We start from the raw sequence: 144,179 nt of genomic DNA, 5'->3' as shown, positions 1-144,179 counted from the left end.
GGGGGAGGAAGAATGAGCCGGCAATGAATCCAACCACCTCCAGCGACGAATCCGGCCACCTCCAACGAGTGCAGTGGTTTTGTGTGGAGGGGGTGGGGTGGGTTGGGTTTAGGGTTCTATTAGGTTGTTTTTTTTTTTTTTTTTTTTTGTATATGTGAGATTTTGGTAATATTTGGGGGTGTGTCGAGAGATTTAAAAAATTAAAAAGTGAAATAGGGTGTATAAAAGTAAAGGGTGTGTAGAGAAAAAAAGCTGTGTATATACCAGCCCTCTTTCTATATATTTCCTTGTTTCCGTAAGCATTTTAAAAAGACTTAATTACCCTTGTATTCGTTAACTGACAAATTGACAAAATAAAAGTTCAGATACTCAATTCAGCTTGCACTCCAAAATTGTCAAATTCTAGCCCCTAATCTAGAATTTTAAGCTTCTTGTTTCTATGGTCGGTTATATAAGCCATAAATGTGACGATCTGTAGCAGGGCAGAATTTGGTAATACACACGTACATAAATATGTGTGGGTGTGTGTTAAAATGAATTGATACTATGAAAGAAAGAAAAGCATAAACAAAAGAAGAATGGCAACCGTTTAAAAGATAAACTGAGATCAAAAAACGAAACAATAACATCAATATATTAAATTATATGCAATGCGCAGGTCATCTCAAAAATATACTGGCTAAACAGGATGCACAAACCAAAACCCAGAAAGTCCCTACCAATATTTATTTAGCAACAAGTAATCTCATGATCAGATGTATGTGAGGAACAATGCCCAGAAGCTGGACTGACTGCTATGCAGAAAGCACAACTCAAAATGACCTATTGGGGTTTGAAGATGAAGACGACTTAGCTTTTGCAAAATCAACGAGATCCTTGAAAAGGGCATCTTCCTGTTTTACTTGTTTTGTTGGGGAGGACGACGAGTTAAGAGAGAGATTCTGAGTCTGTCCCGCTAAGCTGTCATAAGATGGACTGGATCCACTACCTGGAAAGCCTTGTTGCTCAAAAAATTGTTGTCTCTGATTATACCTGGATGGTGGAGGTGGAAGGCTTACAGGAGATTGAGCACTGCCAGCCGACTGAGCACTACCAGCCGACTGAGCACTGCCAGGAGACTGATCCCAAGGAGCTGGAGGCAGCCCATCCACAGATTTGCTTCTGGGAGCCGGTTCATCATATATAGGCTTTCCGCTGAAAAGAGGTGATGGAGTTGTGTTTTGGGAAGAAGGGTGTGAGGGCGATAGTGGAGTCAATCGTGAGGCAGAATTTGTGCTGGAATGAACTGGAACTGAAAATGATGTGGATTCTGATCTTGCAGCAGATCCTTCAGATTTGTAGGCATCACCACTGAGATAATCAATCATGCCAGCACCTGTGGCGATTGGCCTTTTTGGAGAGGGTGGAGGAGGAAGAAGTGGGCTGAGTCGCAAAGGTTCAGTCTTGGCATTGGCTGATTTCTGGCCCTGTCCCTGTGAATTATCTCTTGATGACCTGCAAATAATGCATTTCATCACAATTTTCATAAAGGAAAATGAGAAAATAAATAAATAAACAGAACTTTGCAATCTTCATACTTTTAACACAGAATCAAAACTAAATGCAGTGAAGAGTTAAACAGCCCCAATTATACACCATACTCATAGAGGCCAATTAGTGGAAACAAAAACGGGTGGGGAATGAAGCAATAATAATACTATACAACTCAGAAGAGGTCCTCTAATGATTGATTACCTGTGAGCTAGTTGGGCAAATTCATCCTCTGACTCATCATCCTCATGGTTCACATTCACAAGTGGCACAACTGAAGATTCTGGTCCTCTTACTCCTACTGTGGTTCCTTTCACAAGGTCATCATGCCGACAAAGTACTCGCTGCAGATTATCATTCAGTGCCAATCCCTGACATAGAAGCTCCTCATCTCTGAAAGAAAACAACCACAACTGTCAACAGCATCAAATCTACGAGCAAAAATCAATATATTCTAGATCAATCACTTACACAGTGTTATTCACAAGAAGCATCACACGCTTTTGGTATGAATGGCACTGATCAACAAGGTCAATAATCACTTCTTCCTTCAGACCCTGCCACAATATTCAGAATTGACTATTGTAAAAGCCCAAAGATGACACATAAATTGGCAGACTTACTGATTTTTAGTAGCAGTAAGAAGGAAGAAAATATGTACAAGCACAGCTACAGCCCTTAAAAGTACAAAGTTTCAAGTAATTAACCACCTCAAGAAGTTCACAATCAAAGTAATTCACACCCAGCGAGAGAGATCACTAGCATCCTTCACCTCTAGTCTAGACAACTAGTTTCAAACAATTCAGACACAAGTACATATGTAAAGGAAACTATTAACAATGGATGATAGATATTCTCCACAACCGGTCACCTACAACCTTTTGAATTTTACTGTGGTAACAGTACCATATCAAAACTTTCACCCCCAGATTACTCCATGCACACAAAAATAACAAACATAAAATGCTTCACCTCTAAACAATATGTTATGCACTATTTAAATTAGAATACCTTCTAACACCTTTTAGACAAAAAAGTAATGAAAACTTAAAGACAGTTAGAGGATATATTACCTCCGGATTCTTAGGATCCAAGGCATTAAGCATTTCCATCAACACATCTGCAACTCCTCGAGCATTTTGAATCTCTGGCAAGCTGATTATAGACAATTCCAATCGGGAAGGATATATCACATATTCACTAATAATTCACGGACCAATTAAAACAGAAGTAAAAGAAATAACAAAAAAAATATAGCATCTGTTACAATATCAAATATTGTGGTTTGAATTATGAGGATTTTTCACACTCAAGGTAATTATGTGGGAATGATGGCATAACTATATAAAGAGAAGAAAAGAAACGCTTTGAAGTCTATTTTTGAATTTTCTTACATGCCACTTCAAACTGGAACACCAGCTTCAGCCATGTAGTTCTCTACGCATGATATAATAATAGTAATAAAAGAAATCAATCATGCAATAAGCTTCAAATAGAGTTAGAGCATTTTTCTCATACACAAGACAGAGAGTACTGAATTCTAAATAGGTTCTCAATCAAGTAGAGAAAGATTTAAATATGGATCATTTATTTCTTTGAGGTGATGGCCGATTCTCTTTAGCAAGAAAGCATGTTCAATGGGTCGTATCATAGTTTTTTTGCTGGCCAATTGGCAGCAAACTATCACTGCCAGTTCCTTTTCTTTCTTCGGTCAGTCATTCCCGGAAAGCAATACCCATCACAGAATTGCACATATAATAAACCACTAATCCATGGCTGTGTACAACAGAAAAAATGCATACATACTAAAAACCATACCATCAGAATGTAGCTATACACATGCAACAGTATTGAAGCAGTGGTGACCATAAAGGAGGTAATAGGGTCTGGAGGCTGTGATACTAGGACTCATGCAGGTATCAGTGCAATACATGTGATGGCAGCATGGTTGTTAAGGTGATGATTATGGTGCTGTATTTGTAGATGTACAGCATTTTTGTTTAGTGGTTACTGGTTAGATGGAGTTCAAACAGAATTAGCACAAATTCAATCAAGAAAAATAAATCTTCTATAAATTATAATTATGGTTCAAGACCTACAACAAGTTACAGACAAGCACAAGCAGCAGCTGAACCAGTGCTGTAACAGTGAAAACTCAATGCAGACTGAAATCTTTCATGAGAGAAGGCCTAGGACAGACGGGAATTTGATTATAAGAAGTATGGAAAGATATGCCTATTGGCAGGGGAAAATTGTCGAATAATTGACTAATTTAAAAAAACATAACTATTATAATAACAGTCATTCACTTGTGTAGTTTACATTTAATAAACAAAACATGGTCCAATGATAAATCATTACGATCCTTTACAAACTAAATCTATTGATGTTAAGTTCCCAAGAATAATGCTCATGGAGGCAATCACACTCATAATACAGATTTCCCCTTTGATCTCTTAGGACTTCAAGGTATAGAAGAGTGGAGAAAATCTCTTTTCTGATGATAATACAACTGCATCTGCAGAGCTGCTTGTATGGGCATACTATAAAGCAAAACAAGGTATGGTTGATAGAGTTCACAACACACACATTCAGATAAAATTGTAATGATATTGATGCATAATTTTTTTCTTTTGGTAACTGTGATTATATGTATGAAGTAGAAAATATATGTAGAGCAACAAGCCAGATTGACTGGTCTAATACTAGGAAATTTTTAATCATCTCTCCTATTCAATCAACATGCATGTTTGGTATCGTGGTCAACACACATGTAAAACGAAAGCAAGAAAAATCTTTGTAACAGGTAAATATTAAACTGAAAGGCCTGAAAAGTGTATTTTTCCAAAGGGAACAAGATTGTTCAGCTAGTACCTAAGGCCGGAAGCATCAGACTGCAGAGAAGCCTGAATAGCAGCATCATCAAATACTTCAGGGGAAACTATTGGCTGGGTCTGGGGCGGAGTAAAGATTGGTACACTGTTCTCTTGTCGTGGTGGAAATTCAACTCCAGCAGACTGTAAATTATCAATTAAGAGAATTAGGGAGGAAAAGAAGCGAAATACGAAGAAAATAATTAACATATAAACTTTATCATTTTTCAAAACATTGAAGAGCAAACTCAACAGAAATATGAGTTTAAAATAACCCCAAAGTTCATGATACAAAAATCCATTCTGATTTAACAATGAAAGAAAACAAAGTTGTATAAAACATGTGAATTATTATAGTTTTCCAACAGGAAAACCGAGTGTTCAAGCTGTGGCAGACACCTAAGGCTAACGACGGGTAGCTGGAACAACCCTAACTTACATTTAACCATCAAGACCTGACATTTGTGAGAATATTAGAGACTCATGCCTCATTTGGGATGCAGGACTGAACTATTACAATTAAATTGGCCAATAGTCCAAGACCCACGTTCAGTGGCCAAAAAAATGGCTAGACTATTACAATTAAATTGGAGAGTAGTCCATCATAACATGGGATAATAATCTCAAGTACAGACACATGGGTCAACTTATCCCAATAGCTGGATTATTACCATTTAATTGGCCACTAGTCCAATCCATTCTACACCAAACGCAGACGCTACTCTATCAATCCAGACTAATCGAAATCCTGTTCAGTGCAAAATAAGGCAGTCCCATCCAGCACCCATAACAAAACCTGATGTATAAATTCATTTAGCCTACTCTCTTCCCATACTACCCTTCCCAATTAAAATTTCCATTAGCCAAACAGAAGGAAATGTTAATTTGAACTGAATTAAAGTCATTAGTAAAGTATTAAGGATAAATTATTTCTCTCTCTCTCTCTCTCTCTCTCTCTCTCTCTCTCTCTATATATATATATATACATATATATATATCACACACTGCACAAACAGCAGCAACAACAACAAAACCAACCAAAATTGAAAACCAATGATCTAAATCACATACATAGTGACATAAGTAGACAACTTTTTCTCCTCCATAAATTTTCTGATAATTTCATTGTTCGCACAACACAATTTACCCCCACCCATCAAAACTTAAAGGCACTTGAGCTGGACAAGTTTGATACTCGTTAATCATAGAAAGGCAAGTCTAATTTGATTAGGTCTTAATGTGAACAGCAATGTTTAAGAATATGATACATTAAGCAACCCAGAAAAATGGCAAGGTAAAGAGTCAGTGATTGGACCAGTGGGCCAAGCAGGGTCGAACGGGTGATCTCATAAATATATAACTACAAAGATGATTCCATTTGAACCCAAAAAGTTTCTCTCTATACACATTCTTTCCCAGATGATCGAAAAATATGAGGCAAAATTAAAAGAGGATAAATGTCAAGCGGCTGGAACACTTCCTTCTGTTGGTTAAAAAAATTATTAATATAGTGCCAAGGGACACAGCTGAAGTACATATGCAGTATACAAAGTACAGACTAAATTTGATAAGGGCTTAGGCTGTTAACATTATAATAGTTATGCTACTTCTACAGATGCTGACCACATAAGTAAAACTTCTCCAAACCATGCCACTACATGCTACTTTACAGAGGAAGAATGGAGTTGGACAAAAAGGAAAATTAGAAATGCTGCCATAATACAAACATAAGCTTAACAAATATGTGACAAACCAATTACCCTCAGTTCATTATATGCTGCATAGTATTGAGGATATCGTCCCCTTGGCCCCCCAAATGCTTCTTGCCATGTATCAATCAAAATTAGTATCTTTTCCCTAACATTCAAGTCTGGCTGCAGAATCGAATTAGAATAACAAAGCAGAAAATAAATTAGTATCCTATCGATGCACAAATCAAAAAAGGGGGGAGGAAGCAACAAGTAAAAAGGACAAAAAAAAAATGGTCAGGAGAAAAATTTAGGACCTTCTTCTTTACTATTTTGACCATTTCATGCAAGATATCACGCTCAACGATCTGCTGAAAAACATGCTCACCACAATTTTTGCTGACAGTCTCCAATGCCTGGATCAAATATTCCAATAGGTAATAGAGGAAAAAAAAATCATTATTCAGAAATGGCTGCTTTTTTGTTGATGACATAGCAAGGTAACTATGGGACCACAACTGAGCTATCATAGATAGCAAACTTATGGCATGGGAAGGCCACCAGAATGTTTAGGTCATGAAACATTAAATTAAAGGAAAATAATATTTTGTTCTTGCAAAATTTATGAAGAGAAATAAATGTATAAGAACACAATACATATCAAGAAAGTCTGTAAATAAAAAGAAATAATACTAACAAAAAGGGCCAGAAGTTGTATTTTAGGATTTTTATTGCCCAGGCGCTTCTTGAGTATCTTCAAGGCATCTTTGGCTTGCCTGCAAATTTCAATCCAATTCAGTGGCAAAGTCAATATACTTGCATTATGAATAATAAAATGGGTAAGGAATTATTTGGGCAACATAATCATGATTTATAAAATCTATAATTTATCTATAAAATTAATTATTAAAAAAAAAAAACAGTCTTCCACATAGTTCAGCTAAGAGATGTTCAAAATGCCTAAAGAACCCGATCCACCAGGATGCTAATAGAATCTAGTGAAAAAGAAGTGCCTCCTTTTGATTAAGTTTCCAATTTACCCCAAATACTTGCTAGTACGTTGTTAAATTCATGAAAACATCATCACAAAGATGCAAAAGAGAATCAGGCATAAAGAAAAGGGGTATCTGTATCATGGAACTAAAAGCACTCAAAGTAGAAAAGTTAACAAGTCAAAATGGGTGAGCATTTGGCAAGATCTGAATATGATCTGATTTTATACATTGGAATTTAAATTTGAATTGGAATCCAAAGTAATTTATAAAAAACAACAAAGTACAAAAATAAAAATTTGCATAGGTCTCAAACAACCAACAAGTACTCCATCGCATAAATTTAAAAATAAGTGCTCAACAATTTTAAGATAGACCAATATACAAAATTCACTGCAAGATATTAAAAAAATAAAAAATAAAAAATAAAAATAGCAAGAGAAATGTAGGAAATCAAAGTATTGATACCCAGGCTCCATATTGATAATATCGCATAATTCAATGTTTATTGCCCAGTCTGGACCAATCAGCATATCACTTGTTGCCCTCTCGGCACAGGCCACTGCATTACCAGCCATTTTTGATGTCCAAATGCCCCTTCACTCAAGTCCTCTATCCTTAAAGTTTCCTAAGATAACCAAACACAAGTTCAATTATTTACAGTCCTAAAATTGATGAATGCAAGACAACCTAATTAATGCACAGGAGATAATAAGACACCGATCACTAATTAGCTGGTTATCAGTAATCATTTGTCTTTCATTCCTATAACGCTGTAATTAGTTTATGAACCCATCAAGATAAAACTTATGAAAATCACAATTCAAAAATATAACATCCATTCTATGAGAATTCAAATAAGAAAATAATGTAAAAGGAATAACCTATTATTAAAATGAAACCAACCCAACTAGATTTTCTACTTTGAATTTAATCCAGATATATTGAAATTCCAAAATCAATAAACAAAAGGGGTTTGAACAAATTCATATATCTGCTCATCAGCAAGAACCCCATAAAAGTATACACCCCAAATCAATAGAATTAGCAATCAGATCATCATCAAAAAGTACAATTACCACCAAACACACTTTAAAATCAACTCCAAAATAAAATCCCACAAAAATTGAACAGAAAAAACAAAACCCAAGAACTATCAGTAACTACAATTGAAAATTAAAACTTGAATTAGCCAGATAATGGTCATATGCCATACACCTGATAGACCCACACACAACCTTAAAACCCCCGGTTTAACAAAACGGTCAAAACGTAGAGAATGCGATCAGAACGATGAATCTTTGAAGATTGGTCAGGATCTCAGGGAAAAAGAAGAGGCTACCTGTGAGAACCCAGTATCAAGAGAGAATCGAAGCCCAGGCAATGCAAATTTTGAGTATTTGAGGGGAGAGAGAGAGAGACAGAGACAGAGAGAGAGAGAAAGAAAGATAATTTATTATTCTCGCTTTTCTTTCTTGTCCGGGGTTAGCTTGCTTGTTTGGTGCTAATGTTTCTTTGCGTCAGCTTTTGCTGTTTAGAAATTAGAAATAAACTTGGACTTTTATTTCTTTTTGGGTTAAATACATTTTTGATCCACGAATTTTGAGCGATTTTTCAATTTGGTCCATCAATTTTAAAATGTGACAAAAATAACCCTGAATTATCCAATTTGTGTCAATTTAGGATTTTCCGTCCAAATATCTAACGGAAGCTAACGTGGCCATTAAACGCTGACGTGGCGCACTGAATGTGCACCACGTGTCACATCTTTTATTTTATTTTCAGATTTTTTCTATTTTTCTATTTTTATAAACTTTAAAAATTAATTAAAAATAACTCCGGATTCATAAAAATACACGGAAAATTTCTACGACCTCGTCTTGACTAGTACTAATTTATTATGGGGCCAAATTACCAATTTACCCTCTAAGACTTTCCAGAAAATTTGGGAAGTCCAAATTTATTTCTAAAAAATTAAAATACTCTAAACTCTTTAGAAATTCATAGAATAATCTCCCGAGCTCCAAAAAAATACGAGGTTTGCACCTTTGGTCTTCTAAAAACTAACACTACATTTCTCGTGAACACTTTCTACCCAAAAGACCTCTAGGTCTTAGAGGAAAATAAATTTTCCTCTATAAAATAAATTTGGACTTCCCAAATTTTCTAGAAACTCTCAGAGGGCAAATTGGTAATTTGGCCCCAGAATAAATTAGTACTAGTTAAGACGAGGTTGTAGGAATTTTCCGTGTATTTTTATAAGTCCGGAGCTATTTTTAATTAATTTTTAAAGTTTATAAAAATAGAAAAATAGAAAAAATCCGAAAATAAATAAAAGAGGTGACACGTGGCGCACATTCAGTGCGCCACGTCAGCGTTTAACGGCCACGTTAGCTTCCGTTAGATATTTGGACGGAAAATCCTGAATTGACAAAAATTAGATAATTTGGGGTTATTTTTGTCACGTTTTAAAATTTGTGGACCAAATTGAGAAACCGCCCAAAGTTCGTGGACCAAAAATGTATTTAACCCTTTCTTTTTTATAAAAAGAAGGATGTAGAAAAATAATAAAAAGTTGAAAAAGGATAAAGAAATTTCTTTTCCATTTGTTTTTTGGTAAATTTCTTTCTGTTTTTTTGGCCATGGGTAAATTTCTTTTTCAATAGTTAACATTTTGCTCTAAAGGCTGGTCACTTAGAACAGAAAATAATTCTAATTTCAATTAATGTACAGAAATTCAGAAAAAAAAAAAGGCCATTTTGAATGAAATACTTTTCTGTCATTTTAAATTTTTGTTTTGAAATATTAATTTGAAAATACAGTTGAACTTTTAAAGGCTCACCCAAAAGTTGGAAATTAACATCAATGATTATTTAATCTATTAGATGCTACCCGCTTCTCTTTATCATATAAAAAGCTCATAAATTCAAATGTCACGAACAATAGTTGATTAATCAAAAATAAAAAATTAGAAATTAATTTATAAATCATAAAAGTATTAATATGAACAGTATCTCACACTAATGTAACAAGATTTAGAAAGAAGCAAAAATGAGATTACTAAGACAAAAGTATGAATAGTTTACTGCAGCAACGAAATTGGAATTTGATTAATTTTCTAGAACTGGAATGTTGTATTTTACCATGGAGAAATTCGTTTTTTCTAAACAATCTATATTATTATTTTGTTTTATTGTTGAATATATCTATATCACAATTTTTTTAAATAATTAAGATAATAAATAGATTGTATTTATTTTATGGTTTATTATTTTACAACAAACTAGAGTTACTAAAAGAGTATGATTAATATGAGGGACAAAATATAAGAGACAACATGTTGAATTTAACACGATTGTAAAATCAATACCGTCATATTTTATCCTTCATATTAGCCAGACTAGAGTTACCAAATTTATTAATTAAGTTTAGCCACAAATAATGTTAAGAACACATGTCAATATCTTACTTATTAAAAAATAAATAATATGCAAAACGAGTCAATAATTAAATAAATTAAATACTATCACATTTTTAAATTTATTTGTTAAACAAAACTAATTTAGCACACAAATTTATAGAGTATATCTATATTCTATTTGAAGACAAAAGAAAAATTCCTTGTTACTAAAGGGAAGACGTACATCATTCATGGTAATAAGAAATTTAATCAGATCCCAAAAAAATAATATATAAGCATTTGGTTATGTTCAAACAATGTTATGTACACCATTTCATTATTCACTAGTAAGAAATAAGATTTTATGTACCATAATTTCACAAAATAATATTATTTGAACCACATTTATTAACAATCTCATTCATCACATAGTCAATTAATTGTATATAGTACTTTAAAAAAGGCATTAAGTTTATGACTTACATATGAATCCTGTAGTGTTATAAAAAATTAAAAAAAAAATCTTTTTCATAGGGAACAGTCCTTCCTTGCATTTAAATGCATAAGTAAATTAAATCAAGATTAGAACAAAAAAAGTCACTGTTTTTATTATATTGGTAATTTTTTTTTTCTCTTTAATTTTGTTTCTCTGAGTTTATAAATTTGCTTTGTTTTTTCAGAGTTTCTATTTCTATTTTGACTTTTCTTGATTGCGAAATGATCTGAACCGTGAACGCGTTTTGGAAGTGGCGACTGGGCCCACATGAAGGTGGTCCGTGTGAAAACGGCTGAAGTCGGCATTTGGCGTTGAATTCTCTTCTTTGAGCATTTGGTGTTTTGGTCCTTTTGGATGTGGAATAAAATAAAGTCAATTTCAACCCAACCTAAGGTAGGGGCTTATATAGTTATATATGATATATACAAGACTACAAGCATACAACCCACACCGTGGTTGACTGGGTCTGCTTCATTCATTCTCCACGTTCATTACATTTGTCTAATTGGCCTACTTTTGTTCATTATTATCAATTATCCTATATTAAACGTTGTCATCAATTTAATATGTATTGTATATTAGTTATAATTAATGTGTGCCATATATTTTATAGAAAATATATTGGCTTGATGTCTGGTTGTGTACAACTACAAATATAAAAATAGTTTAATAAATCAAAAGTAGTTGTTAAGAATAAGGAGCCACAAGTTCTTTTTAACAAAAAATAGATAGATGATGGAAGAAAGTTGAAAAAAGAGAAATTAGTGGAGACCTAAGCCAAATAAACTTTCAAGAAGGAGCAGCACGTTGATAGCTAGGGCTCACAAGAAAGAAAATGGATTATGCTAAATTGATCTAAAAGGCAATAAATTGTTTTATTAACAATTTTATTATATAATTTTATTAAAAAAAATCTGCCAAATTCAAAGCTCTTTTCAACCAACGTTATTTGTTGTTACGATCCAAACTCGTCCGTCTAGGACTGCCAAGTTTGTGGAGAAGGGGTGTTAGATGATATTTATATTTGGGTCTAGACCAATTATATATAGTTTTATATGTACATAATTACTTGAGGCTCGAGCTTTATGTAACTTGTACTTGTATAAATACCTTTGTGATTAATGAGAAGAGTACGCAATTATACAAAAATCACAGTATCAAACAAAACAGTAACTATCAAAATGACAAGTGAGAAATTTTTTGTAACTATCAAAAGGTACTCTTAAGGGATCTTTGAAAAGGGAAACTTTTACTGATTTAGAATACAGAAGTGCATGCAACACTCACTGCACCAGTAACTTTAGGCTGGAATCACTAGTGACTTGTCTCACTTTGTTTTTATGTGTCCTGAATATGGACAAGGTTGGGGGGAGTCGGAGTTGAGCCAGTCTGAATGGAAAAAAGGGAAGACAAGGGAATTATCCTGAATATTGTTAACATTAGTACAATCCAAACCAACAACAAATGAACGAAACTTTGTACATTAATCTTCACTGTATAGTCTGTATTTAATATGAGACCTTAAACTAGTTCACCAAATGCATAATTTGGTAAACAAAGAAATTAGCACAACAAATGAGGCCTTGGTTGAGCAACTTTAATTCATATCAATCAAGGTGACAATATTTAGCTATTCAACAGGCCCGTTTGGTAAAAAAATAAATATCAGCTTTTTAGGAAAATTCAAGTCATTGGTAGAGATTTCAATAAGCTGCTAAGAGGCAGCTTTCAAAACTCACTTTCAAAATAAGCAGTGCGAAACTGGTTCCTTGGTTTAATGAATCTTTTAGAATTCCTATAATATCCTTACTAATTTAAACAATTTACAATTACATCATATATATTATTTTTCTTTTCTTTCAACAGCGCGCGTAGTTCTCTTTTGCTTGTCTTGCTTTTCAGTGGAGTTTTTCCACTCTCCAGGAGCTTAAGAAGTAAGAACCCAGGTATTCCTTATAACTCATCTCTCCCTCTGTCTACAATTTTAAGGTAGACTATTGTTTTCTATTTCTCTTCAAAATTAGGTATTCTATGGTTACGCTTTGGGATTTTCTTGATAGTCTTTGATTTTTTTTTTTTGGCTTTTTATAATCTTTATAGTGATTATGGACTAAAGATTGCATACCAATTGATGCTATTCATCCATCTTCTGGATACATCAATCATCCTACAGTTAGTTTTGATTTTGTGTAGGCGAATTTCTACAGTTAGTTTTGATTTTGTGTAGGTGAATTTGAGATGGATTCAACCATATAATCCCCAAGCTTTGCCACTTACAACCATCTACCCAGTAAATAAGGATCAAACATAGTGTTTCATATATGATTATTTGGGTTTCACATAGCAAGACAATTGAAGAAAAATGGTTATAAATTTCAAAAACATAAAAATGGATCCCACGTGGGTGGAATAAGAAACAGATCATTTATATAAGCAAATGCCACTGCACTTTGGTGTGGCTAGGGCTGCCCATCGGTCGGATCGAATCGGTAAATGGCCTTACCGATTCGATTACCAAAACTTTCGGTAATTCAATTTTGATGCCGATTTCCGAATTGATTTTTTCGGTATTCGGTATTTTTTGGATCCTTCGATTTTCGGCATTTTTCGTTATTTTCGGTATTCATCACAAAATACAATCAGTCCTGCAGTGCCAAATCTACACAAGTAGACAACAGAAAACCATTAATCAAAACAAGATTTACCTGCAATTCCAAATCGGCGACTGAGTTAGGTGAGGACTATGGGGTAGATCGAGGGTTAGAGAGATGAGAGATGGAAGAGTGAGAGTCTGAGAGAGGCAGAGAGAGAGAAAGAGAGAGGGAGCCTCCGACATCTCTGGCTTCGATCCGCCGCCATGGTTGATCGGATGGAGAATCCGAGCACACCATCGTGCTCAGGACGTCGAGAGGAAGAAGACTTGGGTGGTGGGAAGCCTCGACGCCGCCTGGAAGGGAAGTCAACGCCTGCAACAGTGCCGGATTATGGGTTCGGGTTCTGGGTTTTCGGCTGGATTTTAGGCAATCAACGCTCATGCGAAGAGAGAGGAGGGAGAGAGGAAGCTTTTGGGACTAGTCTTGTCGCCATCGACCACTGGACGAGAGAGTTCTCATCGAAGAAGGTACGTGATTGGCGCAAGGAGAGGGAAGAGAGAGAAGAAGAAAAAAAAAATGAAAAGAAAAACTAAGAAAGTGAGGAAGAGAGAGTCACGGGGGGGGGGGGAATAGGGGTGGGTGGGCGCAAAAAAAAAGAAAGGAAAGAAAACAAAGATTGGGGTTTGGGTAATTGGGGTTTCGATTGAGGTTTTGTTTGGGGTTTCGATTGGGGTTTCGATTGGGGTTTTTTAGTTGTTTTAATTTATGTAATACATTTCTATATAAATAAATAATTAAAAATATCCTAAACCCTAATATAAACTATAGTATAAGACTATAATACCATAATACTAAACTCTAATATAAGACTATAATACTATATGTTATATGTTATATATGTTACATATATAAATTATAGTATTATAAACTATGTAGTATATACTATCAAATATATAAACTATAGTCTTATAGTATTATAAACTATATACTATAAATTATATAAACTATATACTATCAAATATATAAATTATAGTCTTATAGTATTATAGACTATATACTATATTATATACTATTAATTATATAAACTATAGTCTTATAGTATTATAAACTAAATACTATCAAATTATAGTAACTACTAAGCAATAATTAGTTTATAACTTTATATATATAACTATATATTATATACATATACAATGTTAGGTATATATAACATTATAGAGTAATTAATAAATAATAATAGACTTAGTGTATAGAGTTTAGTGTTTAGAAATTAAAATTGTATGCTTAATTGGGTTTTAAGTTTTAAGTTTTAAGTTTTAATTATAGTGTATAGGATATTAATAGAGTTTAGTGTATTTAACTTTTAAGTTTTAAGTTTAGGATATAAGATAAAGTGTATAGACTATAGAGAATATATAATATATAAGGTAAAGTGTCTAAAACTATAAGTTATAACTAAAAGTCTAAAACTATATACTAATTAGTAATTTTTTTATATAGGGTATAAGTATAACTAAAATTATATATTAAAACATTATTATATAAGTAGTTTATACTTTGTACTATATACTATATAGAGTTATAAATTATATACTATATAAAGTTAGTAAAGTTATAAACTATATATTTATATAAACTATATGGTATTATAAACTATATACTATATAAATTATAAACTATAAACTATATACTAAGCATATTAATGTAATAATAATACATATAAATATATATAACCATATACTAACCATATTAAATTATTAATGTAATAATATTACATATAAATATATATAACTAAATTTCGGTAATTGTTTCGGATTTTTCGGTATATATTTCGATTTTTTCGGTAATAATCGATTCGGTTGCTTTCGGTCATAATTTTCGGTAATCTGTCGGTTTACCAACTTCTTTCGGTTTTTACCAAAACCAAACCAACTTTTTCGGTAATTTTTTAGTTTCGGATTTTCGATTTTCGGCTTGTTAAAATCGATTTACCAAACCAAAAAATTTCGATCGGTAGTCGGTCGATTCGGTAAATACCAAACCAATGGGCAACCCTAGGTGTGGCTATGCAAAACCAGATATCAATGTTAAGCATTGAGGGCGACAAGACTTGCCGATTGACAATGCATTGTGAGACAAGGGCCTTCGGAAAAAAGCGTGGGACCCAGACCAAACTTAGCCATTGACACATTATACAGTGGGTTTTTACATTTTGCTACAGTAGCAAAGTCCATTGTTGAGTGTGATGTGGCATGACAGTGGTTTTTCTCCAAACACAATAGGACCCTAGTGACTTTTTATCAAAAAAAAAAAACCACTGCATCCACAGTGATTATAGGCTTATAGCTTAGTTTGGGTAATTTAATTAAATAATATCTTTTCATCAAACTTAAGTTATTTTGACCAAATTCTCAAACACTTACTTTTCTAATCCTTTCACTTTTTTTGAGACCAAAATATTCCTTGTGTGGAATTTCTAGTCGCCACAGTCTACCATATAATCCACAAAAAATTCCACCAGCTCCTCAACCTTGTTCTTGCAGCTGCCAAATCCTCTTCCATCTTCTTCTTGCAGCAGTCATGGAGAGCGACAACCCAAACAAGAAGCTTGAACTAATCCATTGAATCCATTACCTCATTACTCCATCTATACAATGAATCCAGATTTAGAATTGAATCTCTATTGAATCCAAATCTGGTTTTGAAGGGGGAAGAAGGGAGAGAGGGAGAAAGTCATCTCTAAACCCAGATCTGCACCATGAACACCGACAACCACATCAAATTGTTGAAGAAACTCAAATCTAATTGTTGTGGAATTTAAGGAGAAACTCATATCTGATTGTTGTAGATTTTGTGGTCGCCAAACAAATGTTGTGGAATTTGTAGTCGCCAGACACATGTTGTTGAATTTGTGGTCGCCAGACACATGGTTGATTTGTGTCTGGATTGAATTAAGATCTGAGCACAAGATCTGGATTGAATAAAGATCTGCTGCAACTTTCTGGTAAATGTGGGATCAAAATCCAAATTAATTAATCGTGAAAAAACAAAAGCAAAACAAGATCTCCATTAAACAACAACAAATCCAACAAGATCTTAAATTAACACATAATTATTAGAAGAAAATTTGATTATCTAACACAACATTTACCACCAACAACAAGATTTTACTAATGAAAATCTAATTAGATAATGAAAAAATCTTATGATAATCACATTTATCACAAGATTTTACCACCAACAAGATCTCCAACAACAATCACAAAATCACAACATAATTATCTAACACTATTAGTATAGATAAATATTTGACTTGATTGGGATATAAAGTGGGCGCAAATCCGAGCATACAACATACAATCACAAGTGAGCGCAGAAATGCCTTCAACATACACTCCAAGGTGCGCGCAAATCTAAAGTGGGCGCAGATCCGAGCATACAACATACATTCCAAGGTGATCTCCAACAACAATCACAAAATCACAACATAAATACTTTATGCATTTAAGTTGGGCGCAAATCCGACTAGCGCAAGCGGTGGGTGGGCGCATATCTGAGCGGCACGGGCGATGGGTGGGTGCAAATTTGGTGGCTGGGAAAGGAGGAAGGAGAAAAGAGATAAGGAGATCTCTGTGCAGATCTGGTGGCTTGGGAAGGAGGAAGGAGAAAAGGAGAGAAGGAGAGAAGGAAGAAGGAGAGGAGATCTCTGTGCATATCTGGTGGCAGGGTGCATCTGCATCTTCCGATCTCTCAGCAAGCTACCAAGCACTCGATAGCTTGTTTTCAGCGTCCAGGCCCACGCGTGCGAAATAGATTGAGTTTTAACTTAATTTTTTATTTGGCTGTGTTTCAACCTTTTTCAAAAATTGGTCGAGTGATCTGCATGGGAGCCAAGCAATAATTTTTTTAAGAAAGACCGCTATTTGAACACTCCCTTTTCATTGCATACTCCTCCCATTTAATTTATAAAATGACTGTTTTAACCAGGGACGGATCCAGGATCCTCAACTTGGGGGGTCATGGTTAGGTAGAGCTTGACGCCGCGAAGCGGCGGCAAAATTTTTTGGGGACCGGGCAGGTGACCGGCTCCGGTGGTAGTCTGTTACGTAGGTTTATATCTACTTGTATTTTGTGGCGCCTTTTTGCTGCTTGTTGAGTAGTAATAAGAAGTATGAGAAGCTTTGCAGATCATTGAAAATCAATCCTGAGCTCTCTGGCTGAGATGCTGGTTAAGAGTTAAGACCTCTTGAGTGGAGGTGAGAAACTCACCAACAATGTGCAACACTGCATTTAAGGCATGGATCTTAAATCAGTCAATATACTTACTGGACGTCATAGGTATGTTTTTCTCAAGCAGTAATCAGTCCACCTATTCTGAACCATTGAATGAAATATTTTTCGTGGTTGGAATTCTGAAATCTTATCCTGTTTCGAATGCAAAGCTATGAAGGAGTTTTAGGAAGTTACATAGATTAGAAACGTGACACTGTGACTCTGGATGTGAAAGAGCAATGGAATATTGGAAGTTATCCCAAAAGGTACAGGAGGATGTGTCCTTGCAGCCACACACCCAGGAGGATGATAAGCTTTTCTTTGGGGGGTCGTCGTTCAGCCTGGGGGGTCGTCGTTCTTCTCTTTGGGGGGTCGCCCGTGTCGCCGTCCAGATGTCGCAGCCTTCTTGCTCCGCCGTCCGGGGGGTCGCCCGACCCCCCAACCTTGTATGTGCATCCGTCCCTGGTTTTAACCTAATATCAAATGACCATGAAGGACAATTATTATTAAAAAAATCTCAACCCACTCATCCTGCCACCTTTCTCTTTCTCATTCTTTTTCTCTCTTTCCCTCTCTTTCTTTTTTCCTTACCCACCTTCTTCCTTCGAATCCCCTACTTGCTAGACTTAAGGGAGGGCGGAAACGCTAACATCATGGTCACCGACCTCCCTTAAGTCGGGCACGGAGGGCACTTAATGAGAGAGAGTGGGTAAGGAAAAAAAAAAAGAGGAAAGTGAAGGAGGGAGAGAGAGAGAGAGAGAGACAGAGAGAGACAGAGACAGAGAGGAGGTGGCCTACGGTGGAGTAGATGGGGCAAGGGCGGGTGGTTGGATGGGTAGCTTGGGTTTAGGTTTTATTTTTTATTTTTTATTATTATTATTTTTTAATCTTGGATAATTTGTAAATCTAAAGGTGTGTAATGAGAAATTGTATAGAAACAAAAGTAATATGGGTGTGTAGTAAGAAGAGGAGGGCAGTCATCTTTTTAAGTGTGCTCCCTCAAAATGACAGCATTATAGGAGATAAGTTTTAAAAAAATATTGAATTGTAGCTCTTGGGAAAAAGGAGAATTTTCCATTAAAAAAGAAAAGGAAAAAGAAGAAGTTATTGGACGATGAAACAATCGATCCTTCTATAGGCCTAACACTTCTCTCTAGTCATAATAAAAAGAGATAATTAGACTTTAGTCTTTTAGAAAAATAATTTATAGATAGAGATCGGAGGTGTTTTAAAATTTATAAAAAAATCATTTTTAATTCATAATAAAGACATTTTAATTTATAAGAAAATCTTTTCATAATAAAGTCCTTTTAATTTATAAGAAAATCTTTTTAATTCATAATAAAGTCCTTTTAATTTATAAGAAAATCATTTTAATTCATAAGAAAATCATTTTAATTCATAATACAGTCCTCCGATTTAAAGCATATTTTCCCTCCTAGGGTATATAGTGAGCTTTGTAAAAGTTGCAGGTTTTAACTTCGGACATCGGTCTTAGTCTAATAAAGACTCATAAAATGGACTGGACTCTAAGTCTCCATAATAAAAAAAGTGCCTTAATTATAAGGTACTGACAAGATTTAAATTTAACAACCACCCTTATTTTCCTTTTCATTTGCTCGGACCACCTTCCAAAAAAGCATTAGATATGCACACCAATAAAAGGACGAAAAAACACAAAATAAGAGAAAGTTTTTCTGAAACTATTACGGTAACAAAGAATTTTAAGAATTCCTGTGACTTCATATTCAAATTAGTACATCAAATTTAAAAATTTCTACAATTGAAATTACAACAGAAACAAAAAATGAAATTGAACTTGAAGCTACAACTGAAACTGTAGCTACATCAAAAATATATATGCAAAATCAATTATAGATATTGATTTCAATGTAATAAGCTACAAATTGGAGCATGAAATGTTGGCAAATATCAATATGCAAAATTGGAAATCAAACATCGAAATCAAATTGAAACTGTAGCTACAACAAAAATAAATATGCAAAATCGATTATGGAGATTAATTACAATGCAATCAACTACACATCTGAACATGAAATAGAGGTAAGTATTGATTTGTAAACTTGGAAATCAAATTGAAACTGAAATTGCAAACTGAAATTGTAGCTACAACAAAAATAAATGTACAAAATCAATTTCAATGCAATCAACTATAAATTTGAGCGTGAAATAAGGGTAAATATTAATCTACAAATTTGGAAATCAAAATCGAAATAAAAGAAACAATTAAAATAAAAAACGATAATAGAAACAGAAATTAATCATAAATTTAAAGCCAAACATACCTTAAAACTCAACAATTGATGAGGAACAAGATTGACTCACGAATCGAAGAAGATCGAACAGCAAAATTGAAGAAGATCGATGTGCGAAATCACCGAAGAGAAATTGAGAAGAGAGAAGAAGATCGATCTGCAAAATCAAAGAAAATCGTTGTGCGAAATCATCGAAGAGAAATGGAGAAGAGAGAAGAAGATCGCAACAAGCTTGAAAACCCATGGTTCTGGAAGGCACAGGAGTCTGAAATCCGTGTTGAATGTACGTGGCAAGTAGGTTAGGTGACTAACTTAATTGTTAAAAATTTAAGATTATTGTTACATTTTCAAAATAGGTGTATTATAGGGTAAATGGTATGACTATCATGCATCTTAGAGTAATTATTTCTAATAAAAATGAGTAAGAGACTCATGAATATTGACTCCATAGCCCTCTTCTACTAGGAACTTGAGAAAAATCCTTGGATCAGTGTCCTAAAATGTTGTTAGTGTCCATCAATCACAACCATTGTCACTTTTTTTCAGTGACAACCCAAAGACCACATGAAATGATACTTATAAATATAATTGTTGTGTTTTTGTTACATGAACATGTGAAAAAATAAATAAATCAACATAAAATATAAAACTTAAAGCTTATGGAGTCACATACACCCTAATTTTGTGACCTACCATTAGTCAGTTTACAATAAACAACCATTACTACTATTTGATAGTAATTAATAATAACTTCGAGTGACAATTACAAATAATAATAACAAAGGTATGCCAATCGATCTAGGGTCGTTTGGCACAAAAGCCCAAAATTTCAAAGCTAAATCCTAAATTCTAGGCTCAACAGAGACAAATTTACACGCTACTATATATCACCTTATTAGGTAAGGGGTTAAAAAATATATACAAATAGCAGTATAACACACTGATCGGTCAACCTTTTAGTTTACCTCCTCCAAATTTAGGACTTCTTTATCATTTGTAAAGTTTTAGGTGAACCTTTTTTTACATAGGAACCATTAAGTAGGTTAATGATGCAGTGAAGTTGAAAGTAGACTTATTAAATATGAATCATTTACTTTTAATTATATAGATTTCAGTTATTAAGATTACTTTATAAGTTAAAAGTACATTTTTTATTTATGTTTTCCTATATGTAAGTGTTCAGTGATAATTCCGAATCATATTAGATATCAGTTAGTTCATGTGAGGATTTCAGGTACCGTACATTCATACACATGCACTATATATAACAAATTAGAGGTTATTAATAAAGTTCAGTGCACGTTGTAAGACGCGTGTATATTGTGCAACCTGATGTTGTTAAAAGGTTTCGACACATTGAACATCATATAAAACACCATAAAAGCCCTGATCCTCAAGTACGTACCAAAGAATATAATTTTTTTTTATATTTAGAGCGCAAAGTGGCACACACCTCATGGGTGTGGCATTGAACTTAAATTAACCAAAATTTTTGACGACATGCCTCACATTACAACTTTTTGAAAATTTAAGTCTCATAGTATTTCAAAATTTTATTTTATCAGTGCAAAGTGAAAAAATTATTAAGTATAATGAATATACTGTCATGTGGTGTAATTCATTCATGTGTTATAATATGGGTGGAAAATGAGTTTATACTTATAGGGTATAATATTAATAATGTATACCCATATTACAACATGTGAATTGGTTATACCACGTTCCAGTATATCGGTCATACATAATAATTTCTCTTTAAAGTGGGACACTAAAATTTTCCTATAATGCCACTCTTATTATTTTAAGACCACTTGTATTCTCACATCCTCAAATTTCTCAGCTTGTGCCCTATTGCTTTTAATTTTTTAATTTTTTTCAATACCCAAACACATTTAAAAATCTCCTTATCACACAATCAAAAAAGAAAGAGTATTTAAACCCCAAGGACCGACCCACCCCCTGCCTCTACAGCCAGTCGCTGGCGGTCCAACCCCGAAGAAATGTGTGTGTAGGCGTGTAGCAGCAGTCACTTTTAAATGTCTGAGGATAAATTTAGAAGAGAGCTGCTATTTGCACACCATTTTTTTTTCTATTTGCATACCCTTTTTTTTCATTTTGCACACACTTTTCACTTACACACCGCCTATCATTTTTTAAAATGTAAAATTTCTCTTTAATACACCCCTCTCATTACCAAAATACCCCCAATTTTATTAATCTTACTAAATTTCTCTTACATACCCCACCCAATCTATTTAAACAATATATACACACCTACTCAACCCTTTCAGACAATACACACTCCCACCCCCAACCTCACGCCCACCCAATCCTAGCCAAGAACACACCCCTGTATACCAACATCATCATCGGAGCCGTCACCACCGCCGTCAACTCAACCGTCGAAGTCGTCGTCAACTAATTACTGTCAATCCGCCGTTGGTGGTCTCACCACCTTACTACAACAACACCATAGTCATTGTTGTCAACTCATAATTATGCCTTAAGCTAAATTATTTTAATTCATATGCAAATCTAGGTTTTTTTATCAAATTTAAATTAGTTAATCCATCCCAAGACTTATTTTTTTCTGTTTGAGATAATTTGGAGTGCAGATTTTTTGGGTTTCAAGATTGAAATTTCGAGTTTGAGTTATAGGGTTTCGCAGGTCGTTCGGCATTGGTCTACCAAGTATTTCGGTTTCGTTCGGTAGTAAGCTGTCGAACTTTTCAGTTTCGTTCGGCAGCTTATTACTGAACGAAACTGAAAGATTCGACAGCTTACTACCAAATGAAACCGAAATGTTCAGCAGACTAGTGCCGAACGATATGCGAATCCGAAAATGAGTAAACAGAAAATTCATTCTTGCACTCTAAAAAACTTCACTTCAAATCATCGCAAACAGACGAAAAAGGTATTAGGACTGATTAACCAATTGAAATTAGATAAGAAAGCATTAGATTTACATTCAAATCCAAAAATTTTAGGTTAGGGCATGCCTCCAACTTCCAATGGCTATGGTGGGGAGAGGATGCATAGGCGGCGATGAAGGTGGGTTGATGGCAGGAGGTGGGTGTCGACAATTTTGGGATGAAGGTGGGGTCACGGGTGGGGTGTGTTTTGGTTGTGGTTTGAGGTGAGGTTGAGGGTGGGGTGTGTAGTTGCGGTTTAGGAGTGTTGGGTTTGGAGTGTGTAAGGAGAGGTTTTTTTTTTTTTTTGTTTTCAAATGATGTGGGTGGTCCTTTAAGGTAATTTCTCTTTGTGTCAATTAAGTAATTTCACAAAATAAGATAGTGGGGGTGTGCAAAAAGAAAAATATATGCATTAATGCCTGTATGAATGAAAATTAACAGATAAGCGTCTAGATAGAACCAATGGTGGATAATGGACAAGCATTCCCATGGATAACATCTCAGTCAAAAAAAAAAAAAAAATAGTCCAATGTAAAAAAGATCACACAACATCCAACCAATTCAGATTAAGAAAATCTCTAAATCATATTGCAACTTTGTCCCTACCCTAGATTTCATATTATCATCAAAATAACTCACTTATAATTACCATTTATGTGAAAATCCCATTTCCCGAACTAATAACTTAACCTAAATGTAACCCTTTTTTTCAATCCACTCACCACCTAGACTACTTTAGACCTTGATTTTTTTTTTAATGGCCAATCATATCAGATAATGTCCAATTCTTAGATAAAATCAAAAAGAATTATTAGGCATTAACACCATAATCATCAAATATGGAAGTATTTGTATCACATTTTTTGTTTCACATGTGTACCACATCTCTAATAAAGATGGGCCTCAGGCCCTCACCTCTGTTAGAGATAGTATACATATGGTATGAAAGCTGTAGTAAATCTAGCATTTGCATAATATTTGTCAGCAGTCTTTAATTTCCATCCTGGCGTAATCTTCTAGTATTCATTAGGTATACCCTACTACTGCATTTCTGTGTGTGTGTGTATATATATAGGATGTTCAGGTTCAGCGAAGCCACTAAGACATATAATTCCATCTTCCCTCTCGATTGCATTTTCTTGATTCCAAAGTGCCGGGCCATGGCTAGAAAGAAGGTTAAGCTGAGCTACATCACTAACGACTCAAAAAGAAGACAAACATTCAACAAAAGGAAGAAGGGTCTCATGAAGAAGGTAGAGGAACTTAGCATTCTTTGTGGAATTCAAGCATGTGTTATTATTTATAGTCCATATGATTTTGAGCCTGCGGTTTGGCCTTCCCCTTTGGGAGTCCAACATGTTCTTGCTCAATTCAATATTATGCCGGAAATGGAGCAGTCGAAGAAAATGATGAACCAGGAGAGTTTCCTGTGGCATCGGCTGGAGAAGGGTAATGGCCAATTGAAGAAAGAGAGAAAGGAGAACCGCGAAAAAGAGATGATCCTTACCATGTTCCAAAGTCTGACCGGAAAGTCCCTGCAGGGATTGAGCAAGATTGATTTGAGAGATCTCGGGTGGGTGATTGACAAGAACCTGAAGGAGATCCATAGCAAGATGTCAACTCTCAAGGAGGAGGCTCAGAAAAAAAAAACCAAGTCCATGTAGCACCAGCAGGGGCTTCTACAAGAGCAGCAGATCATGGAGTGCCGAGGAGTATTGGAGAGAACAGTGTGCAGGAAGCAATGGAGAGGGAGGTTGCAATGGAGAGGCAGATAAAAATGGAGAGGCAGGCAGCAATGGAGAGGCAGATGGTAATGGAGAGGCAGGCTTTTGAGCTGAACAATATGGAGGCCTTGCAGAGGCTTCCATGGTTCACGAACTGAGTTTGTTTGTTTCTTTAGTGTCTGAGTGATTTATCTTCCAATCACATGCTTTCTTTTCTTTTAATTTCTTGAATTTTAAGTATTGAGTGAATTAAAGTTGTTTGGCATGCTCATGGTCATGACTCATCCGGGCTCATTCTCTTATCTTTAAATATTGAATTAGTCTTTTAATCCCCATGAAAATAGATGTAATCTATGTATACATATATACATTGGAGGAGGGTTGCGATTGAGTAAGGATCCTAGTCTCATCGCGTGCACAAAATCAAGAGAATAGATCCTTTTTGACATAGAGAGTAGCCTCACTTGGACTCCTTTCAAACCCACACTGCTGCAAATGAGCATCAATGTTTCCATACCAAGCTCTTAGAGCTTGTTTAAGGCCATATAATGCCTTTCTCAATCTGTACACCTTGTGTTCAGCTCCCTCGACAACAAAACCATTTGGTTGATCCACATAAACCTCTTCCTCAAGAACACCATTTAGAAAAGCTAATTTAACATCGAGTTGGTACAATTTCCATCCTCTCTTGGCTGCCAATGCAATCAGAGTTCTGATTGTGTCCAACCGTGCTACAGGAGCAAAAGTTTCATTGAAATCAACCCCTGGCTTCTGTGTGTAGCCTTTAGCCACAAGCCTTGCTTTGTGCTTCTGTATAGTCCTATCCGGGTTGAGTTTTGTTTTGAATATCCACTTCACTCCTACAATAGGTTTATTACTTGGTCTGTCTGTCAACTCCCAAGTCTGATTCTTTTCAATCATGGCAATTTCATCATCCATTGCCTTTTGCCATGCATGGTCTTTTGCAGCCTCAATATAGTTTTCAGGTTCAATTACACTTAGCTTACATTGAGCAAAAACTTCATTTAAATCCTTCCATTTTAAAGGAGTGCAGTCATATGTCTCTGACAGTATGATTCCATTCCCATTTCCAAAATCTGATGAATTAGGCCCTTGTCCAACATCTAATGGAGTGCTTGAAGATGAGTCTTGAGTCTCAGAGTGAGTCTGAGGAGATTGCACAGATACTGCAGTGTAACCTTCGATCTTATTGCCAACAGGTTGAACTTCTTTGTCCCATGGTACATTGACATATTGAGTTTCTTCAATTTCCCAATTCCACAATGCATTTTCATCAAAGATAACACTCCTTGAAACTATAATTTTGTTGCTCTTCAGATAAAAAATCCTATAACCTTTCTCCCTAGTCCCATAACCAACAAATACCCCTTTCTGTCCAATTTCATCCAGCTTTTGCCTTTGTTGTGATGGAATGTGAGTATAGTAGACACATCCAAAGACCTTTAAGTGCTTCACTCCTGGCTTTCTTCCACTAAACTCTTCAAAATGTGTTCTATGCTCTAAGGCACGCGTAGGGCATCTGTTTAGGATGTAGACAACAATATATATTCACTGCTTCTCCCCAGAACATAAGTGGCATTTTCTTCTCATGTAACATGGTTCTGGCCATTTCCACAACAGTTCTATTTTTTCTCTCAGCAATTCCATTTTGTTGAGGGGAATAGGCTATAGTCAATTGTTTCTCAACCCCAATATCTTCATAGAATTTCTTAAAATCTTGAAGTGTACTTTCCACCTCTGTCACTCCTCAACTTCTTCAGTTTGCAACCACATTGCAGTTCTACCATTACTCTAAATTTTTTAAATACTGAGAATACATTTGACTTGTATTTTAGAAAGTAAACCCAACACATTCTTGTCTTATCATCAATGAAAGTGATAAAGTACCTATTTCCACCAATGGTTTCAGTAATAGGTCCACACACATCTGAGTGTACCAATTCTAGTGTTTCTGTGGCTCGTCCAACCTTGTCCCTATCAAAAGGTTCTCTATGTGCTTTTCCAATTGCACAGCCTTCACAAACATGATCTCTATCTGCTAGCTTTGGCAGCCCTTTCACCATTTCTTTGTCTTGCAACAATCTTAGACTTTCAAAATTCAAGTGACCAAACCTCCTGTGCCATTTCCAGGATGAGTCAACAATTGTGGCTTTGTTTGCCACAATGGGATTGACACTTTCAAATGAAAGGGGGAAGCATCGATTTCCCTTCATTTGAAGGGTGACAATTGGTTCCTGCATACTCCTATCTCCATATATGCAGGTCATGAAATCCCCAAACATCACCCAATAGCCATGTTCAATCATTTGCCCTACACTCAACAGATTCTCATCAAGTCCTGGCACTATCATGACTTCAGGAATGCTTCTGGTGCCATTCTTAGTTTCAACAACCAGAGTTCCTTTGCCAGTCGATTCAACAAGATCACTAGTGCCCATTTTAACTTTGCACCTTACATTTCGATCTATATTGATCAATAAGAATTCACAACTGGTCATGTGGTTGCTACAGCCACTGTCCAGGTACCACATGTTACTGTCCTTTTGCACAGAGGCCTTGTGACAAGCATAGAACATAGTGGCAATGTCTTGCAATTGGTTGGCATAATTCACAACCTGACCTTTCTTTCTGGGTTGATGACACTCCATTACATGACCAAACTTGTCACAATTGTGACACTTAATCTTCCCTTTGAACCAGCATTTTCCAAAATGTGATTTATCACAAATCTTACACTTTGGCTTCTCACCATTAACAACATTACCTTGTTTTGTGTTTACTTGATTCTTGTTCTCCCATTTTCTGGGTTTTCCCTTCCAATTTCGTTGACCCTTTCTTCCACCGGCCATCATACCCAAAAAATTTGTTCTGTATATTCTGGGTATTTGGAGAGATACTCATGCTTCATAGTTCATGGAATCCTCATCATCTCTGTTAAGCCTCAATTCATAACTCTTCAAAGATCTCACAACTTCATGCACAGAAACAGTGTTTAAATCTACTGTCCTTTCAATTACAACGCACATTGGGTCATATATCTTAGATAAACTTATCAAAACCTTCTGTACCATTCTTTGGTGAGATAGAATTTCACCATATTTTTCCATTTGGTTCGTTAAGTCAAAAAATCTGCTAAAATAGTCAGCAAGAGATTCATTCACCTTCATCCTCATATATTCGAATTCTCGTCGCAGACCCTGTAGCTTCACCGACCTTGCTTGTTCATCATCATGGTACTCTCCTTGGAGCAGATCCCAAGCTCCCTTTGATGTCTCCTGGTTCACATTACGAGGGAAAATTTCTTTAGACACAGCACCTTGGATAATACCGAGTGCTTTAGCATCTTTCATGAGTTGACCCTCAAGGTAAGGATCAATTTCTTCATCTCCATCAACACTGATCGATTCTCCAACTTTGTTCTTCTTTGATGCTGGGATTATGATCCCTTTGTCAACAAATTTCCAGAGACCTTGTGATTTGAAGATTGTGACCATCCTTACTTTCCAGTAATCGAACTCAGTTCCATAAAAAATGGGAGCCCTTAGCTCACCATTCCCAGATCCTGCCATGACTGAAACAAGAGCTTTCTCGTTGGATTTCTCTCGTAATTCTCATAGTAATCAACGCCCAGTCCACAATTTGAACCTAGGGCTCTGATACCATGTTGAATTTTAAGCTCAATAATCTAGAAAATACAGAGAATGAAAGGAAGGAAGAAGATGGATCAAAATTGTGTAGCACACGTTGTGGTTACACCCAATATCTATATCTTACTTTTTTTTCTGTTATGCCCTCAAAGAAAAAGAGGCTACTAGCCGATACAACAGAAAAGACATAATAAGAGAGAGAAAGCCTATATCTCATCTCAACCATTCAACAACATCCTCTAGATGGTGCCACCTGTCAATCTTTTAGTTTTGTTACAACTGATTAATTAACAAAACTAGTCTAATTAAGACAACTAATAAATCAGTTATTATCCTTAATATCAATAATCTGCAAGGAGGATCTACAACCTTTAAAGAGATGGTCCAAAGACTCCTAAAAACCAAACACCTGGGACATAAAAGTCATTAGCAGGGACGAATTAGCCTGAGACCTATAGGGGGCAGACTCCCCAACTCAACAAATGTTTGCCAATAAAAGCTTGTGGCAGAGATTGTGGCAAGATTGTGGCCATAACGAATTTTTCCATAGTAGAGCTTGTAAATTATAATCCCCATACTTTCTAGTGCATATGTGTATGTTTGTGTTAAATTGTGTTTGACTTTCGAAAAAGGTTTAAATAATGATAAAATGCCAATTCAATATAATTTGTATTAGGATTCAGGCAACTCCCTCACGTGAGAGAGGAAGAAGTTGGTGCTGCCGCTGTAATCTTTCAGAAAAAATTAGAAAGAGCTTGGGTGTTCTTCCTATTTTGTAATTCTCAAGGTGAGATTGTGATATTGTGGTATTAATAGCTTGAGATTGAGAGTGAGAACTCTTGTGTAATCTTGTACTCTTCTTCTTCATATAGTGAAACCCCTAGACCAAGTGGATGTAGCTCACATTGAGTGACCACTATATATCTTGTGTCTTTGTGTTTGATTGTTATTGTTTTGGGTTTTGCTTGTGTTGTGACCTAGAATATTTCTGAAATTTGTGACTCTATTTGGATTTGGTTGTTATCTCTTGTTGGTCTTACTTGTTATAGAGCTGGGATTAGGGGTGTAAAAATCCCTACACTCTTCCCCATTCATACAACACATACAAGTAACTCTAAAAGATCATCAACCCCTAGATCCAAGTAGCTCTGTATGAGATATAATGGTCCTTCATTCTTATAGTAAACTGTGTACAAGGCCTCATTTCTTTTTAAACCTATTGATCTACCCCAAGATCCTTTTGTGTGGATGGTAGCTATATGTGATATCTTGTTCCCATAATTAATATATAATTGGACAAATTATAGATTTCAGTTTTTAAGATTAATTAAGAAGAGTACCTCTTGTGTAGCTTAAAAAAAAAGTACCTCTTGTGTTCGTGTTTTTCCTCGAAACATGTGTGTGGCATCTGGGGAAAGATTTCTACGTGACCGGTAACACAATTTGGTGTTGCAAAAGACTCAAATTATAATACGTGTACAATTAGTTCATTTTTCAATAGTACTTGACATCCATACACCCTACATATGTAACAAATTAAAAATGGTGTTATTAATAAAGTTCAATGCACTTTTTTAAAACCCCTTAAACAAGATGCGGGTATATTGTGTAACTTATGTTGTTAAAAGGTTTGACCGTGTGAAAGTCACCAGCAAAGCCCTAATTATCCCTCATGCATTGCCATCAAAGAGGAATGAAAAGTCAGGTTGAATGAAGGGAAAGAGCTTGAGATCTTAGTTTGACAGAGAAAGTGGTGGGTGTCAATAGAGCCACTCTTATTTTTTTTTTCTTTTTAAATGTGTAAGTATGAAAATAGAAATATAAATTTTGGAGATATAGTGTATTAATTGTTAGGGCACGTGTCAACAAAATAGATGAATGACAGACTCTTCGTCAAGACAACATGTCAGTCGCTCAGTATATTTCAAAATTTGAAGAATTTATGCTATGATGTGAAGTAAGAGAAGATCGATTGGTGACTCTTTCACGTTTTAGATCAGGCCTTCGTTCTGAACTTCAAAGAGAGTTAATTCCTCATGATATCAATTCTTTAGAGAGGGCTTATCAAGTTGCACAAGAGCTGGAGTGATTCCAGTTATATATCTTTTGTTTCTGTTTGCTGTGTTTTGTTTCCTCTAGTTTATTTAAACCTTGCTGCCCAACCCCTTTCTACATCATTAGCATTCTTTGTGGTATTGAAACATGTGCTATTATTTATAGTCAATATGATTCCCAATCTACGGTTTGACCTTCCCATTTGGGAATCCAATGATTTCTTGCTCAATTCAATACCATTATATAAATGGAGCAGTCGAAGAAGATGGTGAACCAGGAGAGTTTTCTAAGGCAGAGAATCGAGAAGGCTAATGGATAGCTGATGAAACAGAGAAGGGACAGCCACGAGAAAGAGATGACTTGCGTCATGTTCCAGAGTATGATCAGAAAGCCCCTTTAGGGGATTGAGCATGGTTGATTTGAATTATCTCTGGTGCCGGATTGACCAGAATCTGAAGGATATTCACAAGGAATATCAGGGAGGAGGTTAATAATAAGAACCAAGTCCAAGTAGCACAAGCAGCAAAAAATCATGGAGTGCTGAGGAGTAGAGAGAACAAATTGCAGAGGCCTCCCTGGTTCACGGACTTTGGGAACCCAAGAGCATATGGGGTTTGGTGGCGATAAGATGACTCGACCATTTGGGGATCACAACTACCATGCTATGTGGGCTACAAATGGCTTTTCACCTTGAACCATTTAGTGTTTGTTTGTTTCTCTATTGTCTTTGGTGTGATTTATTCACTTTAGATTCAAACTGTAGGGTATCTTCTCTCTTAGTTTCTCTATTTTCAATCATTATTATACGATATTCAAATATTTCATTTATGTTTCAATATCCATGGAAATAGACTCTATATAGATGCAATATATATGTATTTATAAGCATACTTTAATTCATAAGAAAGGAAGAGTCGGTTTTGGAATCTTTTGAGTGGATTCTATTTCCACAAATTTTTGTAGCCTATTTTGAAGGAAGTCTACTCAAAAGGAGAATTTCCAGATCCATATTATGCATTCAACATGATTCTCCTGCCATTTTCTTATCGTGCCTTAAACAGGCTAGCCCATGAGCACTTTTTTCTTTTTGGCTTTTTAGGGTTAGAAACTTAACTTATGTTATTTTTTCTTTTGTATAATTAAATATTAATATTTTTCTTTAAAAATTTAATTTTACTCTTGAGAAGTTTTCTAAAAGGGGAAAAAATAATTTAAATGAATCATGCGTAGTTTGGGTTCATTTTGTGCTTGTGTTGTGCTTCGTCTGTGTTGTGCTCATGCTTATGCTTGATGGGCTGAAAACTTTGGCCCAGCCTATCCCATTTACTTTTGTAGTACTCGTGTTGGCCTGGCCCATTTGACTTCTCTAATCTTGCAAAATTTAATTCTCATCCTAAACGTATCTTCTAGTATTCATTAGGTATAACCTACTACTCTATATATATCCTATGTACATATATGGTATATAGATTGTTCAGCTTAACCAAAGCCACTAAGGCTTATAATCCTATTTTCCCCAGTTTGCATTATCATGAATTTTGTGTGAAGAAAAGAAAGAAGGTTAAGGAACCTAGCATTCTTTGTGATATTCAAGCATGTGCTATTATTTCTAGTCCATATGAGGTTTGGCCTTTGGAGGCCAACGAGTTCTTGCAAACCATGTGGGAAATGGAACAGTCGAAGAAGATGGGAATTAGGAGAGTTTTATGAGGCAGACAATTGAGATGCCCAAGGCCAGTTAAAGAAAGAGAGAAAGTACAACCGCAAAAAAGAGATTACCCGAATCATTTTCCCGGAAAGTCCCTGCAGGGATTGAGCACGGTTGATTTGAATGATCTCGTTGAATGTTGGGGAAGAGTACTAGGGAGAATAGCTTGTAAGAGGCAGGCTTTTGAGAAGAATAATATGGAGGCCATGCAGAGGTCTTCATGATTCATGGAATTTGTGAACCCACAAGAGCATATGGGGCTTGGTGGGGAAGAGGTGATTATGCCATTTAGGGTCACAACCACCAAGATATGTGGGCTAAAATCCAAATATTATCTCACATATTCATATATTCTCATGAGGTCAATAGAAGATGACAGCACGCCTTAAATACAAACAAAATCGGAGCTTCTAACCCAAAACCCTTATAAGCACTTACACAAGCCTATAATTTTTCAATGTGAGACAACAGACTCCCATACGCCTCTTGCACGTGTGGCATTGCTTAAGCTAAAATGCTTATATAGTGGAAAACTCAGCTAATATACCTTAGGATAAAAATAGAAATACAAACTGTGAAGATATAGTGCGTTAATTATGACAATACATGTTTACAAAATAAATGAAGGACAGAAAATTGACAGACAAACAAAAACAAAAACAACAGCTTCAAAGAACTAAACAAAAATAGGCTGAGGATTAGCAAAGAAAAATTAACCCTCTTTTAATGATATGACAAAATCTATGGTTTAATGGATATACGAATGAAAATCAACAAGCATCAATGTAAAACCAACATTTGATACTGGACAAGCAGTGTCCTGAGTAACATCTCAGAGAAAGGAAAAAAAAACAAGCATTCCCATGAAAAAAAAAAATTGCATAGACATCCAACCAACTCACACTAATAAGTTCTCTAAATCATACTGCAATTTTGATTTTTCTAACAGAATCCCCTAGCCTAAATTTCACACTACAATCAAAATAGCACACTTATAATTACGATTTTGTGCTCGTGCTGTGCTTCGTCCATGTTGTGCTCATGCCCATGCTTGATGGGCTGAAAACTTTAGCTTGACCCGATCCACTTACTTATGTTGTGCTCGTGCCGGCCCGGCCCATTCAATTGTGTCCGTGCTTAATAGACTAAAAAATTTGGCTTGGCCCAATCCATTTACTTATGTCGTGCTTGTGTCATCCCAGTCCGTTTGACACCTCTAATTTTGCATTATTTAATTGTAAGAAGTCTTTAATTGCCATCCTGAACGTTTCTTCTAGTATTCATTAGGTATATTCTGCAGCTCTATATGTGTATAATATATATATATCGTATATAGGTTGTAAAGCCACTAAGGCTTATAATCCTATCTTCCCTAGTTTGCATTGTCTCTATTTCTAAGTGCAAAGAAACAAGGAGAAACTGAGCTACATCACTGATGACTTGCTAGAAGTGCAGCATTCAAGAAAAGGAAGAAGAGTCTAATGAAGAAGGTTAATGAACTTAGCATTCTTCAAGATATTCAAGCATGTGCTATTATTTATAGTCCATATGATTCTAAACCAAAGGTTTGGCCTTTCCCTTTGGGAGTCCAACGAGTTCTTTCTCAATTCAAGAACATGCTCGAAATGGAGCAGTTGAAGAAGATGATGAATCAGAAAAGTTTTCTAAGGCAAAGAATCGAGAAGGCCAATGGCCAATTGAAGAAAGAGAGAAACGGCAACAGCGAAAAAGAGATTACCCTCATCATTTGACTAGAACGTCCCTGTAGGGATTGATTATGGTTGATTTGAATGACCTCAAGTGGCTGATTAACCGGATTCTGAAAGAGATTTACAGTAGGATGATGACTCTCGAGGAGCAAATAGCACCAGCACGGGATCAGTAGCAGCAACAAGTCATGGTATGTTGTGGAGGAGTATTGGAGAAAATAGCCTGCAGAAAGCAGTGGAGAGGCAGGCTTTTGAGATGAACAATATGGAGCCCATGCAAAGGCCTTCATGGTTTATGGACTTTGTGAACCCACAAGAGCATATGGGATTTGGTGGGGATGAGGTGATTACGCCATTTGGGGGCCACAACCACCAAGCTATGTAGGCTAAAATACCAAAAATACCCTTAAAAATACAAACCTAAGCTGACTTGGAAAATCCATATATTAAACATAAAAATGAAATAAACCTAGTTTTCTCTAACATAAATCAAAGATCATAAATCAATGAACAAAAACTCTTGGTATAAATTAGTGGAGCACTATCCAACAAAGATAGCTCTACGCATCATTTAAAATCAAGAGATGAAACTGTGTAAAGTTAAGTGAGACAAAAAAGATTAAAAAGTTTGGGTGCAAATTAGTAATTAAGCATTTATGTACTAAACTAATCAATGTAATATTTACACACTGGTTGTTTGGTATGTTCATGGTCTTCAATCCTTAGTCTCTAATATTCGAATATTTAATTAGTCTTTCAATATCCATAGATATATAATCTATATATACATTGGAGGAGTGTTCGGGTTGATCGAGTTAGGAGAGAACAACGATGGAGAGGCCATGTAGAGGCTTCCATGGTTCCTGGACTTTGTGAACCCACAAGAGCATATTGTGATTCTGCCATTTGAGGAGTCACAACAACCAAGCTATGTGGTCTAATTACAACTCGGGTGGATTAGGCAGGTTGGAAGGTCAACCCATGCTTTATAATTCGGGTTCGGGTTTAGTCGGGTTCCAAATAAGTGAACCCAACCCAACCCATTCTAAACTTGGGTTGGGTTCGGGTTGTCCAATTTCATTGGGTTGGGCTCAACCCACGAATCAAGGCACGGGTTGAGCTCAACCCGAGGAAAAAAAGTGACAATAACATAGGGGATTTTGAGCAAACAAGTGTAAGCTTGATTTTCTTTCCAACATAACATAACAAAGAGGATTAATTTATACCCATAATTAGAAGAATAAGAAGAAGAAGAGGTTGAAGGAGAGGAAGCAAATCCTTTTTTTTTTTTTAAAGTAATATTAACAAAATATAAAGTAATATAAACTATGTATAAATTAATATATAGATTAAGTATTATACTAAATACAACTTGAGTTGGAATTCGAGCTCGGGTTCGGGTTAGGGCTCGGCAGGCATGACCTATACACAAGCCCAACCCAAAAATATTGGGTTGACTTCAGGTTCGGATTCGGACGGGCTTTAACATTTTCAAACCCGCCCACATGGATTTAAAGACCGGGTTAGATTAAGTTAGTTGCACCCCTAGGTCTAATAGTGCCTTTTTTCCTTGAACTATGTTGGGTTTGTTTGTTTCTCTAGTGTCTTTGTGTGATATAATGTATTTAGCTTCAAACCACAGGGAGTCTTCTCTCTTAATTTTTTCAATTTCATGCACTAATTTAGTTAAAGTAATTACACACTGGTTGTTTGACATGTTGTAATCTTCAGTAATTATTCTATGATATCCGAATATTTTATTTGTGTGTCAATATCCATTCAAATATAATATATATATTTACATGCATTATGTATAAGCATACATGCATTAATTTATTTGAATGGAAGAGTTGTAAGGATTAGTTGGTTTTGGAGTCTCTTGAGAGGATTCTGTTTCTACAAAGGTTTGTAGTCAATTCAAAAGGAGAATTTCCACATCCATATTATGCATTCAACATAATTCACACTGAAAGAATTAAAAGAAGGCAAGTTTCACAATATTTTGCTGAAAGCTAACTTTTGATAGCTGCAGATTCACTTTATCTGCTGAATCATAGTTATAGATTTAACACTACCTTGGACTTCAAATGCCACAGATGCGTACCCAAATATTTTAACATACTAGTTCAGATGCGTACCTTTGAATGGAGGAGGTTTAGTCTAAGCCTATTTGATAGCTTCTCGAGATCCCATTAACTTTGCAGACTCAGTGATCTTAAAAACTGCAAAATTGTTAATTTATTCTTGCATTAAAATTGGTGCACATACAGTCTGAAAAAAATATATTCGCCATGAATATAGAAGAGCAAAGCTTCTCTTAATCATTACTATATTCACGAAATTTACTTTGTGTCTTGTATAACTTGTTAGACTAACAATGTAAAAAATAAGTACCTTTTGCATAGATGTAGATATATCTAAGCACACTTACGAAACCATAGTGGCATATAAGAATGGTGGGGGATGCATTCATAGGGAAAGAAAAGTGGAAGACAAGGGTTATCCCCGAACGAACAACCAATGAACGAAAATCAGTACGAACTTCACTGTATTTAATATAAGATTGTTATGTGCATAATGGATCTTATGTGGGCATCATGGTGTTTTGCATGGGTAAGGAGTCATAGTGGTCTATGTGGTTTAAATCCATGTTAATATGTAGTTGTTGAGTATGCTAGTGGGTCTCTATGTTTGAGGGGTAGTTTTAACGTGTTTTTTGGTTTTCCTATTTTCTAGTGATGTTATTTGTATATATATTAGTAGTGCTTTAATTAATGAAGTTAAATCCAATTGGAACTCTTGGAGGTTGGTTCCCTCAAAGTAAACCATTTATTATCATTTATCTCTAAATTTTTTCATTCAGCCACTCAAAATAGGGAAGCACAAGAACAAAAACTTCCTTCTAATCCTCCTGCGACCAGAGAACAGACCAATTACACGTCCCTTATCTCAAGCATGTAACAAAAACCTCAAATTAGTACACCGAAAACATAATTTAGTAATTCACAACACTGAAACAACAAATGGTGATATATATAGATGTTGTGAGTCTTGTGACTGCGGGTTGGCTTTTGTATAAAATGTTTTAGATGTATTTTCATATTTAGATAATGCTTGTAACGTTACTCTGATCCAACCCATGTTCCATCGAAAAAAAAGGCATAACTCGTGTTAAAAAACTTAGGAGTATAATACTTAGGGCCAGCGCCGCTATTACGTTTGGGGCGTGACATCAACCAAGTCACATTAATTAATAAGTTATCTAAATCATATTCCAAGTTTGATTTTGCTAATAGAATCCCCTTTCCAAAATTTCATATTTTAATCAAAATAACTCACTTATAATTACCATTTATGTGAAAATCTCATTTCCCTAACCCATGGACAATAAATACGGTATGATTTTTTTGTTACATTAAATGAGACCGAACTAAGAGCATGTACAATGGCATAGCTAAATGCTATGCTCAAAGCCATATATAGTGGAATTCATAAAAAAAAACCCACGACAATGGCATGCCTACATTTAGCATTTGCTATGCTAAAGCTATATTTTGCATTATGTATAGTGGCAAATATAGCAAATGCAATTGTGGATGCCAAGAAACTTGTGGCCCTACATCATAAAAAGCATGTGAAAAAAGAGAGAATTGATGTTGGTTTGTGGGAGCTGTTTGGTTGGGAGGAGAGAGAAGAGAGGTTGTTGAAGATGCGGGTCCCGCAAGAGAGATAAATGATGCTTCAAGTGGGTGTTGGAGTCAATGTTCTACACACGTGGCTTGACCTTATTTGTTGAACACAAGGTTATAGCTTTTGTACCATTGGAGCAAAAGCCACAAAAGCTATAACAAAAACCTAAAAATCATGCTAAAAATAGCATTTAGCATAACTTTTAGCTCTTTCTCATTGCACATGCTTTAATGAGTTATTCTAATCTTAATCATTTCACCCCACTCACCACCTCGACTACCTTAGACCCTTGGGTTTTATGGCCAAACATATTAGATAATGCCCAAATCATAGAGAAAATCAACAAGAGTTTCAGTGTTTATGATTAGGTATACAACATTACAAACCATAGTCATCTAATATCTAATTATTTATACTGTAGTTTTTGTTCTACACGTGTACCACATCTCTAATGGAGGTGGGGCGAGGCTAAACAAGTGGGCCTTACCTCTATTAGAGATGTAGTTCACTGTACATATGTAGTATAAAAACTGTAATACATATAGCATTACTGTATTGATTAGGCCAATTCTCTTGCATTGTAAGCTGTCATTAAATTTGCATCTAACAATAGAGGTATTAAATGGGTCGTGCTGTGCAAGAACATTTAATAATCGTGTTGTGCTCGTGCGGGCCACAATAGCAAGGACTTAGGACCGGCACAGCCCACGACCCGTTGCCCATTTGTGCTCATGCCATGTTTGTGTCGTGCCTTAAACAGGCCCGCCCACAACCCCTTTTTTCCTTTTGGGTTTTTAGGGTTAGAAACTTAACTTATGTTATTCTTTCTTTTGTATATTTATATATATAATTTTTTTACTAATTCACTTCCCATCCATGTTGTGCTCGTGCCCCTACTCCTGCTTGATGGGCTAAAAACTTTGGCTTAGCTCGATCCATTTACTTGTGTTGTGATTGTGCCGGCCCGACCCATTTGGGACTTCTAATCTTGCATAATTTAATTGTTATCAGTCTTTAATTCCCATCATGGACGTATCTTCTAGTATTCATTTGGTATATATATATATATATACATATCATATACAGGTTGTTCAGCGTAACCAAAGCCACTATGGCTTATAATCTTATCTTCCCTAGTTTGCATTTTCTTATTTTAGAGAACTCTAAAAAGAAGGAGAAACTGAGCTACATCACTCATGATCCAACTAGAAAACAAACATTCAAGAAATGGAAGAAGGGTACGATAAAGAAGGTAAAAGAAGGTAAAAGAAATTAGCATTCTTTGTGATATTCAAGCATGTGCTATTATTATATAGTCCACATTATTTTGCACCTGCGGTTGGCCTTCCCAATTGGGTGTCCAATGAGTTCTTGCTCAATTCAATACCATGTTGGAAATGGGGTAGTCGAAGAAGATAGTGAACCAGGAGGGTTTTTTGAGGCCGAGAACCGAAAAAGCCACGGGCCAGTTGATGAAACAGAGAAGGGACAACCGCCATGACTCTCATCATGTTCAAGAGTCTGACCGAAAAGCCCTTGCAGGGATTGAGCATGGTTGATTTGAATGATCTCCGATGGCTGATTGACCAGAACCTGAGGGAGATTCCAAGCATGATGAGGACTCTCAAGGAGGAGGCTCAGAATAAGAACCAAGTCCAAGTAGCACCATGACGCAGCGTAGGTGATGAATCAACACGAACGCACACAAAACCCTAGTGCACAAAAATGCAAGCAGCAATGGAGAGGCAGGCTTTTGAGCTGAACAATATGGAGACCATGCAAAGGCCTCCATGCTTGATGGACTTTGTGAACCCATAAGAGCATATGGGGTTTGGTGGTGATGAGATAATTCTGCCATTTGGGGATCACAGCTGCCATGCTAAGAGGGCTAATAATGCCTTTTCCCTTTGAACAATTTAGTGTTTGTTTGTTTCTCTAGTGTCTTTGTGTGATTTATTTTCTTTGGTTTCAAACCGTAGGGTCTCTTCTCTCTTGATTTTTGAATTTTATGCACTAATTTAATTAAAGTCAATGAACAGTGGTTGTTTGCCATGTTATAATCTTCAGTGATTATTCTATGATATTCAAATATTTCATTTTTGTTTCAATATCCAAGGAAATAGAAGCTACATGCATTATATATATAAAGTATACATTAATTCATATGAAGGTAAGAGTTGTAAGGATTAGATTGGTTTTTGAGTCTCTTGAGTGGATTCTGTTTCCACAAAAATTTGTGGCCTGTTTTGAAGGGAGTCCATTGAAAAGGAGAATTTCCACATCCATATTATGCATTGAACATGATTCTCCTTTAAACAAGTAAAAGAAGACAAATTAAACAAATATATTTCTCTTTTGATAGCTGCAAATTACCTTATCCTCTGAATCTTAGTTATGGATTAAGCACTACCTTGGACTTGGAATCAAATGTCACTCAATGTACACAAACGTGAAAAATTGCTCTTACCTAGCAGTACTAAAATATTTTATCATACGAATTTAAAAGTATACCTCTGAATGGAAGAGGTTTAGTCTAATCCAATTTGACAGCTTCTGGAGATTCCATTAACTTTGCAGACTCAGTGATCTTAACCTGCAGAATTGTTTATTCTCACATTAAAATTGGTGCACATACAGGCAAGGAAAAATATATTTGCCGTGAATATAGAAGAGCTAAGATTCTCTTAAGTATCAGCACTCTATTCACAAAATTTACTATGCATATTGTATAACTTGTTAGACTAGAAATGATAAAGAATTACCTTTTGCATAGATGCAGACATGTCTAAGAACACATACACAACCACAGACAAGTCTAAGAACACATACACAACCACATTGTCCAATGATTTCAACTACTACTGCATGTGCGCACTATACGAAAATGAGTGTGGCATCACAAAAGTACCTACTGGGATGTTCCGTGGATGTACACAAAGGCTGAAACCTTGCTAGTAATGGAAAAGAATAGTAAAGAGTGTTTTATTGATTTAACTAATGAGCACTGATTGTATTAGTGCTATAAGAAATTAAAATCCTTTAAATGACAATTGAGAACTTTTTCCACTGATAAATATTTTTTAGGAACTTTGAAGGGTTTGTTTTAAACAATCAGTTGTTCAAGGCAGCACATGAACCATCAAAAGGTGCTCATAAGACATTAGAAAAGTGATAATTTTACTGAATTAGAAGGTCACAGTTCTATAAAAAATGCATGCAACAATCACTCCACAGTAACTTTAGGCTGGAATCACTAATAATTGTCTCACTTTGTTTTTTCATGTCCCAGATATGGACGTTCAATGGGGGGAGAGGTATTCAAAGGGAAAGAAAAGTGGAAGATAAGGGAATTGTTTGTGGATAAACCCACACCGATCCAACAGCCAATCATGGCTGGACACGTGGCTGGTCAGACCCAACTCCAGTGTTTGACTTCTCAGTGGTCAAACTTTGACCTCCACATCGTCACAGCTCGGCACCTCCTCTGCCAGCTCAGACCGGATCTCCATGCCGAGTCCTCCATGCCCGGTCCGACCCGAACCGATGATCTTCCATGGGATTGAGTGTTCATCTTTCCGCGGTCATCCCAGTTCAGCTCGGCTCGGCGCGGGAGGAATCTCGTTTCGAGTTCTAGCGTCAGCCAGTTATGACTCTGAAGGACCCCTATCTACTAGATCGGTTCGGTCCGGAATCCCGTGTCCGATCTGATCACACATGGACTTCATGTGTACACATAAGAACATGTGTTCAGGTCGGCTCGGCTCTCCGCCGCCATTCCAAGGAAGATCACGTTGGGATGAACCGCCACACTTAAATGCACCTGACAAAGGTCTTCTGACAAAAGAGACAACCCAGCCTACATTCATGACTACTGAGGCAGTTCACCTGGATCTTCCATACTTGCATTCAATGCAGCATTAAATGCAAAGGAGGTGGGTAGCTGTGCATGCCACTGTTCACGACCGAACGCGTGGATCTTTCTCAACCAGCCAGTCACATGCAGGTAACTTACTCATCACAACCTCCTTTGCCTATATATACCAACTTATATGTGCAAAATGGGGGATCTATCTATCAACCTCTCACCAGACAAACACTTACAAAAAGCCTTCACTCACCCAAGAGCATACCCAACTTGCTGGGAATAAGCCCAGAACATTTCTGTTCTTCCTATTCTCCCAAGTTCATCATTTGCTCTTTCTCACCTACCATCAAATACACTATCACTGACTTCATCATCGGAGCGTGTTTGGCTGGTACCACACCGGTCCATCTCCTTTGATCTTGTTTCTCTTACAGGAAGATCTCACATCATCATCCAGCAAGACTTCGGATCAGCCAGGTCACTATCTCTAAGTTGTTGCATCTCTCTTACGGAAATTTGCATCAACAGTAATTATACCCGAATACTACTAAAACTAGTACAATTCGAACAACCAACGAATGAACGGAAATTAGTACAGTCTAAAGAAGGCTGTGATTGCTTGAATAAATCAACGTGTTATAGAGGTATTTATAGGAGAGGCAGATGACCATCCCTACTCCTATGCAAAAACTACAATGCTATCTCCAATCTGAAGTTCAAAGTCACCACAGATAAAAAGTTTGAATTTAAACAACTCATCCAATCAGAATATATTTGACTCCAATAACGAGTTTGAATTTAAACAACTCATCCACTCAGAATATATTTGACTCCAATAACGAATTTGAATTTAAACAACTCATCCAATAAGGATATATTTGACTCCAAAGAAAATAGTTTTGAATTCAAATATACTTGGGTCTCCAATACACCCCCTCAAACTTGGCTGGGTGAAACACCCCAAACCTCGGGCCCATGAAAAATACTGAACATCAAACTGTTAAATCTGCTTTCTCTTATTTTTGAGCCATACACAACAACATAAGTAAAAATAATTCTGTCAAAAACATTTTAACAAACCGCTGAGTAAAAACAATTAAATAAATCTTTCTGGGTCCCACTGCCTCGTCTTCTTCCCCCTGCTTCCTCAGTCTGCTTAACTTGCAAAACACAAATCCTACACCACATCCATGGTGTACACTAGAGCTCGTATGAGTAAAAGGACTTAAACTATAATCCTCAAATAATCCTTCACGTTCCATGCTCAACAATAATCCACAACAGTATCCAAAATAAACATAATTCCTCAAGATTCAAGCCTAGACTTACCCTGTCCTAGTCAAATCAAGTCCTAGCAAACAAAAGCATGCGAGCACACAGCAACAATACAGACTATCTAATTTCACTCACGTCGCTCCTTGAAATCCCCCAGCTTTAATATCTTTTCACAAACTCGTTTTTTTTTTTTTTTTTTTTTTTTTTTTTTAAATCATCTCAAACTGTAAATCAAACTATGAAAAGCAAATAATACTCTGAAGCTGTAAAACTATTAAAATATCTTAAACAGTACGCAATGCCTTTCTGAAACTATCATTTAAAACATTTACTGATGTAATTTCATTTCGCAAAATGCTCCACAAACTGAAATCTCACACCACACTAATACCCGGAGAACTGTCGGTCATAATACTGCGGTAACTAAACTCGCCACATCTCGTGCATAGGCACGAGCAGGCAGATAAGCTCGCCACTTCCCGTGCAGAGCGAATCGATGCACAGGCAGGCAGGTGTGCTCGCCACTTCTCGTGCAGAGCGTATCGATGCACGAGCAGGCAGGAATGCTCGCCACTTCTCGTGCAGAGCGGATCAATGCACGAGCAGGCAGGATACTCGCCACTTCTCGTGCAGAGCGTATCAATGCACGAGCAGGCAGGATGCTCGCCACTTCTCGTGCAGAGCGTATCAATGCACGAGCAGGCAGGATGCTCGCCACTTCTCGTGCAGAGCGTATCAATGCACGAGCAGGCAGGTAACTAGGCTCGCCACTTCCCGTACAGAGCGTATCAATGCACGGGCAGGCAGGATTTCCCGCGCAACCTCAATCACAACATTCCCAAACCATCTCATAACTATCCTTGTTTTACAATATAACGCCTCTTGTATTTCTTTTCAGACTCACATCTACATAAGCATCATCATCAACAACCCTTACTATTTGTCTGAAATACATCGAATCTTTTCCGAAGTTGACTCCTACTCACGACTCTTCACTTGTTTGTCACTCAAATCATACCAATACTTTCTCCATACTCAATTCGATCAAATCGATATAATAATCGCCTAATCATCATTTATTTACTTCGACAATAAACATTTCTTTCCTAATTCAACAATTATCCTTAGGACAAACTCTAAAATTCCAAATTTATTTCCTTAACCTCAGATCCTCATCAATTCACTCTCATGATCCAATCCTACCCTTAGTCTTCCTAACATAAAGCAACAATCACACAAAACAGACCATTCAATAACAGTACTCTACAATACAATCCAATAAGCATCAATCACAGTTCCACTGCTCGGATACCAAATCCGGCAGCATAACGACATCGGGAATGAGATTTCTCGAGCCCGTGTACCTGTTAGGACCAGACAACCAACTTCAATATATACAGAAATTTCACAGAATTCTCTAAACAACCTCCGAGGGTCTCCTAGGAGTTCAATTTGGGCAAAAAGGGACAAATAACCGCTGACCCGCCGCAACAAGTGGCGGAGGCAGTGGTGGCAGCGGCGACAAGTCCTAAAAAATTTGGTTTTTCAACTAAAATCAACCCCAATCAACCTAGGCACTTCAATTGGACCAAAAACAACTCAGAATTCATTTAACTATGCTCAATTCAAGGTAACCCGAAATGGATTCAAGCCCTAAAAATTTCGATCTCCAAATTCTCAAAATTGACACGCAAGAGCAAGGGGAAAGAAAGCCCATACCTAGAGGATCATTTCTCATAACTGGATCGAGGGCCAAATCTCACCGGAAACGCCGGAATCGGCGGCGGAAGCCGCCGGCCTTGAGTGGTCGATTCGCCGTCGTGCGAACTCCGATGGACGATCGGAGGGTACCATCGTGACGGGTTCGACGAGAGGGAGCTTTCTGGGCCAGAGCTGGGTTGCGAAACCGCCGGAATCACCGCGTCACCACCGGAGCTACAACCGGCCTAAACTGGGTTTCTGGTTTGGGGAATGCATAGGCTGAACCGATGCCAGGGAAAGGAAGAGGGAGGGACGGCGAGGAGATCTGGGCCGGTCCCGTCGTCAGCCACGGCCGGACGCGCCGCCACGCGCCGGTGACAGTGGCGGCTGCACAGTTGCAGCGAGAGAGAGGTGCGCGCGAGCCCGAGTGAGAGCACGGGGAGAGAGGAATAAAAAGAAGAGAGAGAGAACCTTCTAGAGAGAGAGAAAATTCTAGAAAGATCTGATTTTTAAACCCAATTTGTCCAATTTTACGAAATCGCCCCTCGCTTCAAACGCCCATATCTTTCAAACTGTAACTCGGATCGACGCGTGCTACGTGTCTATAAAATCGTGGGATCGAAACCTATCTAACGGACCCAAAGTCAAAATCGAAAGCCCATTTATTTTAAAAGTCAACTTTGGGTCGGGTCGTTACACTGGGATACGATGAAAGACCAAGTTTGCTTCGAAGAGACTCAAAAACGACAGGACAGGGGCTCAATGAAGATATATCAACAACTTGCTCCAAATAAGGTACATACTCTGTAACAAGGCTGCCAAGAGCCACTCTCTCATGAACAAAATGATAGTCGATGGCCACATGTTTTGGGTGACCATGAAAAACAGGGTTAACGGTCATGTATAAAGCAGAGACATCACATTAAAGTGTTGGTGGAACAGACAGGTAGAGACCAAGATCCCGAAGAATGAAAATGTTAACTCAGCAGTTAGAGAGGCCAAGGTTCAGAACCCCACTTCTAAACTTGAGTGGGACTGACCATTTGCCAAGTCATTCACCAACCTTCATGTACTCTCCTGGACACATCTCACTCTGTCATCCCCCACTTTGTTTGGTTCAAGGTGAGGTGGCTATGGCATTTGCTAATGCTTTTTGGACCACGATGGCTACAGGATCCTTTGCTTGGGATTTGTTGCTTGTTTTGTAGGATTGGATGCAGTGTTCTAAAAATCGCTCTAGGCGGTGCCTAGGCGCTAGGCGTTGGCCAGCCGCCCCGATTAACACCTAGGTGTTTTTTAATTATTTTTTAATTATTTTTAAGCACAAAGTACTAATAACAAGTACCAATTTCTTATAATATCCATCTCAACAAGTAACAATTTCTGTCTTGTAGGGCCCCTCCCGCCGCCCGCCTACCGCCTAGCGATTTTTAGAAAATTGATTGGATGGTGGATATGCAAAGATCATAGTATAAGGTAAGTACTCCTTGAACAGCTTTGTGATATTGCTTCTAATATCTTTTTTAGCCTTTTGGTTTGATACTGTTCTTTCTTTCATAGTTTGGGGGTACTGTGTTATTTGACTGATTTTCGTAGTACATTTTATGTACAGGTCTATCCTTTTGCAGATCTCTGTTTGGTTATTGAGAAAAAGATAGAAAACTAGAATACAAATTATTAAGAATTTCAATCTAAAATTTATAGTCATGCATATTAATTTATAAAAGAATAAAAGGTTAAAAATATATAGAAACAAAAAAAGGTTAATAAATATATAGAACCAAAAAGAACATATTAAAAAAAAAAATTATACATGTACACCAAGCCAAAAGAACCTAGAACACCAAAATACTATACCATCTACGCAATTCGCTTCTGCATAAATTACGTATTCAAAAGTATCTTTTTAAGAAACATTACTAACACACAATTTCAAATTCACATAAACCAAATGAGATGACAGAAACAAAAGGATATGCAACAATATCAAAATTTAATTACATTAGAAAATATGGAAGAATTGAAAAATGAACAAATAAGATAACTCATGCACTTGAACTGCCAACTTCACATAAATCTGTACTTTGTGTTGATTTTATATAATAAATAAATAAAGAAGACACAACAAACCTTACTGGCATAAGCCAATTTGACTAATCAAAAAAGTGATGACAATAATGAGGGATAGGTTGTGAGAGTGTATGTGAGGGTACTAAAATTAAAACAGAAAAAGATAATTGAATTTGGAACCAAATTAAGTTTATCACATGAGTGATATGTTAGGACACAATAATTGTACAGCTTAAAGAGAGAGTCTAACATTTGTTTTTAAAGAAAGAAATGCAGATGAACATAAATTAATGAACAATACTTGCCTCCAACCCCTGTGGAGGAGAATTGGTAAACTTATTTTCACAGTTCAATATCCAACCTGGCGGACTAGTACTTCTCCATTTAGCGTGTTTTTGGTTCCAAACCTGCATCCATATAAGTTATAATCAATGAAAAAGGCAAACAGTCAGTGCTAATTAATCTTTTGAAATATTATTAATGCAAAACGGGAAGAAAAAACAGAGTATAGGTCTATGAACAAAAACAAAAATGCAGAGGAGAAGAAAAATACAGTAATAAATGCTGAACAGTAAGAAAGCATAAAGAAAATGAAGAACACATGCAGTGACATGAAGAACAAAGTATGTAGAGGTTCTGAAGGTTATGATTTCAGACTTCCGCCCTTTCATTGTTTGCTCCTAAGTTAACAATTCAGTCTGAATTTCTTAGCAGTTTGCCGGCTAACCATTTATAGCAAATATATTACCATTTGCTTACTGACCACAGCTATGAAACTGTTTTTATTCTTGTTTTTATTATTGTATCTAAGCAACCATAACGTAAATGACACTTTAACTAATTGAAGCAAAAAGAAAAGAATGTAATTATTAAATATGGGTAGTTACTTATCAATGACAGGACAAAAAAACACCACTCTCTTTCTTTAATTTCCTAAAAAGAAAAATCTTTGAGAATAACAAATAACCACACTAATTGACAAATAGACCAAAAAAACAAAAGCCAAATCTTTTTTTTTTTTTTTTGACAAGTAAAGGAAAAAACAACCAAAGAATGAAATATCAGTATAAAAATGGGTAAAAAGATATCAAACAAGGAGGAAGTATGAAACTCCGGCTATGGTAGAATACACCCACTATGGAATTTGTGCTTACATGCAATGTTTTTTTGATTCTACACCCACCATTGTTAACAAACCCATTTCACATGGCACATTAATTCACACCAAAACACCCCTATCTTCTTCTTCAAACACTTGAAAAAAATTAAATATAAACAGAATGTAATCATATAAAAGCAATTTTTACTAAAAATACAAACATTCGACCAAAAAATACAAACAAATAATAATGTCTGAAACTAATCCGCTTGAAGCAAAGCCTCCTTTCTGTCATATATCAAAACCCAAGCATCACTGTACTCTTAAATGCATGGAACAAAGGCATGATTCAAAAAATTTGTTATAGAAATCAACCATAGGTATTAACTTTATTGTGGAGATCAAAAAACCCCAATAGTTAAAGTGTATGAAACTTTACCTATAGTGCCTCTTCAAAGCCCAATCCTTTAATGTTGATCTGCAGAGAATCATAGGAATAAATAAAATGAAATTGGGAAATTGAACCTAATGACTTGCTTATCCACCCAAATTATTTTTAAGCTTATTTATGGATTTGCCCTCGGAAATTAATACTTTTTTTCACTTAGCCTTCTGAATGTTAAATCCTTCAACTTTGTCCTTTGAACTTTACAAATAACTTTTAATAGCCAAGTTTCGTCAACCTCATTAATTAATCCAGTTTTTATCTCAATTTTGGCCCAACTTTTGACCTATTAAACCTCTACCAAAATTAACAATTTTTTTTACTCGTTTTGAAGCTATGCATCTCCTTTTACAACCATATAAAGATCACTTAAAACAGAGCTCTAGAACTCCAACTAATGGATGGAGTTGAGGGTGTAGATAAAAGTGTAAAATTCAGGGAGTAAAATGAGAAGATTTTACTTTTAGGAGGCAAAGTGAAAAAAAAAGTTAGTTTTAGGGAGCAAATCCACGAATAAGCCTTATTTTTATAACCCAACTTTTTGAAACTTACTTCTATAACCCTTGTGCCACTTGAAAAGTCATAAATGCCCTTCAAAAAATACACTCAAAATTAGTCACTTGACTTTTTTTTCTCTCACTCTTCCCCTTCCCCCTTTCCCTCCAGCGATCTCTCTGTTAGACCTTACACTACAGCATCGATATTGCGGACCCAAAACCCATTTTGCGTCAAAAATGGGTCACACATGCACATTATGGGCCGGAATTTGTGACCCAATATAACCTGAGACCCAAAGTGATACCAATATATGGGTATCAATGTGACTGTCACGTCCTAACCCGGGATTTAACTTTAAACTCGAATTAAAATGTGAATCACGTCCTAATTATATAAATAAAAACTTACATAATTAATAAATGATAAAATAGTAAAAATAAAGTCGAATTCTTATTAATAAGTTCAAACAGTAACAAATATTTCATAACCTTGGTTCTTTCTTAAGTTCTACAAAAATCACTACAAGCATCAAGCTCCTCGTTCTTTATTTAAACAAAATAATAATAAACCACACAAACTTGTAAGCATAAAGATTTTCAAAACATCATGAATGCCAAACAGGTTTAGGTATCGTCTTCAACACCTGCAAGATCTGTTTAGGGGTGAGCATCAACGGCTCAGTAGGTACATGAACCTTACAACATTTAATTGACTAAATTAAATTAAGTGTCACAAATTTAAACAAATTAAATTATAACATAATATAAAAATAATGTTGATGCTGTTGTAAAAGTATGTAGAGATTAGGGTTTGTGGAAAAGGAGGCAGAGAGAAAATATATCAGTCGTCATCTTATTCATCTTATAAATATCCTTATATAGAGGTAGGGTTTACTAGGTTTAGAATATTTACTAGTATGCCCCTACAACTAATTACAGGAATAGCCACATATAACAATATATTTACAACACTCCCCCTTGGATATTCCATGTCATTAGTGTTGTCTCTGCTATGCGCTTCTAAGTTGCCTCGTTAAAACCTTGCCAAGTAATAAAAAATCTGTGGGAACAAAAACAACCCTGGTCGAAGGAAAAAGAGTGCAACGCGCGTGAGTGTGGAGTAGTCGCATCAGAACCTCGAAAGTAGGTGAAGTCATATCTTCTGGATCATGAGCAGATAATATGTCTATGGGAGCGGGGTGCATTAGAGTTACTACACCAAAACCTTGCCCGGTAAACCCAATGGGAAAAACCCGTGGTCGAAGGGAAAAGATAAGCAAATGCATATATATCAGATCAACACATCTTCAGGATGTAGTATGAGTAGGGTGACCATGCCAAGATGTGCCTCATTAAAACCTTGCCAGGTAACAAAACCCAGTGGGACAAAATAACCCTGGACGAAGGACAAAAGAGTACACGATGGTCAAGCGAGTATGCTTCGGGATACTCCCCCTGATGTCGACTCCCTCTGAAGACTACATACTAGGTAAATCAGCCAATCTGCGCAAACTAATACCTCGAACATGCATCAAGAACGTGGACTTTGGCAGTGACTTGGTGAAGAGGTCTGCATGGTTGTCTTGAGATCGGATCTGCTTGACTTCAATCATCTGATGCTCTTGTTGCTGTTGATCGAAGAAGAACTTCGGTACAATATGCTTGGTGTTGTCTCCTTTGATGAAATCTGTCTTCATCTGCTCGATGCAAGCGGCATTATCCTCATAGATAATCGTTGGTTCATCAGTGGTGGAATTCAGCCCACATGTACTTCGAACATGTTTGGAAACTGCTCTCAGCCATATACATTCACGAACTGCTTCGTGAAGGGCTATAATCTCAGCATGATTCGAAGAGGTAGCAACAAGGGTTTGTTTCGTAGACCTCCAAGATATTGCTATATTCCCAATGGTAAAGACATAACCAGTTTGAGAACGCGCCTTATGCGGGTCTGATAGATACCCTGCGTCAGCATATCCAAAAGGCGAGCATCATTCCGAGGATCGAGGGGGTTCGATCCATTCCTTGATGCATAGCTAGGGATAGAATAAGCCCATATCCGCCGTACCTCTAAGGTAGCGGAAAATGTCTTTTATGCCATTCCAGTGGCGGCGTGTTGGCGCAAAGCTATATCTAGCTAACAAGTTCACAACGAATGAGATGTCCAGTCTAGTACATTGAGACAAGTACAATAATGCGCCTATTACACTTAGATATGGGACTTCTGGTGCCAATATCTCTTCGTTATCATCTGCGGGATGAAACGGATCTTTCTTAAGATCTAGACTACGGACGATCATGGACGTGCAAAAAGGCTTCGCTTTATCCTCATTAAAGCGCCTTAACATCTTCTGGATGTAATTCGATTGATGGACTAGAATTCCATTTGCACGATGCTCGAGCTCCAGGCCGAGACATAAATTCGTTCTCCCAAGATCTTTCATCTCGAATTTCAACTTCAGGTGTTTAGTTGTTTCCTTGATCTCTTCAAGAGTACCAATTAGATTCATGTCATCGACATAAACAACTACAATAGCAAAACCAGAACTTGTTCTTAATAAACACGCAAGGGCATAAAACATTATTCACATATCTCATCCCGATCAAATACTCACTTTAGACGGTTATACCACCTTCGTCCGGATTGTTTCAATCCATAAAGTGAACGCCTCAAACTAATGGAGAGCGTGTTCCGTGGTCTGGAACTATTTGCATCAGGTGTCTTAAGTCCTTCGGGAACTTTCATATATATCTCTGTATCAAGATCCCCATAGAGATAAGCAGTGACCACATCCATAAGCTGCATACTCATTTTTTCGGAAACTACCAAACTGATAAGGTAGTGGAACGTTATGACGTCCATTACGGGGGAATACTCTTCCTCGTAATCAATCCCAGGGCGTTGAGAAAATCCTTGCGCCACTAGACGAGCCTTGTATCTCACAATCTCGTTTTTCTCATTACGCTTCCTTACAAATACCCATTTAAATTCTACAGGTTTAACATGGGGAAGGTGTAGGAACGACAGGCCCAAACACCTTTCTCTTTGTCAAGGAATCTAATTCGACCTGGATTGCTTCTTTCCATTTTAGCCAGTCGTCTCGACATTGACATTCATCAACTGAGTGAGTTTTGATGTCATCGCTAGTTATGATTTCGGTAGCTACCGCGAATACAAATATATCATCGATGATAATCTCGTTTCGATTCCAGAGCTCACTTGAGCATGCATAATTTATAGAGATCTCTATGTTCTCGGGAGTGAGTTCTAACGTTGGAGCGTCCCCCAACGTCGTCCCTTCTGGGACGGACCCATAATCCGGAACTATTTCGTGAGATAGATCGATTGAGATCACGATGTCAAGGGGACTCATTTGTGCCAAATGTATCCTCTTCCAGGGATAAGAGTCCATCGAACCTAGTGGTCAACCTCACTTCTGGGCAGGGACATATGACTGGTTAGCCACTATTGTTGTACCTCGTCCATCTGGGACGACACGTCCTTCGAGGACGGATATCCTTGCAGGCACGTTTGCAGCAGGTATATGTGATCTCGTCACTTTAGCTAGATCAGAGAATGCGTCTGGCATATTATGAGTTATACTCTGTAGATCTAGAATTCTCCGCACATCACTATCACATTGTTCGGTTCGGGGATCGAGATGAGACATAGTGGGGACATTCCACGTCAATTCACGTCGTTCTTCAGGAACGGTGACGTTCTTATCTCCCCCTAACGACGGGAAGACTGTCTCATCAAAGTGACAATCCGCAAATCTGGCGGTAAAGAGATCGCCTGTCAAGGGCTCTAAAAAGCGTATAATAGATGGGGATTCATAACCGACATATATGCCCATCCTTCGTTGAGGACCCATTTTGGTACGTTGTAGCGGTGCAACTGGCACGTAAACTGCATACCCAAATACGCGTAAGTACGAAACGTCAGGTTCGTACCCAGTCACCAGCTGTAACGCGGAGTAAGGTTGGGTAGCAGTGGGCCTCAACCGGACCAACATGGCTGCATGAAAGATTGCATAGCCCCACGCAGAAATTGGAAGCTTGGTGCGCATAACCAAGGTTCGTGCGATCATTTGTAATCTTTTAATGAACGCTTCTGCGAGACCATTCTGGGTGTGAACATGGGGAACTCGATATTCAACATTAATCCCAAGGGACATGCAATAATCATCGAAAGTTTTCGATGTAAACTCTCCGGCATTATCAAATCTTCTGGACTTTATAGGATAATCCATGTGGTGAGCCTTCTGGGCGAGAAGTTTAGCAAAAACAGCGTTTCTTGTGGACAATAGTGTAACATGTGATCACTTTGTCGATGCATCAACCAAAACCATAAAATATTTAAATGGTCCGCATGGTGGTTGGATAAGTCCACAAATATTCCCTTGTATCCTTTGCAGGAAAAGGATGGAGTCTTTACTAGTCTTTGCATATGATGGTCTAGTATTCAACTTTCTGAGTGAGCAAGTTTGGCATAGTGTGTCACTAAACACAAGATCCTTATTAGTAAGGGGATGCCCGTGTGATGAATTGAGGATACGGCGTATCATACTTTGACCTGGGTATCCCAACCGGTCATGCCATAGAAAGAAACTGCTCGAATTGGTTAACTTCTGGTTAACTATGTGATTGGCCTCAATCGATCTAATGGTGGTCATATAAAGACCGCTCGATAGACATTTCAATTTCTCCAATGTACGCTTCTGGCCATACAAATTGGAGGTTATGCAAAGATATTCCACTCCATTTTCCTCAGTGGTTTCAACGTGATAACCGTTGGCTCGAATTTCCTTATAACTCAACAACGTTCTTCTGGAACTTGGAGAATATAAGGCCTCATTAATGGTAATTCAGTACCATTGGACAACATAAAAATGAGCTTTGCCATGGCCCTCTATCAGGTTGGATTGGCCTGATATGGTTGTCACAGAGGTATGAGTAAGCAATAAGCTTGAAAAATACTTCCGATCTTGAAGTATGGTATGCGTAGTAGCACTGTCTGCCAGACAACAAACTTCCCCACTAAACATGCTTATTCATAAATTTAATTCAATAGATCACATGTATGAAAATAACTTGATTGAATTAAATAATATTCGAGCATAACCAAATTTCCAAAACAAATAATCCAAATAATCCAAATCATAAATCACCAAAATAATCTGAATAAGAAAAACATTATTCAAAAAATAAATACGACACAAGTGCTGATCATATCCACGTCATCGAGTTTTTAGTTCTCGAAGTGTCCAGATTCAGCCTGAAAATCAGTGATTTCTAAGGTGGTATCCATAGGAAATGATTCCTCAACGAGGTTGGTCTCTCGAGTTCCGCGACTGGCGTGATACTCATTTACAGCTTGCGCTGATGCACGGCAGGTGCGGGACCAGTGATCAGTTCCTCCACATCGGTAACAGAGATCATTCTGATTCTGATTCTGGTGGCGACGGGCCGGACCAGTGTTCCTCTCATTTCGAGTTCTTAGGGCCGAGGGACCGTGGTTCCTACCACGTGGGCCTTGGCCTCGGTCATACGGGACATTCCTCTGAGAACCTTTCCTTCCATATCTCGGGCGGTCGGACTTTGTGCCCTTTCCATGACCTCGGTATCCTCTCTCGCGGTTTGAATCGCGATAGGCAACAGCGTTTGCTTCAGGCAATGGTGCTGCTTTAGTACCGACAGGTCGAGCTTGATCATTTCTCATTAATAAGTTGTTGTTCTTTTCAACAAGCAACAGAGTAGTGATCAATGCCGAGAACTTGGTAAAATTCATCTCCCTGTATTGTTGCTGCAGGACCAAACAGGAGGCAGGAAAGGTGGAGAAAGTCTTCTCCAATAGGTCAGCTTCGGTGAGCTCCTCCCCACAAAATTTGAGGAGCGACCGGATCCGGCAGATTTCCAAATTATACTCATTCATGGATTTGAAATCCTGGAAACGAATGTTCTGCCAATCATGTCTTGCTTCAGGCAAGAAAATGGTCTTTTGATGGTCAAACCGCTCTTCCAGAGCAACCCAAAGAGCTCGTGGATCCTCTTCAGCGAGGTACTCAACTTGAAGTGCTTCCTCCATATGCTTCCTAATGAAGATCATGGCACTTGCCTTAAGAGATTCTGCGACAACATTGTCTGCATTGATTGTCGATCTCATCTTCTTGGCAGTCAAATGAAGCTTAACATCTTGAGTCTACTTTAGATAGTTTCTTCCGGAAACTTCCAAAGCGATAAAATTAAGCTTGTTGAGATTTGATATTCTTTGGTTGAAAGGAACAAATAATTATAATTAATGTTTTGAGCAATAACATCCATAAGCAATAAATAAGAACTTCAAGTTCTATAACATGGTATAGACATGTAAAATCTACTGGTTTTATCATGTATGATGAATTTATGAAGGAAACTTCAGGTCCCTTATATGGCATTATTGAAGCTACAGGTTCAATATTTATGTATGAACTACTGGTTCATTAATTACCTGCAATTTCTACACATATACTCTAGTGCAAAAATTTAAACAAGTAAAATATTTATATACCCAAGTAGAACAGAAAAATATCACAAAATTATTTGAATAAAAGTTTCTGACATTTAGAGTATATATATTAATTGGTTTGCATACTAACAATAAACTATCAGCAGCACAGTGGTTAAGGTGCACTCTTGGTACCCAAGAGGTCCTGGGTTCAAATCTCAGGCATGACAAGAATTAACATCTCCTTTTTACAAAGTTTCAGGAGGTTCGCCATGTGTCAGCGTGGGAGTGGCAGCGATGTGGCACTGACGTGGCGCCTGCATGGCGCTGACGTGGCAGCGGCTTGGCTGCCTGCGTGGCAGACACGTGGCAGCTAACGTGGCGGGCCTGGGCTGCCTGCGTGGCAGCTCGCGTGGCGTCCACGTGGCAGCGGTTGTGAGGTAGGCCTTGGGCCTACTGGGCTGGCTGCGTGGGCCTGGTGGGCCTGGGCTGGCGCCTTGGGCCTGGGCTGCTGGCCTGGGCTGCATGGGCCTGCATGGCTGCCTAGTGAGGAGACGTTGCTGCTGGCAGCGCAAGGCAGCGGGGCTACTGCAGGCAGCTAGGGTTGGCAGCGCAGGGCTGCTGCTCGGGGTGGTTTTCCGATCACCCAAAAATTCTTCTTTTTTTTATTTATTATTATTTAATCATTCAATTCAAGGAAGCATGTATAAAATATGTAAACCCAAATAAATCAATCACATAAATTTAGGGTTCATGCTTCATAGGGATTTTTCAATCAATCAAGGTTAAATAATCATAAACATAAAATTATTTTATAAAACCTACTTGGTTGAAGAACAAATTGAATGATGATCCTCTTTCGTTTAGCGATCCACAATCCAAAGAGCTTCTCGTGCTGATAACGTGTTGTAAAAGTATGTAGAGATTAGGGTTTGTGGAAAAGGAGGCAGAGAGAAAATATATCAGTTGTCATCTTATTCATCTTATAAATATCCTTATATAGAGGTAGGGTTTACTAGGTTTAGAATATTTACTAGTATGCCCCTACAACTAATTACAGGAATAGCCACATATAACAATATATTTACAACAGATGCATGAATATGACGTCAATCCTTCTCGTATTCTCAATAACCCCAAAACTTCCTTTTTGTTAGTTATCTCGTCTATATGTCGGTCTCCAGCTCCGAAACCCAATATGATAATTTTATTGACCTTTCATCGAAGGGGCTTCACTCCCCATATGTGCACAGGTGGGCTGACCTGAAGCCTGGAACCCCAAAGACTAGACTCAACTACACAAAAGTATTTATTTATTTCCCATGTTTCCCATCATTCTCGTCTCAACATGAATCTTTCTGATATCTTCTCAAGTCATTACCCTTCCTCATTTCATAATATATAAAATAATAACTCATGGAATTCAAAGCATAAACTTGCATTAATCAGAAAATAATGCATAAACAATTCAACATTTATCTCCTGATTATTATGCAAACAAACCATCTAATTATATCACTCATATAAAATCACATAACACAATCACTAATGTAATTAAAGATCACAAAATTTAATATAATCAATTGCCGTAATGATTTTCCCAAGACTCCTTACCTTGATTCCAACTTAGCTTTCTCAAGTCACTATTTCAGGATCTTTAACACCACACTCGAACCTAAATCCAGATATACAAATGTCCAAACAAAACAGAATATAATTTAGAAAATAAATAAAACACTTTAAACTAACTCACTTTCTCAACAAAAAAAAAAAAAGTTATGGAATAAAGTCGCTCTCTCTAATTCTAGTGTGTGTAGTGAAAACACTAAGTTAGGGGTCTCAGATGGCAAAACGAAGGTCACCATCGAACTCAAAATTGAAAATGCAGTGGGGAGGGACTTTCCCAGACAATCGAAGCCGCCGCACGCACTGCCACACACCGATGGTGTGAGTGGTGGTGGTCGCGGCACTGTTCATCATCTTCTCCAAATTTCCAGAACTTCCTTATTTTTTTCTCAACTTTGCCTTAGCATTTCACCTATCAAAATTCCACTAAATTGAGCAAACTTATACTCATTTTAAAGCTCTGCAACTCCTCTTTACAAACAGAAAAAGATCACTGAAATCGGACGGGTAAAACTCCAGATAATCGACCCCAAAGTAGGGTACCCAAAAACTGCCATTTTTTCTAGAAAATTTGCAAATTTTTCAAACTTCACCCAAATTCAAATCTCTTTTATTCTAACACTATAAAACAGTTTTTAAGACTAATAAATGAAGAAATATAAAATGTACTTCAATTAAAATCGAAGAAAAAATACAACCAAAAGGATTTAAAATCAAAAACCAAAAATCTAAAAATTACTCTCTACATCCCATCCAAAAATCACTTTAATTCTCCACTTAGTGTCTAGGTTTCTTTGGTCACAAAAACCTCTCTAATTACTAAGTGAAACTCACCAAAATCGGAAATGACCAATAAATTAAATTCTAAAGAAAAACAGAAGGTGCGAGAACATAGAGCTTACCTTTTCTTTTCTTTCTCCTTCTCCCCCTCCATCCTTCTTTCCTTCTCTCTTCCTCTCTCTCTTTGGTTTCTTCCTTCGTTTTCTGTTCTTCCTACTGCTAGTTTTATACTATGTCATCTCTTCTAATAGCATGACAACTGCATCATGTTATGGGTTTTTCCACACCTGCTGTCTTTCTCCTCTTCACCTAGCCTTTCACCCCCTGCTTCCACCATCTGGTTCCTAGACCACCAACAGCTGCTTCCTAGCATGCAGACCAGTTGCTCCCTCGCACTCACGTCTTCCACATTCTAGCATAAGCCAACCTTAAAACTCACACACACCAACACAAGTCATCCCTAAGTTTACTACTTACTAGTCTAAAATGAACCCAATTAGTGGTTTAAGAAGTGGTGCAATAGTGGTTTAACACATCCTGCTTCGTCTCTCACACAACACAAACTAGTGCTTCTACTTTAACTAATTAACCCAAAGAAAATAAATATAACCCTTTGTTAAAAAAAAAATCTAACCAAAAAACAAATTACCCAACTAATACAGATTAAAAAATAATAATTAACAATTTAAAATAACATAAAAAATAAAAATAAACCCTTTCAAAAACTTAGGTCTTTATAGTGACCCAAACCCAAATCCAATTGGAGAACCCACGTGAAGGAGAGAGAGAGTGGAGCAGCAATTGACGCACTCCTCAGAGGTGGGCCCCGCATGTCGGGCCGGTCTGTGTGAGTCTCCCCTGGCGCTCGTGCAAACCACCAAAGGCCAGGATTGAAGGCCCATTGGTGGATGTGCGATCCAAATTAAAGGATCGTTGGTCCAATTTTTTTTTTTTTTTGACATGCCTTTTGAAACCAACGGCCCAAATGCGTGGATCGTGGGGGGTGAACGGCTCAGATCCCTCTTTTTTTATTTTTTTTAAATAATAAAAAAATCATTAAAAATTCAAAAAAAAAAATCCAAAAAATCCCCCAAACCCCCCAATGGCCATTTTCCTAAAAATCCTATATATATTATGAATCCTCCATGGTTTTCTTCACAAACATCAATATTTGATACCAAATTTACACAAAAAAGTTTGGTTGTTAATTGTGAGGAGCTATGTTTATGCAGTTGTTTATTTATCAAGCATATTTATTTAATTTTATGATTATAGTTTGCGCAAGCACTTGTTTTTTTTAGGGCAAGACTAGAAGAAAGTTTGCATTTTTACATGTTTGGAACCAATTAAAGGAAAGTGCAAAGAAAGCGGCAGCACACTCCACCCCATGCATAGCACTGTTGCTTCACATGTGGGATTTGAGTATTTTTGAATTTAGTAAAGTATCCAATGGGCAAGCCATGATGTTTTCCCCTATAAATACCATGGTCCGATTGTGCACTATTGAGAAGTCTCGTGAGCTCAGCAGCTGGTTGTGTGCTGCTGTGAGGTGTTGTGACTTGCAAGTTGACCAGAAGTGATGTTTAGTGACGAATGTGAAATTCATCACTAATATTTCTTGTAGTGATGCAACTCGCGATCTAAAAGACCTAAGAACTTCTTGTTCTACTAGGATTCCAACTCCCATGAAGTACAAGTGGCTTGAATATATCTTTGTTTGGGAAGGATTCAAGTATAGGAGTTCACTTCCACAAAGAGTATACTTCCCGGTGACTACAAGTTTATTAAACTTACAATCCTATATCCATGGGGTTTCCTCCAAACCTCTATAAATATTCCTTCATCACTACAAGAAATGTGAACAAAAGCCACATTCATTGGTTGCACAGAAAGGGGTGGCATTTGGAAACTTTAGTCCCTATTGCCCAATTGCCACTCATTTTTGTGCAACCAATGAAGGTGGCCTTTGCTCACATTTCTTGTAGTGCATATACACAAGATCAAGGTAATGTCATATATAGCTCCAAGCTTATTTACTTGGGTTTTATCCAAATACCTTACTGACTTAATCGTTAGAGGGCCTTGGCCTACACACACCGGTGCCCCATCACCTTCTAGGGTTTTCCCATGTCTTTTTTGCAGAATGTATTGGTCAATCAACAATGTGACAATTTTATATATGCTTCAACAATTGTTACTTCTCGGTGCCTGGCAAGAAGCCTTCCATCAAAGAGAGACTTTTCAGACTAATATACAGGGTCTAAGCCAATCATCATGAAAACTCCAATAAGCTAATTTTATTATTCTTATAATGCATCACTAAAACATTAATAAGACAAATCCAATTAACAAAATGATAAACCAAACACACCTATACTACTCTTTTAAAATATTCTTTGAAATAGAAGACATGCATACACTAGTTTCTTGTTACTACGTAGGAAGTCGACCCAATTACGTATAGTTGTACTCAACTTTATTAACTAAAACACAAATATTTGACTACAGATCAACGACTTGGAATGGCTACTTTCACACATGCACTTCCCACCGTTTCGAGCCGAATTAGCTGAAGGCTGGACTGGACATCGATCTCATCGCCTCCATTGGCTTCTATGGATTGCTTGTAGGTCATTCCATGGTATGCAGGTGGGTGAGACTCATCCACAAACTCTGGTGCTGGAGCCACAAATGAGTCCAGTGAAGGTCCATGAAGGGTGGCCACTGAGATCCTCTTCACTTTGTTGTTGTCCACAACCACACGATGAACATGACTCTTGTACTTCCCATTTGTTAAAATCTATAGCAACACAAATATTTAGTACCTTGATATAAATTAAGAGGATCCCTCCTTTCAAGAAAAGAAGGATTCAAATTGTTAAGGTACCAAATGTAGATTAGTAATCTGAACTGTTTATTTAATTTTTGGGTTTGCTTTTGAAAATCAACTTCACAAAAAAATCAACCTAATTATTGAAAGTTCTTTAGTTGTTTGATTATTATCATTCTTTTAGTCTTTATCGAAAACACCATGATCAATTTGCCTATTTATTTATATGACAAGAGAGCTGGTTCCACTCTCAGCAATGGCTTGGGCTATTCTTTCTCTTTTGCTGCAGGAGACATCTCAGAGTTAATTTTGTTTATATTTGTTAATAGTTAGATGAACTTTATATAATAAAAGAAACTAGATGATTTTCGATTTAGTTAATTTTGTCTAATTAAAAGAATATAAACGGTTTAGATCATTGAAACACATTGAGGAGGTGATCAGTCCCACATGCATCAATTTATTTCTTAAAAAAATAGGGATCTTTCTTTTGAAGCTCCATACACAAACAATAGTATATAATGGGAATAGAAATATACCTCAAGATGATCCCCAAGGTTAATAAAAATGGCATTAGGGGGCATATTAACATTGATCCATTGTCCATCATGAGATAGTATTTGTAGGCCACCATTCACATCTTGTATGAGCGAAACAAAGAAGCCAGGGTCAGTATGATCAGGCACACCAATCGAACCTTTTGATCTGAAATTTGGTGGGTATAGGTTCATGGCAGACATATCAAAGCCTGATTCAAGCATAAATGCTTTCTCTATGTAGCATTCTTCAAATCCCAAGGCTTTTGACACTGCCTTTGCCAAACCGTGTACGACCTCTCGCATTCTTTTCGAATACTCTTCCATAGCCTCACTATTGGGAAACCACATACAAAATCCACCTCATATCATCAATATATGCCCATTCGTGTCATTTAGTTAAAAATGAACCAAAAACCGCAAATCATTGTATGTTGCATTTTGATATATTCTAGAAGTACCAATTATTATGCAACTGTTTTTAACTCCAGGCGGTCAATGTGATAGTATAACATTTGTTCATATTTGGACTCACTTTAGACCTCATTTATTTACAATAGTAAAAACCACATATTATATTTGGTAACTAAATGTTAAGATAATAATTGGTGCATCCATCTAATATTATTGTTTTCATATATTCATATAATGTAATAGAAAAAGAAAATTATAGTTGACAAACTACATGTGAATCATGTTGTAAAGATTTGAGTCATTAATTTGACATATATATACCTGAAACCAGTTGGTTTAGTAGGGCAGTGATACTGGGGATGTGCAATGATCTTGAGATATTCCCTGTTCTCCCCAGGAGAAGAGCGAAGACCCCATCGGATTTTGTCAGTTGGATTTCTTTTCTCGTACTGCTTTCGATCTTCTATCTCCACTGGGTTAAAAAAGTCAGAAATTCCCTTGAAAACACCCTCAAATACAGAATCGGATACACCATGATTTACCAACTGAAAACATGTACGAGTTCGATCAATACTTGTGCATATAAGCATACTAATTAATATTAATTAATCGTTATCTTAAAACATATTTCATCCATATAGTAATGGAAGACATTAAACGAAAACTTTAGTGCATGTTTGGTATCCTATTCAAAAACCTTTTTTTTTTTTTTTTTCCAAAAACAAGAAAACGTATTTTAGTCAAGAAAACATGTTTAGCAAACCATTTTCAAAATCAGTTTCTAGAAAAAACAAAATTAACAAACATGTCTCTTTTTAAAAACGATAAAACATTGTTTTTCTCCTCTTTTCTTTTGCAGACTTCCTCTTCTTTAGTTGCCATCGTTTTTAAAATTTAAAATTTGTTTTAAAATTTTATATCAAACAAGTTTTCAAATTTTAAAAATTGATTTTGAAAACCCTCATTTAAAAAAAAAAAAATCTTAATTTTTTAAAACTTTTTTTTGAGTAGGATACCAAACAGATTAATGTACCAAATAGATTAATTTCTAGAAACCAAACATCTACCCAATACTAATTTATTCATCGCTTGCGCTTTGTGTTCAGGGTGTTATTATAAGAAATTAAAATAATTCTATGATGTACTTATATTTATTATTTCAATCTTAGCCATGTATATATATAAGAATGCTCTAAAACTAACTGGTTAGTAAGTTAATACAAAGCTAACCACCATGTTGGGCCCACTGCACAATGTAATCTCAAAATCCGAACCGTTTACTTTTTAGGCCCTACTTCAAAGATCATTCTTGTAAAAAAATCTTCAAAATAGAAAGTCATTTAGTCATTTGATTATAATAACAACTATTTCTATGCTTTTATCGAAAATACTGATCGTCTATTTATTTGATCTCAATTAGATGACTACATGATTTTCGATTTAGTTGATTTTTTACAGTGATGATCTTTGAAATAGAGCATAAATAATTGATGGTTCGGATTATGAGATTAGTTATGTGGTGAGCCCAAAAGCATGGTTAGCTTCGTATTAACTTGCTAACTGATTAGCTTTAGAGCACTTCTCTGTATATATATATATATATATATACATTCATGGATGTGACACACTAAAAAAAAGTGTTAAGAATCCACGGTTACTTTACTTACAAAGTCTAAGATTTATAATACGATTAGCATTAAAAGTCAAATACAAATAAAAAGAGAAAACCGCAATATAGGGTATAGATTTTTGGGGTGTGAAATTGAGAAATTTATAAAATAAAAAAAATGTGTAAGGTGAGAAATGGGTGTGTAGTGAGATCGAGTACGTATGAAAGGTGTGCATATAGGCTATATAGCAGCACACCATCCATCCCATGCCACTTGAAATAAGGCTGATGGACAGTCTGTCTAAAATTACAGAAGAGATATAACTGATTTCAGGCTAAGGCCGGATCAAGAAAGATTTCAAATTTACACTTCTATATGTAAAGTATGGCTAGCGCTATTGACAATCCATTCTAACTCCCTCCCCTGCATTCTGTGAGTATGAAAAATTATAAGATAACGTAAAAATTTATAAGAGAGGAGTGCTGACAAATTACAAACAAGATTTAGAAATTAATTACGTACCTGATTAAAGGTACGAAAGCATAACGAAAACAAATTAGCTAGCAAACATATATACATGGAAAAATTCTACCCAAACGAAAGCAAATTAACAAACATACGTAGAAGAAGCCAAAGTCCTTGCAGGCATGGCCAATATGTTCAAGGGCTTTGGACCGTTTATCACGATCATCAGAGAATAGCATTGAGTAATTAATTGTGGGGATTTCAACATCATCAACAGCCCCATTGGAATCATTAGGTTTAATGATGGATGAGTTTGTGGAGTGAAGGGAGATGATATTAGTGTTGGGTTGAAAAGGCTTTTGATTAACAAGCACTGGAGCAGCTGTGTTAGCCATTTGTGTGTGTGTGTGTGTGTGGGAGAGAGAGAAGAAGAGAGAGATTAGTTGCTCTTAATTATGGAGACAAGTAGATGAGGTTTGCATGGATTGAAGTGCATGACTACGTTCATGAGTTCCATCCAATTTATAAGCGGGATCGAATATGCATGGGGCCCGCCCTAGCTAGAAAGATATATTATACATATACATATAAACTAATCATCTCGATCTTACTTGTTTTCTTGATGGCGATCTTAGACTATTTAATTGAGTTATTTACTAAAATAAATCATTATATTGAGCAATAGATCCAGATGCATGTGAACATATTAATCTATTTCGTTCCTAGCTTAAGACTTGATTATCAACTTGGCATATTAGATTGTTTTTGGTTATGTTCAACATTACTTAAACAGGTCTAGTTAATTAAGGACAAACTGAAAGTTGGTGCCTTCAACGCGTAGGCACCAACTATATGTATTAGCAGCCACTCAGAGACTCATATTTTAAGTTAGGCCAAATGACCAGTCTTTCTAGTTTGGTTCTTATTTTTATTGTTTGATTTTTTTCAATTAATTAAGTCTTTATAGTTTAAATTTTGTTACAATTCTCCTCAAAATTAAAATTTCATTCAAAGTTGACATAATTTTCATGCAAAAATCACACGCAATATTAGCCTTTGCAATTATCTCCAAAATTAAGCCCTAGCTTATAGTTTAAATTTTTTTAAAATTCTCTCCAAAATTAAAATTTCATTCAAATTAGACATAATTTTTATGCAGAAATCACACGCAATATTAGCCTTTGCAATTTTTTTTTTTTAAATAGTCATAAAATTCATATAATTAGCCTAGCTTGCGTATGATAAAAGAGAGGATTTCACCGTCTAAATTTGGACAAAATTTAAATTTAAGACTTGATTGTCTACAAAGACTGGATTTTAAAATAGCAAATTACAAATAACTCCATAAAACATTTGAATATTTCATAATAGTCAAAAATACAATTTGGTTTCTCATAATGGTCACTTACACATATTTACTAGCTAATTACCTAATTAATAGTCAATGGGCCCAGCCCAATTTGGTCAGGCAGCCCTATACCATTCCTTGTGTTAATTAAATTACTATGTGCCTTTCAAAAATAATTTGATTCAATTTTAAAAATAATGAGTGTCACACAGTCATCAAGTTTAAAAATAATAAATGTGTGACAGTTTCCAATTAAAATTAGTAACTGTGTAATAGTTATCAATTAAAAAAGAGTACTTGTGTGACAATTACTAATTAAAAAACAGAAAAAAAAATACATATATGTGTGACAATTAACAATTAAAAAACGGTAATTGTATGATAGTAATGTTAGTTTAATGTTGTAAGGGGAACATTTGCTTGCACTATGTTTGAGTCATGCTGGTGAGGTAAGCAGTACTGTAGTAAGCAAAATTGTTTGTTTGTGCATACTAAAATTTTTGCAGGAATAAAATATTAAAATGTATGACTTCTTACTTAAATTGGCACTTTATGCATTAGTCATTGTATAAACACCCATAACCCCAACTTGCCTCACTAATTAAATTAGCGGCAAACAACCATAGAGGTTCGATCTGTCTTAATTTTCCGTGTTTCTAGATTTCTAATTTTCACTTTTGGACAAAGTTATAGTAGTTGGTTACTGGCAAAAACTATGTTCTTGCACATAGTTTTTATGGTTTTCATTTTTAAATTAAAAATATATTAATTTATAAGTTCGCAGAGTGGGACAGTCAATATTTTCGGCCACATGCATAGCATAGATGGATAAACAGTACAGATGAAGTCATATATTAATATATTTCAACTACGCAAGCCTCGTAAGCACTCCATATATGCACGACTCTGCATTTATGGTCATCGCTGATCAGCAATGATAAAGTTCTAACATTATATTCTTGGGGTATTAGATCGAGTACCTTAATAATTAGTATTCTAATACTGTCCTAATAATTGGTGTTCTAATGGTGTTTTACTAACATGACATTGTCACATAAATTTTTATAAAAACTATTTTGACCTTTCTTGAAACCCTACAAAACTTAAATTATGCAAAGAAAAATTAAAATTTCATCCCAAAAAAATTCCAACACCAAAATCGTTGAACCCTAACATCTACTGATCTACTCCAATCAAACATACTAGCTATCTTGAAAGAAATATTTTCAACTCAGTCACTATTTTATTTATTTCTACCCTTTCAACTGTGTTTGATTTACTTATTTTAAATTTGTTGAGAATAATACTACGTTGTTCCCTTGAGAATCTTTTCACTTATGTACTTCCTCTAATGCACTATATGTTTCTAATTCATCTCTTTACGTGCCTATTTCTTCTATTCAGATCTTTAACCCAGCCCAACGCAAAGAAATCGATGAGCCAAAACACATCTCTCTTGATCTTTCACCAATCACACTCCTTAAGAGGGGACTGGATATGGATTCTCATTTCACCCGGGACCATAGTTTCATAACAAAATTACTCTTGTGGGACCATAATTTCACCTTCAGGTGGACCTCGGAGAAATAAGGGTAGGACCTATGAAATATGGATGAGATCTATCTTCCGATTAAGGATAGGGCCCATGGGAAGGATGGAATGTGGCCATGAAATGTGGTAGTAAGCATGGAATAAGGATGGGACCCTCAACTTGAATACTTGATGATGTTCTTACTTCCTCATATTTACTTATGTGACCCAACTTCTTTGATTATTTGAATTTTTTTTTCTCTTAAATTTTTTGTTACAAAGTGGAGGGTGGTGGGGGTGAGGCAGCTTTTATATATATATATATATATATATATATATATATATATATATATAGGCTCCTTCTATTGAGGTATACCTCAACTTATTTATGTTGAGGTATACCCTATTGGGGCCCACACGATTCGTTTTGTGTCGATCCGAACCATTCAATTTTTACATCTTCATTGATAGATCATCCATGCAAAAAATTAGTCAAATCGAAAATTATTTGCCTATCTAACTTTAATCAAACAAATAGACGAATCAAATATTTTCGATGAAACCGTTCATTTGTTTGATCAAAGTTAGATAGGCAAATAATTTTCGATTTGACTAATTTTTTGCATAGATGATCTATCAATGGAGATGTAAAAATTGAACGGTTCGGATCGACACAAACGAATCGTGTGGGCCCCAATAGGGTATACCTCAACATAAATAAGTTGAGGTATACCTCAATAGAAGGAAACCGTTCATTTGTTTGATCAAAGTTAGATAGACAAATGATTTTCGATTTGGCTAATTTTTTGCATGGATGATCTATCAATGGAGATGTAAAAATTGAACGGTTCGGATCGACACAAAACGACTCGTGTGGACCCCAATAGGGTATACCTCAACATAAATAAGTTGAGGTATACCTCAATAGAAGGAGCCTAAGTCTTGAAGCTAGCTATTGGGTCAAACATTGTGCTGAGCCCAGTACTAAACCTTGACCCGGGCAGGTCTAGACCATCTTATGTATGGATTTGTGTATGATATAAAATTGGACTTATCCATGCATGGTTCGAAGAAAACAAATTGGATCAACCTTTTGGGCCTTCATTCTTTTCCATATGCAAAACCTTGTGTTGTGTAAGATTTTGATTGTCACCATTTTGGACCAATCGAATGAGTTGGACCGATGACAAAGTGGATGTTCTTTTAACTTGTTAAACAAAATAGAGGTGTCCAAAGTGCATGGGCATCCCACATCGACTCGGAGAGAAGAGTTTGATCGAAGTGGCCTCTTTAAAAGTGCAAAACGAAGGCTGGGAAGGCATGATCCTTCAGGCAGAAACGGGATATGATGAGTGGTCAATAATCGCAATAATTAATTATGCGAGATGGGTGTCCGCCCCAAAGCCTGGTTACGACAATTGGGCACTCCCATCGGTACCAATCTGATCCCTATTCCTATTTTAAAATACACTGTTTTTTGTTTTTTCATTTAAACCAAACAAGGAAAAGAAAAAACTTTTTTTATATTAGCTTGTACTCCCATCTCAAATCCCTAATTTGTGACGGCAATGTATAAATGAAAAGTTCTCATCCTTAGATTCCAAAATTTTCTAAATGAAAAGTATTTTCAAATCCATGTTTATAGCATATTGGTGATTGGAGGATTCTAAAAGCAAAGGAAAAAGGACAAAAGTAAGCCTACTTGTAACAAGCACGTGATGGTCACGTTAGATTTTTAAGTTTTTGATTGCAACTCAATATAAACTAAAGGGCTATGATTTAGACTAGAAAGTGTTATTTGGTCTTATATCAAAATAGTTCAAATACCTGGCTTAGCATTTACAGTAAGAGAAATTTTGTTTAGACTAGAGGTGGGCACGGTTTTGGTTTGGTTTGGATTTGACTGAAAACCATCACCAAACTGCTATGGTCGGTTTGAGATTTTCTCAAACCATCACTAAATCGTAAAAGCCTAAAACCAAAGGTGCGATGTACTGAAAATGTCGGTTTGGATTGGTTTGGTTTTGTTTTGTTTTGTTTTTCAAGGCACAACATTATTTTATAAGCCCAACAATAATTTTCAAGCCCAAAGTTTCAAAACAGAGTGATTATTTTTTGAAAATTGAGTATATAATATAAATTTAGGACATTATACATGATTGTATATGGTGCATACCACCACATAAATTAGTTTTGCTCCAATTATATAAGGCAATGTGTAAAAAATAATATTATTAATTCTTATAAGTAGTCGGTTTGGTTTGATTTGGTTTAACTGACGGTTTGAGATAATGAAACCGTAACCGATCCAAAATTTACGGTTTGGTTTGGTTTGGTTTTGAAACCGTTTAATTAAAAAAGCCGATTCAAACCAAACCATCGATTCAGTTTAGATTGGTTTGTCGATTGATCGGTTTTAATGCCTACCACTAGTTTTGGGCCTTTTGGCTCCGTGAAACTACTATCTTGACCACCTTTTATCTCTTTTAAATTTCCAATTATACTCTCTTGAATATAATAAGAAAAGGGGAAATACTTGGGTCTTGAACATTGATGTGGCCCAATAAAATGGAGCCATGTGTTGCTCTTAACATATAACCAAACATGCTTTAATTTTCTTTAAACATACAACCAAACACCCTAGAAACCCCACCCCACCCCACCCACCACCTCACATCCTTACCATGGGGGCTCCAACACCGGCAACCTAAGCCCACTGCTTGAAACCCTCCCATCCCTTCTCTCTCACTCAGGCCTTATCTATTTCAATGGATCCGTGAAATTTTGTTTTATTTCCATTTGCTTACTCATAGTAGAATATAATTCACATGTTGCTGATTTCTAATTAAGATGAATGCTTTCTCAATTTTGTTCTATTTCCATTTGCTTACTCATAGTAGATATAATTCACATGTTGATGATTTCTAATTAAGATGAATGCTTTCTCAAAAAATAAATAAATTATAATGATCAATGCAATCACATTAATTAATTTATTTTTAATATATAAGCAATAACATGTGGCGCTGGCACTGAGGGTACGTGGAGGTCGTCGGTGTTGGAGCCTCCACAGTGAGGATGGGAGGTGGTGGGGCTGCTACTGGGTTGGCTGGGTGGCTAGGGTGTTTGGTTGTATGTTTAAGAAAGATAAAAGCATGTTTGGTTATATATTTAAGAGCAACACATGACTCAATAAAATTGAGCCATATCAATGCTCAGGACAAGAGGGTTCTCAAAACTGAGGACCTAAGTATTTCCCATAAGAAAATTGAAGAAATAAAAAGAAAAGCCAAAACTAACCCCACCCCATGCCCACATCCACTACACATCCATAAGGTCTTTTTTTGATCACTGACTCTTTAGTGTGTTGGTGTTGTCTTTCTGTTTTCTACTATTTTGATGCTTTGATTGTTTAGTAGTTGCTGATATTTGCTTTGTAAGTTTGTTCTTTGCATTTTGGCTTGTTTAGTGAAATGATGTTATTCCTTGGAACAAAAAACAAAAAATGTTGAATTTGAACAAAATGAAAACTATTTTGAAAAAAAAAAAAAAAAAAAAAAAATTGACTTTTGTTCGGCTTTTGGTTTACTAAAATCTATGAGAATATTCGGTGTTGCATGACTGAACATGTGTAGGGAGGTTCAATGCAAACTGTTCAGTAGCTAACTATTGAACAGCTAACTACTGAACATATTGCTTTGTGTTTGGTGGGTTATTTCCGAATGACTTAGAATATGTTTGGCACACCAATGCCGAAGACATCGTGATTCTAAATTTTAAAAATAAGCATTTTTTATGTTAAAACTTATAGGAATAATGATAATTAATAACTCATTTGAAGACTCCCAAACCGTGGTTTGAGCATCAATTCGCCAATATATACACTTATTTGCATCAATATGGAGAGTGTTGTATTGGGGTTATGATAGAGAGTTGAGTGGAGATGGTGAATGGATAGTTGATGTTGGGTATGGTTTTAAGTGAATTGTTTTTTATTTAATGTTATGTCGTTAAAAGCAAATTTACATTAGGGTAAAATTGGAAATTATATTTTTATTAAAGTGTTGAGGATAAAAATAAAAAAGTTGGAGCTAAATAGCAGCACCGTACCCAAATGCTTTTTGTCCCAACTTACATATGGCATTTATACATTAGATTTTACAAAATAAAATAAAAAACTAACAAAGAAAAAGACAAAAAGTAAATGATTTTAAAGTCTATTTCATTGCCCTTGATGATAAAATAAACTCACTTAAAAGGTTGTCATGAAAAATAGGTCCACTTTTTTGACAAATAAACTCACGTTATAACACGCCCCGTGTTTTTAGTGCCGAGCGCTCAATGTGCCTTTTAAAATTAAAAAAAAAAAAAAACTAGGCAGATTGCCACTGACGAAAAGTGGCAATTAGTATCAGTCATTTTTACGTTATAATGGGGATAGATGTGACTCCATAAGTTTGAATTTTGTATTTTATGTTGATTTCATTAGTTTTTTACATGTTTATGTAAGAAAAAACATGAGTTATATAATATAAATATCATTTTTATGCAATTTCAAATAGTCACAGTGGCAATTGCCGAGTCTTCAGTGAACAGTGCTGAGCACTCAGCTCATTAAAGTGAACCGGCATGTCATCGTGTTTTTGCAGGTGGGTCGTTCGATCATAAGCTTTTCCATTTTGGACTTTAAAGAAAACAAAAACAAAAATAAATAATATCGAATAAATTGATCTACCACACAGTTAGGAAACAAAAATTATAAAAAAGATATTTTTAAAAAAATAGCATTTTTCATTTAAATAATAAAGGTAGATTTGAGATTTTCTATATAATGATTAACAAAGTGAGTTCTTTTAACTAGTTTATTTTAATAAGAGTGTTTATATTCCCACCCTATTATCTTATTTTCCCACCTACATTATTTTTATACCCCCATTAAATTTGAAAAGAATATAAAAACATTCTTCACACCCCTCATTATTCCTATCATACTATTTGATATACTAACTCAAACACTCACTCAATAAACACACTTTTCACCCCCTTAACTATTATCTATCCACCCATTTTTTTCTTGATTGAGTTCAACTTAATTAGATTATGTGTTAACTAATTAATTAGTAGAGAGTATTATTTAATGTGCAGATTTGGAATGCTTGGATTGATGATATTACTAGTGAACTAGGCATGGATGATTAATTATGGATGCATGATTTGAACTCCAACGAGACCAATGCAGGAATTCACCAATATTGTGACTTTGTTTTGGACAATTCATCGAACACATGTGATCAATATCTAAGTCAAGCAGGGGAAGAGCTTACAGAGTTTATAACGGTGTGAACATGGAATATGAATATAGGGTTTAGGGTTCTAGGGAAAAGGAACATGGAGCTTTGGGAAGAGGAGGAACAAGACCCACACGCTATGCGTGCGATGCAGCCGTTGAAGCTTCCACCTGCAGAAGAGTCGCGGCTCCGCTTGTGCATACCTTGCCGCTTGCCTCAAAAAATGTAAATAACTCTTTTTTAAGGCTTTTTTTTTTGTGAACTGTTTGTAATTATTGCGCGATTGAATTGAATCCACATGGATCCCAAATTTGAATTGAATTGAAAGATTGCTTGAGATCTTTCATGGTGGTTCCACCCAAGAGTGGAACATCACGTGGTTGTCTATTGCCACTTTTTGTACAACTTGTTTTACTTGGAATATGAAATGAATATCAAGTTGTAGCTCGCAAGTATATAAATCGTTGAGTGCAGTAATAGCGTATAAGTACGAGGTCAATCCCACGAGGAATAGAATTGATGAGGCACACATTACTTGACTAACATTTATTGAAAGCAGTAAATAGAAGGGGGTTGAGAAGTGAACCTAATCTACGTGCGTGAAAAGTAAATGGGTTGACACGCTAGAGTTTAGAATCCACCATAATCTCAGAAATACCACCATTAGGGGCGCCATGCTCTACACTCCAATTACCTAATATTAAAGTTTTTACCTACCAGCTAGGCTTCGCTAGTTACTAGTGGCAACTGTTATTAATAGATTGTGTTTCCTTATGCATGAACATAGATCTCTGGCCGGTTTCCCTAAGCATTTAACTATACATGTTCTCCTTCAGCTATAGTCGACTATCCCGAAGCTATTAACCATGTATAGAGTCATTAAGTTTCATGAAATGACAAAACATGCAAACCATAGGCGATCATGTCCCCTATGAGTCCACAAAACTTAATCCCATGATCTTGCAAGAAGATCATGTAGAGCTTGTGAGATGGATGTCTTTGTCTATTTCACACCAATCTTCAAATGTTGCTAGATGCATACAACATAGGGTGATCAATCCTGAAAGGCAAACAACTAACATGGTGTTTATGCAGAGATTAAGAATTTAATATCAAGCAATATACTGTTATGCATGCATGATCTTTGACTAGCCACTAAGTACTCTATTATGGTTTAAATTTGATTAAAGTTTCATTCTTACTCTAACATGCCAATTTAACTAATGCATAAATGAAAAACATGAAAGGATTAATAACCAAAAGGAAAACTAGATTGAAATAAATCATGTTCACAAAATGGAATGAGAAAACTACAAGGAACAACTAAGATAAAAGAAGAACAAGAAGAACCAAGATGGATGGCCGACAGCAGTAGTGGCTTGGACTTCCTGGGGAGGCCTGCGGCTAAGGCTCTCTCATCTCCTTCCTTTTCTCTCTCTCAACTTTCTACCTCTAAACTCTGGAATCGTGAATGAATGAATTGAGAGGTAGAGGGGTCTATTTATAGAGGTTAAGGAGGTGGAAAGATGTGCTCAATTTCCGATGTGGGACTTTGAGCTTTCCTTGCGCACCAAGGAAATCTCCTTGAAACCAACGGTAACAAGAAAACCAAGTTTCCTTATGGGCTTGCTGCAAAGCTAGGGCACAAGCCTCCATGCGCTTCCTCCTCTGGGCTTTTTGGCTTTTGCGCATGTGATGGGCTGAAAAAGGGGTTTGGTGTGCTTCATGGGTGCGGTCCTCGAATGGGCTTGCGCCTATTGTGATGGGCTGCACCTTCCCGTGGCCTTGTGTGAAGCTTAGGTAGCGAAATGGACTTGTATTTGATGCTTGTGTTGCTGCCTAGGCCCAATGTGCTCCATCCTTTTCTCTCTTAACCCATTTCTTTTCCAAATTATGCCCATTTAGCTCAATTCCTCATTTTTGCTTCTAAAACCTAAAAAACAGAAAAACGGAAAAAAACAAAAAACAAAAAACAAAAAAAAAAAAACAAAAGAAAAAATCAAAAATCAAAAACCTTTAAAATACTTGATTTCTTGCGAGCTACATTTAGGAGTTAGTGTGCAAAAAAATGGTATGTTTTATGTCCAACATTGTCCTACCAAAAAAAAAAAAAAAATTGAAAGCATCACACAAAATGAATTTTTTTGCTTACCTTTTCACTAGATGAATTCTCTCTAACGTCGATTTGATTGTCCATCACCTAAAAACAGTATAATCAAAGGAATAATAATATTAAAAAAATAAAAGAAAAATATTTTAAGATTTATGGAGTTTATGTCATTGTAAGGAGGTGGGTGAGTAAGAAGAGGTGGATAGAGTTGATTTATTTTCTTTGTTTTTTAGTCAACTCCTTAGAAGTTATTTTACAAAATGATAAATTTGTTATTATATTTTTTATTAAAATACGGATGGAAAAATATGACAGCAGTGGGAATATAACCATTCTTTTAATAATGAGTCCAAGACTGTTGATTGAAAAATCTTCTAGAACATCATAATTTAACATTTGACAGATACCCCCAAATCATTCTATAATTATGATTTTTCTTAATTATTTTCTTTCTTTAATGTTATCCCTTTTCTTCATACCAAAAAAAAAAAATGTTATCCTTTTTTTAAAATAAATAAATTCGTTTATTAAAGAAAAAAAAATAAGAAAGAAAAGGCTATTAGCATTTCTGGATGAAGGACTCAAGATTCTAGAACAAATTGATCTCCAGTGCCAAATTAATGCCACCTGCTGCATTATGGATGATCAAATTATTATTCAATTGTCGCTATAGCATTCTTTATATATATATATATATATATAATTATTCCTCCTTAACGGAATAATTTTATCATCTATATTGCTGGCGGCAAGAATTTTTCTGATAAAGATCAACTTGTGTAATGTAGTTGAGGAACAACCCCATATATATATATATATATATATATATAGATTGCTTTGTATATAAATTTATGTTTGGTCAGAGTGTCAGACCATAATGATTTCATCATACACATTCTTTCTTCCTTGCTTACAAAGCTGGCATGTGGCATGCCCAGGAAAAAAGAAGTGTCTAGCTACCTGAGAAATAATCATTCTTTTCTTTCATGTTACTTAAAAACAACTTCAACAAACTTAAGCCAAGCTCACTTCAAGTCCTTCCATTTAACTAATTCAGGTCACAATGGATTTTCTGTTAAAACCAACAATTTTCTGATAAGACTTCAGACTTCAGAGGATTAAGTGGAAAAGAAAATATATAAAACTTGTAAAATCTTTTAACTATGTTTAGGTCCAAATATTGTAAAACAACATAAAAAGACATGCAGCAAGCATACTATTTTGATAAGCTGATTGATTGTAATTAAGGTTGATTCCTTTGAAAGTGGTTCCTAGTTTTGTGCATTCAAAGATTCAATAAACTCCTCTAAAATATAAAAAATTAAACACCGTAGAGAATCATTCTCCAATATATTCTAACTGTTTAATGTCAAATATGATATCAACGATAGTAAATCATAAATCACAATCACACACAAAAACAAAAAGATTTATCTTGACTCACACAACAACAAAAAAATTTATCATGATTCATCTAATTCATAATCTAGAGTTTTTAGACTATGATCACATTGTTGTCGATTTTCATTATGATGGAGAAAATGTTACATTTTGCATTGAAAATGAAAGTGAATAATGAAGGGTGACATAAAGGGTCCCTTTTATAGGGAATTAAGGGTCCTCCCCTTTATATTTGCGCCAATGTGTACTATGTAATTGTAAGGCATTAGGTCATCACACAAACACTAACACCAACAACTCACTGATAACAAAACTATTCTATGGGGAGTACAAGAGAATCAATTTATCTGGAATCTAGTTTAAATCACCAATACAAGTATTTCAAGGTACAAATTTAATTCATGTAGTCAATTTTCCACATTATAGCACTGAGTTGTAAACTATTATAACTGAATATTACAGACCGTTGAAGCATATATAGAGAGAAGACAGAGCAACACACTCATCTCTCAGAAAACAGATATTGAATGAATGCTCAATAAAAGAAGCAGCTAGAAACTTTTTTCAAAAACTGCAAAAATATATACACAAGCAACACTGCAAATTCCTGCTGCAATATTCTACTATATATGTATATAAACCTAATAAGCATTATTTCATTTGAGAGGTAATTACACAAACATTTAACTAATTAACATTCTCTCCAGCTCTTAGCTAGAAGGCATGCAAGTACTCATTTAATCCTGCCTCTTCTTCTTCTTGAGCAGGATGAAGGACCAGCAGCTACCACTCTTGCGCCTGCAATATCAAAACAACCAGAAACTAATTATTAAAACTGTTAAGTTATTAAATTAAAGACACAAAACAAGTACTATTCTCTGTTGGACTAACAAAACATGTACTATTCTGTGCTGGACTAAGTACAGAAAGTAAGCTACACATTTTGTCACTGATTCCATTATATTTATACGTGTTGTCCATTGCTGCTACTAAATTTAATTTTATAATGGAAATATTTTCTTATCAAACAGTTTGGAAATTATGTTGTTAAACGGTGAATTTAAATCATTAATTCACATCGTCTATGAATCGATAACGTTATATCCTAATTCACATCGTCTATGAATCATTAATTATGTTGTCCATGGCTATTATGTGGTCCATACATCACTGTTATACCCTAAATCCCACATCGTCTATGAATCGATAACATCTAAAGTACTTGAGCAAGACTTAAGAATTTTCAACTGTCAACTTGATTAGCATTTTTAGAGGATCTTACAATCACCCTAAAACTTGTATTTTGAAGTCCCATCTTGGAGTTTTTGTTCACAAATATCTGGCCATGAATGTTTTGGAAATTTCCCAACAATTTTCTGTAACTGTCCCCCACACTTGCAGTGCTTTTGCACCACATTATTTTAAACTTTCTATGACTACTGACTTATTAGTCACGAAATTTGCCAAATCAGTCCTAGACTCACCAGTTTCACACGTTTCCATCTTTTTGTTCTTCACGTTTCTCTGTTCCTTTAACAGACTTTTCAAAAGTCTCTCCATACATGAGTCATGACTATAACAAGGTGCATCTAGAACATCAAATGAAATTTCCAGCTGTACCTAAATTTTCCAAATCTTGAAGACTTTTTTTGCTCTTCAATATAAATTGGTGTTTTGTTTTGTCACTATTTAGGAAAGACTTCCTTTTAATTTTTTCATGAAATCTATATTACCAAAAATTCCCCTGTTTTAGGCAAAAAAGATCTGCTCTGAGATTTTATTAAGGCAATTGCTACAGTTCTCTTACCAAAAAGTCTGGTGCCATAATTGTGAATCTGAATCACACATTTACTTACGAGCCTTGTCTAAAAACAAAACTTAAGAATCAACCTAAAAATTAATGAAAGTGTTTTTTTGCCCCAATTGGAAAAACAATGTTTCTAAAAGCCTGTCTCAAAAATCCCCAAGAAAAAGAGAAGCTAAATTGCAAACATCTATGACTACAATATAAGATTCAATATTGAAACACAAACACCAATTATATTCCTAGTAAAATCAGAAAATACCTGCTATTGCTTCTGCTGCTGCAACTGCTAGTACTGCTGCTTCCACTGCTTTTCATGCTTCCACTATTAAGACTCGAAACCCCACTTTCACTCTTTCCAGACCCAGAAACTCTCTTCCTCCACCACTCATTCTCTACCACACCACCTTTCACATGAGATCCATCAAACACTTGAGGCTTTGGGGACACCTTTGCAGTACTTGTAATACTATTTCCCACCACACAATTCTCACTCTTCTTCTTGTAATTCATCTTCTTCTTTGACCCAAATGAAATTGGCAAAACCATCTTCAACAGAAACCCCCCACTATCCATGCTCGTACTTCTCAATACAAATGGCTTCCTCTCGTTCTTCTTCTTCTTCAACCCATCTTTCCCTTTTACAAAAGTTTCAGTACTCGCATCTTCTTCTTCCTCTTCTTGATCCTCAACCTCAATCCCAATTGTCATTGGCTGCTTCTCGACAAGGTCCTTCAGAGAAAGCTCGTAACACGATTCGGGCATGTTCCGCACCATCTCCATCATCTCCCTCTGCCCTCTGGCAATGGCTCGGGTTCGAGAAACAGGGGACAGATTGCGGTAATTGTTTATAGGACGTTGTGGGGTTCTGGGTGGACTCGTGGTCTTCCACAAAGGCGGCGAGCAAACACCGGAGGCATATTTATCATCGTCATCGTTTGTTATCCGAGCTCCCATGCTATTCCAACTCCTGTAGTTTTTAGCTGTTTTTTGAGCCCGGGAAGCATAAGTGTCACTTCTTTGTTGTGCCAGCCCACTACTGTTGAATAGAAAAGGGTGTTCGTGATGTGGGCTAGTTGTGTGGTCAGGGTCGAGCATGTTTGGTTTCTGGGAAAATTTGAGGGGAAAATATGGGAGAGAAAATGGGGTGGTGTTGTTGTGTTGTGAGGTTGTGGGAGGAGGAGGTGGAGGAGGAGTGGTGTGTTTCAAGCAGAGGGGTCCAGGTGGGTGGGTGCTAGGCGTTATCATCACCGACCCATTTTTCTCTTCCTTTCGTGTCTTTTTCATTTTCTTGACAACTAAGTTTTAAATGAGAGCCGTTAGGCTCTTCAAAAGATTAAAGTCAAGGGGTTCTAGATGCATAGATGGGGTGATTTATGTGGGAGTAGGGCCTATCTCATCTCTTGCTGTATTTTTTCTGTTTTTTTTTTGTCTTTTGAGGAGCTGCTTAGTAGGCTTTTGTTTTCTTTATAGATAGAGGGCCTCCAAAGACTTGCATGTCCCATTCATTCCTCATTGCCCTTTATTTATATTTCTTGACTTTAATTTTGCTATGCTGCCATATAATATGTTGTAACGGATACATGAGAAGAAGGTTCTATTAGCATAATAGTTTAGTATGTTATATTGTGAGAAGGCCAATTTAAATAATTTAACAAATGATGGTAGCAAAAATTGCTTGGGAGCTAATTCATGATATCATCAACCAAAAAGAAAGAAAAGATAGTGGTCGAATCGCACTCGGTGCTTCTTCATCGACGATTATTGGAGGTTTTTGAAGATGTTGGGAAAACTTGCAAGAAAACACTCTGACCCTTAAGTCAATAAGGCTTATCTGGGAAAAACCCTAGAGAGAATTCTAAGTATCAAGACAGAGTGAGAAATGAACAAAGTTCTTAAAATGAGCAAAGTTGATGATAATGAATCTCCATTACCGATCTAAGGGTGGCTAGCTCTATTTATAAATGATTTTAGGCGGTTATGACGGTGGATCATAACTGTAATCTAGTTGGATTGTCGTGCTCTGCCGCGTCAGTGATGAACCTGTGAGTGGCTTTGACTTGTCAAAGTTGTAATCCGAAAAGGAAGATTGATTGTGCGACCTTTCCGGATTTTGGTGTCTGGCTTCGTTGCCTGGTTTCCGTATGGTGAGTCATTGTCCTTCCTTTGATAGAGTAGTTTCAATCCGATTTGGGACACCCTTCAACTGGACTACTTTCGAGTGAAGGTATCTGACCTTATGTCATTCCGCAACGTATTTTGTAAGGAGTGTTTTTTATTAAATGGCCATCATCAAATAAATTTTTATTTTAAGAAAACATCATGACACATTATAATGAGTTGCTTGCAATTTTCATTTATGTTTTAAAATGGATTATTATATGAAGTGTTTATTGTTTCAATATGTGAAATATCACAAATTAGTTATTAATCTAGGTGACGTGGGAATATGTATTGCAGTAACACGTGAATTGTTTGCTTTAATATGTACAATAAATAAGTTGGAGCATCTATTCTAAAATCAATTGGAAATGAATAAAGAAACCAATGATATTATATGGTAGAGTTAAATACAAAAATGGTCCACAAACTTTACAGTGAATCTCAATTTAGTCCATTAACTATAAAAAGTGTCAGTTTGGTCCACGAACTTTTCAAGTTGTATCAAACCAGTACAAACGTTAACTTCTATCGAAAAAATGTAACGAAAAGTGATCATGTGCACAACAAGTGACCACATTTTCAGAGGTATTTCAGTCCGTTCATCACATTTTCATATGACCAATTCCATTAATTTTTGGATGAAAGTTAGCGTTTGTACTGTTTTGATACAAATTGAAAAGTTTGTGGACCAAATTGACACTTTTTATGATTAGTGGACTCAATTGAGATTCACTGTAAAGTTCGTGGACCATTTTTATATTTAACCCTATATGGTATGACAAAACTTTATACGTTTCCGATTTGAGATTTCTCTCCACAACATAGTGTCAAATAAAAATAAAACAACATAGTGTCAAAATTATAATTTGATAATATAAAGAAATAAGTCGTCTATCTAACCTGTAACCACTGATCATTTACCTAACGCATGTATGTTCTAAAGTGAGAGTGATTATTGTTTAATTGATTATACTTTATTTTCTCTTGCATCTGTTAAAGAAAGAAGGCAAAACCAAAAAAAAAAAAGAGAGCAGAAAAGCTCCAGCTATCTGCCATGTAATTATATTGTCTGATTAGATCAACCATCGGACTTTATTCGATTAAATTTATATTTGTTAGTGTTATTGTAATAACCTGTTTTTTTAGTGCCTTAATTTCAAGGTACTAATAAATTAAAAACTTAATCAAAATTATCCTAACACACAAATTTACTTTGTAAGTAACCTTCTAAAATATCAACCCTAAAACAAACTCAATCCATCCAAAATAAAAACTGAAACTAACACAAGCCAAAATTACTCAAAATTAAAAACTAAAACTAACACAAGTCTAATCCATCTAAATAGTTTCACCAAGTGCCAAATTGAAACTACGTCGAAACTACGAACTAAAATTGCGAACTAAAATTGTGTTAGAAAATTGAAACAGCAATTGCAGACATATTTTTACTACACTTTAGACCAATATAAGTTTTATATACCAAAGAAATTAAAAGAATTTAAGAGAAGAAAATTCAAAACAAACAAAACTAAAAAAAAAAAAACGAACTGAAACTAAACTAAATAAGCTAAGTGACCTAGAAATTACAAACGTTATCTTAGTGTTATATTTTAACGATAAGTGTACTAGAGGTTAAGTAGGATGCTTGTCATGCATCCTACACTAATTTATTCTTTTTATTACATATAAGTTGAATTCCACGTGTCAGTTTACTGGTGAAAGAGACAAACTTATCAATTAAGATGAAATGACAAATCATCAATAATTCAATGTGGCTTTGAGCTAGCCTTTGATATTGGCTAATCATTTCATGCTTAAAATACACACCAATGACCAAACGTACCAAGAAAAGTAATATTTTACTTTTGGGAGTATTGTTTTTGCTTTATCAGATGCTTTTGCAAGATACAGATCTCATACTTATATGTGATTAAAGTATGTGTAGGACTTAGGACTGTTGCTATTGGCCTCGTGGCCCCAAAGTATATACATCCAGCTTATCCAACCCAACTTTTCGAAAAAGCTGCTTTTGGAGTCTCTGAAGTCTGAATGACCAAATTAAGTTAATTAGCTACAAGCTATTTCAGATCCACTTTGCACCTGAGTTACACGCCTATTGTTACTAATCTTGCCCCTTGAATATATGCAGCATATTTAAGTAACTTTCAGCACATTTGTTTATTTTATTATAGCCAATGAAACTATTTACTCAATCCAAAAGAGCTGCAAAGTGACAGTAGAGACTACCAGCTTAATATTTTGATGCTGCAAATGCATATCAAAAGTGTTATATGTATCATTTGAACCACTAATTAATTACCGAACTTCTCCTTACACACTAGAGGTATCAACTGTTTTTCTTATTCTTTTGACCCATTGATTTGATATTATAATAAGAGATAATTAGGCTTAGATTTTTTAAAAAAATAGTTTTTAGATGGAGATCGGAGGTGTTTTAAAATTTATAAAAAAATTCTTTTAATTTATAATAATTTATAAGAAAATTATTTTAATTTATAATAAAGTTCTTTTCTGAATTAAAGGGTATTTCCCCTTCTAGGGTATGGAGTGGGCTTTATAGAGACTGTGACTATCTCACAGTCATAGTTGTGACTACCAATAATTATGTAGTCACAGTTGTGACTGTCTGGAGTTCATAAAAGTTTATAGATTATAAGGGTTTAGCACTTTAAATGTAGGTTCGGGGGTGAAGTCTTACAACCTAAAGACTAAACACTAAAGTTTAAGTCGTAAACCAGTAAAGAAAAGAGTGCTTTAATTAGAAACCCAAAATGAGAAAAAAATTTAGCTCAAACCCCAGCAAGCCCAAAAAATAAGTACAAGACCAAACTATCCACCGAGCGCTCGGCAAATGCATCTGCGTAACTTAACCTGCATTTGAAAACTGCATCAACAACCTAAAACATGTCATCTGCAACCTAAAAAGACGCATCTGCAACCTAAAAAAGGTATCTACAACCTAAAATTGTGCAAATGCATATGCATCCTACATTTACCAAGCGCTCGACGCTGAGCCCTCGGTACCCTACCGAGCACTCGATAATGTATTTTTTCAACTTCGCCTACATGCACATGGACAATTTGAACTTGAACTTAATTTTTTATTTGGCTGGATTTCTAGTTAAAAATCTTTCAAAAACAAGACATGAGAGTATTTATTATAAAAAAACAAAGAACAAATAAAATAAGTTATGACTATGACTTAGTCAAAAAGTTGTAACTGTTATACAGTCACACTCAATTAAGTTTGTAAATAAAAAAATTTATTTGGCCAATCAATTGGTGAAACTACTGATTGATTAATAAAACGACATTTTTGAAAGTTAGGACTTAAAACTAAAATTTGCATTGGTACATAAAATGAAAAGAAAAAAATGGTAATTCATTGAATTTGATACCTAAAATCAAGAAACCTTCAATAATTTACATGCACCATTTGTCATGCATGTATATGAAGTACTTATTAATTGGCTTTCATAATCACTGTTTGATGCCCTATCAAGAATACATTCATAAAAGTACTAGTCTCTTAATGCAATAATTAATAGCCCACATGAGAGTTCTAATGCTAAAGAGTAGATGGTTGGCTTGGTAGCAGGGGCAAGGGGGTTTATTGAGCTCTTGTATTTCTATTTCAGTTTCATATCTCCCGATAGAATCAAAGAAATGAAATACAATAGTTGGTCTTTGCTATAATAACTGTACAATCTATAATCACATTTAATGGTAGATTACCTATGCCTTAGTGGAAAAGTAAGTGTATTACCTATGCCTTAGTGGAAAAGTAAGTGTCTGTTACTCACAAGTCACAACCTTCATAAGTACACAAAAGGGTAAGGGGTTGGTTATTAACGTTCAATGTCAGGTGTTCAAACGCTACAAAAAATTATGGTGCAAGTTGTGCAACTGCACCTTCAACTATAATTGAACAACTACAATTGTACAAAAGAGAGAAATAAAAAACTTTTGGAAAAACTATAAATCATAAACCAAGAAATCTCCTAAACTATACTAAAACACACCATCAGACATCAGAAGCGCTTATAATTATTCAAAAAATATCATTGTAAATATACTTTTTAGCTGCTTCAATTACCAAAAAAAAAAAAAACAATGCATTTGTCACGTATTCGAACACTCAAACGTCCAATAAAAATTTAAAATTTGCTGTAATATATTCCTTTAAGTTCTGAGATCATTTTCTCTTCCACAAAAAAAAAAAAAAAAATCAATCCCTCATCATTTTAGGTAATTTGAAAAGTTATCAGAGTTTTATTGATAATTAATTAAAAAAATAATGGTTTGTCATGCATTTGTCAGAATTTTCATGAATAGAAATCAAACATAACTGGTAGGTGACAAGGAAAAGTAAAAAGTACGGTGCCCAATATAATAGATAAAAACAAGAGGTCAAAACTCACAACCAATTGGACTGTGAATTTGGGATGTGATAGATATCGATTGGAGGAGGATGGCATGGGAATAAATAATCCTACCATTCCCAGAAACTCTGGAAAGGAATGGGAAAAGAAGAACTACAAAATATTAGGAAATGAAATGTCAGCAGGACAAAAATTACATTGGAAAGCAATCTCTAAATTTAATCTCTTAATCAGAATGTTTTAGTTTATACGGCTGTGGTATTATCAAAAAGTCAATCAGATTAAGACCCTTTTTTTTAATCTAAAATTTATATTACTTTCAACATACCTGTAGTGTGGCAGACCAACCAGGTTTGATTAGCAAAAGAAAAAAATATAATGTGTATGACATGCGTTAAAATTATTGCTAAAAAATGTAGATTGATATTGATTATAAACACAATGAAAATAACGGGAAATTTGGAGTTCTAGAAGCATCTTTGTCACCATAATCTCTTATTATTTAATCAATTTCTATATGTATGCTAAAAATTCACTTGACCAAAACACAAATTACTTGACGAATCTCAACAATACTAAGCTACGGAATTGGTTTTGTTCTAGAGTTAGGCTGTGTATTATGCTTTGGGCCCTGATTGTTGTCTGGGTTTGTCTTTCTCGAGTGTTTGTTTGTTAGGCCCTGAAATTTTAGGCTTGGGCCTTGTTTGTCTCTAATCCCTTTTAGCCTGCGATATTGTTAATTTATAAATAAAAATATATATTGTGGATAATTGTTCTTTTTTTTTTAATAAATTACTTGCAGGTCCTGTTTTTGAAAGATTTTTAACTCTAAACCCAGCCAAATAAAAAAGTAAGTTTTAGCCTAATATGTCTGTGTAAGCGAGCAGAGTTGAAAAAATACACTACCAAGCGCTTGGTGAATGTAGGTGCAAATTTTAGGTTGCAGATGCCTTTTTTTAGCTTGCAGATATCTTATTTAGGTTGCAGATGCATCTTTTTAGATTGTAATTGACATGTTTTAGGTTTTAGGTTGCAGATGCGGTTTTCAAATGCACACATGCATCTGCTGTGCGCTCGATGGACAATTTGAGCTTCTACTTAATTTTTGGGCTGGCTGGGGTTTGGGCTAAATTTCTTTCTCATTTTGGGTTTCTAATTAAAGCGCCCCTCTTTTTTGCCAATATGGATAATTGTTATTGCAACCTTTTTCCCTAAAAAGAAAGTCACAGTAGAAAAATATTTTCTTGTATATGCATATTATCAAAATGTAATAATAAAAGGATATTGAAATTGGGATGATACATACTAACCAATAAACTATTTGTCTAGTGATATTTTTGCCTATTTTATTGCGAAATGTTCCAAATTCAAATATTTTCATTTGGATGAAAAAAAAAATGCAACACTAAGCGCTCTACAGGGAAGCGTCAAATGCTTAGCGGATCATGTTGATCACAATTGCAATTGCAGCTACAATTAATTGCAGTTACAACATTGTAGTTGCATTATATATCTTCTATAAATACTAACTTCAAATCTTAAATCAACATTCTCCAAGATATACTTAACATACTTAAGCACGCTATAAAAATCATAATCAAGCCGCTATAGAGGTCAAGTACACCTCCTTTATGTTCTTCGCAAGCTCTGCCTATTGGTAGTGTTAAGGTCAATGTAGATGGTGCATTCAATCCCGTCATGAAAGCGGGAGGTTTTGGCGTTATTGTTCGCAATGATCATGGGGAGGTTGAGGTGGCTATGATCCTTCCTCTTTTTGACATTTCTTTCCCTTAACAAGTTGATATATGGCTATTTTGCGTGGGTTGGAGGTTATATTAGCAGGTGGTTTCGGTTATATTTTTCTTGAGTCAGATGCACAAAATAGTAATGCTTCTTAGTTTCATACAATGAAAGCTCTTTCGATAATATAAAAAGTGTTTGTGGATAAATCCACACCGATCCAATAGCCAATCATGGCTCGACACGTGGCTGATCAAATCCATCTTCAGGTTTGACTTTTCAATGGTCAAAACTCGGGTCTCCACGTCACCATATCAACTCGGCACCCTACTTGCCAGCTCGGATCGGCTCATCATGGCGAATCTCTTGCGCCCGGTCCAACCCGATCTGAGGATCATCCAAAGGATTGAGTGTTCATCTTTCCTCGGTTATCCCAGTTCGGTTCGGCTCGGCCTTGGGCGAACATCCTTTCGAACTCTAGTCACAACCAATTACGACTTGAGGGGATCACTACCTACCGGATCGGCTCGGTCGGCCTGTCCATGTCCGATCCGATCACACATAGGTTTCGTGTCTGCACATGAGAACATGCGTTCGGGTCGGCTCGGCTCGGCTCGGCTTCCCACCGCCATTTTAAGGAAGATCACAATGGGACAAACCGCCATACTCAAGTGCACCTGACAGGATCCTCTGATAGATGAGACTTCCCAGCTCACAGTCATGACTATTAGGGCATCCCAGTTTATCTTCCATCCTTGCATTCAATGCAACATTGAATGTAAAGAAGGTGGGTAGCTGTGCATGCCGCTATTCATGACCGGACGCGTGGCCTCTTCTCAACCATTCACCCTCATGCAGGTAACTTACCTTTCAACATTTCTTTTGCCTATATAAGCTGCCTTATGTGCACAAAAAGGGGATCTAAGACACAACTTCACTCACAAAAAAAGCCTATCAAAATATCCCCCACTTGCTGAGAATAAACCCAGGAAATCTTACCTTGTTCTTCCTCATTCTCCCAAGTTCATCATCTGTTCTTCCTTGTTCTTATACAAACACCTCCAAACACACATCACTGACTTCATCATCGGAGCGTGTTTGGCTGGTACCACATCGGTCCATCTCCTTTGATCTTGTGTTCGTGCAGGAAGACCTCCAATCAACATCCACTTCATCATCCAGCAGGACTTCTGATCAGCCAGATCAACCCCTCTAAGTTGTTGCATCTCTCTTACGGAAATTTGCATCAACAAAAAGTAAGAAAATAAAAATCATAATCAATCTTACCTATATTAAGATTCAAGCAGAAAATAAAGAAAAAAATCAATTGGAAACTGTAGCTACAACTGGAGCTGTAGCTACAGTTGTCGAGCAATGGATCGATCTACAGTTTAAGATTTGATTAATGCATGCACTTGAAATTGTCCATAATCGGATTTGGATCATATTCAGTAGATTCAACATATTAATTCATATTCGATTAGTTTCGGATTTGGATCGAATCAAATTTTAATAAGATTCATTTAGTGATCTAGAAGGGATTAAGAGGTTTTAAGAGGTATAATGTCATTCTTTTTTTGTATGTATCTATTTTTCATTGTGAACTTTGAACTTGTAGTGTGCTATCATGTATAAAGAACCTCAAATGCAATGTTTATTAAAAATATAAAAAAATATTAAAAATATTATATTAAGCAAAATCATATTATTATCATAAATGATTATCTCCAATTCGTATTTAATTTTGTAAGTTAAAAGATTATCAAATTTATATTATAATTGGATTACCGATTTCATAGTATAAATTAAGAGGCCTGCTATTTGCACACTTTTTTTTTTTTTCTTTTTGCAACCCTTTCTGAAAAAACAAAAAAAAAAAAAACTTAAGGAAAAAAACCACTTTGGCCTTCCCCTCTTTGCCTCTCTTTCACCTTCCCTCACCCACACACCCCATCCCCATCTCCCCCCCCCCCCCCGTACACACCCCATTCTCACCTCATCCTCATCCCCATCTCCATCTTTTTTTTTTCTTCACCGTCGAAGCCCACCCCCACCCTTTCTCTACTTCTTCTTCCCCCCACCCAACCACCTCCCCCCGAGCCTTCCCCTCCTCTCCTCTCCGACTCCTCTCTCCTTGCCACCTCCCAATCCCTCCTCCCTCTCCTCCCCGCATGCACCAGCCACCAGCCACTTCTTCCCCCTCCCTCTTTCTCTCTCTCTCTCTCTCTCTCTCTCTCTCTCTCTCTCTCTCTATCTCTCCTTCTCTCTCTCCTCTCACCCAAGCAGACAGCCAAAGGTCCAAAATATAAAAAAAAAAAACATTGCAGCGGTTCTTTGGACCAGTGCCAAACCCGGTGGTTTCGTTCAACAGGTACCCGCATAATAGAATAGGATTGTTCGGTGAGTACCTGTCGAACGAAACTGGTGGTTTCGGCACTGGTCCGCCGAACCACCTGCAATTTTTTTTTTTTAAGTTTTCTTCTCTCCGGCGATGGTGAGCTAGCTTGAGGAGCAGTTGTGGAGTGGGCATGAGAGAAGGGGTGGGGGAGGGAGGGAGGGAGGGAGGTGGTCGGGGTAGGGGGAAGAAAAAGAAGAGAAAGCTAGAGTGGGGGTGGGGAAAGAGAGAGAAAGAGAGAGAGAAAGGATAGATGAGAGAGGAGAGACGGGCAGGGAGGGGTGGGGTGGTCGCCGGTGGTGGTAGGCTGCTCGGCGTGGTCGGGAATGGGGTGTGTGCCGGAGAGAGGAGAGGTGGAAAGGGAGGTGGTCGGGGATGGGTGTGTGTGTGTGTGTTTTTTTTTTTTTTTTTTTTTTAAGGAAGGGTGTGCAAAAAGAAAAAAAAAAATGGTGTGTAAATAGCAGCCCTCTAAATTAAAATCGGATCCATTTTACAGGTGTAGACTGTGTAGCACTAGTCGTGTAGATATATAATATATTGCTAGAGTATGGCCAGAAGCTGCAGCTTATAATTTCTGGCATTAAAATGTAAAAAGCCAAAGAGGCGGGACATTTGATGAAAAACAGCAAATGGTGGGGGATCAGATTGCAAAATCACGGAGAGGAGATTGATAAAATTGAGAGGCGGCAAAAGCCTCCTATTAGCGTCTCTCATCATCTGATAATAAACTAAAAATTGACCGTTTAAAGTTGAAACCTGAAATTCTTCTCCTCTCCTACTCATCCTTCAAGCTCTGCTTTCCCATACACTCAGTCTCAGCCTCTCAGGTACTCTCTCTCTCCCTCTCTTCATGCGCCTACTGTTGCTTTGTGGGTTTTTAGATTTGTTCTGTGAAGGGTGGTTTTAACTTTTATTTACTACACTAGTCCACTGTTTGGTTTATGAGAAAATGTCGCAACCGACCTACACAGGGGAGTCCGATGAGGAATTGGAACTGGGTGTTCCGTCGTTGCGCCAGAAAGAAAATAAGGCAAACGAATTAATCGTAGACTGTATAGTTTTTGCTTGATAACGTAGAAAATGTGGTGTTTATGGGTTTACTGCTCATCGTCTCACGCTGTTTGACAAAATGCCTCAACGAACTTGAAAGGATTTTGGTTCTTTCACAACAACTAGGATCAATTTTTTTTTCTTTTTTATATTGTCATTTAAATCTATTTTTTGAGGGACTATATAGTTGCATGTTGTACTTGTAATGGGATTTTGCATTCTTCATTTATAGTAAAATAGTGGCATGCTTCATTCATGGGTTCTTGCATATGATGAAGATAGAAAAGTCCTTTTTGTTTACATTCCTATAATCTAATCCTTGTTTCTTCCCAAATCTGAATTTGCAGCGTTAGTTGAAAGTTTCAAGTTACATCACATGGCTATTTAATTTATTAAGTACTGGTTGGGACTTGGGGCCTCCTAAATATGCCAGCATTAATCTCGCCAAGGTTGCTCTTTTTCGGAGGAGCTCTATCTTTCCATAAGTTTTCAAATGTTTCTAGGAATGCTTGGTTCCATAGAAGTGTATGTAGTCTGAGTCTTGCTAGCATTGGGTTCAAAAGTGATCTTGAAACATTAGAGAAAAGGAAACCCAATGAAGTTACACCGCTGAATTCTCTTAAAGAGGTCCCTAAAAGTAAAGCAAAGCCGGCTGGAAGGAATGTAGTGAAGGCAGCTGCGGTGCAGAGATTGCTTGAAATAGACTCGACCCTCTTTACTGCGGAATCATTTTTTGAGCTTGGACTCCCACCTCTGTTGATAGAGAGGTTGGAGAGTGAAGGCTTCAAGACTCCAACTGATGTTCAATCCACTGCCATTCCAACAATTCTCAAAGATCATGATGTTGTGATTCAGTCTTACACGGGTTCAGGAAAAACACTGGCTTATCTTCTTCCCATCCTCTCTGAAGTAGGCCCCCTGAGGAAGAGACCATCTGATGATGATGGCAGACCAGGGAAGAAAACAGACATAGAAGCAGTTATTGTGGCGCCTTCTAGGGAGCTGGGTATGCAAATTGTGAGGGAGTTTGAGAAGATATTAGGACCTGAAAACAAAAGAGCGGTTCAGCAGCTTGTAGGAGGTGCAAATCGATCAAGACAGGAAGAAGCACTTAGGAAAAATAAACCTGCCATTGTTGTTGGGACACCAGGTAGGATTGCAGAGATCAGTGCAGCTGGGAAGCTTCACACCCATGGCTGTCGTTTCTTGGTCTTAGATGAGGTTGATGAACTGCTCTCATTTAATTTTCGGGAGGACATGCACCGGATATTGGAACATGTTGGGAGGAAATCTAGTGCAGACTCAGGTGGACCAAAAGGCTCACTTACCAAGCGGGCTGAGCGTCAGACTATTTTGGTTTCTGCTACAGTACCATTTTCAGTGGTAAGGGCAGCCAGGAGCTGGGGGCATGATCCACTTCTCGTCCAAGCCAAAAAAGTCATTTCCCTTGAATCCATCTCTCCATCTGCACCCCCCAAATTGTCAGGAAATTCAACCAGTTCGGATTCAACCTCAAATTCGCAAGGTCAGGCTACAACAGAGAGCCTACCTCCATCTCTTAAACACTACTACTGTGTCTCAAAGTTACAACACAAGGTTGATGCGTTGAGGAGGTGTGTTCATGCTCTTGATGCCAAGTCTGTTATAGCCTTCATGAACCACACCAAGCAGCTAAAAGATACCGTCTTCAAGCTGGAGGCTCGTGGAATGGTAGCAGCAGAGCTACATGGGGATCTTGGTAAACTTGGTAGGTCAACAACTTTGAAAAAATTCAAGAAGGGGGAGGTGAGAATTCTGGTGACAAATGAACTTTCAGCAAGGGGTTTGGATGTGGCAGAATGTGATCTTGTAGTCAATCTTGACTTACCCACCGACTCAATTCATTACGCACATCGAGCTGGTCGGACTGGTCGGCTTGGCAGGAAGGGCACCGTTGTAACAATGTGTGAAGAGCGAGAAGTTTTTGTTGTGAAGAAGCTGCAGAAGCAGCTTGGCGTTCCAATTACACTTTGTGATTTTACAGAGGGTAAGCTTGTTATCACCGAAGAAGAGAAGGCTCCACCGGCTCTGAGGTAGTGATAACTATCTATGGCATGCTCATTACCTGTATACTGTTTGCATTGTTGCAACTTTTGGGAAGCTGCAATTAGTTTATTAATTAATATAGTTTTTCATAAAAGAGGAATTAATTAATATAGTTTTTGTTTTAAGTACACTGGGAGAACAATGAGTGTTTGATGCAACCAATGAACCAAATTATCCAAATTGTTAGCTCTTGTTTTTTAAAATTATTTGGAAAGCATCCAGTAATAGTTAAATTCGAAATTCAATGTTTTCCAAATAGTTTTTGCTAACAATCCTTGTTAAAAGGCTGCACGACCCAATTCAAATATCAAAGTCCTAGATGGTTGTTTATATGCTTTTCAAAGTTATTTTCGAATTGATATATTATGAGCTCAAAATGGACATTGGAGCCCAAAGTAATGCCTATTCAAATTGATATATTATGGTGGTGCCACCTCTTAAAGTACTTTGTAATTCTCAAGAATATTCTGGATGATCCAAGGGAATTAAGAGTGTTATTTATCAGAATATTTAATCCTACCATTCATTACGTAACTAACCCTGCCCTTGCATGTGTACCATATGCACGAAACAAATTAAGGCTAGAGATGTGCATGATCATGTGCTGGGGTTGAGGGAACCAAATGCAAGGAACTCCTCATCACACTCAAATATGGCCATTTGTTGTTGATCAAGTGTTACCCAGGCTTCAATACCATCACCCCTTTTGTTACCATTAACACAATTAAGTTCTTGTGCTTGCTATGTGTCACGGGCTCACTTTTTACGCAGCGGAATTCGCCCGTGCAGCGCCAAGATTCCTCTGAATCAAGGCCAGCCATCCTTTCTCTTTACTCTTTTCAAGATATAGACCCATTCGTTACCTTCTCGATGTTTGCCAACAAGAACTACTCATCTCGAGTCTCGCTCGTAGCGACTATACGATTGCTTCCTTGTGTCAAGGTTCTCAGTCAAGACACTCGCCCGATCGATAGGTTCTTATGATGCCGGCATTCCATTCTCACATGTCAGGTCTTACTTTGTTTCACATATTGACCGTCATGGCACTAAGGGCTAGCTCGCGCCCATAGTCCTTTCCTCGAGTTGAACATGCAAGCCAACTTGCAAGCATGCCACTCGAGTGAGCAACTCTTCTCCGATGCCCCACATTAGCTTTCTCTCGTTGGCACGGAGTCGCCCCTTCCCGTGCCTGCTTGCATCATATATTGTGCATGGCCGAACCCAAGCCGATGCCCTCGTTGAGTACTACATGGCCAATGTGCACCATGAAGTCTCTGGGAGTTCACATGTAGTTGGCGTGTTGTGCATACGGCGCGGTATAAAGGAATTCCCCTCGTAGCCTCGTGTGCACGTGCCCAGCGCAATACAAGCACTCCCGCTCGCTTGTACTGTCCGTGGGACCTCCTATCCCACGGAGACACATGATCGCCCTCTGGAAGTCATGTGCCCGCCCCCTAGGTCCCCACAGGTTCCTAGAGTAGCTCGCTTAACGCTCCATGGGTGTGGGCGTCGGGGGTGGTGGAAAGCTTGACACCATGTCTCCCCCTAAAGAGCATTTTATGACTTTCTTCACAAAGCAAGATGAAACATCAACTTGCGCGATGAGTCATAATTGGCCATAATTAATTCATCCGAACTCCGAATGATGAACCGTCAGTTGCGTTGGACTCGTTTCGACCTCCTGGATTTACCGGTATTTTTAGATTTCCCAAATTCCAACCGGTAGACCCCGAAACAGCCAAATTACGAAATTACCCTTCTACGCGCACAACCCGGCCACTTTTCGCCAACCGGATGCCATTCTCTTGCCATTTGACCCTCCATACTTCATATTAATGTCACGGAAGCACAACTCTAAGTGCGGACGGTGACACTATGGCTAGTCACCCACAAAGGTCTCCTCCACCCGAAATTCATTTCATATAAAGGGAACTTACACAAACTTGTGCTCCTATAAAGATTGATGCCCTTGCTGCTGGTCTTAAAAGATCACCCGTCTCTCTTAAGAGACTCAGACACCACCAAGAATCCACCCTCACCTTTAAATCTGTCCACTTTGTCATTGCAAAAGTCGGTTAATCCTTTCCTCATTCCCCGCCAGCTCATGTAATGCTGTCTCATTTTCTTTGAATACCAATGGAAGTGACCAAAACCAATTCCCCATGGCATTTTCCGGTATCGCCGAGACCATTCTCTGGCGCAGGTTGACCATTTGGGAATCGGGATAGTACCATTGGCCTTGGTGGATCATGAGAAGCAGCAATAGCACATCTCAAGATGATTGCCAAAACTAGTTGTACGTTTGTGAAGTTTGTGATGCTGAACTTTTGGACTAATGAACCCTCAATTTCTGGCTTGAGACTGGCCATCTTTGACACATCAAAGACAAACCTCCTTGTAGTTAAATTTTGAGTTGGCAGGTATTGGTGATGGGCATGGACAAGTCTTTGGCCGGCAAAAACGACGCTCCAGGCCATGAATATGATATTGATCTTGATCATCATCACACTGTATGGCTGCCCCATGTACTGACAAATGTGTAGAGTGATGTTCCATCTGCAATCTTGTGAGAAGGGGACACAGGAATGGCAATTCCTCGCAGTTAAAAACACTGATTTGAACAAGCAAAATTGCAGAACCCAAGGCTATCTGCGCAGTTTTAGGATCATTGTGGGCGACGAAACTGTTGAGTTGGGTTTGGGTAGTTTTAGAGAGTCAACCCATGCTTGTCTAAGTTACATTTATTTGTCCTTATAAACCAAGGAACCCATAGAAGGTTTGTCCAAATTAGTTCTTCGGGTTTCTTGGGTTGTCTAAATTATTGCACGTTGAAAGAAAACTACAAAAATATTTCAATAAAAAAAAGTACATTAAGTTAAGGATTTTTTTTTTTTTTTAAGTCCATTTCATAAAATACAGTTGTTTTAAGGCCCAACCGCTACAGTGAGGCCCACGTTTTAACAGTGCAACAATTACAGAAACGGTGTTATTGTAGCAATGTACGGTTGTGTATTACTGTAGCAGAGCACTGTAGCGTGATACAGTAACTTTTTGTCGGTTGTTTTTTTAAAACACTATTTTTTTTTTCCTTTTCCACATTTAAAAAAAATCAACAGTGATAATTATTATTTATTGCTACTGTCAAACAGTAGCTATTTTCAATTTTTCACTATGCAAAAAAATTCAGAAATAAAACAATTTATACAAATCATAGTCCTACTTATATATACAAATATACAATTATAGTCTCACTTACATATTGTTACTGATAAATAGTAACAACTATAGCCTCATTTACATATTATTACTGAACAACCATAGCCTCCATTTATATATTGTTATTGAAAAACATTAACAACCATTACCCCTATTTATATATTATTACTGACAAGTAGTAACAACTATAATCTCACTTACATAGAGTTACTGCTTGTCAGTAACAACCATAGGCTCACTTACATATTGTTACCGACACAACCATAGCCCTCAGTTATATATTGTTACTGAAAAGTAATAACAACCATAACCCCCACTTATATATTGTTACTGAAAAGTAATAACAACCATAACCCCCACTTATATATTGTTACTAACAAGTAGTAACAACCATAACTCTCACTTATGTATTATTACTAACATATAATAACATTCATAATCTTCAATTATATATTGTTACTGACATCTAGTAATAATTATAGTCTCACTTATATATTGTTATTGCTTATATAGTCTTTACTTATATATTGGTACTGAGAATACGGAGAAGTAGTAACAAATATAAGCCCATTTCAATTCTAGTGTGAAACAATCGCAACAAAACCAAAATTCGGCGTGGTGCGCGTTTGCCGTAGTCTGGTGGCGGCACGACTCGAAACCTTGGGGGAACGGTAGATCGAAGTCCCCCAAGCCTAGTGGTGGTCGCGGTGATCTGGTTGCCATCCAAAAGGAGAGAACTAGAGAGAGAGAACAGTAGATCGAAGTCTCCCAAACCTTTGTAGATCTGCTGTAAAATGGTGAGATCTTTTCCAAATTTCGGCTTTAGATGTGGATAAAGAATCCAACACCTATCTTTGGTATGACGTGCCTGCCCACAATGCTCACAAGATACTGGGTTTCTTTTTCCTTTGAAAGACTTGCCTTCAGGTCTTCGTTTGTCAGCCACAAAGGCTCGTGGTTCAGAAGGTTCAGCTAGAAGTTTCCCCTAAGGGTTCAACATGCTTTTCAGAAGGATATTTGTATCTATGGTGTGGGGTCGATAGAGGCCAAGCTCATTCCACATGCTTTTCAACTTCCCCAGATGTTCAACAAAAGATTTCTCATCTTGTGTAGTACTTGCAGTGTCCTTCTTCAACTAGAAGATACTGGCTGCATTATTTTGATGTGCATACATTTCTTTGACTGATTCCCACAACTCATAGGCTGAGTCAGAGTAGCTGAAAATTTCAGCAATCTGTGATTCCATGGAGTTTAATATCCATGACATAACTAGTTGATCTTTGCAAAGCCATTCTTCAAATTTAGAATCTTCAATCTCTGGAGCACGCTGTTTTCCATTGATGAAGCCGAGTTTGGATTTCCCTCCAAGAGCCAACGTAATTGCTCTGGACCAAGGGATGTAATTAAGTCCGTTCAAAAGGACTGAGCAAAGTTGCATGTTTGGATTAGTTTCTACTTCAGGAACAACTGAAGAAGATGAAGCATTCTTCTTTTTGTTTTCTCCCATTGATCTTGCTAGAAAGATAAGTCACTAAAAGAACTTAGGACTTAATTGCTTTGATACCATATGGTAAAATATAACTACAAGATGATACAGAGGAGAAGAGGATTTTGGTGGTTCAGCTGGGAGATACCCGAGGCTCTTACATCCACATAGAAGACTACTCACATTTATCATAATTTGGAGAGATAGCTTCACAGATACAAATAGAAGGGTAACACAACTGCCAACCACACCCATAAAGCCAACAACGGCTATAAACACAACAACTAGAATTAGCCTGTTGAAATACCCAAGGATACAACTAATCCAACTAAGACAAATTACATTAATGATAATAACACACATTAATGAATACTTCCAACAGAGAAGGAGGGAGGCAGAGAGAGAGAGAGAACCTCTCTTAGAGGTAACAGCGTTCTTGACTCTTCTTTCAATGCCATCAAAATCCATTTTGACTTGGTTACTTGGTGATAATGATGAGTACGTACCTGCAATGGTTTGCGCTTGCTCCTTGTGCTGGTCACACTGCAAAAGTTGGAAAGATAATCAAGAGCACCCATTTTTAGAGAAAGAAACAGAGAGAGACGGAGGAGGAAGACAGAGAGAAATAGAGAGAGAGAGAGAGAGAGAGAGAGAGAGAGAGAGAGAGAGAGAGAGAGAGGGAGAGGGAGAATAAGGAAGTACATGGAGAAGTGGACCGGGTATGTAGTTAGTAGACCTATTTAGAATTTAATTTAAACTAGTGGATGAGAAAGTGAATTAGATTTCAAAAGTGAGTGTTAAAATCATTTACTTTTAATTTAAAGGACCAATTAAAAATAAATTAATAAATATTTTTAATATTATAAATTAGTCAATAAACTTTTTCATAATTTCATTTTAGTCACCATTGACCAAAATGAAAAAGATAATTTATAATAAATCAATAAATATACATTATTATGTAAATTTAGATTTGTATTGAGTTTTTGTTTGACTGCTACCTAGCAAAATGACTTTCAAAACTCGGGAGTTAAACTTTAAGTCATAAGCTCCATAACCCTAATTTTAAACCCTATAACGCATTTCTCAACCCTAAACTTTATTTATATACCATAAATCTCATTTCTATACCTTAAACCAAATCAAGGGCAATGTCGTAATTTTACACCCATAAGTAATGAAAAAAACGAAATAGACAAATTGATATTTTTCAATGCACCAAAATGCATGATATCAACAAATGAATTGGGCTTAGTGACTAAATTGAAATAAAATTTCAAACTTATTTACATTTATGGGAAAAAAAACTTCACATTGACCATTATGTAATATTAAAATGTTTTATTGATTTAAATATAATTTTTTAATAATGGTATTATAATAAAGGGAAAAATTTACAAATATGACACATACTTTGATAGTTTTTTATTTTTAGGACATTAATTTTGATTCGTGTTAATGAATGACACATACTTTTATTTTGTGTCAATTAAGGACCCTGTTTTATCTCAACTTTGGCCCGACATTGAATCCATCAAAACTCAACCAAATTTAACAAACTTATACTTGGTTTAAAGTTATGTATTTCCTCTTTACAAGCATATAAAGATCACTCAAATCGGACATCTACAACTCCAAATAATTGGCCCAAAAGTAGGGTATCTGAAATTGTCCAATCGGACTTCTGAAAAAAAAATTTAAAAAATTGGACAGTTTCGGGTACCCTACTTTGGGGCCGATTATCTGGAGTTGTAGAGATCCGATTTGGGTGATCTTTATATGGTTGTTAAGAGGAGATGCATATATTTAAATCCAGTATAATTTTTCTAAATTTGGTGGAATTTTAATAGGTCCAACGTCAAGCCAAAATTGAAATAAAAAATGAAAAAAAAATATGGTCCTTAATTGACACAAAATGAAAGTATGTATCATTCATTAACATAAAACAAAATTAACATTCTAAAATGAAACAATCATCAAAGTATGTGTCTTATTTTTTTATTTTTCCCTATAATAAAATTAAAATAAGTAGTATTTGAAAATCAACTAAATGCGTAAGACCCACCTTTACAAAAATTAGGTGGGGGCAAAACTGTGCTTTGCTTGCGCCGGAGGGAAACTTACCGTTAAAATTGTTTAGCACCAACTGCTTTTCACATACAAAGTTTTCGTTTTTCTCAATTGGTATCTACGTAGATGGAACAAGAAGAAGCAGACCCAGCAGCAAAATCACGCGCAGAACGGTACCGTATGACTGCTTAGGCACTGCATGTATATTACAAGCTCTGTATTTCGTAGTAGCACTAAGTTTGCATGCACTCATTTTTTAAGCAAGTTTGTGGGCTTCATAAAACCTCGCTCTCCTATTACTCACGTCTCCTAGACCACTGTTTATCTCTAAAATCTTTGAATTTTGTTGAAATTATACATGCCCAGTTAATAAAAGTGGGGTTTAACAGCCATACTTTTCTGGGTAATCGTTGTCTCGATGTTTACTTTCGGTTTGGTACCCTTTACGATGCACTGAGAGTGTTTGACGAGATTACTGACAAGAATACTGTGTCTTGGAACATTTGCTTAAAGGGGTTCTGTTGGTTTGGTGAGCTCGAAAGGGCACACGGTACGTTCGACGAAATGCCTGTGAGAGATGTGGTTAGTTGGAACACGATGATTTCGGGTTATGTTTCATGTGGGTTTATTGATACTTCATTGGGGCTGTTTTTACAAATGCAAATTGCGGGTGTGAGACCCAGTGAGTACACATTCTCAATTATGATGTCGCATGTGTCGTGTGCTTGTTATGGTAAGCAAATTCATGGTGGTATGATTAGGAATAGTATGAATTTATCCAATGTGGTACTTGGGAATTCTTTGATTGACATGTACGGAAAGCTTGGGTTTCTGGATTATGCTTTTGGCGTGTTTTTCACTATGGAGGAGGTGGATATTATCTCATGGAACTCTTTGATTTGGGGTTGTCATAGATCAGGGTATGAAGAGTTGGCCATAGATCAATTCTATTTGATGAGAACCACCGAGCATTCACCTGATGAGTTTACAATATCTACGGTGATCAATGTTTGTTGTAACTTGTTTGATTTGGAAAAGGGTAAGCAAATTTTTGCTTTATGCTTCAAGGTGGGATTTTTTTCGAATAGCATTGTATCAAGTGCTGCTATTGACCTGTTTTCCAAATGCAACAGATTGGAGGATGCAGTCAGGCTCTTTGAAGAACTTTATTGGTGGGATTCAGCCGTTTGCAATTCCATGATTTCAAGCTTTGCAAGGCATGGGTATGTGGAGAATGCGGTGCGACTTTTTGTGCTCACCTTGAGGGAGAACCTAAGGCCAACAGAATTTACACTTAGCAGTATACTAAGCTCTGCATCCATTTTTCTTCCAGCAGAGCTGGGTAGCCAGATCCATTCTTTGGTTCTTAAGTTAGGTTTCGAGTCGGATGCAATTGTTGCTAGTTCACTTGTTGATTCGTACACCAAAGTTGGAATAATAGATTATGCCATGAAAATCTTTGCAAATATGGGTGAGAAAGATTTGATATCTTGGAACACCATGATATTGGGTTTGGCTCACAATGGTAAGGTATTCGAGACCCTGAACATGCTCAAGGAATTAGTTAGTGAAGGTACCCCACCAGATAATTTAACACTAGCTGGAGTTTTATTAGCTTGCAACTTTGGGAGTTTAGTTGATGAGGGAATGACAATATTTTCATCAATGGAGAAGGAATATGGAATCATACCTGGGGAAGAGCATTATACGCCCATTGTGGACTTGTTGAGTCGTGCTGGTAAACTTGAAGAAGCAATGGATACAGTAGCAGCAATGCCTTATGAACCTAGTTCTATGATATGGGAATCGATTCTTCGTGCTTGTGTGATCCATGGAGACTTTAAACTCACTGAAAGAGTTGCACAAAGGATGATGAAGTCAGAACCACAGTCATCTCTACCGTATTTGGTGCTGGCTCGGGCATATGAAATGAGAGGAAGATGGGAAAGCATGATTCAAGTCAGGAAAGCTATGAAACATAAAGGTGTGAGGAATGTGATTGGATGTAGTTGGATTGGGATACAAAACCATGTATATACTTTTAACGCAGACCAATTACAGCCTCACAGAGGCAAAGATATTTATCTGATATTGAGGTTACTGTTTTGGGAAATGGAGGCTGAAGGTTATATCGCTAATGTACCTAAGTGAAGGTAAGAAGAAAACGAGTGAAGAAAAGAAGAAGAGTAAGAGTTCATCATGAATCTATAATTTATATAGTTGATGGATATAGTTTGTTCGATTTAACCATGGTGTATATTGATTATTCTGGAACACCAAGTTTGGAAAAAGATCATTCTGTACTGCTAGAGTTGTGCTGATATCTGTCTGAACCAAAATGCTAACAAAATGTCTGGTTCTTTGTTGTAATTGTTTTTGGCAGCTAAAGTGGCTTGGCTAATGAGTAATGAATTGCTTGTACCATGCTGTACTTATGTTATAGCATTGTTGAAATATCTATGCTGTCCATTTGAAAATAAAATGTTTTTTGTACCAAAAAAAAAAAAAATGTTTTGCGGTTGCATAAAGGTGCCAGAACTGTGGATTTCATTTCTGAAAAATGAAAAAGTTTTGGGTACATATTGTTTGAATCATGTTGGGAGTTTCTGGTATTCGATTGCTGAAAGCCCAAAGCCGCCCATTTAGGAAATGTGCAATCTTCTCACCCACAATTTTCCCACATATCTTATTCATACACCCCTATTAAATTTGAAAAATATATTAAATCACTTTTTCCACCTCTCATTATTTATATATTACACTTTAGTATAACAACTCAAATACCCACCCGCTAAGCACTATTTCCACCCACCCACAATCATCTTTCATAAACCCTAATTTTACATTATCACTAAAACTTACAATCGATAATACTATTGGGCTTATGCCAATTGAAATGTATAATTATTCTTTTTTTATGCATTTGATGTACAATTGCTTCCCAAATAGTCAATTATATTAATTGAACAGTGAAAATTAATCAAATGCATGTTTTTAGTTTTTAGTGTTTGATGTTGAATATGTGTTTGGCTGTGTGGTGCTTTTGTTAGTTTAAATTGACATTTAAATGCATGAAACTATAGAAAATTCTTTATGCATTTGCAGCAATGTTGAATAGCATAAACATTCAAGAAAGTTGTTGGGGAGAGTGATCTTCAACGCCCATTGGCTAGGGAGGATGATATATACAAGCATCGTTGCAGCAATTGATTTCTGCTTACCTTTCCACTAGAAAAGTTATCTTCCACTCTTATTTAACTGTTATATCACCCAAAAACAATATTAATAAATGAATTAAGCACCCTTCTAAGGTTGGTAGAGTTTAAGTGGTTGTAGGGAGGTGAGTGAGTTAAGAGTGGGTGGGTAGAGTAGGACTACTTTCTTTTTCTTTTTAATTAAGTCCTTACAGTCATTTTGCAAAGAATATAACTTGTCATTAATATATTCATTAAAAAGTGAGAGGGAAAATAGGACAATAATTAGAGAATATAAGCACTCAAAAAAGATTGGGTGAGTGGGTGGTTTTGGACCTTTGGTTTGGGTCTAACATCAAAAATTAAAATAAAAAAATAAGAGGCCCAAAGAAAACAGGCAGGTCAGTGGATTTCAGTCGGTAGAGGCCCAAAATCGAAACTAGCCCATTTATATCGATTTGGGCCGCCTTGAAATAATAGCTTGAGCCGTGATGACGTGGACCCGGCCCAACCCGATCCGACCAATTGGCTCAAGCGAGTTAGGTGGGCTCGTCGGTTTGTTGCCCAACCCTAGCTAGAGCTTCAGCTAGTTTACGATATACAAAATAACAAATTACAAATAAGTCAATAAAACATTTTATAATTACAAATAAGTTAATACCAAATGTATTATCCCATTTTAGTTAATGAGATAGTTTGATTAATTACATTTTGGTCAATTGGCCACCCCACTACTAAACGTAAATAGTGAAGACCTAATGCACCACTAAACGTAGGATAATATTAGTCCAGTTTAAGCCTGTTCGAGAGAGTCCAGTACAGTCTCAAGAAATAGTGAGGTCCTTAACAGTGAAGCGTACCAAATGAGCTCCTGGGGTTTCTCATGTTCCACACAACCATCATTTTGCTGATGAGTACTACAAGTCTACAAATATCACAAACCATAACTTTAATGATAAGATCATACGTATTTCCACCCCACAATTGAACCACATGCAACACAAAATATGTCAACACCAGTATGCCATCCTGTCGTACGTACATTGTGGAAGCAAAATGAATCCCTCCTTATAATCGTATTAACACTTATAGTTAATAACACTTAATAATTGAATTGGGTCTCTGGTTATTTACTGAATAGTTATGTTAGAGCCAATCGAATTAAAATCGGGTTTTTGGTTATTTACTGAATAGTTATGTTAGATCTTAGAGCCATCTTTGAATAATGGCCATCCTAGTAAAGCAATCAATTGCATCTACCCAAGAAGTTGGCCTTTGACTTTGTCAATAATGGGCCAAAATTGGTCTGTCATATTCGTGCATGGATCTAAGGATATAAAAGTAGAAAATATGTGGTAAATAAGAGAACTTTTTTGTTTGTATCATTTAATTCCTTATTAATTGATAATTTCTACAAAACTGTTGTGGGGTAACAAATATGGCTCTAATATAAGTAAGTCTCTTCAACTATAACATAATGGATTTGAATGTCAAAATTAATTATAAAATTTATTTTACAGTCTTTAATTATAAATAAACTCAATTAAAAAGTTTAATAAATAAACCCATATTATAACAAGTCCCGTATTTTTTACGCAAAGCGATTAGGTTTTTTTTATTTATTATTATTTTTCTTAACTGAGGAGATTGCCATTGTCGAATAGTGACCATTAGTAATAGTTATTTTTACATTATAACGCAAGTGGATGTGACTCCATAAGTTTGATATATTTCATTAGTTTTTGATATGTTTATATAAGTATCGAGCGCTATGCATTAGACTACTGCTGCTTCTATATATATTATTTCCTCAAAACAAAAAAAGACGTTGTGACTAACAAAAAGTAACGTTGAGGGCTAAAAACTTGGGGATAGTTCCAAGTTGTTGAGAAAGACTAGGTCTCCGACTAACCAAGTCAAACAACTTTGAAAACAAACTGAATTTTTTTTTTTTTAATAAACACAAAAATTCCAACAAGAATGATCATAATAATTAAGTGATTGACTATATAATTTTTGATTTAGTTGATTTTTACAAGGATAATCTTTAAATATAAGCCTAAAAAATGGATAGTTTAAATCATTGAATTGCATTGCAGTGTGAGAACATGAACATCCACATTTTTCTTAAAACCCCTACTTTAGAAGCAGCTGCCTTTAGGTTTATGATGATTAGTTTTTCTGATTCATTTAGTACTCGATCAGCAATACATTAACAAGACTGATATTAACTTTTTAATAAGTAAAGGGAGATGACTTAATTCGGCACTCTAAAACAAACTATATACACTGCTATTTAGAGTGTAGAGTCTGTAGACTGTAGAGGCATGTATGAAGTCAATTTTGGATTGCGAAAATCAACTCCTGTATAAGTTAGAAAAAACTTATCAGATTTTGCACATTTACACGTGTGGTGTGCATGTGATAATAACTAGATAGATATTATGTGTATTAGTTATATGAGGAGAATTTCTTTTCAGCACGAGATACATAATAAACATTGAGATTTAAGTAATTTGGCTGCAAGATTAGATTTACTCTTATATGCTCATGTATTTCATGCTTTTAATAGAAAATCTAGTTAGGGAGGTGATTTTCGAACTCATCTTTTCTCCATTTGCACTCCTTCTTATTTTTTTTAAATGTTTGTATATATTTTTATTATTTATTTTCCACATATACCCTTTAGCTTTTAATTATAAAATGTCACCTATGCAACATTAAATCCTACACATTTAATTTTTTAAAATTATAATAATAATATATCTATTTCTATAACTCTCTTTTTAAAAAGGAAGAAAAACTTATGTAATTCTCTACACTTCTATTCGTCTTCTTGATATATAGTACACCTAGCTCTCTTTTCTTATTAAGCTATCATGTGACATTCATTTTTTTTAAAATCAAATATGCTACAAATTATTAGTGGTTGCTATGCAGTGTCAAAAGACCCAAAAATGAGGAAGTGGACTAATTGAAAACCCCAATTAATTTCATAACACAAAACCCACCATCAAAAGAAGAAGAAGAAGATACATAAATCATGACCTTCATGAAGAAAATGAAAAGAAAATATGACGGGCTAAATATTTTCCTAATGAAAGTATAGAATAATGATTGAAAGCACGTACAAGACTGATTTACATAAATCATGACCCTCATGAAGAAAACGAAAAAAAAAAATATGATAGGCTAAATATTTTCCTAATGAAAGTATAGAATGATGATTAAAAGCACGAACAAAACTGGTTCACAAAAGAAAAAAAAATGGCTTAGAAGGCAAAGAGATGCAATATGAAGAAGATACAGAGAGAGAGAGAAAATTACTTATTTTTATTTTTTTAATAATGATGAGAGAATTTATGAAAAAATAATTATTATTGAAAGATAATTAAAATCAAAATTCAACAGCCATAAAATGGTAGATTTGGAAAAATATATAATAAAAATATACAAAATACATTAAAAACAGAGATAGAGTGCAAACGGAGAAAAGAGAGTGCGAAAATCGCTTCCCTCTAGTTATATGAGATATGGGGTCATACTAGTATTTTCACTAGTAAGAGTGACCACACCATGATCAAATCAAAAGACCTCAGAGGATCATCAAAGTATCAAAACAGTCTGATGCTCCAATTAATAGGGCACATCGATAAAATTGGAATGATACAAAAAAGCTTCAATAATGATCCTTTCGCATCTTTTCTTTAAAAAATCAGTGTTATACGGATTGATTAATTTTATGTATCTTTTATCTTTATAAGGTACATACACACAGAACATTCTCAAGAACATTCATTAGCATGCTCCTAGATTCCTATACAATTATCATCTTCTATTTCAAGAAAGAAGGAGGTCAAGATCGAGTCGTCTAACATTCTAACAAAAGATGTGGAATAAGTGCTCAAGGATTGAAGCTATAAGCCCCCACAATTCATGTACAATTATTAACATGTATAATTTAATACTAATTAATTTTGGATTAAATGTTCTAACTTTTTAATGAAATCATAATAATTAATCTACGTGTTTGATTACATGTGTTTCACTCAATATAACATGATAGGGGCCTATTAAGAGAATGAAAATCCCACATTGAAAATTTTAAGCCAATAGATTTTGAGGGGTTGTCATTACTCATTAGATATGAAGATTGAAATATTAGTAAAAATTTGAATATTAGAACTGTCCTTATTTACTTTCTACAATTTTATAAAAACACTTGAATCATGTGGAATAACGCTCAAACCACCCTCTAGTAGTAATCAAGGGACATTCGAGTAAGACTATGAAGACAAAAAAAAAAACAGTTTACTTTTCAAAATTTCCCATGTAGCCATGACCAATTGGTTTTGGTGTTGTATTGCAGTTCTCTTTAATTGCATGCGCGAGAACAATTGCATGCATTTAACAAGAAAATGTTTTAGACAGCAGGACAGGACTGAGTCAGAAATCGCAATACAGAAAGATAGAGAGTCTCTAATGTTTTGGGTATCATTGATTAAGCAGACCAAACACTAGCAGTTAAAGCACAAACCAACGTAGCTCTCAATTCCCTTGCAATCATCTGATTGGCCACATTGAAGGCGCCATTTTTCTGGTACTAAGTAAGAATATTCATGGCATATATTCTTGGGTTCCAATGCAGTTGCAGAGAGAGACTTTGGAAGAAAAAAAAAAAAAAAAATTTCCAGAATTCTAATCCCAACATATCATTGGGCGACCAGTCATAATCTTTAATGGGTTTAATCTCTCTTCCATGGTATTTCATGCAAACCAATTTCAGTAATCTTCTTTTAAATACCATTTTCGCCACCAAAACATTAAAAACAAGTTCTAAATCCAAGACCCAGTTGTGGTGGTATATTGATAACAGTGTGAGTGAGTGTCCATGGCGAGTCCTATGACGCCATCTCATGTTGTTATTGCCTATGATGCAACCAAGGACCGCGGTCTGCAGGAGCTTAAAATCACTCTCGATGGTGTCCGAATGAGGGGTGACATTTTACGTGGAGGCGATACCATCATTGTGCTTGGGGTCTTGCACAGGGTCATTCACTCCAGTAAGTGTTTGATGGAATGTCTTAAAGTATTACAGTTATTCTTTATTGGGTTTCTCTCAACAGGAGCTTACATAGTCTTAATATGATGAAATCTTTATTGGGTTTTGGAAGAATCTTATCTTATAGATGCTAGTGAATAAGAATGTCTAATTTAATGAATGCATTATCCTTGGTTGGTTATGTCCTTGAAATTGTTTTTTGATAAAGCTGATTAATGATGTGGAGTTGGAATCCTTCGCCTTGTGACTTAGTTTCCTAGTACTAATGACTGAACGCTTCATTTCTATACCTCGTATTTAAGATGAGGCATGGCAAACGTTGTCCTTTGTGAATTCCCTTAATAAAAGTTGGAAGAACTACGCCTGCATTCTTCTGATGGTGCTCACTTCTCTAGTTCTGTAGACTTCTCTATATTGTTGATGAAGTATCAGAGGCATAGCCACCTACTAGCAATTGTTTATCATAGGCAGTAAGCAGGTCAATAGGCCAGAGAACATTGTCACCATCGATCCTACATGCATCTTCAAATCTCATCTTTATTATTATGGTTCATTCTAAAAAATTCATCTGTGTCTTAAATATTCTGAAAGTTATGGTTTCTCATTTATGCGTAGCTTGCTTAAAACGACGATAACGCATTGTGATTAAAACATGTAGATATAGTGCTTCCATTATGTGGAAGGTTAACATAGATGCACGTCTTACTATTATTTGGTGCATAATAGCAGACTGTAATTGACTGCAGATATGACTAATACTATAAGTGTTCTTCTTACTGATATTAGTCCCTATGCTTTTCTTTCCTTCCTTGGAACAGTGGGATATCAAGCAAAACCATGCCCAGATTTTTTTGGCTCAAGCATTCGTGCAGTGGAGGAAGAAGTTACAAAGAAAGTTGACATATATGTTGGCATGCTTCTTCAAAACGCAGAACAGTGTGAAGATCAAGGAGTAATATATTCTCTGAAGCTAATCATTACTACTTAACAGATTTGTGCATTTGTGCTTTCAGCATGTTCCTGGGTTGATAGAGTGCATAACTCTCTCTCAATCAGATGTGTCTTGAGTCTTGACATAGCTTTTTTAGAAAATTCAGAAAGTTCTTTTTAGTTTTTTTACCTATCATAATAGCATCAAATCTTGCAATACATAAAGAGGACGATATATCTCATGAATTGTGATAAATAATGTATCAGCGTCTGAAAAATCGGGGTATCTTATTATATATATTTTATTACTTATAAGATTGTAATCAACATAGTGGCTGTGAAGGTGTCCAGTTCTTGTTTTTAGCCTCTTTCAGATGGTTAGTAATGTGAATCACTATTGAAAAAAAAGAAAAAAAATTTACGATGATGCTGGATTGCTGCTTCTGTTTTTTATTTTATGCAGAGTTTCCACAGTGTCACTTCTATATTTTATGCAAGAATACTGCTTTCTCTCCTCATTAGTTGCTTTTTTGTTCACCACACTAGTTTCCTTGCTATATTCAGGTCAGCATTGAAGTCAAAGTTACTGCTGGTTTTCCCATTAAGCAGGTTATTTTGCAAGAGATTATGGCCTGTAATGCAGCTTGGGTTGTACTTGATAGGTAATTCTATTTCTCTGCTTATTTATATCAGACTTCACCAGGGTTAACACTTGATATCTAATTTATTTGTGTTGATTCATGGCTTATTTATTTATTTATTTATTTATTTATTTATTTATTTTTATAAGAGTTTCCATAGGTCAAGATTCATGACTTATGGAAACTATTCATTCAGAAATGATTTCCTTTTACCCTTAAATTCTATTCACCACCCTTTACATGATTTGAGAAGTGGTTGACATATTAAATTCATATATAAAACTATTTTATGATGGATCTTTACAGTGTATATCACATATCCTGATATCCTGTACTATAAATTGAAAAGGAATCTGTGTTTTGATGGTCCTGTTATTTTGCATGTGAATGATATGTGAAATATCATTAGAATATGGATACTAAAAACATCTCTATTCTTTTGATTTCTTGTTCATGGTTTAGAAGGTAGTGCAATTTAGTTTTAATGGTCATTGTACAGTCACAAGAATATGAATAGGTATTTTCAGAATTGATCAAGTTGACTCTAGTTAGAATGTGCAGTCCAAATTCATTGTCTAGAAGCATAAGTTACATAACATGCCACATATCTAGTAAGAGAAGGTTACCCTATGCATATATAATATTTGATGCATTGAAACAAAATAACAACTCCAATTTGTCAAAGAAAGCTTCCCAGTTATCTTTGTAACATCCAACTTTCCATTTGTTCCTATATTCCCTACGTGTGCATTTGTGTGCAGCCCTCTGTTAAATTATATTTTCTGTTTAGCTTTGGCTTCAATAATAACTTGAAAAGCTAAACAGGCACCTTCGACGGGATTTGAGGTTCTACCTTAAGCAGATACCTTGCAAGGTTGCAATAATCCAAGATAGCTTGGCTGTGGAAGTTGTGAGACCTCATACAACAGATGACACGGATACTATAGAACACAAATTGTTTTTTTCCTTGTCCAAGCCTGTTCCACTATTGAATTGCCAAGGTAATGGACACAACGAGCACTCAGTCATCTCTTGTAGAAGTTACTCTGTATCCAATGGTTCACTGGAAAGCTCTGATATTCTTAAGACCAACTGGACGCCTTCATCTACATTTAAGTTACAAGACTATAGTTCTTCATTGGATCTAGGGTCTTCCTCTAAGCAAGAAAAGTCAGGTTAGAAGCTTGTCATATTCCCTTATACATAACGCTTTATTAATTTAAGAAAGATATCTTGTTCTTTCTGAAATAAGTGTTCCATCTTCAGCTTTAATATCAATTCATTATGCATAAAATCTGAGCTTCTCTTAGAACATAATATAGAAAGTTTCATCTCACAATAAAAACCTCAAGCGAGGAAAATTCTCTATATTTTATGTAGTTCCAAAATATTGAATTATCAAGTCAAATATTTTATTTTTCTTCTCTGAATATTAATGTATAGTGTCTCTTCTTGGAGTACAGACTTTGTAAGTGTCAGAATATAAAATAATTGTTTTCCCACATCCTAATAGCTTAGACTTTTTGGATTTGTGGTAAATCAACAAATTTTATTGTATCAGAGCATCTTGAATTTGAATCCCTGCAATTGATCCTCCCAATATAAGTTGAACTCCACATGTTGGGCTCTAATGGTGGAGAGAGACCTTAATGTGAGGTGAGGGATTGTGTTGGAATATAAAATAATTGTTGGCCCACATCCTAATATCTTAAGATTTTAGGAATAGTGGTGAACCAACAAACTTTATCAATAAGTAGCAAAGCAAATATGTTTTTCTTTAATATCTCTCTTACTTGGAATTTCGCCTTGTATAAGTTTCTCATTAAAATGAACAAGAATGATAATATGTCTTATACTAAGAAAAATGAAATTACAATTTCATCACTTATATGACATGGATCCATACAGTTGCTAGAACAAAGTTGATTGTCTAAACGCTAGAAGATCCACATCATTCAGTTTCAAATCAGAAGAAGGTGAAAGCCTGAAATGGAACTTTTGCATAATCTACTGAAAGGACCACAGGACATACGAACATTATGCTATTATAACAAAGAAGTGCTTGATGCCTTCTTTCAGGGGCATCTTAGCTTAAAATAACTCATTGCATAAAGGTATCTGCAATGGCAAATATGATTTTAGCAGTGACCAGGGTTATAGATCACTCCAAATTTTTCAATATTTTGGCTTATATATAGAGCACTCTAACCACTAGTGTAGGGATTAAGCATATATTTTCTGTCTTCCAGGCATACAAACCAAAGGGGACAATAAAACTTCCAATGTGCATCAAATTGTCCAGAAGCAAAATAAAAATGTCTTCCGACAGAGATCCTCAGAGGCACCAATTCTTTGTTCCATTTGTGGAACAAGGACTGAAATGTATATCAAAGATTCAATGACATTCAATTACTTAGAGATACAGATTGCAACAAATGATTTTTCAAAGGAAAACTTATTAGGAGAAGGTGGATATGGTCATGTATATAAAGGTGACTTTAAGGATGGACAGCAAATTGCAGCAAAGGTGCGGAAAGAAGCAAGTAAACAGGGATTTACAGAATTCCACTCCGAGGTCTATGTCTTAGGTTTTGCACGCCACAAGAACATTGTCATGCTGTTGGGTTATTGTTGCAAGGAGAACCTTAATATCTTGGTGTATGAATATATTTGCAACAAATCTCTTGAATGGCACCTATTTGGTAAACTTCTGTTAAATTCTGTCCCAGTACACTTCTTTCTTATCATTTTTAGCTCTTGTGCTGATACCATATGAACATGATTAGTGCATCTTCTGTTGTTAATTAACTTAATTCTTTGTTGTTATTTTCATAGATGATAAAGCAGCAGTTCTCGAGTGGCACCAAAGGCATGCTATTGCCCTTGGAACTGCAAAAGGATTGCGTTTCCAACATGAAGAATGTCGTGGAGGTCCTATAATTCATCGAGACATGCGACCAAGCAATATACTGCTCACACTCGATTATGTTCCCATGGTAAATTAATATGTGATTCTTTATGTTTGTCTTTCTATGAAGTTCTTAGAGGAAATTCATAATATGTTTTCCATTTCAAGTTTTGGTTAATTAATATGCTTGAGATTTGGTTAGTAGAATGTAATTTCAAAGTTCCTTTTGGTGGGTGCGTGTGATGTCCTCCAAATTTGTGATAAAAATCTAGTGCCACCTATGAATAGCTCTATGCTAATGATCTATGAGTAGGACTTCTAGGAATCGTGTATCTTTGTATTTCTTTCTATATGTCGTGTAGTTTGTGATTGCATGAAACATCTCTCTTCTTTCAAATGGAATATCATTCTTGACAAGACCATTTTAGGTAGGACTGAGGTCTAGTATAACAGGTTTAGTTCTTAATTTTCTCTTCCTTGTATGACTAGGACCTTTCTTTTCCTTGTTGGACCCGAATAATTAGATGTGTAGACCCAAGGTAACTAGGTCTTATACACTACATCTCTAGGAAGAAAAATAATGAGATATACAAAACATAATAGGTGCCTGGGCCTACTGGCCTAGAAGGAGAGAAATCATTGTAGAGAGAGATTATAGTACGAGGATTCCTTTGATTTTCTTAGCGAACAACACTAGTGCAATTTCTCCGTTGACATTGCCAGTTGCAATTTCTCCCTTGTTTGTTTGTCCATCCAGTCACATAACTTATCCTTGGGAATTCATTTTACAATAGATTGGCAAAGCCCAGAGGTAAGTGAGGAATGCCATCATAGCAAGTGAAAGGGTTGAGTACATGATTCGATGTGGAGTAATTTGATGGAAGATCAATGTTGGACTATGGAAAGTCCAAGTAAGGGTTCTGTTATTACAATGAGATCTAGACACAGCTGTAGAAGCAAAACCATAAGATATGTCAGAAGCAAAGTGGATTAAGTCCAATTAGAAGATTTGCAGTACAATCCAATTATGTCTGCCAAAGGAGGCCATGCATCATATGATGTATGAGAACTCAGAAACTACTATCTGGCCTAAGTTGGAGAGCCATCACATGACAAGGTCTCTAAACCACTGATTGTATCTCAAGAAGCAGCTCTACACATTTAGGGCCCGTTTGGTAATGTTTTGCGATTCTGTTTTCTGTTTTACAAAATCAAAATCTTACCTAATATGCGTTTGGTGGGGCGTCTTTGGAAAACACAGAATATCGTTTTTCGGATGCGAAATTAAAACACAGCATAAAAAATGAGAATGACTTTTATATGTTCTCCGTGTTTTTGAAGAATACTGAGACACCTTTTGCAAAACAGGAGATTTCAGTACTCATACAGTTTTTTCTATCTTTTGCATTCTTCTAACTCTTGAGCATTATAAATTTGTTACTTTGACAATATACCTTGCTGCTAAAGTGCCCATTCTCAGAATTCTTCAAAACTGCTTTAGATCTTAAAAATAAATTGAATGGAAAGTGCATCTGCACAATGGAATTGGTTCCTGATGGTCTTACAAGTTTATCTCAAAGAAGCAACCATGGAAGTTGCAGTTAAAAACTTTTGGGAGGAGGAGGCGAAAGTTGACATGAATTGAGAATTATAATTAGGCTGAATGAATAATCTTCATTATACTGTGTGTATTTATACAGGATACAAATACCAAAGATGGTAAGTCAACTATACAATTAAAACTGCTAACTTATTGCTAATTGACAACTAATTACAGCTAATACACGCTAACTCTCCCCCTCAAGTTGGTGCATAAATATCGCACATGCCCAACTTGGATAGCGATGTATGGAAAGAACCACTAGTCACGGCATGAGTCATCATATCAGCCAGCTGATCCGCACTCCTAATATAAGGAACCTCAATCACACCAGAATCTAAATTATCCTTGATGTAGTTTCTGTCAAGCTCAATGTGCTTGGTTCGATCATGCTGCACCGGATTATTAGCAATTTCAATAGCCGCTGTGTTATCACAAAAGAGCACCATCGATTTTTGGGGACCATACCCGAGTTCATCCAAGAGAATTTTGAGCCAAGCAAGCTCAGTAGTCGCATGATGAAGGGCACGGTATTCCGCTTCTGCACTAGATAAAGATACCACCTTCTGTTTCTTACTCCTCCAAGTTACCAAGTTGCCCCCAACAAATGACACATACCCAGAAGTAGACTTTCTATCCAATTTGGATCCAGCAAAGTCAGAATCAGTATATCCCACAATATCTAGGTGACCATGCCTGGAGAACATAACACCTTTACCTCGAGAGGATTTCAGATAAGCCAAAACACGATTCACTGCATCCATATGTCTATCACTCGGATTATGCATAAATTGACTCACAACACTAACTGCATATGATATGTCAGGTCTAGTATGAGCTAGATAGATCAACTTCCCTACTAACCTCTGATACCTCTCCTTGTTCGTTGGAACCTGATGAGCGTAAACAGCTAGACCATGGTTCACCTCAATAGGAGTATCCACAGGTTCGCAGGCAGAGTTACCAGTTTCGGCCAAGAGATCTAACACATACTTCCGTTGAGAGAGAAAAATTCCTTGCTTGGATCGAGATACTTCAATGCCCAAGAAGTATTTTAGAACTCCCAAGTCTTTCATTTCAAACTCCCTGGCCAGATAGCTCCGAAGCTTCTCTATCTCACGTATGTCACTGCCTGTAACAATCATATCATCAACATAAACAATAAGCAAGGTAATGTTATCACCATCCCTTTTATAGAACAGAGTGTGATCTGCCAAAGCTTGCCTAAAGCCATACTTTCTCATTGAGTAGCTAAACCTGCCAAACCAAGCCCTCGGCGACTGCTTCAATCCATACAACGCCTTCTTCAGCTTGCATACTTTACCTCCTTTTGGTGTAAATCCTGGAGGAGGATCCATATACACCTCCTCTACCAGATCACCATGAAGAAATGCATTCTTCACATCAAACTGTCGTAGCGGCCAGTCCAGATTAACTGCAAGAGAGAGTATGACCCTAACAGTGTTCATCTTGGCTACAGGGGCAAAGGTCTCTTGATAGTCAATCCCATAAGTCTGGGTGTAACCCTTGGCTACTAGTCTAGCCTTGTACCTGTCCACTGTCCCATCTGACTTATACTTCACCGTAAATACCCACTTACACCCTACTGTCTTCTTTTCTCGAGGTAACTCGACCATCTCCCAAGTAGAGTTCTTCTGGAGAGCCTCCATCTCCTCTACCATAGCATTCTTCCACTTGGGGTCTCCAAGGGCTTCCTGAAAATGACTAGGAACAGACACAGAAGACAACTGAAGGGCAAAAGCTAGATGAGATTTAGACAACCGATGATATGAGATGAAATCAGACATTGGATAAATGACATTAGAAGATGACTTGGAAAAACCAAACCTATCAGGTTCTTTACGATCACGAAAAGGATATTTCCTACCCTGACCACCGACTTGTAAATTCAAGTCAGCAGAATCTGAAGCTACAGTGGTAGGATCCAAATAAGAAGAATCTGAAACTATAGGATTAGAGTCCAAATCATTATCAAAGGTTATAGGAGAAGAGACATGTACCTCAGAATTAATCTTGGAAGAGTCATTCGATGGCATGGTAGTATCATCAAGAGAAGTACTGGAATCAAAAGGAGGCACGGCAGTAGCATCTTTGTTCCTTCTTGTATAGTGTTTTTGGAACAACTGTGCTGGCCTTTCACCCCTACCTTCTTCAGGTTCGGATTCAGTCTCCATAAGATTTGGGGTATTAGAAAACACTTATATCCCTTTTGGGAATTAGAGTATCCAAGAAAGACACACCGAATAGCACGTGGATCAAGCTTATCCCTATGAAGAGAATGAACATGAACATAACACACACAACCAAAAATCTTAGGACAAAGATTAAGGGTAGAAGGAATAGAGTGGAACCGTGATAACATCCTCAAAGGAGTTTGGTAGTCAATGATACGGGCAGGCATTCGATTGATAAGAAAAACAGCAGTCATGACAGCATCTGCCCAGAAACGTTTAGGAACATGCATAGTAAAACATAAGGCCCTAGCTACCTCTAGGAGATGCCGGTTCTTACGTTCTGCTATACCGTTCTGTTGTGGTGTGTAGGCACACGTTGTCTGGTGAAGGATGCCATGGAGTTTGAAGAAATCAGCAAGAGACTGATTCACAAATTCACGACCATTATCAGAATGAAAAACCTGAACCTGAGTATGAAACTGTGTGACAATCATTTTGTAAAATTGAGGAATAACATGGATAACGTCACTCTTAGACTTTAGCAAATACACCCAGCTTACCCTAGTGCAGTCATCAATAAATGAAACAAAGTATTTATGACCCGAAGCAGACGGGGTAGAAAAAGGACCCCAAACATCAGTATAAACACAAGAAAAAGGTTTCAAACTTTTATTGGAACTGAGTTTGAAAGGAACACGATGATTTTTAGCATAAATGCATTGTTCACATCTTAAGCTAGAAATAGAAACATTGCAAAACAACTTAGGAAATAAACGTTCTAAGTAGGCAAATGAAGAATGACCTAAACGACAATGCCATAAAAGAATTTTTTCCCTATCAGACCTCTCTCTCTCTACGTGAAAGCCGCGACTAGATTCGGATTGCAATGCCGTGGCCCCCTCCAAGTAGTACAGACCTCCTCTCTCCTTACCAATGCCAATCGTCGTCTTCGTGAGATTGTCCTGAAACACACAATGAGTAGAATGAAAGGTTACAGAACAGTTGAGACGCTTGGTAAGCTGGCTAATAGAAAGAAGGTTATTAGAGAGAGTAGGTGCAAGTAAGACAGAAGACATGGAGAACGTGGGAGAAAGTGAGACATTCCCGGCCCCTGTAACTGGCATGGGAGTCCCATCAGCAACCTGAACAGACTTAACAGGTGGAGATATTAGAGAATCAAACAAGGAAGAATTACTAGTCATATGATCAGTAGCCCCTGAATCAATAACCCAAGTGTTATTAGCAGAAGAAATAAAGGCTAAACCAAAATTACCTCCTTGAGAAGACACTCGTGAGACATGAGAAGCAGAAGAAAGAGATGTGTCAACAAGGGCAGCCTGAGAAGATTTCTTGTTCTTCCTCTCAGCTTGCTTCAGCTTATACCACTCCGGGTAGCCATGCTTCTTCCAGCAAACGTCGACGGTATGTCTGGTACCATTGCAGTGAGTGCAGCGACGAGTAAGAGGGTCAGATGGACCATAAGTAGGAGCAGGAGGTGAGGCTGACCGAAGGCTACCCTTCTGGACTACCAGGGCTGATGCCTCAGAAGAAACTTCAGTTCCCATTGTAACCCGTCGTTGTGCTTCACGACGAACCAGTGAGTATGTCTCTTCCAGGCTGGGCAAAGGAGAAGTCGCCAAAACCCGACTGCTAACTTGATCCAAACTGTGATCAAGACCTGCAAGGAACATATAAACTCTATCTTCGGCGATGCGCTTCCTTTGCTTTTCAATATCAGCCGTACACTCCATGTCATTAGGCCTCCGATAATCTAACTCCATAAAAATGGAGTTCATCTCATTGTAGTATTCTGTGAGAGTCCGACCATCTTGACGTAGCTGAAAAGTTTTCTTCATCAGTTCATAAACTTGAGAAGAATCAGAGACATCCAAATAGCTCCTCTTAACAGCATCCCAAACCTCCTTTGATGTTCCACACTGAACAAAATGAGACATAAGGTTAGGTGTCATGGAATTAATAAGCCATGATTTTACCATAGTATCCTCAGCTTCCCATTCATCATAGGCCGAATCATCAACAGCAGGCGCAACTTTCCTTCCAGTAATATAGCCTTTCTTTTTTCTACCTGCAATATGCATCTCTAGAATTTTTGACCAAACACGATAATTTGTACCATCCAATTTCATATGGATTTGAGAGGAATTATCCTGAATGGTCACAGCAGTTGGCATCTTGCTGTCAGGAGTCATTTTTCCGTCAGACATATCAGATATGCTTAATTCTGTTAACCAGAAGGGTGAAAAACAGAAGTTATAAAAGTCACTGATTTAAAAAACAGAAATCACAAAACCAGCCACGCAGAAACAACTTCTGGACCCTGTGCAATCTGGGTTCTGTTATAAGCAGAGAACAGAAACCACTTGTTGGAACAAAGGATCGGCGTCAGAAAGAATCGTGGAAGGATCGGCGGCGCTGCAGGCAGGAAGGATCGACGGCGCTGCAAGCAGGAAGGAACGACGGCGCTGCAAGCAGAAGGGATCGACGGCGTTCCTGGATGGCGGCGGCGTCGTTATCTGGGCAGCGTCGTCGTCGTCTGGGCGGCGTCGTCGTCAGCTGGTCGTCGTCTTCTGGGCAGCAGCGTCGCCAACTTCTGGGTGGCGTCGGCGTCGGCGTCTGCTGGTTGTCGTCGTCTTCTGGGCAGATGAATGTAGGTACAGAAAATACTAGTATTTGTATTTTCTAAGTATTTTGTAGAATTTAGGGTTTGCTTTCAGCAAGAATAGAGATTAGGCAGCGGAAGAAAAATCTTTAGCCATCAGCTCTGATACCAAATTGAGAATTATAATTAGGCTGAATGAATAATCTTCATTATACTGTGTGTATTTATACAGGATACAAATACCAAAGATGGTAAGTCAACTATACAATTAAAACTGCTAACTTATTGCTAATTGACAACTAATTACAGCTAATACACGCTAACTACATGCTCTCTCAATTTGTGGATTTTGTTTTTGTTGTACCTCTTAATTTGCTGAATTACCAGTCCAATGGAGGCAAAAAGGAGAACAATGAAACAAAGAAGAAGGTTGAGGAGATCTAGAAGCATCCTTTTCATTTTTTCTTTTGTTATTGTTCTTTAGGATTTTTATATATTTTATAAAAATGAGTGGGTTTAGGATTAATATAATTTAATATAGAATCTTTCAATGATGTTATTTATTTTTAATCCTTTTTAGGAATAATTTAATATTAGTTTGAATTTATTTTTGACATTTTCAAGTTTGGTATAAAATTCAATTTCTCGTTTTCATTTTATAAATTTGTTTTTTGAAAATAATTCTGCAAAACGTTATCAAACAGGCCTAGTATCTAAATGAATTTCACGCATAGTAATTACGTTGGTAACCGTCAATTGTGCCCTTTCTCACTCTGATTTGTGGGGGTCCATTTCACTATCTTCAGCATAGTATTTTAATGCAACAACTGAATCACCATATAGTGTTTTTTTTTTCTTTATACAATAAAGAATTTTTTTACTATCATTTTCTTTGCTCTTTATTGGGCTTCTCCTTTTGTTTTTTTTTTTGTGGAGTTTAATATTTCTGTTTCCTTTGAAAATAAAAAGGTTTTGATTGTAATATCAGAGTAGTTATTATACAAGAAATTGAAGACAAGAAAAACTATAGCAGCTAACGGAATGATCTTGTACACTCAGTTAGGTGATTTTGGCCTAGCCAAATGGAAGACAAGCGATGATCCTGTGCATACAAGGATACTTGGCACGTTAGGGTGAGGACTTCTAAAAGCTTTTTGTTACATCTGATTATGACATTCTACATTCTCTATTCTTGGTCACTTTAACTAACCAAGTGCAAGTAAACTTTTGGTCCTTGTAGCTACCTTGCTCCAGAGTATGCAGAGAATGGTATTGTTTCTGTGAGAACAGATGTATATTCATTTGGCATGATTCTCTTACAACTAATATCCGGGCGCAAGATTGTTGATTCGAAAGAACCAGATCAATCCCTACGGCAGTGGGTATGTTGGACTTGAGGATGTAAATTTTCAGCTTATTTTCTACTCAATCACCAAAAACAACTCTGCTTATTTTCTCTGTTCCAATCTGATTAATCTCTATCCATTAAATGGAAATCGTAGGCAGAACCAATAATCCAGAGGCTTGCACTACATGAACTCATTGACCGTCGTATTGGAGATTCATATGACACATATGAAGTGTACCTTATGGCTAAAGCCGCATACCTATGTGTGCAAAGAAGCCCTGAAATGCGTCCATCAATGGGAGAGGTAATTAACGCTATCCGTTGGATGTTTATTGTTTTATGGAAACTGTTAGTGTAAGAAGTTTGCAACTAAGATCAACTTATTTCCCAAACCATCTTTTTTTAAGCTATAATGCATATTATGCACTTATATACTCTCTTACCTGGTATGACAACGTGACAAAAACCTTTCTGAAACATGTGAGCTCATCGGCTGCACTTTGTTGGGAAAAAAATGCATGCAATCACATGCTGAAGAAACGCATATATAAATATATGTTGTGGTGATGGACTGTGTAAACAGAGATCCTTTTGCATTCAAACTACAAATGTCTCATCAAGGTTCTTTATCTCTATACTGCATTGAAATATAAATAGTAGTTTTTTACCACAGGTCGTCCGCATTCTTGAAGGCGAAAATGACCATTTCCACCACCTGGGAGAGCACTTTGTGCCTCATCATATGAAGTGAAGGGTACAAAGGCACACTTAGTTTTCATTTGGAAGATGGTATTGCTTATTCTATTGTTCTATATGCTGTTTTCAGCTTCTCATGTACCTTTTCATTTTTATAAACTTATGTTGTACTCATTGAAATATAGCTTTGTGAACAAAAACCCGTGTTCATTTTAACTAATGCTTCACTTGGGTTCTGTCCCAGGTTCAATACCTTCTTGAAGGGGAAAGTGACAATTTCTACATCTCAGGGTAGCAATTGTACCTATCATTACAGCAGTTAAGAAGACAATGGCACACTTAATTTACTTTCATTTGACAGATGATGGTATTACCTTTTATGTTTTTCTTGATGATGCTTGTAGGTTCTCATGTTTGTTATTCTCCCTTAAATGGGCCATGTGATTTGGGTTTTCTTGGCTTCGGTCAAAGGAGGCATTGCTTACAAGGCTTTGAAAATTTGAATATAGTAAAACATGGCTTAGACAAATTATAAGTTTGTCTTTTTTATGCCTTATCTAAGAATAATCCTTTTGATCTAAATAATGGATGCTTATCAGTATACTTTCCTCCAATTTTGTAAAAAACTACAGAGTATAATTTGCACATTTACCACCTAGACTATAGGGGGTGTGTGCATTTACCACAAAAAAAAAAAAATTTACTAATTGTCATACATACTTTGTTCCGTATTGCAATGTCAAATCTACGTCAATTCCATCTATTTGTCTGTTAAATTAAAGGGTGATTTCGTCATATCATTGAAAAATTCGCACATTTACCACCCAAAATATAAGGGGTGTGTGCAATTACCACCCAAACAAAACAAAATTTACTATTTGTCACCCACACTTTGTGCCATGAAGCAATGTGGCATCTACGTGACATTTTTTTGTAAAATCATAATATATTTTTACCAAATTTTCTATTTTACCCTTGAATTTAAAAAATTTAAAATTGCTTTAATAAACTTATTTATTTTATCATAATCAAATTAGAAAAAATAAAAAACCCAACTTAATCCCTCCCCCATCCGATTGCACCCCACCACAGGTCACAATCGTCGCCTTAGTGGTCAACTGCTCGAAGAAGATTTGGTGTCGTGGGCCACCACAGTGGTAGTCTAAGGTGTCATGGGTGGTGGAGGGGAAGGTCTGGGATAGGTCGAAGATGATGTGGCGGAGAGCGACGTCAGATGAGCTAATATCTTATTTAATGTTAAATATTTTTATGAGATAAAATGTTTTTTTTATTATTATTATTTTTTTGTTTTTTAAAAGTCCTATATATGATTTGACGAAATCACTCTTTAATTTAACAAAAAAATAGATGGAATTGACGGTAGATGTGACATTGCTACACGGAGCAAAGCCTATATGGCAATTAGTAAAAAAAAAAAAAATTGGGTTGTAAATCCACACACCCCTATAGTCTAGGTGGTAAATGTGCTTATTTCTCTATGATCTGACGAAATTACTCTTCAATTTAACAGAAAAATAGAAAAAATTGATGATAGGTGTGATATTGCTACACAGAGCAAAGTTTTTTTTTTTTTTTGAGTTGGGGGGAGAGGGATCGAACTTGGTGCATTATGGGTAATTCTACGGCCCTTCCAATTGGGCTACCCAACAACTGCACACACGCCCTATAGTATGGGTGGTAAATGTGCAAATTTCTCAAAAACTACATTGCATATATATTTCTTTTATGAGCAAAGTACAATTTAGTACCTCAATATCAATATGTCGATATATATATATATATCAATTTAGTACCTTACTCGGCAATGGTTATTTGCCAAAAAAAAAAATACGAACGCATTCGGTTTAGAGAAAAATTATATATATATATATATATTGTTGATGAATATTTAGCTTATTAATATCCAGACATAAAAAATTTGGTCTCCAGATAAGAGAATGATATTACATATATAATAGGAAAATTTTTAGGGTGCTTTAATTAGAAATCCAAAATGAGAAAGAAATTTAACTCAAACCCTAGCCGGCCAAAAAATTAAGTAGAAGCTCAAACTGTCTACTGAGCCATCGGTGGTTCTAGCCGAGCGCTTGGCAGATGCATTATCTGCGACCTAACCTGCATCTGAAAGCTCCATCTACAACCTAAAACCTGCATCTGCAACCTACAAAGATGCATCTGCAATCTAAAAAGATGCATTTGCAACCTAAAACTGTGCAGATGCACCCATTTGCATCCACCGAAAGCTCGGTAGTCCATTTTTTCACTCCGTGCGGGCATACACGGACAGATTGGGCTTGCACTTAATTTTTTATTTGGTTGGGTTTCCAGTTAAAAATCTTTCAAAAACAAGACTTGAGAGTAGTTTATTAAAATTTTTAGTTATATTACCTAAATTTTGACCGTTGTGCCAATTTAGGATATGAATTTTATTTTGTGTCATTTTGCTACCTCAACTTCCATTTCGTGCATGTCAAACTTGTATTTTCCATATATCAGTTTTGTCATTCCGTTCAAAATTGCATTTTAGGTTTGTGGCACGTGATCAATTTGGACGGAAAGTTTGAATGACAAAAAGTATCGGTTTGACACGAAATGAAAGTTAAGGTAGCATAATGATACAAAGTAAAATTTATATCATGAACAAGGACAATGGTCAAAGTTCAGATACTATAGCTAAAATTTTCTTATAATTAATATGGAAAACTTCAGGTGATGAGTGTTCGAACAATCTCTCAAATGTGAATTTTCGCACTTAGAGTGGTTTGTATATGGCTATTAATAAATTGTAAGAACATTAAAAAAAATTGAAAAAACAGAAACACATTAACAATTAGTCTAAATAACACCACTAAACATGCAATTAAGCCGTGTTTTTAAGGGCTTTAGCACAAACTATGGCTTCCAAGGAAAAAATAGTCTGTAATTTTAAACCCCCTAATCACCCTAAAAGTTTTTCTAAACCCCCACCCATCAAGAAACTCTCCCAAAATCCCCCAAAAACTTATAATACCATTTTTACCCTTATGACGTACGCTGACACGTTTTGATGCTCGCGCTGACGTGCGCTGTGACATGCTATGACGTGGATCAGTGAAATTGTATTTCAGAAATTCAGTTGCACTAAAAAAAATTCAAATTTACATTATTATTAACTAAAATAAAAAAATAATTACACCGTTATTTTCAACGGAAAAAAAATAATAATTACACCTTTACTTGACAAAAAAAAAATTACATCAATTCAGTTTCATTAAAAACTTAATCACTGATACTGAATTTAATAACCTTAAACCATAAAACTGAATTTATTGAAATTAAATTAAATTTGAGTAAATTCAAATTCAGTTCATTGAATGTACTGAAACTGAATTCAATTTCAGTGCATTCATTAAATTCAATTTCAGTGAATTCAAATTCAGTTCACTAAATGCACTGAAATTGAATTCACTGAAACTCAAACCCTATGCTATGTCGTTGTCGTCAAGATCTCTTATCTCAAACTCAAACCCTAAACAACATCGTCACCGTCCAGATCTCGAATCTCCGACCACTTCACGCGCGCCGAGTACACAACAGCCGCCGCTGCCTCTGGTGGCTGCCTATATGTTTTCACCTGCAAATTTGATTCATTATATATCATGACCACAATTTTATTCAAAATTTATCTAAAACTCACAATGTTGCCACGTGTTTCAAGAACTGAAACTGTTTCACGAACTGAAACTATTTAATCTCAATAAATTAAAGCATATAATCAGAGATTTAAAAAAAAAAAAAAAAAAGGGGCAAAGGAACAAAGAATCTAAAACTCATAGTGCTGCCATGTGTTTCTATTTGATGATCAAATATTCTGCTAGAGAGACAAAATTTAATTACATAAAGGCATGCCCTCCAATAGTTATGCATGTAAATGAATGAATATTTAACATAGAAACAAAATATTATTCCTACATACTAGATGGAAAATATGATAAGAATATGGAAACAATAATTTGATGCAGTTACGCTGAAGCAAATGTCAATATCATGAACATGGTCTTTGAGTTTGATTTGTGATGAATAAAATATCATTCCTTGTGCACCTCAATCAAGGGCAATATATTATACCGGGGAATGTAACTACCAAAAGAATATACCAAGCTCAAAGATCAAGTGGCACATATGAAAAAACATTTTCTTATATCTCATTTCCACCAAAACCATATACAGCCTAAATTCCTCACATCATCATCCTATATTGCTACAACAATAGTTAGCTCACAACCTAACACATATTAATCTTTTCCAAACAATGACAATTGGTAAAGCAACAAAATTTATCAACAGTAAACCAAAAATCATTTATCCATCAGCCTACTGTAGTCTCGCTATTCCATCTTGCATTATTAATGAGCAATAAAACTTGATCAGCTATAATGACAATCACTTCATAATGGGAATGACCTCATGTACTTTTCAATAAAACTTTGATTCCCATTAAAATTGTTTCTCAAGCTTCAACAAACCCACAGATACACCAAATCAATTCATTTCATACTTGCTCAAAACCCAAACCCATCGCAGTTACTAGTAATCCAAATTACATAACTTGCAAATCCAGCAAATTAAGGAATGTGGCAGATGATGATTGTACCCAATGCAACTAAATTTGCAAAAAGTAAAAGCTTGAAGCTTTGTATGTACCTGCCATAAACAGTGGCATCAAACAATTGTGTATCGTCACTGCCGTCAGATGCTCAACGTACGGCATCGGAGGCTGCATTACGTACGGGTTGGGTTGGAGTTCTGATGGCACTAGCGCACTCATCCTTGCCGAAATCGGCGGATTGCCGGTGAGGGAACTCAGGTCTGCCTAGACCCGATCCAGCATCGACGTTTGGTTTCACGGCACGTGGAGGGCAGGGGGAGGAAGAGGGAGGAGAGATGAGAAGATCAAGACCGGTCTCGCCGGCGACCATCGCCGGACGACGGAGCACGCGCAGATGACAGCCGCGCGGAGAGAGAGAGAGAGAGAGAGAGAGAGAGAGAGAGAGAGAGAGAGAGAGAGAGAGAGAGAGAGAGAGAGAGAGAGAGAGAAATGAAAGTGACCCTAGGGCTATAATCCGAAAATTAAAATAAAACGGGGTCAAACTTAGATGGGTGTTAGTTGACCAGGGAGTTTTTGAGAAATTTTAAGTGACTAATAGGAGGGTTTTAAATTAGTTTTATTAAGGGTGAGAGTTTTGAAATAATCAAGCGCTAAATAGGGGGTTTTGAATAATTTACTAAGGAAAAAACAGCCCACATCTAGAAAAAGAGAAAAAAAATTAAGCTAGCCCACTTTAATAAGCCACGCGGCTCCATGCCTTTATTATTATTATTAATTTTTTATAAATTTGAATAGTTTTAATAAAACCTAGTTGAAACAATTCACAAAGTAGTGCATTTGGTAACGTTTTACAAAACTGCTTTTCATTTTACAAATTCAAAAAATGACAAAAATGCGTTTGGTTGCCATATTGAGAAAATAGTTTTTGAAAAACACAAAATAGAATTTTTAGTTTACAATGTAAATTTAGAAAACGACTAAATGACGTTTTCAGTGAATTTAGAAAACATAAAGAACACAGATACAAATAAAAAAAAATTTACAACTGAAAAAAAAAAATGAAAAAATGGAAAAACATGTGATCTGCACCTCCTCCCCACCTAGCCAAACTCACCTCCGGCAGCAGCCCTACCCTCCGCCGCTGCTCACCTCACCCATCTCTCTTCATCTCTCCTCTATTCCTCTATTTTTTTTTCTCTCTCTTTACCCATTTCTCAAAATATATACTTTGTAATCTCTCTATAGTTTCCAATTCTCGCTTCAATAAACGGATCAAGACTCCTCGTAACATTCATGACAGGAAGCTCACGAGCCTTAACAATCCTTATATAGAGAAAATACATCTGTTCAATTAGATCATAGGTGCTAATTACAATCTTGTCTCCATTAATAATACAGTCACCAACAACTCTTCCACCTTCAAGGTAGTCGCACCGGCCGAGGTGGGTTGGGTTTTATGAAACGTCTCTCTTTTTTAATTATATATTTTATGAAATTGGTTAATAATAATTTATAATTAATATCTTTTGTGAATATAATTATTTAGTTGTAATAATTAGTTAATATCAAATGTGTTTTTATTATTTTTGTTTTATATAATTGTTTTTCAATTACGCTACCAGACACCTTCTCATATTTTGAGAATACAAAATTTAATTTGTCATTTTCATTTTACAATACAGTTTTTAGAAAATTGTTTGTAAAACGTTACCAAACGGGTAAATGTTTATATCGCATATTTAAAAGATTTTGAATAGACATTTCAACATTAATACTTTAATGAGTTATTTATTATAGAGGCCTCCAAAATGGATCTTTTTATCATTTCCTTTTTGTCTAACTTTGGCTGATCAGGAAGGCTATGCATAACCCAACTCCATAATATTTTTTTTTTTTGTTGACATAATTTCTTTATTTCTTTTGGTAAAGATAGATTTACTCGATTAATAATTTATGGATAAGGCTCAGGGAGAGATAGACAACATGGGTTAGTTGGTAATAACGGTTTGAAGATTATGAGCAGCACAGTGACTGATTAGGAATTTAGGAGTCACCATTATTGTGTAGTCACTAAATTTGGAGATTGTGCGTGTAGTCACTTCATGTTTCAGGTGGACGACATGCATGGATGGTGATATCAGTACAATAATGACATGTCGTGTGTGCTTCTGTGATTTGCATGTGGACCTGATCTTCCTCTCCAGACTCCAGGGGAAGATTTTTGCTGTTTGTTTTAGAATGCTTGGCATCGATCCTTCATCCGTATATAGGGGTATTAGGGATCCACCAGCAATAATATATAGTGTCTAGGTTGGACCAAGAAACAGGGTTCACCACAAACACAAACTGTAGTGAGGTGGAAATGAAATATTCTATCGTTATGGATTTGGATGAATCCATTAGCTACCTTTACCCATCAATCTTTTCTTTCTGACTTTTTCTTTTATTATTTTCATTTTACAAAATTGTTCATTTTTTGGATCAATTTTTAAAGATTACATATAAAAAAATCAAGAAAATATGAAATTTTTTAGTTATATAACTATTATTAAATAAACAGACGGTGAATCTAACTGTTACTAAAACCTTTTGTTTATTTTATAAGAGCTATATAATCAAATTGTTTTTAATTTGATTTTTTTTTTTAGCACAAAGGATCTTAAATAATGATTAAAAAAATGAATGGTTATGTTCATAAAACTACACTGTAGAATGAGAACTAGATAGATTAAATAAGGTAGCTAGACATTTCTCCACTTGAAATTGCAAGAATATGTATAAGATTTCAAGAATTTAGAAGATGGAGACCTCAATTTTGGAAGGATATATTATATCCAAGACCATGACATGAACCGTTTAAAGTGTATATAGCTTTTCATTTGTCTCCTCTCTCTGTCTATATAGGCTACTGCAAATTCAAGACAATGACAAGACCAATATGTAACTAATATATAATACTTCCGTGTGTAGAACTTAAAGACAGTCACGGGGAGGTTATGGTGGTGATTGCCAGCAAGCTAAGTCTGAATTGGTATATATCAGAACTAGTGGACTCAAAAGCACCCACAAATGGGGAGCAAGAAAAACGGGCTACCACTGAGAGGTGATCGAGAAGCATGATTACATGCGCACTTCAGGTTAAAAGAGAAGGAAAATTAAGTTTGAAATTGAATCTAACCTATCCAACTTGGATGATGGATATTTAATGTGAAATCAACCCGTTTCATTAATTTATATATAAACTACTTCAAATTGCTTTCTGATCAAAAAAACTTTAAATTTCTCATGAAAATAAATATTGAGATCAGTTTGAAATTATACGGTCAATATAATATAAAAGGCCCAATGAGAAAGAGACCATGAATAAACCATGTCAGCCCTCTGAAAAAACTGTAGTTCATTTTAAGTACGAGTGGATACATATTAATTTTAGAATTAATTACCCTAGGCAGCTAGGCTGCATACTAGTTATTGAACTTATTGTTTTTAACTTGTAATATCATCTAATTCATTTGCATATTGATTTTCTGTTTTGATGTAGTTTTGGATTTGAATTTTTGTTGAGTATTTTGTGCATTTGATTTAATTTTCATTCTTGTTGTTTAGGTATGATGTACTGTTTTGAGTACTTTTTGAATTTAGTAAATATTATTCATGTTTTTCTTTCCATTTGTACGAATTACAGTATTATGTAGTTATAGTAGTGGTATACATGTTTAATAGCTTACTTTTATTCACTTTTAGTTGCTTTTGTTGTTTAGAAATTGATGGATTGATTTGCTCTGTTTTTGTTTAGGTTATAAGAATGGTTATGTAGTTGCAGTTGTATTATACATGCTTAATAAGTTATTTTGGTTCACTTTTAGTTACTTTTCATGTTCAAAAATTGATTCATTTGCTCTCTTTTGCTTAGGTTATAGGAATGAAAGTGTTGAAGTTTGCTCGATGCTCATAAGGTGAAGATAGTGTTATGCTTGGCTTGTTGTTGCCTTTATATTGCTATTATTTTCATTTGAGTTTAATATGCACGTGCAGTTTCACATGCAATTTTAGTTGTGAAGAACGATTATTTAGATACTTGTTTAACATACTTGGCTTTATTGGCCGAGTATTTTTTTTGTCTCTTTGTGCTGGAGAAGGTTTATATTTGATACATTTAACTTCATTAAGCTTAATTTGTCTCGGGTTTGCATCTATTATTGTTTGCTTGCATGATTAGCCTATTATATTAGGTTTTTCCTTGAAATATGTTGAGTTTTGGTTGATCTTTTAGTTGGAGTAACAAGTATAGTTTTTTATTTTTTATTATGATTTCCAAACTATAGAATTCGATATTGGTGTTTTCTGGAACTGTAGTCGCAGTAATATTATGTTGCAGAGAAGAACATCAAAAAAGAAACCAAAGAAAAAACTTGAAATAGATGATTCTTGGTTTAGGAATAGTAACATTTTAGATGAAAGTGTAAAGATCTCAAATTGTTTGTGTATTCCTTGCTATAAGAGTTGCAGAATTTTGTAATGTTGTCAATACATGTTTATTAATGGACCTTGTTTATAATATGTTGGGCCTTGTATTTTTATTTCTTTTTTGGCTTGTTACAGCTGTGTCCTCACAACTGGTATTTTCGATTTATCCAGTGTTTGTTTTCGTCATAAAGTGGCGCAAAGGAAGACTAGTCGTTGAGCTCTTGTCAGTATCTGTTAGTTAACAGACCTTAATTTTTAGAATTAATTATCCTAAGCTACCTTTTACTTATTATTTTTACTCTCCAATACACCAATTAATTTTATTTAACAACAAGGTAAGTTGTAGCTTAGGTAACTTATTTTGAAATCTGATCAATTGTCATTTTATTTTCTTTTTGTCTTACTCTTTCTTCTCTATCTCTCCCCTCGCTATGTCTCTCTTCTCTTTCCTCTTCACCATATTCTTGTTCTTCTTCTTCGCAGAGCAAGCACCTCTAGGACGAACACCACCACCACGAGTAGCGCTGCTATCAACGGCCTTGAAAATCTCAACGCTGACCAAGAAGCAATGGATCTGCTCCGAGCTCGATCGAAGCCTTTTGGATGTGCTATGACCACTCCTGCTTCTCCTCGATTGGGCATGATCACAGCTTGTGGGAGACTTCTACTTTGATTTCTTATCAGTAGAAAGTTCTTGATTTTTTTTTTTTTTACGCTCAATATCTGGAACGTTGTATGTCGACTGAAACTGCAGTTTATTAAAGTTGCAGTTACTAACTGCAGTTTCTGAAACTGCAGTTTATTAGAGTTGCAAGCTTGCAGTTGCAGTTACTAATTGCAAGTGAAACTGCAGTTTATTGCAGACTTGCAGTTGTAGTTACTAACTGCAGTTTCTGAAATTGCAGTTTTTTTTTTTAAGCTTAGTTCTGAAACTGCAATTTCTGGAACGCTACTAACTGCTATTTCAGAAATTACAGTTTATTAGAGTTGCAAGCTTGCAGTTGCAGTTACTAACTGCAGTTTTTGAAACTATAGTTTTTTTTTTTTAAAGCTCAGTTCTGAAACTGCAATTTCTGGAACGCTGTAAATGAACTGAAACTGCAGTTTATTGAAGTTGCAACTGCAGATCATGTGTAGATGCAGGTGAAACTGCAGATTATGTGTAGATGCATGTGAAACTGCAGATTAAGTGTAGATGCAGGAGAAACAAGGTTGCGCAGGGATCTAGCAAGTTTGTAGCATGTGGCTCGCAAAAGAAGAATGAGCTGTTAGATTTTTATAGAATATGGCCCGCAAAGAAATAATGGAGCTTTGGGTGTGTTTGATTAAGAAAAAAAGTTGTTAGTACCTGTTTATTAATGGACTCTAATTTTTATTGAGCGACTTTTAAGGAAAGTACTATTTGAAAACTCATTCTAATTGTTGATTAGTTATATTAGATAATTACGTTATTTATATGATTTTTTATTATATATTACTTATAGAATGTTATTATATCATTGTAAGAAACTAAAACACAATTTTTTTAGTAAAAAAAAAAAAAACCTTAAAAATTTAAAAATAAACTATTACAAAAATGTTCGAACACTCAATCTAAAAGTGGAGCGAAATGAAATTAAAATTTGTGAATCATTTTATCATTGTAGGCCATGCATGTGATGTGACAATATATAATATTTATTTATTTATATGTATACTATTAAAGAGAAGGCTCTTTATCAAGCATGGTAAGGAAAAATCGATTTTGCCTTTATTGTAGCTGTAGGGGGAGGGAGGAAGAGTTAGGGAGGGCTGGCAAGGCCACAAGGGAAGGTCGACTGCCATCAAAGCCAGCGAGGGATGCCAAAGATTTAAGAGTCCATTAATATATAGGTACTGACATCTAATTTTATTAACCAAAACCACCTAAAGTCTCATTCTTCCTTTGCGAACCAACTATCACAAACTCATTCTTCATTTGCGGACACCACACCACCACTAGATCCTAAAATATCATGCAGACACCACACCACCACCACTAGATCCCAAAATACCATTCGAAAAAAGTCATAACAAAAACAAAACATGCAGACATCTTCCAAAATACCAGCATCAACGCATCATCGATAAACTGCAACTCCAATAAACTGCAGTTTCAGTTCATTTGCAGTTCTAGAAATTACAGTTTCTGCAGTTTCAGTTCACTTGCAGTTTCAGAAACTGAACTAAACAAAAAAAAATCAACAACCGACTACTGATAAAGAAGCTGTAGTTTTAGTTCAGTTCCAGAAATTACAGGTTTTGTAGTTTCAGTTCACTTGTAGTTCCAGAAACTACAGTTTCTGCAGTTTCAGTTTACTTGCAGTTTCAGAAACTGAACTAAACAAAAAAAATCAAGAACCTACTACTAATAAAAAATCAAAGTAGGAGTCTACCACGAGTTGTGACCATGCCCAATCGAGGAGAAGCCGGAGTGGTCGGAGTAGATCTAAAAGGCTTCGATCAAGCTCGGAGCAGATCCATTGCTTCTTGGTCGGCGCTGAGATTTTCAAGGCCATTGACAACAGTGTTGCTCGTGGTGGTGGTGTTCGTCCCGAAGGTGTTTGCTCTGCGAAGAAGAAGAACAAGAAGATGATGAAGAGGAAAGAGAAGAGAGACAGTGGGAGAGAAAGAGAGAAGATGAAAGTGAAGAGAGAAGAAAGAGAAAGACAAAAAATAGCTAGATGCATCTTACCTTATTATTAAATAAAATTAATTGGTGCACTAGAGAGTAAAAACAATAAGTAAAAGGTAGTTTAGGGTAATTAATTCAAGATTTAATGCATGTTTATATATTTTTTCCTTTTCTATTTTTTAAAAATTGTTCCAAGGGTAAAATTACATTTTAAACATCACAAAAAAGGGGTATAGTTAGCAAATTGGAGCGTATGAATATAATTTCTCTTTAAATTATTGCCACCGTAATAATAGGTTAATTAGTGTAGTCTTAGGCTGCTCATCCTCAAGAATATTCTTTGTTTCCTTGTCTTTCATCTATTTTTCTTTTTCTTTTCTTTTTCCTTTTTTCTCCTTTTTTCTCGATAGATTCTCATGGGTCCTCGATTAGGATTAAAGAATATATTAATTAAGTACAACAGTAATCATGAACTAGTGAAGCATTTAACGAATCAAACACGATATTTTATTCCAAAGCTAGTATACTAGTTTAAAGTATATATATAAATGGACAAGTATATAAATCATAGTGATGAACTATATATATGCAAAAGTTATCAAGCATGTGATCCCGATTCTTATTTGAATAGACAAAAGCAAACTTTAAGAACCTATGAAATTGCAAACGTTGCTGCATAGGTTTTCGTTTTGATGAAATACTAGGTAGCTAGGTCTAGCTAGCTATGGGAATTTGATTCTAGCTATTAACTCATGGTGCAGATCAACTTGCAAACTTTGAATATCTGCACCAGAATTTTTAACCGTCAAAAGAATGATATTGTAATCTATACCAAAATTTAATGCATAGTTCCCTTGTGCACTAATCAAACATTTTAGTAACAATTTAATTAATGATATTTTTGTCTCATTAATTTCTAAGCCGTGTTATTAAGAATTGTGGATCAAATTAATACCATTGTTTTACATAGTATAAATGAAGGTAATTCCAAATAAATAATATCATAATTGATAATTAAGTTTGAACGTACGCATATAATGTGATCAGTATTGGAGATAGAGTAAATACATAATCAAATGACTGAATTAGAAAGGCCCATAAGGCTTCAGCAGTACATCAGCACTCCCTTTGTAGAAGAAAATATACGTAAGACCTCTTCTTTGGGTTCTCATGGATTCGATCTTATGGGTGATCCATGTCAAGATGACCTACAGTAGAAGAAAATATATTAATGCTGACCCTTGGCATGCTGAGGAATAGAAATGCCATTAAGGGAAATTGCTACCTCAACTTCTCCCCTATTGTTTCGAATAACAGCACCATCACCACTAGCTCCGGCCAATCGCAAGCAAGAAAGCACAATCAGTGTTAAACTTAAACTCACTATCCTCAGGAGGCCGCCATTTTTTGCTCCAAATTTAAACGATTTTTTATTTTTTATCAAATTTAAATGATCAAAGAAAAGGAAAATAATATCTTCAAACATATACTTACAAGCATAAACGGCTCCTATGAGGAGGGACTGTTTTATAAGAGCCCTTAGATTAATCTAATGACACGTGTTTTTATTAACTTAAAATCTCACTCATACCCATTTTATTACCCAATAACTAGGGATGGCAACGGGGCGGGTCGGGGCCGGGGGTGCCACCCCCATCCCCCGCCCCCGAAATGTTTTTAATCCCCGAATCCGCCCCATATCCCCGGGTGCTTAAACGGGGATTCCCCGCCCCCGACCCCGCCGGGGAGTGTCTTCCCCGAACCCGCCCCGAATCCCCGGCCTATGTTGAATTCTAAGTTTTTCTAACTAACCCAATCACAATTCAATTCTCTCCCTTTCTAGCTACTTTCCTCAATTTTCCCAGCAACCAAACGGATAAAAAAGAACTAAAGAAAAATCACAGTAGATCTACTGAACACACAACATTTCTCAATCACCAAATATTCTCAAGTTCAAAAAAAAAAAAAATTAAGAGTGGGCGAGACCGCGAGAGGGCGGCGAGACAGAGGGGCGAAATAGAAGGGCGAGAGGGCGGCGATGCCGAGTTGCTCGCCGCTGAAAGAGAGTGGGCGAGAGGGCGGCGAGATAGAGGCTGGAGTGGACCCCGATGCCGAGTTGCTCGCCGCTGAATATGGCTCTATTGCACAGCTGCTTCTCCTCATCGCCGTCGTTGAAGGAGATGGCAGAGAGAGGGAGAAGAGTGAGAGATCGCAGTGAGGGAGAGCTGAGAAGAGGGAGAAGAGAGAGAGAGGAGAGTGAGAAGAAGAAGAGAGAGATCGCAGTGAGGGAGAGCTGAGAAGAGGGAGAAGAGAGAGAGAGGCGGCATGGTATGAAGTTATGAACGAAGGAAAAATTGTGATTTGTGATTTAGGGTTTGGTTCTTTTAAGTTTTAACTAATAAAAAATAATACATAAACTAAGGAAACAAATATATACTAATAAATATATACTATAATTACATGCTTTTTTTAATATATATATAAACATATATTGATACTATATAAACATATTTGTAACTTTATAAACATGTAAACATACTAATAAACTAATTTAAACTAATAAACCCTAAACCCAAATTGGTTATAACTTTAATACAAATAAGTTTGATACTAATTTAATAGATAATTAGATATATATCCTTATAATTTATATAATAAATTTCATATAAAAACTAATTAAAAATATCCTAAACCCTCTAAACCTTATACCCTATACTTTATACCATATACCCTATACCCTATACCCTATACCCTATACCCTATATTCTATACTAGTATACTATATACCATATACCATATACCATACATACTACTATATATAAATTTAGTGTATAGAGTAATTAATAGAATTTAGCGTTTAGGGTATAGGGTTTAGGGTTAGGGTATAGGGTTTAGGGTATAGGGTTTAGGGTTTAGGGTTTAGGGTTTGGGGTTAGGGTATAGGGTATAGGGTTTAGGGTATAGGGTATAGGGTATAGGGTTAGGGTATATATAGGGTTTAGGGTTTTATTATCTAAATTGTGTATAAATATATAAATTGGGTTTAGGGTTTAGGGTTTAGGGTTTGGGGTTAGGGTATAGGGTTTAGGGTTTGGGGTTAGGGTTTGGGGTTAGGGTATAGGGTATAGGGTTTAGGGTATAGGGTATAGGGTATAGGGTTTAGGGTTTAGGGTTTAGGGTATAGGGTATAGGGTATAGGGTATAGGGTTTAGGGTTTAGGGTTTAGGGTTTTATTATCTAAATTGTGTATAAATATATAAATTGGGATAGTGTACTCATAAGAAGTTGGTGGTCTGATGGTAAGGAGCTGAGGGAGGGAGTTTGAGGTGCCAAGTTCGATTCCCAGCATAGCACTTTCAACGTTTAAATTTTGGTTATATATATATTTAGTGTAAACGGGGCGGGTTCGGGGTCGGGGGACCTAAAACCATCCCCGCCCCACCCCCGACACGGGGCCCCGCCTAAATCCCCAAACCCGAACCCGGCCCCATTTATTTCCCCCATTAGGGTTTTAATCGGATCGGGTCCCCGCGGGGATTTTTGCCATCCCTACCAATAACCCTTAAGAAAAAAAAAAAAAAAAAAAAAAAAAAAAAAAAAAAAAAAAAACCTCACCCAAACCCATTTTATTTCTTGTCCCTTTTTTGACCTCATTTACTAATGGGGTTCATCTCATACCCACCTAGGGTGTAAAATGAGGTTTGTGAAAGCTGCAAATTAGGTTTTAAGTCTGCATTTTGGACGGAGAATTAATATCTAGCATAAAGTCGACAAACTAAGTGTCATTTGTTTAATCTATGAGCTTTTACAATTCAATCATTCATAGGAACCAAACTCTACTTACAAATGTCATGTAATGCCCCGAACCTTGGACCCATAAAAACACTAAACATCAAACCTTTTAAATTTGTTTTCTCTTTCCTTTGAGACATGCACGTACAACAACATAAGTAAATACAATTTTACCAAAAACATTTAAACAAAACCATTTGTAAAAACAATTAATTAAATCTCTCTGAGTCTCACTGCTTCCTCAGCATGCTTAACCTATAAAACATCAACCACACTGCACCATATTCATGGTACACCGGGTCATTCAAACAAACAACCCGGTAAGCTCACTAGAGTTCGTATGAGTGAAATAGCTTAAACAATTATCCTCAATAATTCTTCAATTTTCACACTAAAAAATAATCCACAATAAAATCCAATATTTACTCAATCACATAATTATTTCATCACCAATCATCCAAGCATCAAGATAAATCAAAATTTCTCAATTCACATAAAATCTCACTGATAATAATAATCATTCCGGAAAATCAATTATCTAATCGTCAACTAATAAGCTCAACCTCAATCATCCCCAACTTAAATAATAACCTCAAACATAATTTATGTGCCTATACCATATCTCCCTCTGATTCACGATAATCCAATCCACACATCATATTCCATAATCTCATGGCAAATCATCAACATTCCCATTCTCAAAATTCAAGGCTAGTCTTACCAAATCCTAGTCAAACCAAATCCTAACAAACAAATGTAATACAAACAAACAAAGCAAACAATCAAACTATCTAATTTCACTCACATCGCTCTTTGAAATCCCCCAGTTTTAAAACCTTTTCTCAAATCCATTTTTAAATCATCTCAAAACTGTAAATCGACCTCTGAAGAACAATTAATACTCTCAAAATACTCCACAACTGAAATCTCACGCCACTCTAGTACCCGGAGAACTGCTGGTCATATATTGAGGTAAGTAAGCTCGCCACATCATGTGCATAGGCACGAGCAGGCAGATAAGCTCGCCACATACTTCTCATTCAGAGCGAATCGATGCACGGGCAGGCAGGTATGCTCGCCACTTCCCGTGCAGAGCGAATCGATGCACGGGCAGGCAGGAATGCTCGACAATTCTCGTGCAGAGCGAATCGATGCACGAGCAGACAGGATATTCGCCACTTATTGTGCAGAGCGAATCAATGCACGAGCAGGAAAGATGCTCGCCACTTCTCGTGCAGAGCGAATCAATGCACGAGCAGGCAGGATGCTCGCCACTTCTCGTACAGAGCGAATCAGTGCACGAGCAGGAAGGTAATTAGGCTCACCACTTCCCGTGCAGAGCGAATCGATGCACGGGCAGGCAGGTATTCTCGCACAACCTCAATCACAACATTCTCAAAACTATCTCATAACTATCCTTGTTTCACAATATAATGCCTCTTGCAAATTCAAATTCATCACCATGTACGCAACATCATCAACACATGCTTGTGAGAAGATTTATACCTAAATCATAGGTTCAAATCACCACTTAATTTAATAAACAAGAAGCTACACCCATATCTAACGTTATAGCTTCCAAAGTATAATTATTAAAATCTAATTTAAACATTTACTCTCCACCCACAAAACCATTCGACATGAGAAATCAGTTATAAGATTTTCAGCCACTTAATTATCACTCAAAGTTTACTCTCAATTTACTCCGAGCTATGTCGAATCCCTTTCGAAAATTGATTCCTGCTCACGACCCCTTACTTGTTTACCACTTCAATCATACCAATATTTTCTCAATAAGTAACTTGATACTGTAAAATAATTGCCTAATCATCATTCATTGATCCTCGAAAATAGACATTCCTTCTCTAATTCAGCGATTATCCTCAAAGCAACTCTATAATTCCCAATTAATTATTTAGCCTCAAATCCTCGTCAATTCACTCTCATGATCCAATTCCTACACTTAGCCTTCTCTAACATATAACAACAAACACACAAAACAGACAAATCATTAACAGTACTCAAAAATAACCATATAAGCTTTACTCACTATGCAACCACTTGAAATGACCGAAATGCCCTTTGACGGTGCCATTGCTCAGATATCAAATTCGGCAGCATAACGGCATCGAGAATAAGATTTCCCGAGCCTGTGTACCTATTAACACCAGACAACCAACTTAAAACACAATTCAAAAACACAAACGGCCACTAAGCGACCGAAACGGGCGATCACCACCACACACAGTGGCTGCCCGACTTAGAACAGCAAACAAATCACACAGAAACTCACCCAAGAGCTTCAGATGACTGGCCAGAGGCCAAACCAACAATTCAAGTCATCGACACTGCCAAACGCTGTGGGACCTGTGGTGGTCCTGATGGTGGCAGCGGCGGCACGAACCTCAAGGATCAATTCTCTTAACTGGATCGACGGCCAATTATCGCCGGAAACGCCGAAATCGGTGGTGGAAGCCGCCGGCCATCTCAGCCACGATCTGCCGTCGTCAGGGGTTGTCAGAGCAAGGGAGTGGCACGGCAGAACTAGTCGTGGACTGGGGAAGAAGATCCAAGTGGTCACCGCCCTCGAACTCGCCGAAAAAGTCGAGTTGCCGCCGGAGAGTTTCGTTTAGAAACCGCATTGCTGCGTCGTCATCGCAGCTTGGTTGGCTGATCGCACCCCACAAGGAGGTCGGCAGCGTGGAGACGAGTCCAACACCGGTCAGATTGCTGAAATCCGACGCCGGACGACCGAGGATCGAAGAGAGAGAGAGATCACGGAGAGAGAGAGAGAGTGTGTATCGCGAGGAGAGAGAGAGAGAGGCCGGAGAAGGTGGTCGGCGTCTGGGGAGAGAAAATGAGGAGAGACAAAGTGATTTTAGGTTTTTTAAAACCCATCTCTATAAATTTACAAAATTACCTCTCACTTCAAACGCCCGTAACTTGGATCGACGTGTGCTATGTGTCTACAAACTCGTTGACTCGAGACCTATCCAACGTGCCCAAAGTCAAAGCCGAAAACCCACTAGCTTTAAAAGTCAACTTGGGTCAAGTCCAATTTAAAACTAAAACGAAAATTAAAATTAACTTAAAACCATTTTAATTTCCAAATAAATTCTCAAAATCCTTAAAATAAATTTTCAAAATATTTAAAATAAATCTTTGAAAAATACGGGGTCTCACATGCCATGACTTATCATTTCTTTGTTATAGTTAACCATATCTGCAGCCACTCTTCAAAGATGGCGTAATAGCTCATTGATCGAGCGCTCTTGCCCCGAAGATGAACATGGCTAAAAACGATCTACCAAAGCTATAGGATGTAAAAGTGCATCGGTATGGGAGCAATTCGTCTAGGGAAAAGCCCCCACACGAGCGGCAATGAACTAAGCGGATACGAGAATGTCAGCTTTAGTAATGCAAAAACATTGGTGAGAATATAATGTCTCGAAAACCTAAGGCATCGTTTGGTGCATAGGATTGAATATGATAGGATAAATAGCAAAATCATGTGTATTTAAGGAAAAAGCTTCTAACTTTAAGGAAAAAAATGGAAAAGAGATAGACTAATCATATGGGAAAACTTATTCCTTCCAATCCCCTCATAGCTAATCAATCTTCTTCCAATTTTCTTCCTTCAAGTTAGAAAACACTCTTCATTTTCTTCGTTAGTTACACATGATTTTGCCATTTATTCTATCATATCCAATCTTATGCACCCAAGGAGGAAAATTTCATTTTTTGGGGAGGGGGAGATTTTATCCCGATACCAAAATACTTTCGTCAAGATTTCAGAAATTTCGGCGAAAATATCGGAGGCAAAGGCCGGAGGAAGAGAGAGGAGGTAGAGACCGAAGGGAGAGAGGGGAGGAAGAGGTAGAGCCGCTCGTCGCCAGAGGGAGATAAGAGATCAAAGAGGGAGATCTGAGTGGGAGAAGGAGGAGAGAGAAGAGATTAAGGAGGGAGGAGGGAGTGAGGCACTGGGAGAGAGAAAGAGAAGGTGAGAACATCGAAATGAGAGGGAAGATTGGAGAGGTCACAGGGGAAAAGGAAGGAAAGAAAAAAAAAAGAGAAAAAAAAAAAGAGACAAAAAAAAAAGGTTTAGGGTTGATTGGGGTTTGGGGTTTGGGGCCTTTGGGCAATTGGAAAGAAACAAAAAAACGTTTGGGGTTTCATTTGGTCATTTTGGTGTTTTGTTTAGTTGTTTTTAAACCTTAATATATTTCTATATAAAAAATAATTAAAAATACCCTAAAGGGCCTAAACACTAATATCCAATATCATATCCTAAACAATATATAGTATATAGGGTTTAGTGATAAAATGTATTAAGGTATATAGAGTATATAAGGTTTAGTATGAACACTGCTTGGGTACTCAACTTTGAGTAACACCTTGTACTCATCACCAATCACATAAGCTCATGATGGGGTCCACCATGAGAGAGAAGATGATGTATAGAACCTTTCAACGAGATAGTGCTTTTTCAACTCTCTCAAAATGGAATATATTCCAAACATATATGCCATGGTTCCTTACTTTGACAGGATACAAATATCTAAATTTTATATTTTTAGATACTTTTTCAGACCTATTGCCGATATTAAGTAGCAGCCAAAAATTTGTATCCATTTTTCATGATATTATGCATGGATCAGATATATCATGGCGAATTCTTCAGAAAAAATTGTGTCTTCCACAATGGAATCTATGATGGGGTCCACCATGAGAGAGAAGATGGTAGACCCTATCATGGGCTCATGTGATTGATGGTACTCAAAGTTGGTACTCAAAGTTAAGTACCCAAGTATTTTCCATTTAGTATTAGGATTTAGACTATAGATTATAGAGTATAAATAATATACTAATTTCATTTAACAATATTTGCCTCCAGCGCGCATTATATTCACCTTATATCACATAAAACTTACTATATAATTTAGTTTCTTCAATATTTTTTATCAATGTAGTAAATAATATGTTAAATAAACATATGGTCAAGTTTTATTCAAAATTTTTGTATTTTGATAGCAATTTCCTTCGTTTTTATCTAATTTTGTCGAAATCGAAATTTTAATTGAAATTTCCATCAAAAATTTTCATTAAAATTTCCATCAAAAATTTCATCGAAGCCAAAATTTTATTCTTTATATGCACCAAACGAGACCTAAAAGTTCATCTAAAAGGTTCATCTACAGAGGATGATTTAGGCCCAAAGGTCGTGCCAAAAGGCATAGTTGAGTTAATCTTGTAAGAATTCTATATATATGAACACCACTGCTAGTTCACTAAATAAACACAACAACTCACCAAGTCTTAAGGAACAAGGAATTGAACACTCCTATGCCAATCTGGATTCAGTCTTGTGTTGATGCAAATTTCCGTGAGATAGATGCAACAACTTAGAATAGCTGATCTGGCTGATCAGGTGCTTTGCTGGATGATGAAGTGGATGTTGGTTGAGATCCTCCTGCAAAAGAAACAAGATCAAAGGAGATGGACCGGTGTGGTACCAGCCAAACACACTCCGATGATGAAATCAATGATGATGTTTGATGGTGGGTGAGGAAGAACAGAGGATGAACTTGTGAGAATAGGAAGAACAAGGCAAATGTTCTGGGTTATTCTCAGCAAGTTGGGTAAGCTCCTTGGTGAGTGGAAATTTTGTGTAAGTGTTTGTGGGTAGATGCGTAGATTGCAAGATCCCCCTTTTGTGCATACATGATCCCTTTATATAGGCAAAGGAAGACTTAATGATTAAGTTACCTGCATGTGAATGAATGGTTGCCAGAGACCCACGCATCTGGCCAGACCTAGTTGCATGTTCAGCTGCTTGCTTCCTCAGCATTCAGTGCTGCATTGAATGCCCTATTAAATGCAAGGTTGGAAGGTTCAGGCAAACTGCCCCAGTAGTCATGAATGCAGGCCTGACATTCCCTCTGTCAGAAGATTTGTGCCAGGTGCATTTATGTGTGGCGGTTCATCCCGACGTGATCTTCCTGGGAATGGTGGCGGAGAGTCGAGCCGAGCCGAACAGATGTTCTTATGCGTGTGCATGAAGTCCATATGTGATCGGATCGGGCATGGGATTACAGACCGAGCCGATCCAAAAGATAGGGGTCCCTCCGAGTTCTGACTGGACGACGCCAGAGCTCGAAAGGAGGTCACTTTGATGCCGAGTCGAACCGAGCCGAACCGGAATGATCGTGGAAAGATGGGCACTCAATCCCCTGGAAGATCATAGGTTCGGCTCGGACCAGGGGTGGTGGGCCCGGCGTGGAGATCCGGTCTGAGCTAGCGGAGGAAGTGCTGGTCAACGATGATGTGGAGGTCAAAGTTTGACCACTGAGAGTCAACACCGAGGTTGGTTTTGACTAACCACGTGTCGAGCCGTGATTGGCTGTTCGGATAGATGTGGATTTTCCCACAAACAGGAGTCCCCCAGCTTCCGATCCGAGCGAGCAGTGGTGGATTGGAAGTTGGAGTGCAAAGACAATCCCAAAGATGGCATGTCACTTGATCCGAGCCGAACCCTACAAACCCATGTTCCCGAAGATCCGAACACAAGGCGACTTGTGATTGGTCAAAATATCTCGGGGACAGGTGAAGGGACGCTTGATTTCTGCATGGGGGAACGTAAGGGTCACCTCACTTATGGGTGTTTTTGAATGCTTGACAGGTGTCAAGATCTGGCATTTGAAGCGCCAGAAATGGAGGGCTGAGATCTGATTTGCATGGGGTATAAATTGGCTGTTTCTCTCTCTTCCTCTTCATTTTCAGAAGTTCACTCTCTCTCCTGCGAAATTCTCTCTCTCACCGTGAACTTCCCTCTCTCCCCGTCGATCGTGTGGTGGCCCGACCTTGACTCCGACCAGTTCCGTTCATAGGTGGGGTGATTCCGAGTGTGTAGGGGGTGGAGAGATTGGCCGGACAAAAACCAGTAAGTGACTCTGTCCATTTCTGAGTTTTTGTGTTTTTCGGGTTTTTCTGGGTTTGTTCTTGGTGTTCTTGAGAAAAACCACTTTTCGATCCAAAAAGTGAGAGAAAAACAGAAAAAAGGTGTTTTAGCAATGTCTGAATCCGATTCGAGTGATCGGCTCGGCTCGGGGGATGCTTTCGAAGGGGACAGCGAGGCCGAGATGAGCCGAAGCCCACCAGGAGGGGAGGCAGGCTGGGATAGCCTGTCCGAGGAGCTGAATGAGGTCATCTCGACCTTAGATCGGAACCCAGGTAGAGTGCGGCAACCCCGAGACGATGAAAAGAAGGCCCAAGCCGAGCCGAGCCCAAGAATTCCGGGAAGACTTATCTCGGGTTCGGAGGAAAGGGACAGGGGTCACGAGGCGTCGACCTCGGATCGGCTCGGATCCGTGATGGGGAGTCCGATCGATCCGGACTTTTATGAAGAGTTGGCGTGGAAAGCCGATCAGATCCCAAACGAGATGACCGAGTTTCATCTCGAGGATCTGAGGGCTCGGTACTCCGTTCCCGAGGCCATAATGATGAGGTTGCCGATGGAAGGGGAGAAGCCGAGCCGACCCCCCAAGGGATGGGTGACCATGTACCCGGAGATGTTTGAGAACGGGGTTCGGCTCCCCCTACACCCATTCCTTCAGGATTGGCTGGCCATGATCGGCGCGGCGCCGCACCAGCTCAACCCGAATGTGTACAGGATCATCCTATCCCTGCACATCTTGTGGCACAAAGTGCACAAGTGTGTGCCGGACAAGGATATCCTGTTTTGTTCTTATGCGCTGAGGTCGAAGCAGACCGAGCTCGGCTTCTACAATCTGCAGGCCTACTCGGGGCCGCTGTTCACTGGGAATCCTTCTTCCCAGAAGACTTGGAAGAGGAGATACTTCTTCGTCTCCGGGGATTGGGAATTCGCCGATCCGAGCAGACCCACCCCGGCTCGGGTTCCCAGAGCCTTTAGGATCCCAGGTGGGCATTGGAGGGCTGGGGCCGATCCGAGGGCAATTTGTATATGTTTTTGTAACAATTGTATATATATTTTGTTTTTTGTCTAACTCCTTTTGGGTTCGTCTTTAGTAAGCTGGGGCAAATATAAACTCCGAGGCGAGCTGAAGGATCAGATCGCCGTGATCAGAGACTCGCCGACCGAATACCTATCCACCAAATTCTTGCTCGGGCAGACCCAGATCAGGTCGAGCGGAATATCCTGGTTTATGCCCAGGTGGAATCCAAGAGCGGAGAGAGGTATGAGTTCGGCGGATCTGGAGGCTCGGCTCAGGAGGAAAGCGGAGAGGAGCGCCCAAAAGAAAGCTGCGGGTCGGGTGCCCGTCGAGCCGATCCCGGTACCAGCGCCTGCCGCCGCCGCAGCCCGACCTGGGCCTTCCGTGACGAGACCAGCTCGGCAGGGGGAGAAAAGGAAGGGCCCGGCGACCGAGCCTCGTCCTGAGAAGAGAACTCGGGCCAAACCCGGTGGTGGGGATGCCGAAGCCTCGGGCTCGGTGCCCCTGAAAACGGTGGAGGTCGACCCCTGTATCGAGCCGTTCGTCTCGGGCCTCAAGCGCGTGATGACGGCGAAGGCGCAGGAGGGGCTCTGGGCCGGTCAGGACGAGCCGAGCTTCAGCTACCAAGCTCTGACTACATCCCGGCAAGCCATGTTGGTAAGTCTTTTTCACTTCGGATTTCGTCTATCCGTTCGGTTCGGATTAGTAATGACCCTTCTCTTTTGTTCTTGCAGCTCGCAATGAGACAGTTTGAAGCCGCCCATGCCGCCGTGGAGGCTGAGGCGACAATGGGAAGGCTTCGGGAACGGAGCCAGGAGCTTAAGGAGAAGCTGGCTGAGGCCGAGCGGGTGGTGAAGGCCGAGCGCGATCGGTCGGCGGGTCTGCGGTCCAGACTGGCCGAGAAAGAGGTGGAAGTCGCTCGGCTCGGTAAGGAGCTCCTTGCATCCGAGCAGAAGGTGGCCGAGCTGGGCCAGTTCGCTGACGACCTTCAGCGGGACGTCGAGGCTGCCGAGCGGAGGGCTGTCGAGTCTCGGCGTCAGGCCGGATTACCGAGCGTGCAGGCACTTGCCAATGCCCAGTTCGAGGGGTACAAGGAGCTGCTAGAGGAGATCCGGTCGAAGAGGCCGGACTGGGATGTCTCGTTCCTCGGCGAGTCCGATGGTGAGGAGGATACCCAGGGGAGTCAGCAGGATGAGCTTCCTCCCCCTGATCGCCAAGTCCCCACCGAAGCCGAGCCGACTCCGGAGGATCCTCCGCTGCCTGACTGCGAGCCGACCCCGATCCCCCCAGTCCCTGAATCCGATCCCAATGCTGAGATGCAGATCGGCGGGGTTGAGGTGGTGCAGCTCGGCGAGGAGACGCCCGAGGAGTCAACTGAGCCGATCCAGGAGGGCCCTGCCGAGCGATCTGCATGATGGCTTATTTTGTTTAATTGTCATGTTATGTTTTTATTTTTCTCCCCGAGCCGAGGTGTGGCTCGGGTTTGATTTGATTTTTGAACAATATGTTGTTTGGATTTTATGTTTGTTAATTTATCAGTAATTTCTTTTTATGATACAAGTTGCTGTTAGTTCAGCTCGGAAATTAAGCTAAAGACATAACTAACAACACATGGATAAGAAAATGATAAAAGTGAAAAACATAATAAAAACCAAGTCATTTTGAGATCGGCCCGGCATGCCGATCGTAATGAGAATGAATGGTAATGATAAATTAGAACTTGTCTTAGGATCAGCTTGATAAGCATAACCAAGATAAGTAAAAATTTAAAAACCCTAGTGATCCCAGATGGGCTCGGCATACCCATTGAGATATTTAGGAATTTTGTTTTTTTGAGAAAAATATTCAAACCTACTTTCAGATCGGCTCGGTATGCACGATGAAAGTATTGGTTGGAATGTATATTTTTCTTTTAGAAATATCCTGTTGAACGTTAGGACTGTAGGAAGTCGCTTCGGCTCGGACAGGGATTTTTATAGACCTGATAAGTCTGTACCATTGCGAGCATTGGGCCGAAAGCGGCGCGCCAGCTCGGCACGGGAGTTTATAGACCTGATGAGTCTGTAATATGCCGAGCATCGAGCCGGAAATGGCGCGCCAGCTCGACACATGAGTTTA

At 36.8% G+C, this 144,179-nt stretch overlaps 8 protein-coding genes, 1 non-coding gene and 3 pseudogenes across 11 annotated transcripts; 7 read left to right on the top strand and 5 right to left on the bottom strand.

Moving 5' to 3' along the window:
- Window positions 1-602: 602 nt before the first annotated feature.
- Window positions 603-8,573, bottom strand: LOC147277942 (TOM1-like protein 3). Of its 2 annotated transcripts, none has more exons than XM_086254310.1 (10): window positions 8,426-8,573; window positions 7,552-7,711; window positions 6,789-6,867; window positions 6,409-6,507; window positions 6,164-6,277; window positions 4,405-4,547; window positions 2,604-2,685; window positions 2,002-2,087; window positions 1,735-1,923; window positions 603-1,494 (listed from the first exon to the last, which is right to left on the bottom strand). In XM_086254310.1, the coding sequence occupies exons 2-10, from the start codon at window positions 7,659-7,661 to the stop codon at window positions 813-815; spliced, it is 1,584 nt and encodes a 527-aa protein (XP_086110436.1). In that variant the 5' UTR covers window positions 7,662-7,711; window positions 8,426-8,573; the 3' UTR covers window positions 603-812. The 2 variants fall into 2 exon arrangements, with proteins under 2 accessions (XP_086110436.1, XP_086110438.1); XM_086254312.1 differs by having other exon boundaries at window positions 8,322-8,464.
- Window positions 8,574-24,193: 15,620 nt separating this feature from the next.
- On the top strand, window positions 24,194-24,697 carry LOC147277941 (agamous-like MADS-box protein AGL80). Its single transcript, XM_086255766.1, has one exon. The coding sequence runs from the start codon at window positions 24,194-24,196 to the stop codon at window positions 24,695-24,697; it is 504 nt and encodes a 167-aa protein (XP_086111892.1).
- Window positions 24,698-27,675: 2,978 nt separating this feature from the next.
- LOC147277940 (uncharacterized) lies at window positions 27,676-28,347 on the bottom strand. Its single transcript, XM_086255764.1, has one exon. It carries the CDS (start codon window positions 28,345-28,347, stop codon window positions 27,676-27,678), a length of 672 nt encoding a protein of 223 aa, XP_086111890.1.
- Window positions 28,348-30,018: 1,671 nt separating this feature from the next.
- LOC147277939 (agamous-like MADS-box protein AGL80) lies at window positions 30,019-34,282 on the top strand (annotated as a pseudogene).
- Window positions 34,283-38,698: 4,416 nt separating this feature from the next.
- LOC147277938 (agamous-like MADS-box protein AGL80) lies at window positions 38,699-39,498 on the top strand (annotated as a pseudogene).
- Window positions 39,499-59,941: 20,443 nt separating this feature from the next.
- LOC147277937 (2-oxoglutarate-dependent dioxygenase 19-like) lies at window positions 59,942-63,682 on the bottom strand. Its single transcript, XM_086255763.1, has 4 exons — window positions 63,443-63,682; window positions 61,534-61,757; window positions 60,802-61,132; window positions 59,942-60,232 (listed from the first exon to the last, which is right to left on the bottom strand). Exons 1-4 carry the CDS (start codon window positions 63,680-63,682, stop codon window positions 59,942-59,944), a joined length of 1,086 nt encoding a protein of 361 aa, XP_086111889.1.
- A 3,823-nt stretch (window positions 63,683-67,505) lies between these two features.
- On the top strand, window positions 67,506-67,615 carry LOC147277936 (small nucleolar RNA Z279/snoR105/snoR108). The gene has a single exon (XR_015124106.1). It is a non-coding gene; the product is annotated as a small nucleolar RNA Z279/snoR105/snoR108 (small nucleolar RNA).
- Window positions 67,616-75,568: 7,953 nt separating this feature from the next.
- LOC147277935 (uncharacterized) lies at window positions 75,569-78,068 on the bottom strand. The gene is made up of 2 exons (XM_086254372.1): window positions 77,031-78,068; window positions 75,569-75,762 (listed from the first exon to the last, which is right to left on the bottom strand). Exons 1-2 carry the CDS (start codon window positions 78,053-78,055, stop codon window positions 75,702-75,704), a joined length of 1,086 nt encoding a protein of 361 aa, XP_086110498.1. The 5' UTR covers window positions 78,056-78,068; the 3' UTR covers window positions 75,569-75,701.
- A 10,112-nt stretch (window positions 78,069-88,180) lies between these two features.
- EMB1586 (P-loop containing nucleoside triphosphate hydrolases superfamily protein) lies at window positions 88,181-90,803 on the top strand. Its single transcript, XM_086254174.1, has 2 exons — window positions 88,181-88,296; window positions 88,867-90,803. The coding sequence occupies exon 2, from the start codon at window positions 88,946-88,948 to the stop codon at window positions 90,593-90,595; it is 1,650 nt and encodes a 549-aa protein (XP_086110300.1). The 5' UTR covers window positions 88,181-88,296; window positions 88,867-88,945; the 3' UTR covers window positions 90,596-90,803.
- A 1,655-nt stretch (window positions 90,804-92,458) lies between these two features.
- Window positions 92,459-95,884, bottom strand: LOC147277933 (cocaine synthase-like; annotated as a pseudogene).
- A 1,511-nt stretch (window positions 95,885-97,395) lies between these two features.
- On the top strand, window positions 97,396-99,816 carry LOC147277932 (Tetratricopeptide repeat (TPR)-like superfamily protein). Its single transcript, XM_086254892.1, has 2 exons — window positions 97,396-97,549; window positions 97,890-99,816. Exon 2 carries the CDS (start codon window positions 97,941-97,943, stop codon window positions 99,525-99,527), a length of 1,587 nt encoding a protein of 528 aa, XP_086111018.1. The 5' UTR covers window positions 97,396-97,549; window positions 97,890-97,940; the 3' UTR covers window positions 99,528-99,816.
- A 5,265-nt stretch (window positions 99,817-105,081) lies between these two features.
- On the top strand, window positions 105,082-119,029 carry LOC147277931 (proline-rich receptor-like protein kinase PERK8). Of its 2 annotated transcripts, none has more exons than XR_015123971.1 (11): window positions 105,082-105,633; window positions 106,451-106,584; window positions 107,127-107,224; window positions 108,029-108,378; window positions 109,453-109,905; window positions 110,039-110,199; window positions 117,586-117,659; window positions 117,767-117,908; window positions 118,029-118,178; window positions 118,535-118,663; window positions 118,815-119,029. XR_015123971.1 is itself a non-coding variant. In XM_086255037.1 (11 exons), the coding sequence occupies exons 1-10, from the start codon at window positions 105,462-105,464 to the stop codon at window positions 118,623-118,625; spliced, it is 1,812 nt and encodes a 603-aa protein (XP_086111163.1). In that variant the 5' UTR covers window positions 105,082-105,461; the 3' UTR covers window positions 118,626-118,663; window positions 118,815-119,029. The 2 variants fall into 2 exon arrangements, 1 of the variants encoding a protein (XP_086111163.1); XM_086255037.1 differs by having other exon boundaries at window positions 118,548-118,663.
- The last annotated feature ends 25,150 nt before the right edge of the window (window positions 119,030-144,179 follow it).

The sequence above is a fragment of the Dryas octopetala genome, chromosome 8, assembly GCF_963921425.1.
Source record: "Dryas octopetala chromosome 8, drDryOcto1.1, whole genome shotgun sequence".
In the NCBI taxonomy this organism is placed as follows: Eukaryota; Viridiplantae; Streptophyta; class Magnoliopsida; order Rosales; family Rosaceae; genus Dryas; species Dryas octopetala.
The sequence above is the reverse complement of the archived record's forward strand: the minus strand, read 5'-3'. Positions and strand labels throughout refer to the sequence as shown.

Bases quoted from the DNA above. Each gene is read 5' to 3' on its own strand.
- LOC147277942 (XM_086254310.1), bottom strand. From the start codon at position 7,661: ATGGCTGGTAATGCAGTGGCCTGTGCCGAGAGGGCAACAAGTGATATG. The intron at 4,548-6,163 runs GTAATTGGTTTG...GATAATTTACAG, and splicing joins CAGCATATAATGAACTGAGG to TCTGCTGGAGTTGAATTTCC. The intron at 1,495-1,734 runs GTAATCAATCAT...CATTATTTGCAG, and splicing joins TTTGCCCAACTAGCTCACAG to GTCATCAAGAGATAATTCAC.
- LOC147277941 (XM_086255766.1), top strand. From the start codon at position 24,194: ATGGCTAGAAAGAAGGTTAAGCTGAGCTACATCACTAACGACTCAAAA.
- LOC147277940 (XM_086255764.1), bottom strand. From the start codon at position 28,347: ATGGCAGGATCTGGGAATGGTGAGCTAAGGGCTCCCATTTTTTATGGA.
- LOC147277937 (XM_086255763.1), bottom strand. From the start codon at position 63,682: ATGGCTAACACAGCTGCTCCAGTGCTTGTTAATCAAAAGCCTTTTCAA. The intron at 61,758-63,442 runs GTATGTTTGTTA...ACATGTTTTCAG, and splicing joins AGGACTTTGGCTTCTTCTAC to TTGGTAAATCATGGTGTATC. The intron at 61,133-61,533 runs GTATATATATGT...GTTTCCCAATAG, and splicing joins ACTAAACCAACTGGTTTCAG to TGAGGCTATGGAAGAGTATT.
- LOC147277935 (XM_086254372.1), bottom strand. From the start codon at position 78,055: ATGAAAAAGACACGAAAGGAAGAGAAAAATGGGTCGGTGATGATAACG. The intron at 75,763-77,030 runs GTATTTTCTGAT...TTGATATTGCAG, and splicing joins AGCAGCAGAAGCAATAGCAG to GCGCAAGAGTGGTAGCTGCT.
- EMB1586 (XM_086254174.1), top strand. From the start codon at position 88,946: ATGCCAGCATTAATCTCGCCAAGGTTGCTCTTTTTCGGAGGAGCTCTA.
- LOC147277932 (XM_086254892.1), top strand. From the start codon at position 97,941: ATGCCTGTGAGAGATGTGGTTAGTTGGAACACGATGATTTCGGGTTAT.
- LOC147277931 (XM_086255037.1), top strand. From the start codon at position 105,462: ATGGCGAGTCCTATGACGCCATCTCATGTTGTTATTGCCTATGATGCA. The intron at 106,585-107,126 runs GTAATATATTCT...TGCTATATTCAG, and splicing joins AACAGTGTGAAGATCAAGGA to GTCAGCATTGAAGTCAAAGT. The intron at 117,909-118,028 runs GTATGTTGGACT...TGGAAATCGTAG, and splicing joins ATCAATCCCTACGGCAGTGG to GCAGAACCAATAATCCAGAG.